Below are 131,246 nucleotides of genomic sequence, written 5' to 3'. Positions count from 1 at the left end.
AATTCCAACATCCGAAAACAATTTAAATAATAATATAGAACAGATAATAGTAATAAAGGTAACTTTGTTATCTTCGATGTGTTCACAAGATCACACCTACAAGAGTGATCTGATATCCACTCACCTTGTCTATACTCCGTTTGTTCCAAAGACTGTCGGTCCACAAATGTGCTCGAACACACGTCGCAAGGCGGACAATCAAAGCCTAAGTAATTAAATTAGAAAATTACATCAATACATACTAAATTGCCCTACGAAACTAGGGATGACCTTGGTCAATCATCCAGACTAAAGCAGGACTCAAAACTGCCATGGCAGCAGTAGTAGTCGATTGGCACTGGTCGGTCCAATGGACCAGTAGGCTATTGTGGTCCAAAACCAAAAGGGGTTTATGGTTTTAGACCCAAAAGGGTGCCTAAGTACTAGTCTAAGTAAATACAAAGGCTAGGGTCAAGTTCTTCATCAATGGTTAATACTGGTTGATTGAACTGGTCTATCCAATGGACTAGTGGCAATCAACCCATTGCTCCAAGTGTAGGCACAGGGTTGAGTTAATGCGGTTTAGGCTAGGGTTTACACCAAAGGCCTAGGAAAGGGTGTTTCAGACCTTGGGGTAGGTCAGGGTCAGCACAGGCTATGATTTCCTGCAGTGGTTGATTGGTACTGGTCCATCCAATGGACCAGTAGCAATGGGCCAGTAGGGGTTACAGTCACAGATTTGGAGAGGGTTCCCACCAATGGCTTTAGATGGCACAACAGTACTTCCATCAGTGATTGGGGTCATGGTTCCATGTCAAATACAAGTTTGGTTGTCCGAAACCCATCATGGGGTGTCAGATTGGCTCTAAGTAGGGTTGCAGGGCATTATTTTTAGCTGGGTTTCATGTAGGACCCTATACAGGGTATCACAGACCCATAGACAGACTAGGGGTAACACAGGTTTCAATTTCGTGCACTGGTTGATTCACAGTGGTTGATCCAATCGACCAGTACATGAGCAACCCGAAAATTGAAAAGATAAATCTGTTTTGGCTTAGATCTACAGATTGGAAGCATGCATGGATGGTCAGGAGGTACCAGTAGGTTGCAGTAAGGGTATTTAACATGATTTCAAAGAAAATTTGTATATGCATAAGGATTTGGGCTGTTGGGCTGATATGGACAGCATGCATGCCTTGTATGCAAGAACAACTGCAGAAATCCTAAATGAGCAGATTGTAACTATGCTAAAATGGTTCTGTTTCAGAGAATAGTGCCTAGCATCTAGCATGCATTTAAAATAAGCATGCCCTACACTTAATTTCATGATCTAGGCATGTCATATGGCATGACAAATGATCAACTAAATCTGAGATTTGCAGGTACAACATATATTCATCAAGAAAAAGGGTAGATACTAAGCCCAACATGGCAGATCTACACATACATGTAAGGTTCCTAGCCCCTAAGCTTGCAATACATAGTTTTTGTGGTAGGAAACATGAGAACACATGGTTAATTAGTATGAACCAGAGATTGATCATGGATACAGTCATGGTAATGGCTAGAAATCAGCATAGAACTACTGAGTTCAAGGTTACCTTGTTGAATCCAAGCACAAGGGAGATTTCCAAGCCTTCTCCTTCCTCTTCCTCTTTTTCTTTCTCTTTCTCCTTTCCTTCTCTCTTCCTTCTCTCCAACGAAAGAAATAGGAGGGTTTTTGGGCTGAAGGCTGCTTTATATAAGCCCAGCCACTAAGGCCTGTTTGGCTGAATCTGATTTTTAGTGAGAATGCATTCTAAGAATTCATTCTTAAATGCAAATGGCTCCCAAGTGGGCCCCACAGGGTCGCATTGTTAGCGTAATATTTCCACAAGTCATTCTGAGTACGGAGAGGTGACCCGGGGTGCGAGATAGTGGACCCCACGCATCTGAGGTGAATTTTGTGCGGTACAGCAACACTGGTCCATTGGACTGGTTGATCCAGATCAACTAGTATGGATGGACCAGTAGGTAAAACCCTACTGTTTTTGCATTTGGGTCCCACTGAGGCCTATGCCATGCCTAGGGCATTGTCCTTGTATAATTTGTGGTCATTAAACCCTATTTAAACATTTAAATATGAGTTTATTCCTGTTTCGGTTAAGCAAGGCTGTACCAAGGTTACTTATCAACTGGTGTATGGAATAGCAACACAGGTCTGGTAGTTGCCTCTGGATCGATAGGTATGATATTACCGGAGATTTCCCTAAAAAAAAATGAGCACCAGGTCGGTGCACCACAGGTTACTAGTGGTTAAGACCCAAGATCCATCGGATTCCGGACCTACATTCGGAGTTCGGGTTAGGGTCCAGGCACGGGCGTAATAGATAGTGTCAGTATAAACGCTTTCGATATTGTAACAAGACATTTTTGCCCCTTGTTTGAGGGAGGAGAGAGATAGAGACAGGGAGTGCTGGCATAGGCCACACTCCTGGATAGAGAACCACTTCCCTAAAATAACTAGTAGCTATCAGTGTCACAAGTGTATGTGATGCTTTAGGAAGTCACAAAGCAGGTCTGAGTTGTCCATTTACATGGTTTTTACTACCTAAACCTTCTGTTCTTGCTCAAAGTTAAGAGAGTGCACAGCAATTGCTAGAGCAGTGGTACACATGCATGGACATATAAAGGATGCAAGGCAATATGAGGGGATATTTTATTGAATTGGATTATGAAATCTGGCAAATAGCTAATCTAGGCCATGTCGTCTCTATCCAACGGTTAGAATGGACAAATTATGTCCATCTGGCAGAATATATGGCTTGTGAAGTTTAAAAAAAAATAACAGACCCATGTGACAATAATATGTTTGAAATTAAATAATAATAACCAAAAAAAAAGAACCCAATAACTTTCACCATAGTTAGTGTCTTAGTGAACATTGTTGTGCCACAATTATTTTATGCCCATAAGTTAGATGTGTAGGCAAAGCACTAGGGCAAAAAGAATACCCTAAAAATTGGGATAAGTTACTCAGTAAGTTGTTTCTACTAAGCATAACAGAGGCAAGTTTCTACCACGTGCAGATGGGATGGAGTTCAAATTTTTTAGATACACAGGTTTGCATGCATAGACGATTAAAAGATAGAAGGATGTATGCCTGTATTTGATTGAAAGGAAGGGTTTTGATATCAAGCTGTGGGAACGTGCATATGAGCATCCAAGGAGAAGGGTAGGGTGGCCCTATCACTGCCCCCATGTGAGAGGGCGTAGAGTTCTTTTTCCCTTGATTGAATTAGGTCCTCGAATTCGACATATGGTTAATCCAATCCTAGACCTATCTATCCAATGGTTATAATGGCCACATCATTTTACCATGTGACTGAAATTGGTGAGCTACGTCGATAAGCTTGTCAGATCTAAAGCAATTTTTACCTTAGTTTTTTTCAATGAAAAGAACAAATATATATATATATATATATATATATGGTAAAAATTAAAAGAATAATTAGAGAACTTGAAGTGGAAGTTTCTACTTATCCAAGTAATAATAAGGGGGAAAAAAAGGCTACTTGGTTGCATGGTCAGCGTGGCTCTTGTGCCTACACATAGAACTGCCCTACCCCCATGTAAAGGTGAAAATCCTGTTCAAATCAATCTTTGTGCATGCACTCCCATTGGCCAGCAAACATATGCAAGCTCTAGAGGCCTTGGCAGCGTTCCCTTGCCCTAATAATAATTAAGGCAAAAGGTATTGTGCACAACTATGCATGATGATGTTGGATGGGGTCAAAGGGCCCATTGAAACGACAAATGTACATCCCCCATTTGACGAATAGTTGATGTGTAGAATCTCACAAATTTTCTAAGTCCAACTTGCTTCCTTCGCCACTGAGTATGCCAAACATACTCCATGGGCTGTGTTGCGTCGAGAAATCTCCACCAAAAGTCTTCCTAGGCTCAGACCTATACAAGATAACAAGAGGGACAACAGAGAGCCGATTTTCACCAACGAAGGACTCTCCAATGCATAAGTCATATCTCTTTGAGCAACAATTCAGAATAGTGAAGATGGTTTGTAATGGGTTATGCCTGGGTATATATAGTGTTTAGTCAGGGAATAGGCGATTCTTGCGAGAGTCCTAATATGGTAGCTTCCATTCATTGTGAAAATATTTTTGAGAGAGATCTCTTTAGGAGCGAGATCCTTTCTTACCTTTCTAGTAGCTTCTTTTTTAGTAGTTTCCATATGGGGATGGACGATTGCGTGGCTCTTTAAGCCGTACTTGGTTTTCCATTTATGGATCTGTATCTTGGGTATGAGATCAACATCCCCTAAAGACGTGGCACGATCCTATTGGATGGTTATATTTTGAGTATAACAGGCCAGAACTTGATCTCCCTCATCAAGAGTTTTTTTTAAAAAAAAGGAATTTGGCAAAACTGGGTTCTGTTGGTTATAGTTAATGCCGATTAATTTGGTTATTATCATTGTCTTAAAACAAGTGGATACTAAGCTTCTTTGGGGAAAGAATTTGGTATAGCTATCAGCTGATCAAAATCCTATTTGATTATGGAAAAATCCATAAGGCCTTCATCCAATTCAATCAAATTTAGTAATGCCCTGATCTGATCCTATTGTTGACCCGATCTTGTTGACATCGCATATACATATTAAATATTTATATTAAAATAAGTGAAAAAAGAACACTAACAAGTCGTGTGGTTCCTGTGCCTAGACATAGGATCATATGAAATTACAGCTAAGCCCCTAGTGAACTAAAAATCCCATTTAATTAAATGTTCCTGCACGCACTCTTATTACCCTCCACGCTGATGTAGACGCTACACGATCGGTTTGCGTTCTCTTAAGCAATTAATTATCTAGTAAATCCTGAAATTTATTAATTTTATGATTCTTGAGGATTTATTTTATTTTTTAAGTGGATTATAGGCAACTTGTATCCATTTCCCTTTTTGTTTTTGCCAAATTGGGATTATTTTATACCATTTTTTTAGATATATTAAGTCAATAATAATAAGGTATTACGACAATTACATTATATTGGATTCAAAATCAAATATTTGATTTCTTGTTAAATATGAACTCAGATAACTATAATTGTGATTTGTTATATTGTTGGATTGGCTCATTTCCTAACCAAATTCTGATCACCTGAATGTGGATGACCATTGCATTTGGAAGGTAAGATCTGATAAAGATACATCAACCTACCTCCCTTGAACATTGGAATATTTCCTATTCATCACTGTTTTGGCGCTTGCTCTGATAGACTAAGGCTTGTATAAATAATACATTGACATTAAAATCAATCTCAACTCAACTAACAAAATTACCTAAGGTTAGCTCTTAAAAATTAAACGGAATTTCTTATTACGTTCGTTAACTTAATTTTTTTTACCCTTCTACTGTTACACACATTTTTCTTCAATGAGGACAAATATTGTCATTTCACATGTATCATAAAAAAAAATGTATTAGACAACAAACAACTATTGGTAATGACATAATGATAAGTTCATTCAAACTATTTTGAAAACCTATTGATATATGACCATGATGTATGAGGCAAAATGTTGGGCAGTTAAGAAGTGTCATATTGATAAGCTTTGTGTAGCAGAGATGAGGATGTTACGTTAGATGTGTGGAAAAACAATGAAAGATAAAGTACAGAATAAACATATAAGAGCGGATTTGGGGGTCACCCCGATCAATGGCAAGCTCCAAGAGAGTCATTTAAGGTGGTATGGTCACATTCAACGAAGACCTTAGGATGCATCGGTAAGCAGGAGTGATATGATTCCGATTGAATAAGCTAAAAGAGCTAGAGGCAGGCCTAAAATAACTATAGGAGAAGTGGTGAGGAAGGACATGCATAGTCTAGGTCTGGTCCCAAGTATGACCTCGGACAGAGCCTATTGAAGGGCGAGGATCCATGTCGCAAACCCCATTTAGCTGAGATTATCCTAACGTGTTGGGCTGTACCTTTTGCCTCTTATTATTTTCATCTTTTAATTTATTTATAATCTTCCATTTGTTATTTTCCTTTGTCTTTTCTCATCTTTTCCCATCTCTTTTCTCCTCTTTTTTTTTTTTTTTTTAAAAAGTATATCTGTGTTTTCTCTATTCTGCTTGTTTGGATCCATGTAGTCGATCCCATTAAGTTGGGATAAGGCTGTATTTGTTATTGTTGTTATATTCATAATTAAAGAACTTTTGAAAATAAGAGAAGAGGCAATTAAATGAAGGTGTCAATGTCTAAATACACCTATAGAGGTGTCATTTAGACATTTCCAAAGTTAAAACAATATAGTGAAAACCTGTTTTAATTACAAAGGAAATGCAACTTCTTAGAAAAAAATATGTTAGAGATAATAGGTATACGAGAGTGGTCGTTTCATATAAAGACTTGGAATATCACAACTAGGTAAAATGGCCTCGATGTTATTTTGTGATCATTCATTGTTTGTCCAGTTCATTGTGGAAGTGATGGTTGAGACTTGAGAACTTCAAATTATCATGCCTTTCATATCCCTTTGCTAGATGATTGGCTGTTCGGCATGCAAGTATACTGTTAGATTTTTTTTTCCCCTTAGTTATCCATGTGACAATGGAATATGATATTTCAAAAAATCACAAAACAAATTTGAGTTATCTGTTTTCACGTTTTTATTATATTTTTATTTAAACTATATGTTCCCACTAAGAATTGCGAGAGTACACAATAATGTCTAGACTCTAGAGTATTGATACATTAAAAAATCAATACGAATATCCCTTCCAAGATTCAAAATCCTAGGTCCCATATTTGAAAATAATTTTATAGCTCCTATGGATCTAGAGGTATTCCCTCAAAACAAAAACTTTTTTTCTTTTTGAGGTAAAATCCTCAAAACAAAAACTACTTTCCTATAAAGTATATCCACTGGATTTAATTAAAAATAAAAAAGAATCCACCATGTTTAGTGCTTAGGACCCAAATACAAAGCACAAAACTTTTCCTATACTCATATTTTTTCAAGGGTTGGTAGTAGCATAACCATAATTTTTTCTAGGCTTGCTAAACCAGCCTATCTTTTATTTAAGTTCATTTAACAACCAAATTTTACAAAATTTATGGAAAAAAAAACATTATTTGGTCGTGTAGCTCCTACGCCCAAATAGAGGAGCATACGAAAAATACCTCCCTATCCCCTATGAAATAAAAAATCTATGTTGATACTCCTTGCATGCACCCTCGTTGGCCCCAGTGTTAGTGTATGTGCTACATAACCAAACAACGATCTCTTGCCAAAAATTTATACTCAATCCCGATTATACATGAAAGAAGATTTATGTTAAAAAAAAAATGATTTGAAAGTCAAAGTAAGAGTTAAAAAAAAATAAAAAAATTCTATGAAAATATAAAAGAACAGGAGTGCACAAAAATACCGTCCTACCCCCCTCCACTAATAAAATAAAAAATCACATTTATATTGACGCCCCCTGTGCAACCAAATAACGAATAGGTGCTACACGATGAGACATTGATCTCTTGTCCTTAAATTTTACATGTTCCTTCAATATTTTGATCAGGTATGAAATTATACTATGACCTCTTTCCCTACCCAGTCTTCGAGTTCTCGTGTCCAATAAAAAACTCAATCCTAAAATATTCCATAGTGAACCCTATCGATCCATATGTTAGTGAATCATATACCACATGGCACAAATAGAGTGGGACCATTTTGCTAGCAAATGTGCAAAACAGCCATTCTCCCTTTGTTTTTTTTCCGCCTATTTTTCATATCAAATGGGTGATTCAACTAGGGTCGGTTCATTCAGACCAAGCTTTTTCAAAAATGGAATGGTTAACGGATGTTTCGCAAGATTCCAAGTCAAACGTTCACTACTGTATTTTGGATTTTTTATCCTTATAAAGGCCAAAATTTTGTAGGATCTTCCTTTATTTAAAACTTTTCATACAATAACATACTTTTTCCCTGAAGTTATAATTGTGAGTTTGGATTTTTATCCATAAAGGCAAAAAGGGGTTGAAAGCAGGGTTTTAATAATCGGTATCGGTATCAGTATCGGAATAGGTCTTGACCGATATCGATCAGGATCTGATAGATATACCCTGTTTCATTTAAAAAATGATTTTTTATTTGTACCGATCCACCGATATAGGATCAGTCAGAACGGTATAGGTGGAGACCGATACCAATATGAATCAACCGATCCAATACCCATTCCTCAAACCATGGTTGTAAGGGTGGGATAAAGCGGTAAGAATCTAAGGCCTAAAAAATGGTTTCGAATGATTGAGACCATGGTTAAAGGGATCAGTATTAGCCTCAATGGTTCGGATCAACCTGTTTCAATCCAAATTGAATGGATTTGCCCTTGTTTTTACTTGAAAATTAGATTTTTTTCACCTTTTTACCCTTGGTTCAAACTGATTCACTGACATGAGATCGGCTAAGAATCAATAACCAATACCTATACAGATCGGCCGATCCTATACCGATTACTTAATCCATGATCAAGAGTTCAATACTGATTTCGATTTGGACTAGCGAATACATATTGTATTTTTAGTAATGGAACCATGGTTCTAAGAATCAATATCAAATCATATGCTGGTAGAGGAGGATATCGATTTATGGCCCATCTTGTATCGGGGATCAGTATAGGCTGTTGGATTGGATATCCATCTCAATTGACAGATCCGATCTGGATCACACCATAAAAAACCTTGCACGTCGATGTGGGTCGATACAGATTGATACTGACCCGATGTAGACCTATATTGGCTAATACTAGGCCAATTCAGGTCGATCTGGATTGATATCAAATCCGTATTGGTAGAAACTGATATCATCTCCAATTAGGGATGTAAATGAATAGTCAAAATCTGTTTTCGTATCCGTTTAGCACTATCCGAATTCGTCAAAAAACTAAACGGATATGGATAGGCTATAGCTATCTGAAAAGCTATATTTACATGTAAACGAATAAAATATCTGATCCGTATTCGTTTGAAAGCTAATCGGATGTGGATGCAGAGATATAACACTATCCGAGCCAAATCCGATCCGTTTACATCCCTATCTCCAATGTCAATTATTAAAACCTTGATTTTTGATCAATTGTACTCATGGTTTCAGTAATTGGTATCCGATCGGCCGGATTGGCTGATTCGTATCGATAGGGTTCTTGGCCAATCCCATACTGGTGGATCAACACGGACTAAAGGTCAAATGGTAATTTTATTTGAAAAAAAGAACTCAGGGGCAAATCCGTCCGATATGAACCGATCTGGATTTGAATCCAATTAGAATCGGCTGGGACCATTCCTTCATCAAAACCCCGGGCCCACATGGCTCCCAAAACCATCTTAGCCGGTCAAGCCCACCTTCCGTCGATTGCTGTGAAGGCAACATTCGTCAAGTTGCCAGTTTTCGCGCTTTCCTGCTTGTAATCTTTACGTCTTCTCTTTCTCGATTTGATCCTTACAATCTCTCTCTCCGACACAAAGCCATTTTGTACATACATTCTCTCTCTCTCTCTCTTTGTACCTTAGCCTTAGAGCGTGAGCATTATTCATTCCGCGTGGGTTGGAAGCTTAGAATCTCTCTTTTCCAAACAGTTTTGCGTTACTGATTTGTAATCTCTGGTGAGGTCTGGAGGGTTTGAATCATGAAAGCAAAGCAACAACATAGAACTTCTACAACGAACGTGGATTGGTTGCTGTTTGCTTTGATTATTTAATGCAAGCTTCAGTTTGTCAATTCCATCCTATCGATTCCTGACTTGTACTGTTCAAGAAATTTCTTTTGGGGGGTTTCAAATGGATTCTGACTTCTTTAGTGGCTGATCTCTCATTTCTTGACAGTTTTGTCATTTCAGATCTCGTATCTCGTGGGCTTGTTTAGGGTTTTAAAGTTTCTTATGAACTGTGCTGTTGGGTTAAAATTTCGTAGCTGAATCAATGGCGGAAGAAGGTTCAGAGAGGGGGGATAGTACGGGATTGGTTGCCATGGATTCGTCCGAATCGAGATGGGTTTTTCAGGATGAAGACGACACGGATGTAGAAGACGACGAGGATATACCTCCACAGATGGGCTTCGATTCTGAAGAGGAAGAGAATGGGGAGCACAGACTGATTAGGACGGGTCCTCGTATTGACTCCTTTGATGTTGAGGCTCTTGAGGTTCCCGGCGCTCAGAGAAATGACGAAGATGTACGTCAGGAATTCTTACTTCCGCATTCATTCTTATTTTATGGCTTCGATCTGAAACGTCTTTGCTCCATGATCTCCAAATTTGAGTTCAATGCATTTTGACTGGGATTTCTACGACGGAATATAGTTTTACAGATGTGAATGTGCTTACTGTGTGTTAGTTTATTCGGTTGAAACTCATGATCTCTATCGATTGTTTTCCCTTGGGGGAGAAAGTATTTAGCTTCTCGTACACTTTCATGTCCAACATAGGACATGGCATAATTCATGGAACGGAATGCAGTAAGATATATTTCTTTCTATGCTCCCTCAAATTTACAAACATTAGATTCCATTTATGGACTGTAGTTTATCTCAATTTGTGTTGGTTCGAAATCTGTTTCTTTCATGAGGTCTACCTGACACAGTTTGCATTAATGAATATATTGGAGTTTGACTCGTAATTCAAGGGTAAGTGTTCAATGAGAGAGTGATCTAGTGCTGGAGAGAATGATCTAGTTATCGGGCTTTGGTTCCCCTTTTGTTTATGAATTCTCCTTTGTTTCGATCAACTCCATGGCAGTCGAAAAAGTTTAATACTGATTGCAAATCATGTTGCTGAAAAGTTATGACTGGTGCTGAATATAGGATTGCTTGGCTGCTTGGGATAGAGTACATTATTTTATGTTTCTGAACACATGGATTGGGTACTTTTGATTCTAAAAGTTTGACCTGGCTCCATCCTACTAGTATCTACACACTGAATATAGCTACAATATTAACAGTTTGGTTGGTGTCCATTAACTTCTAATGTTAGGGAAACTACAAACATTATTCAAACTCCATGTATAGATTATTAGTTGTCCTTTTCTACCTTGGTCAATTTGTATTCCAAATCTCAGTGTTTATGAGTTGTGTGAAAATTGAAAAATTGTGGTGTATGTGACAGTGAATCTAGGAGGCTTTTCATTTAATATTTCTAATTGGTGAACTACCATACCATATACCTGGGGATTTGCTCTTTCCATCTGCAGTCTGCTCCCTCCTCCCCGCCTCTCAAACTTCCGGTCATCCTTTTCTCCATATTTGACATATGGCAATTTACATTGTTTATTGTATGCTATGATTGGATTGAGTCATTCAGAAATGTGCTTATAAGAGAAGTGTATTTTGCTTATTCGGAGATTGTAATGGGTCAGTGGTTATTACATTCTTTGGACCAGTGGATGATGCTGAGCTTCTATCTGGTTCTTTTGGTCAAGCTTAGCTCATTCTTGACGTATTAGCCAATGGAAGGGAGTAAGCGACTCCAACAGTGTCACTGGATTGGTGCATCAGGGTAGGGGATCTGTGGAGGCTATCATGACACACACTGTTCGGCAGAACCATGCTTTGGATTATTCCTTAAACTTCTCATCGGCTCATTATATTCTGGACTTACGGGGAAGGGAGTGATTAGGTTGGTCAACCATGCCATATTTGCTTAGTTGAACAGATTTTTTTTCTAAAAGAAATGGCATGGTTAATTCCACGAAAGAAGTCTTTTTCACGAGGTACAACTAGCAATTCCTATTTATCTCTCACGGAATCGACCATAGATCAATTCCCTTTTATTTGGGAGTTTTTTTTTTTTTTTTGTGGGCTGTTTAGTCCTCTCTAGTTTTCTGACCCTTTCTCCCATTCCTCTTGGTTGTTTTTTGTTCCTTGTACCATTTTCTCTCTTTCACCCTCTCTCGTTCATTAAAAAAAGAGAGGTAATGTTGTATCTTTTTTTATATTCTATTTAAGTTTGGTGCCATTTGAAGCCCTATTTGACTGTTCTGGGTTGATGGCCCATTAAGCTGTCACTGGTGGCATCTGTATTGAATTTTTATGATTGCTAATTGGAAATTTAATAATTGTTCTTAGGGCTATGACGATATACCAAACCTGTAAACCAGCACCTATAAGAGAAAGAGAAGGAAGAAGAAGAAGAAAGAAGAAGAGAGAAGTGATGAGAATACGATGGAGAAGGGAGAGAGTGAGCTAGAACCACGATAGGGTTTAAAATCCTTTCTATCGTGGTCTAGACTAGACCCGTCACTTATATTGTATCAAGTAATCTACTCTTTAGTAGGAAACCTACCAAGAGTCTTAAGTCTAATTACAATAAAGTAAATAACAAACTAAAAGCAATTAAAAACAAACTACAACTCAACATCACCCCACGACTCAGCAATAGGGACACTCCCTCTCAAGCTGGAGTATATATATATATAGAAGAAAGAACAGAATCTAAGGGCAATAAAGTCAATTCACTGAGGCATGCACCAAGGCATAGAGATGCAAGTGAATTACTAAGTGGTGTGCCTAGGACTAAGGCGAGGCAAGGAATAACACTTGTAAAGCTAGTGGCAGAAGAACCAATTAAGTATGAGAAAGGCCATAAACTGGTGGAAGTCCTGTTTTTGCATATCCTAGGGGGTGAACTAGAGTCGATCCAAGACTTAAGTTTTTCCAGCGATATGATTTCAACACCTGGTGCAACTGAATAATTTTACCAAATTTTGCGGATTCTGACCCAATTTCTCCAATTTGAACCCTTGGTCAGACCAGAAATTTTCACCTAATTTTGCCAATTACGATTGATATTCTGACAGACTCTCCTAAGCAGTATGAAATTTGATATTGCCACATTGTTTTGTAGGAAATGCAAGGTTGCGAAACTCTGTTGTAGATGAGCTGATAAGGAAATATTGAAATATATTATCTTTTCTCTTTTTGGGTTAAGAGCCATCTGAATTTTTTCAGAATGCAGGACTTTACTGTAGGGAAGAAAATTGTGCTGGCTTTTCAGACACTCGGAGTTGTATATGGTGATGTTGGAACAAGTCCTTTATATACCTTCAGTGTGATGTTCAACAAGTCTCCAATTCGTGGGGAGGAAGATGTTCTTGGAGCATTGTCACTGGTTTTATATACTTTAATTTTGATATCACTGATCAAGTATGTTCTTGTTGTTCTTTGGGCCAACGATGATGGTGAAGGTACGCTGGAGGTTGTAAACCATGCCATTTTATTTCAGCTGTCTTGTATATTAATTTGCTCTTAATTGGTGGCTTCCAGTGAAACTAATTTTTGTTGTGTGTAACTTGTACAGGTGGTACATTTGCTTTATATTCATTGATTTGTAGGCATGCCAAGGTCAGTCTTCTTCCAAATCAGCTACCATCTGATGCTCACGTATCAAGTTTCAGGCTAAAAGTGCCTTCTCCAGAACTTGAGAGGTCACTGAAAATAAAGGAGAGGCTTGAGTCTTCGTTGACATTGAAGAAACTTCTTCTGGTGTTAGTGCTTCTGGGTACTTCTATGGTGATAGCCAATGGAGTTGTTACTCCAGCAATGTCAGGTCAGGTTCTAATAGCTGTTCTCCTTCATGCTCGAGTTGTTTTAGGGAGCCATGAGATTTATTGATTTTATAACTGTAAATGTTAGGTGTGCTTAGATTTCTTCTTTTGAAGAATAAATTTGCATTAGCTCCCAAATCAGACTTTTTCTTTGATCTTTCATTTATTAATTTACTTTTGAATGCAGTGCTGTCAGCTGTGGGGGGTCTAAAGGTTGGATTAGCTGTAATTAGTCAAGGTGACACCATATTCTATTGATTACATAGATGAGTTTGCAGTAACTCTGCATTGCTTTTCCTTTGCCTTTATTGCTTTCCCTCCTTGGTTCTTGGTTATAGAAAAAAATGAATGCTCAAAAACATATTCTGGAATTGTGTCCTGCTTGCAGCATGAGTCATCTTTTGAACCTATGTTGTTTGCTCTAGTATTTCATAGATTCCTGAACGATTTATGTTAATATGCCTTGGGTCTTTTTTTCTTCTTCTTTTGTGGTTCTTGAACTTTTGGGTATTTTGCAGCAGGTTACATCGAGGTTTCCCTTGAGGCAGTGATTGGAGTTTCTTTCTCTTATTGCTGTATAGTACCGGTTTGTTTACCCTTCTATCAAGTTGACCAAACTATTCAAAACTGCCCAATTCAATGTGGAGCTTGCTTAATAAAATAGGAGAGACCATAAAAATTATAAAGCTAGATGGAAAAGCTAATTTGTTTCTCCAAACGACAACTAACTGGGGTTAAGATTTTTCATAAATAGTATCAGATGAACTTGACAGATGTCAATGTGGCCTTTTTTTCCCACATACATTACTATACCAGCACCAAAATACTGCTAAGTCTGCTCCTTATTTCTCCCACAGAAACAATATACATGTTTCTGTGGGAGATCTTTGACTCCTGACCTTAGGCCAAGATATTCAGTAGCTGTTATTGCTTCTTCTGCTGCTGTTTTGAAGTTCTTCGGTCTTACTACTGCTGTTTTGCTTACCGTTTGTTATTCTCTGCTACTTTTTGGTGTTTGTTTGTGTCTTGCACTACTAGAGGTTTAGTTGTTTGTGATTTGAGTGCTGCTTTGTGATTTTAGACTGAGGAATCTCTGATGCTCTTATCCCTTTAAAGCTTTATTAATATCTTCATTCACATTTTTTTCCTTGATCAATGCCAATTTTATTATAGAAAAGAGAAGCTAAAAGATTTAATGGATGACAACAACACAAACCTGAAAACCAGGACAAGTAAATACCGAACACTACTAGCTAAGTTGGGGAAAATACCAAGTGCAAGCAAGGAGATCATGTCTACCCCTGCTTTATCTAGAATGCCAGATCATCTGTCACTCTGATCTTAGCCTCCATTTAAAATAAATATTTCCATTCAATGGAAGCGAGCTGCTCTCTCTATGATGCATATACCACTTATAGATGGCAACAGGGTAGGGTCCTAACCTTGTCCCATTCAAAACATTGCTAAACATGGCCCTGCCCCATCTTATGAAACATATGTGGGACTTACTAATTTTACAAGGCATCTGTCGTGGGGTCCTGCAGGTTGAAGTGGGGGAGGGGGGTGTTGTTCCCTTATGCTTTATAAAGTGCTAAAGTTGTTCTATATGATGCATATACCACTTAGGGATTTGAAGATTATTGCTGTTTCTAATTCTGAGATTAGTTCCTATTTAATTTGAACCCTAGATTGGGAATAATCTTAGGTGTTTAACCTGCTGGTTGTGAGCCCTACGATTCTGTTGTGGGTAGGATTCTGAAATCCACCTTCGGGATAGGTTGGATCCATCAGTTTTCTTCTCCACTTTTTCTAATTAGTTGCTCCCTTATGCTTTATAAAGCGCTAAAGTTGTTCTTTATGATGCATATACCACTTGAGGATTTGAAGATTATTGCTGTTTCTAATTCTGAGATTAGTTTCTATTTAATTTGAACCCTAGATTGGGAATAATCTGAGGTGTTTAACCTGCTGGTTGTGAACCCTACGATTCTGTTGTAGGTAGGATTCTGAAATCCACCTTTGGGATAGGTTGGATCCATCAGTTTTCTTCTCCACTTTTTCTAATTAGTTGCTCCCTGCTCAACCGATTCAATGTTCATAGCTGATACAGCACACACTTCTGTTTTCCCTACTTTAAAGGGGATGTTTCTCACTTTGGTGAAGTTCTCTCAGCCAGGGAAACCATTCCGTTTCTATGATGGTGACTACAGTATGATGTCCTCATGGCAACAATAGTAGACCCATAAGGAAGGATGAGTCATGACCTGAGAATTACATTTCAACCATGCAATTAAACTGACCCAAAAATCTAATTTAAAACAAATGGCTAAAAACATTCCTTAGTCCAGTTATAAACATTAACTTCTAGCACTTTAGGAAACCCAAGATAGGCCTAGAAATAGCTAAATTGGATCTTTAAAAGAGCCTCTGTTTTGTGGAGTCACATGCTTGTCTTAAAAGGCAAGGCTACTGGTTCCTGACATTCACGACTTCAATTATAGGTCTTGTATCTAAATATATGGATTAATTTTAATTTGTCAAGTTGTCTAACCAGTTTATCTGTTGGGATGAATTCGGTGTTCGTGATGCATACTGTTAAGTTTTCTAATGGGTTGGATTGCTAATCTTCTGCCCATCCCCACATCATATATTTGAGTCACTTATATTCCTTATTGATTGCAATTCTAAATTGTCTACAAGGAGGCTATATTAATAAGACGTTTCCTCCAATTTTTTGCAGATCATGTGGTGATGATTTCAGTTGCATTTCTTATAATTTTGTTCAGCGTACAGAAGTTTGGGACAAGCAAAGTGGGACTTGCTGTGGGCCCTGCTTTATTCATATGGTTTTGTTCCCTTGGGGGAATTGGGGTCTACAATCTAATAAAATATGACAGAAGTGTGTTCCAGGCATTTAATCCTGTACACATCTATTACTTCTTCAAAAGGAACTCAACCCATGCTTGGTTGTCCCTTGGGGGTTGTCTTCTGTGTGCAACAGGTAACAATGCCAAGATATGATTTGGGGATGCATATGTTTTATCTGTTTGGTAAATGTTTCTAGAACTCATTTCAAAGATCTGATACTCTTTTTGGCCTGCATGCCTTATTCATAACTGGTTTCGCAGTCAAGCTGTTTTTTGTTGAGTTTCATAGTCACAACTCAGCCATGTGGACCCACCATCTGGTTGCATTTTCTACCATTGTATTTTTGCCTGTCAAAGCAGTGATGATGTGGCACTTGCAACAGTTGGATAGATGGGTTATCATCTACCATGTGGATTGTGCATATGTCAAGTTTCAAAGCGAAAGTCTTATGGCCTACCATGTATTAAACCTTTTCTCAGCCATCCGAATCTTGGTTAATTAGACCTGTTGATTGTGCCATGTGCCTAGGTGGTGTAGTACTTTCCGGATGAAACTCAACTTGTGACTCTAGAATGATGTGAACTTCTCCATAAAATTTGAGCATCAAGTAAACAGCCAAATTGAGGATAAAAGCATCTGGAGGGTTGACCTCTCTGGACATGCTCTTCTAGAGAAACCATGTCCTTTCAAATATATATATTTATTTGGGCTTGGAAACTGTTTTAGTAGTAGGGTAGTTTATAATCAAAATCATGAACTTTCTGAAAGTTTGATATTATTGTACCTTCTGGTACTGTATCAGAGTTGTGATAAGAATGTGATGCTAATCATCTATGCCAAAGTTATGCTCTAATACATGTAGAAAGCATTGATTATATGATAAGGTCAGGACAGAGGGTGGGTGCTGTAACGATGTAGAAACCAGTCCCTATGAGAGCAAGGAGAATGAAGAGGAGAGTGAAGAAGAAGAGGAAAGAAAGAGAGAGGAGAAAGAGCACAATGGGAGAAAAGTGAGGAGCCCTAGAGCTCACTGTAGGATTCAGAATAGCCTACTATGAGCCTAGGTCCACATACTTGTATCTTAATAAATGGAAAATTACCAGTAAGGACAGTCTAATAAAATTACAACTAAACCCTTCAATGTTACACTGTTTAACAGGCCCAGACATGCATTTCCCTGAAAAGTGTTTTTTCTAATGAAAAATCTTTGTTATTTAAAAAAAAAAAAATAGAAGGTTCAATGCCAGGTCATTAAAACTTAGATTCATACTGTAAAATAATATCGGCAGTGTATGTTGGACTTTTTCTATTCACGTTGCATCAATGTGTTTTTAAATCAATCAGATGCAGTGAAATTCATTATTAAGTTTGTTATGTACTAGGAAGTACTATTCTCCTCTTCCTCCCACCCCAACCTCTCTTTTTACGATAACTGACAGTCAATTAATTATGTTTCAGGTTCAGAGGCAATGTTTGCAGATCTTTGCTACTTCTCAGTGAGATCAGTTCAGGTAAAGCAGTGCAAAATATATTATGCATTTGTTACAACTAAAGGGTAAACATTGTTGCTTGATCATCTATTGTTTGTATATAGCAATTGATAGTTATGAAGGTGGTGCCCTCTCTTGTTGTTCCCTAGAGCATATTTCTCTGATTGAAACCCCAAACAAATGTAATTTAAAGTGGATCCCAGGGAGGGGGTGGGGAAGAAAATGAAATATATTAACGTAGAACTGTAATTGAATAATCAAAACAGAATCGAATAAAAAAGAATGAATCCAGATTTAGGAGAAACCACGTAGAACAGTAGAACACAATCAAGACCTCAGATGGTCTCCAAACTCAAATCGAGTTCAGTAAACAATGGGCAAAATACTTGCTGAAATTCTTAAGTTGATTCAAGGTTGGATCTGAAGTTATGGGTCAATCCTAGTTGTACTAGGAGAGGGATAGATCAGTAAATTCACCACTCAAAACAGAATTCAGAAGATAGGAATATGTGGATCAATCGAGCCTGAACATATACCATAAATCTCTGCAATAATTGATTAGTAAAACCCGTACATCAACTCAGTATTCAGAGGACAGAATTTCAACTTAAGAGATAAGGGCAGAATAGGGAGACCATAATTAGCTCCAGATCAGCAGGTTGGATCTGAGAGAAATTCTGGTTGAATTCCCCTAGAGCATTGAAGAACAACCCCTCAAAGTTTGGAGATATTCTAATGGCTAGATTCTCTCAACTCCAATTCATGTAAAAAACCCTTGTGCATGAATTCCAGATTCAGAATACTAGTTGCAGAAAACTAGAAGATAACTTACTTGAACAATGGAGAAGATGGAAGAATGAAGAATAACAATAAGAAGAAACACCCGGACTTCACACTGCAAGGTGGTTGGATAAATCAAACACCAACCAGCCTTGATCAAACACAAGGTTTACTTGATCGAACACAAGGATCTTCACCAATGGAGAAGAGCAGCAAAGACAAAGCTTTTCATTAATCAAAATTCGTGTGCAATGCTGGACCCCCTTAAGAAAACTCAAAAACAAACTTAAGCACTAAAAAGGAAAGGCCTAACCCAATCCTTAATTGACTAGGTTGTTGAGTTATAGTTGTCATTGTTGTCAACATTGTTAGTTGGTGCTTTGTACAGTATACAGTGGTAAGTTTGGCTGAGAATAGCAGCGGCAGTGATGTGTCAGCATCTGGCCATGTTTGGCGGTGTATTAAAGAGTTACTCAATATTTGTCAGCTTGTGGAAGTTTCAGGTGAAGTGCTTGAGAAATTTGAAAATTGAATTCATAAGTTCACGCAGAGGGGTCAACTTTGGAGCACATTTGAGTGGGCCAAATGGCAGAGTTGGAAGGAGAAGTCTTCATGGAAGTTGTAATGTGTCGGTTATCTTTCCAACGCAAGTGGAATCGTGTCAATCCGATTCTGTATGAGTGAGATACGGAGTTCTCCGTATGGTTGCGCGGAAATGGAGGAAACCTGAGCAGCGTAGGCCAAAGGGCTGTAGGCACAAATCGGCGGCACCATAGGCATGCATAGGCGGCACCAAGGTAACCATGTGCAACCACGCCCGCACAGTGGTATGGCCATGTGCGGCCACGCCCGCATGCAGCAGTGGCTTGTTTTTTGGTTTGGTTTGGAGAGTGTTGGCACGCCCCTCATCTGTTCGACCTAATGAAGTAAAAGAAGCCCACGAAAGTGAGCCCTCAGGTGTCAAACCTTGATATTGCATATGGTGTGTGCGTGACACACCAAAACGCCACTAGCCATCGGTTTTGCAAAAAAGATTCCGATCTGAAGTCTTTCGTTTGCACTTCTCATCCAGATTCAAATCCGACAATCGAGTGCGAAGCGCGCTAAGTTGCGGGCTATCTGGCGTGAATGATTCCGCTGCGACTCTTGTGAGTGCTTGTGCGCAGAGGTACTCCATGAAGCACTGAAGTCCGCTGGTGTTTGTGTGTAGCATGCACATATGGTAAGCCGCATGAAGATTCCATTTAGTGCGCTGGCGTTCAATCCGCATTCAGTAAGCGATAAAGATTCCAATCCAGGGCTCCTCGTCATCCCCGTGTTTTTGAAGCTCGATCGGACAGCCCATGTTCCAGCCGTCGACTCGTGACAAAACGCTGCGTCACTAGATGCCTTCTAGGGCCATTGTGGTTCTCGGTTCTCCCCTATTGGCCGATCCGAGCGCTGAATTTCAATTGAGCATTGTGAGCTCATTTTAAGTCCAAATCAAGTGCAGTTTTTTGCTATGAACTCCTAATGAGCCCTAGAATGTGAATACAAGAAAAAGGGAGTAAAAGAGGAGAAAAAGACCAAGAAAAAGAGGAAAAACTTGAAGAAGGAAGATGGGGTCTTTGATGTTGCATTAACTCTATCCAACCACCATTCTTGAGTATTATTAAGCACCATTGAAAGTCATTGAAGGGTTGGTTTGCGTTGATGAAGCTATAAAGAGGGTTTTACAAGAAAGGTAAGAAGGAGAAGAAGAAAGGGGTCCTCACATGCACTTGTACACTTGAAGATTCAAGTTCCTCAATCTGTGAGTTAGTTGAAGATTCTAGTGGGCATTGAAGTTGAGGTTGGTGACCGAGAACTCCTCTTGGTATCAAGAATCGAAACTGAGCATTGTTGTAAGGATTTCTATCTATTTGCTAGTTTTATTATATTCTTGTACCTAATGTCTGCTAGACTTATGTCGTAATTGTTGAAATACCTAGACTATTCTGTGCTACATTGTAGGGCAAAATTATAAGCCCATTGATTTTGTATATCTGGGGTGTTCAGTGGGTGCTGGACACAGGAGTTGTAGCTCCCTGGTAGGCTGGTATTTGTGGCTACCTTTCCATTTGGCGTTGTTGCATCCTCCTGGTTGTATACTGGGTAAACTGGGGGTTGTTGCTCCTTTTCAGTGGTAGCTAACTAAAGTAGTAGTGTATCGAGCAATATATGAGGTCCAACTAGGTTATTGCTCCATGGATGTAGGCAACTTGCCGAACCACATATTGTGTGTTGTGGGGCTGTGATTGTATCAGTGGATACTTGGAGTGGTGTGAGTGCATTGCAAGATGGGTGTACACAACCTGGTATACCTGGCCACATAGTGGTTACGAGGTGGGTGTGCACACGATTATGTGTTCAATTGGTAAAATTGGGATTGCCCCAGCCAATCTGTGGTAGCGATTATTGTCAGTGCTGGGAATAAGTTGCAGTCTTCAGTAGTTAGTTAAAAAGGGAAAAAGTTTCAGATACTGATTCAACACCCCCCTCGGTGTCAGCCATTGTCCAACATAGGTAACATAAACTGACTAGAAAACTGAAACAATAAAGGAAACGGACTCAAAACAGGACTGGACTTATATAAACCTGATCCATCCTAACTAAAACACTTAATAACGATTAAAATAATGAAATAAAGCCACTTAACTAACTAATCCCGTATGCCTAGCCTCTGTCCATATTATAGACCCATTAAAGTGGCCCATTACAATGAAAACATATGGGATCAAAGGCCCAACACTTACATAACCCAGTCCAAGAATAAGCCTATTTAGATGATTTAACTGCATCATATGTTCTTTCTTGTTTCTTTTCCCTCTTTGGGATGAGTCAAGGATAATTGTATTAAAAGGAAACCCGTGTTGTTTGCTTTGCCTATGTTTTTTGCAGCTCACATTTGTGTTTCTAGTTCTGCCTTGCCTTCTGTTGGGATACCTAGGTCAAGCTGCGTACCTCATGGAAAACCTAAGCGTATCTGATCAAGTTTTCTTCTCTTCCATTCCAAGTAAGCTTGAAATGCCTTGTATTTTTACTATTTATATAAAACGGTGTACCTGAAACTACTACTTCTCATAAAATAAAGGTGCTTGGCCTTTTTAGAATATGTAGTCTGCGCTTAATAATGTATGTTTTTGGACTTTCAATAGCATTTCTATGAAAAAAAGGGTAAGTACTCATATGTTCATATTGTGTGTTTGATTCCACAGGTGGTGCATTCTGGCCTGTCTTTTTCATAGCTAATATTGCTGCATTGATTGCTAGTCGAGCAATGACGACAGCCACATTTTCATGCATAAAACAATCAACAGCACTCGGTTGTTTTCCTCGCCTGAAAATCATTCACACTTCTCGAAAGTTTATGGGTCAGATTTACATTCCAGTCATTAATTGGTTTCTACTGGTATCCTGCGTGGTGCTTGTCTGTAGCTTTGCAAGCATAAATGAGATCGGAAATGCATATGGTAACCTAAAATTACTCTAGTTCTCAGTTATCTATATTCTCCCTTCCCTTTTCTTTTGCATATATAGGTATATATTTCTTTTATAAGTTATATACATTGCTATATGTGTGTGTGTGTGGCATTTGTTAGGTGGCAGAGAGAGTAATGTCTAAAACAAGCTAAGTTCATTTTAAAACAATGTATTGAATGCTCATTGCAGTTTATACTTTTCTACAGAAAAGGAAATAGATTACATGCATCGATTGTTAGAGTTCCAAATAACAAAATAAGAACCAACAGAAGGGGGTGGGGATAGTAATCTTCACCATATCTTTTAAGAAACTGTCCAGAGTTGAAACCAATACAGAAAGATATATGCACATTGGGTCAAATCAAACCCAGTTAGGCTGGGTGGCCTCCTGAACAATAATTCAGAAACTAACAAATCTGAAGTTGCTTCCAATGAATCACATAAATTACTTCCACTTGAATAGAAACAACCCCTTCATAGTTGTTCCAGCTTTCCCTATGTTTATATATTCTTTACACATCATAGAAACTAAGGCAGAGTAACAGCATTAGATCACATGTTCTCAGCATGTTTCCCAAGTGGTGACACTTCTGTCTAATCCTTACATTACTTCGGTGTTTCTTAGCATGTCTGGCTATCAAATATGAGAGTTATAATGCATTGAAACCGCAAGACATAATGTAATTAAATTTTACAAGAAAAAAGGTACAGCGCATCTGGGATTTTGCCATAACCTTACCAAGACCAGCATTTCCCAAAATCATACATCTTGCTTATAAGAATCTTTCTTGACCTAAGCAAAGATTATAAAACCCAAATATCTCGAGATACACCAGAGAAATCTACAATATCTACACAAATTAAACGAGTCCATCCAATCAAGGTTTCGGCAGGAAGCCAATTGGTAGAATAATTATTAAAAACTGAAGAAGGGAATTTTTTTTTCTTCCTTGAAACAAGAACAGTATAACAAAAATTTCAAAGAAGCATAAGAACAAGCAGTTGTTGGGAACATAGGTAAAAGCATTTCTCATCAACCACAAAATGGGAACATATCCAAGCACCTTTTTCAGAGTATGTTGGGATATTGTTGGCAGTGATGTGTGTAGGGGGGTGCAAAATTTTTTCAGGGAAGGGGTGGTCACGAAGGGGGTGAACTATAATTTTTTAAGCCTTTTGCCCAAGGTGGAATCTGCGGTCAGAGTGGGACAGTATCGCCAGATCTGCATGGGTAATTTTTTCTTCAAATTGATCCCGAAAATTATGGCGACTCGGCTTTCATCCATCTTACATTTATTAATCTCACCAGAGCAAGGTGCATTTCAGCAGGGAAAGATCATCTTTGATAACATTGGTGTAGCTTCTGAGCTAACCAACTTAATGTACAGAAAGTGTAGGGGAGGAGGTTTGGGTTTGAAGCTGGACATCCAGAAGGCTTTTGACACTCTGGAATGGGGTTTCTTATTTGATGTTCTAAAAAAATTTGGGTTCTCTGATTTGTGGATTTCCTAGATACATCAGATCATGTTGTCAACTAGGATTTCGGTGGTGATCAATGGAGGTCCAATGGGTTTCTTCGGCATGGAAAGAGGTCTGAAGCAAGGAGATCCTCTATCTCCCTTACTTTTCATTATCGCTGAAGAGGTGTTATGTCGGGGTCTTTCAGCTCTTCGAATGGCGGGTAGCTTGAAAACTCTGCCTGGGCCTAGACAGGTAAACACTTGATGCAGAAGCCGAAACCATGATTAATTTGGCTGTTCTTTGATTTTTTCGTTGGAGCCTTTTTATTTGTTTGTTCTTTTAGCCTAGGGTTAAAACAGTCTTTTTCATGGTTTATCTTCTTAGTTCCCCTCCACGATTTTAGAGGGATTAGTATTTTATTTTATTTGTTTTAGTTGTTTACACTTATACTCCTATTTAGAGTATAAGTCTATTCTATGTTTTATAATTAGGATTCAGATTAGGAATCCCAACTCCTAATCTGATTAGGATTGCTTTAGATTGATTATTTGTAAGGCCTTTAGGCCCCCCTTTATTATTATAAATAGTAGAATCGTGGGAGGCTCCCCCACCTATTATGTTTGAAATTTTGTTTCTTCTTGCTGCTGCCGCCATGACTGCTGCTGCTTCTCTGTCTTGTGTGTCATATCAAGGCCCCTTGTGAGTAATATCAAGGGCTAGGGCTGGAGTAATCCGGCGACTCCTTGCATCTTGCAGATCGGGAGGTTCGTCTTCTTCTTCCTTCAAGTTCTTCAAGGTTGCTGCTGCTGAAATTCTGCAATTCCAGTAAGAGTTACAATTTCCTGCAACTTTATCATCTCTTCTTCTTACTTCCATCTAACCTAATCGACTTCCCCAAACCCTAGCTTCATCTACATTCATCACAGCCCTATTCCCTCATCAGATTACACTCAAAACCTAACCACAGGTCCATCACAGTAACCCTCCCACTCGATCTCAGTTGCAGCCTCACCTATCCACTACAAACCCTAATTCCCTCCCTCAACATAAAAACCCAGAAACCCTAAGATCTGCCTAGGCCTAACCAGCCATCAAAACCCCACCAAAGTCCAGCCGAACCACCCCCTCTCTGCTAGGAAAACTCGACCTAAAGCCCAGCCCCTAAATCTGCTCCTAACCCTAGTTTCAGCTTAGATCCTAAATCTGGAAACCCAAAACCCTAACCCTAATATTTCTGAATTTCTATTTCTTATTCAAACCTCATTAAAACCTATTCTAATGGACTCCTAAAATTCTGCAGACCATTACCCAATAAAACCCTAACTCAATCTCCCATTCCTAACCCTAATTTTGCCCTAGTTACCCTAAACTGCCCATTTGGCCAACCCTAAAACAGAACCTGGTCCTAAGTGAGATTTATTTCACCTAGGCTACATTAACACTCCTCATCTTCTTTATGCTGATGATCTCTTCATTTTCATGAAGGCAGAGTTGCGTGGTGTTAGGAGGGTGAAAAATTCCTAGAATATTATGGAGAGTATTCTGGTAAAGAAGTTAAGCTTACAAAGAGCAAGGCCTTCTTGGAGAGAATCACTGCAACACGTTGACAACGGCTGGTTTCTGCTCTTCAAATTCCAGTTTGTACCTTTCCCACAAGATATCTGGGGATAAATCTCTTAAAAGGAAGGGTTAAAAAGGATTCGGTTTACCATTAATCGACCACTTCAAGAAAAGACTTGCGGCCTAGAAAGGCCGTCTCCTTTTCATGGCAGGGAGGGTTGAGCTAGTGCGATCAGTCATGAGTAGTATCCCTATCCATAATTTTTCTATTTATTTATGGCCTGCCTCAGCCATAGAAATTATGGAACGTTGGATCCACAACCTTATTTGGTCGGGAGAATCTGATAAATCCAAAGCCATCACAGTGAGATGGGATAGTCTTTGCAAGCCCAAACGAGAAGGAGGTTTAGGTATCCGCCGCATGAGAGATGTTAATTTGGCTTTGATTGCAAAATTCGCTTGGTCTATTAAATCAGCAAAATCACCACTCGCTGAATTTCTGAAAGGAAGATTTGTAAGTAAAGATGGCACGCTAAAAAAAACTGTGGGCCCTTCCTCGGTTTTGCCTGGAGTTAGAAAAGTGTGGGATTTTATTCTTGCATCGGAGAGATGGGTGGTGGGAGATGGAACCATGGTTCGGTTTTGGTATGATAAATGGATTGGGAATCAATCCATTGAGGATCTCTTGCTGCCTAATCAGATTCCAAGAAATCTATTAGCCACGGTCTCGGATTTCCTAGATGGGAATGGGTGGAGCTTCCCCATTGTGATCTCTCATGAGTTTCAGGTGGTCATAAATCAGATTTTGAGTTCGGGTATCACAGCCACAAACAGAAACGATTCCCGGATGTGGGCTCACTCCAAGAATGGAGAGTTCACGGTTACATCGGCATGGGAAGAGGTTAGGAAAAAAACCCCTCCACCCGTGTGGGCCTGGGCAGTATGGCAGCAAGGTTTACACCCACGTAGCTCTTTATTTGGATGGCGGATGGCGCACAATGCTCTACCCACAGATGACAAAGTGAGAGGCCGCACGATCCCCCTGGTCTCGCGATGTGAATTATGTCATGCTGAAATGGAATCAGGGACGCATATTTTCCTAAATTGCAATTTTTCAGTTATGGTTTGGAAGGATATCCTCTTACTATTTGAGGAGAATTGGAGTGGGTTCCCTTCAATGGAGCTGTTTTTCTCATGGTGGAGGAGAAAGTCCAATGGAGTTTTGCTCCCAAACATCTGGAGGGCTCTTCTTGTAATCACCTGTCAGTAGATTTGGTGGGAGCGTAATAGTCGGAGATACGAAAATAAAATAAGTGATCCTAGGCAGGTAGTAATGAGAAGCCTTAGAGAAATCACATACTGCTCACATCTATTGAAGGTTCATGTACATTAGGTCAAGGAACTGGTATTGGCGAGGTCACTTAGAATAACCATCTCCGGGTTCCCGAGTAAAAAGGTTGTGGAGGTCACGTGGCGACAGCCGCCGTCGGGGTGGTGGAAGCTCAATATAGATGGGTCTTCAATTGGAAACCCAGGGTCTTCAGGAGCTGGAGGACTTTTTCGCAACCATTTTGGTGTTGTGGCTAGGTGTTTTGCTTCCTTTCAAGGAGTTGGAACAAACTATAAAGCTGAAATGGCAGCTTTTTTTATTGGCATCAAGGAAGCCCAGAACTTAAGGGTGAGCAAGCTATGGGTGGAATGTGATTCGGCTTCAGTGGTTAAGTCAATACTTTCAGCTAATTTTCCATGGTACCAACTACAGGAATGGTGGGCGGCCTCTATTTTCCTTGCCTCCATACAATGGCGCATCACTCATTGTTTCAGAGAAGGAAACACACCGGCGGACGCTCTAGCCAATCATGCTGCGAGATCACAATCCTCCCAAACATGGAATTACTCTCCAAGCTTTATTGTTCACATGGTTAATTGGGAAGCATTGGGTAGACCACATTACAGGTTCTCTTAGGGCCTCACGGTCAGGATAGTTTGCTTTCTTTTGAGCTGCAGCTTAAGGCTAGGCTAGGGTCTTCAGATAATAGTATGTAATACTGTACTATTATTTTATCTCTTCCATCAATACATACGTTGCTGATCATTAGCAAAAAGGAGGGATTGAGGGCAATTTTCTTGTGCTTGGTGGGCCATTACAAGTGAGTTGTCCTTATTGATATCATGAGGTACCACAGAGCGACTTTCTTGCCCTTAAGCTTTTAAGGAGAATCTTGTGAGGTGTTCTTTGGTGGTGATGGGTTTCAGAAATCCAATGAAACCAGAATCTCAGAAACAGGTTTATAAACCAGATTTGTAGAGAAATTCAATAAGTAAGAATCAGAAACTCAGATGGGCTTAAAATTCTGGTCGAAGGTCAAAGGTATGGCCAAGAATTACTCCTTAAAATATATGTCTGATCCAATGATCTGATCTGGAGTTATAAGGGTATCCTACTAGGAATAGGATTCTTTAAAACACAATTTCTGAAGTGACTGCGGAGTGCAGATATTATGCGGTTCAAATCAGAAATTAATGAGTATTAAAATGCCATCAGATTTCATGTAAAGGAAGACTTGTTTTTAGATGCTTCGGTAGACTTAGATATAGATTTTTTTAAAAAAAATTCTTGGGATTAAGGGATTTCCGCTGAAGGCATGCCGAAGGTGGATCTCTTTTTCCTTTTTTATTTGTAACAAGCAGAGTATGCCCTCCTTTCCTGCTTTGTAATATTTTTTCTTCTTTCTTTAATACAAGCTGACCTTTTGCACCCCCCCCCACCCCCCCAAAAAAAAAAAAAAAAAAAAGATTTCAGAAATAATATAAGAATACTAATTTGAAGCAGAAAATTAAATATGATCTTAAAATAGAGTAGAACTAGAAATCCAACTTGAAGTAGGACTCTAAGAAATCAGCACAAAAATCAAAATTTTAATACCGTGGGGGTGTTTAGAATACCATCCAATTACCAAATGCGAAATCAGATTTGGAATCACAGATGGAAACAATGGAGAAATTGAAATTCCAGCAAGTAGGGTATGCACAAGAAGAGAATGGACTGAAGGCCAAACATCTCACCTGGAAGTTGGAACTAGACTGAAATCCATCAGCCCTTAGTATCTTACCAAGGTTTATATTGCATCTCACAGAAGCTGTTCTGAATCACATAACATAGGAGCAAAGCCAAGCTTTATTCAGATATTAAAAATCACTGAGAGACTTTATGCCTTACATTGTTTATATGGAAACTAAATGTGTACTTGCGATAGGAAGGAAAGTATGCTTGAAATAGGAAACCCTGTCCATACTCCATAATAGGAATAGAGGTCCCTTATAACTAAATTTCTACCATAACTAGTTAGAATAGGTGTTCCATATAATTTAAAGTCGATTCAATGTAGGAATATGTTTTATTCATACAAGACTCTATGTTATCCTTAACAACCAAAGAAATAACGATGAATTAATGAAATAAAACAATCAAACTAAAGCAATAAAGTAAATCCCATATTCCTACATCGTACTCATAATTTAGGCCCATTAAAGTGGCATATTACAAAGAAAATTTATTGGACCAAAGGCCCAACACATATATAACCCAACCCAAGGCTTATTTTCACTAAAATAAGCCCAATTCTGTGTTTTATCTGCATCACCGCACCCCCGCTTGAAAAAAACTCATCCACGAGTTTTGTAGTGATGATGGGGTAACAACATGTGAGTAGCAGCTTCAACCCTGGGAGCTTTTTCTTCGAAGTAGTGAGTTGGAATCATGAACTCAATAAATTTTCTGAGGGTAAGAATAGCATCTAGGGTGGTGACAGCTTCATGCGGAGTGTATTCAAAGTCTTGCTCAATCATGACCTCATCTGGTACAACTGCTTTAACTGTGTCTTCCTGAACCTCTGCAATGCAATCCATTACATTAGCAGCAGCCTCTGATTGTTGGTCGTCAGTCTTGAAGTCTTCAAGTATTGCCTCTTCGTTGTCGTTGTAGGTCACTGTGACTTCTTCAATTTTATCTTCAAATTCAGGCTCCGCTACGTTGATTGGTGTTGTTTCTTCTTCCTTTAGCAGTGTAAATTCGAGCTCAACTTGTACTTTAGAAGGAAAATCAGTTTTCTCATTAAACGTCATATGGGAGTTATTTTCTGATAGGCCCCCTCTTCGTTGAACTAGAATCAGGTCTATCAACCAGTTGCATAGACATCTCAGCTTGTACTGATGCTTTCCGGACCAACTCAGCCAATATTTTTTTAATACTAGTTCCTTGAATCACTGCTGGTCATAGCTCTGATGCCACTTGATGTATTCCTGAAAGCCTATGGTTACTACTTACTAGGATCAGAAATCCAATGAAACCAGAATTGCTGTGACAGGTTTAGAAACCAGATTTCAAGAGAAATTCAATAACTAAGAATCAGAAACTCAGATGGGCTTAAAATTCTGGTCAAAGGTCAATAGTATGGTCTAGAATAACTCCTCAAAAGATGAGTCCGATCCATTGGTCTGATCTAGAGTCATAAGGGTATCCTACTAGGAATAGGATTCTTTAAAACAAAATGTCAGAAGTGACCATCAATGATCTTATGGGGTTCAAACGAGCAATTAAGGAGTATTAAAACACCAACAGATTTCAACAGTAGTATAAGAATATTATATTGAAACAGAAAATCAAATCTGTTCTTAAAATAGAGTAGAATTAGAAATCCGACTTGAAGTAGGACTCTAAGAAAGCAACACAAAAAGCAATTGTGGAGGTGTTTAGGATACTATCCAATTACCAAATATGAATTTAGATTTGGAATCACAGATGGTAACAATGGAAAAATTGAAATTCCAGCAAGTAAGGTATGCACAAGAAAATACTGACCTAATTTGACGGTGAACAGAATGAATATGATGGAAGAAGTAGAAGGATATAGACAAGCGTCTCTCCTGGAACTAGACTGAAATCCTATCAGCCCTACCTTAGCAAAGTCACCAAGGGTTGCTACTGCATTTCACAGAAGCTATTCTGAATCACACAGAACATAGGAGCAAATCCAAGATTTATTTAATATTAAAAACCATGGGGAGGCTTTAGAATTTTTATCCTGTCTGATTCCCTGCCCGGTACAGTTGTCCAGTTCCTCTCATAGGGAGGCAGAAATGACGACTTAACCTCACTCAGGCAGCGTGTTCGGGCAGGGGGTTAGATTGTCATTTCCGGCTCCCTATGAGAGGAACCGGACAACTGTTCCGGGCAGGGAACCGGAGAGGATAATGATCTGGAGGCTTTAAGCCTTACATTGTTTACATAGAAACTACAAAGTGTACTTATAATAAGAAAGGAAAGTGTACTTAAAATAGGAAACCCTACCCATAATAGGCATAAATGTCCCTTAACTAACTAAAACTCTTGTCTCTACCTTACCAGTAGGAATAGGTGTTCCATATAATTAAAACTCTATCCAATGTAGGAATAGGAGCGCTATTCATACAAGAGTCTATCCTGTCCCTAACAACTAATGAAATAACAATTAATTTATGAAATAAAACACTCAAATTAAACTAATAAAGTAAATTCCGTATACACTCTTACCAATAAGTTAGGCGGCTTATTACAAAGATGACCAATTGTACCAAAGGCCCAACGCACATATATATAACCCAACCCTGAACTTATTTCCACTAAAGTAAGTCTAACTCTATGTTTTATCTGCATCAGGCGGGTTCAGAACCAGACCGAATATCCTCGCCTCCGCCTCTATAACTCCTCTTATGGCCACAGCTGCCAACATACTCTTCAAGCTGTCACTGCTACTGCTCATTATGCCTACTTAGTTCAGATTTTACCCCTCTCTCTCTCTCTCTACTTAAAGTATCTGCTACAACTCACCACAGAAAATTTCAAGGCAGGACATAAGAATATTATGGTGTTTGTCATTTGAAACTCGGGGAATCGACTCACTCACTGCCATGCAACAACCCTTTTCACCAACAACACCATAGTTTTCCCTTCTTTTCTCTCTTTTCAGAGTGAAAGTTGGTATATAAGTATATAAGCAGACATTTGAAGAAATAACTATAGATGGAGAAACGAGGGATTAGAGAGAGACGTCATAAAAATAGTGGGATTAGGGAGCGACATGTTCGACTGTACTAACAGAGAGTCCATCCTCACTTGTTTTGACAACTCTCAAGTCTGAAGTCAGTTGTCAAAGCTCCAGCGTAGCTGTTAATTAGACATTAGAATATTGCATACAGGTTTGGGGTACAACACCCCCAAATATGAATAGCCAACACACCTATAGCCGAGAGGTATGTTGACGTCTAGGACAATTGGGGAGAGACATGTGAGGGGAGAGAGTAAGAGATGGTAAAGATTCAATTTTAAAGGGGGTACTTTTAAAACACCCCCAAATATGTATGCCAAGGGTCAATCTAAATACCCAAAACAGCTACTCTGGTGCTGCACCGCTGGACCCCCATACAACTGAACCCAGAAACTCTTTCAGCAAGATGGTCTTCCTCATCATTTGCTTTCCTAGGTTTTTTTGCAACTCTACGAGGAATGAATGCAGAACTGAGCCATTGAATAACCACAGGAGAACATCTTATATAATTCTGAAAGATCCTGGAAATGGGAAATCATAGAACCCTGAAATAGTGGGACCAGTTCAACATATAGAGTTACCTCTCCCCAATCTGGAAAAGCGAAAGAAAGATGGCTAGTAAAATCTCCAGGGGCTTTGGTTTCCAGTTAAACCCCACCCACATTGTTTTCTTTTGGATTTTCTTGGGATGTCTTTTTTTTTTTGGGGGGGGGGGGGGGAGGGAATTGAAGCCTGGTATGACTATCAGACTAGTATATCCATTCCAATCTCTAACAACAATATCTGTGGTGACCTTCTTGAAGAGGTCCATTGTTGCAACCTAATATGGAAAATCTCCTTTACATGGCCCTAATATCTGCCACATGGCAGCTTAGTTGGTGCTTAAATTTTTAGACATGTCCATGTCACTGTCTATCTATCAAGTAAGTTGAGCCATTGGAAAATGTGGGGGTAAAATTCTCAGCACAGAGGGTGATAAACTTTAGATGGGACCCCCAAATTTGACACACGGCTAGTCCATTGGGTGTACTACCATCCGAAAGTCAGTTTGCCAAGATCAGCCCTTTCATGGCTGGGTCATGCAAATAAGCTTATCTTAACAGCTGTTAAGGAATTCATCGTCCATATGTAAAGTTCTTGTTATTTTTATTCTTTTTATTGTCAATTAAAAAAAATTCTGATGTTGAATCACTTTTACAGGCATTACAGAGCTTGGGGTAATGATGACAACAACAATGTTGGTAACCATTATTATGCTTCTTATATGGCAGATAAACATCATCATTGCGCTGAGTTTTCTGGTTTTCTTCTTGGGGTTGGAACTGACTTTCTACTCTTCAGTTTTATGGAGTGTGGGAGATGGAAGTTGGGTCATATTGGTTTTTGGGGCAATTCTGTTTTTGATAATGTACATCTGGAATTACGGGAGCAAGCTTAAGTATGAAACTGAAGTGGAACAGAAGATGTCAATGGATTTGTTGCGAGAACTGGGTAGCAACCTTGGGACAATCAGAGCTCCTGGTATTGGCTTACTTTATAATGAGCTAGTTAAGGGTGTACCAGCAATTTTTGGCCACTTCTTGACCACTCTTCCTGCAATCCACTCTATGATAATTTTTGTGTGCATAAAATATGTTCCAGTTCCTGTAGTGCCTCAGAATGAAAGGTTCCTCTTCCGGCGTGTCTGCCCAAAGAGCTATCACATGTTCCGCTGCATTGCTAGGTACAGTTCTGGACACTACCCAGTCTAGAAACAGTCTTTGGTGGATTTTGATCCTTGAATTGATTCATCTTAGAATCTGAATTCAAGTTTTCAGTCACTAATTTTTTAGTCATGGTTGATTTGGGCTCTATTTTCCTAAATCACCCACCATCCATTGAAAACATGTTTTCATTTTATATTATTTTAGTGGGTGAGCCTTGGTGCAACGCTAAAGTTGTGCTGTTGCTACAATCAGGTTGTGGGTTTGAAACATGGAAATATCTCCACGAAGCGGGGGTAAGGCTGTATACATTTGCCCCTCCCAGACCCTGCAATAGTAGGAGCCTCGTACATTGGGATGGTTTTTTTTTTTTTTTTTTTTAAATATATATATATTGGACTACCTTGTTACAACCATTTATCCCAAATGCTCAAGCTGTTAAGTAAGGGGCTAGAACAATATATATCAACACACATCCCCCTGCACATGCAAGCCCAAACATACACGGGCCTACACGTGTCACCATCACGTAGCTTTGAGGGGCACAACAACATACAATACAAACCCCTCGCACATACTAGGTATCGAACACCCGGCCTCCTGGCTCTGATACCAGGTTACAACCATTTATCCCAAAAGCTCAAGCTATTAAGTAAGGGCTACAACAATGTATATCATCAACAAACAACAACATACCTCTTGGAAGGAATATTGCCTGAATTTAACCAAACAAGCAATCAGGACTCTCTGTGGGTTGCTGAAGGGTTTGGTTGCTTAAGAGGTGGTGCATATAAAAGAATGGAGAATGGGTTGTACACCAGTTGAGCCCTATCACAGATTAGCATTTTTTCTTTTTCTTAAAACCGGAACGGAGGTTGAATTGCAAAAGGCCCTGTTCACCTTTTTCCAGTTTGGTGCTGGTTTGATCCAGTGGTATGGACATGACGTCAAACTGTTGTGGTGCCAAACTTACATTAATACTAAGCCTTGGTGAGGCAGGCTTCTTCAATGTTGTCTTTCTTCTAGTGAGCATTCATTAATACATTTTCTTGGTGAATCTAATGCCTTTTGAACTTTTGTCGCATATTTACCATTATGAACAGGTATGGTTACAAGGATGTGCGCAAAGAGAATCATCAGACTTTTGAGCAGCTGCTAATTGAGAGCCTTGAGAAGTTCATCCGTCGAGAAGCTCAGGAGAGGTCGTTAGAGAGTGATGGGGACGGCGATACAGAGTCTGAAGATGATGTCCCTTGTTCAAGGGTTCTAGTTGCTCCCAATGGCAGTTTTTACTCTGTTGGTGTTCCACTTTTGGCTGATTACAGCTGCTCTGACAGGATCATCTCAGAAGCAAGCACTTCGGCAGAGGTGAGGCCAGTCCATGTCCCAGAGCCATCAGTATCTGATACAGAACAGAGTCTCGAACGGGAGCTCTCCTTCATACGGAAGGCCAAAGAATCTGGGGTTGTTTATCTTCTCGGTCATGGAGATATTAGAGCAAGGAAAGACTCATGGTTTATTAAGAAACTGATTATAAATTACTTCTATGCATTTTTGAGGAAGAACTGCAGGAGAGGGATTGCAAATTTGAGTGTGCCCCACTCAAATCTGATGCAGGTTAGCATGACCTACATGGTCTGAAGTTTAAAGTTGAATTTTGTTGGCAATGGCAAGTTTTTATTTATTTTGAGCGAAAGGTTGGTAGCGGCGCTCAGTTGAAAGAGGCTGTGGATCACAAGGAATTTGTGTGGGGGTCAAAGCTGAAGGCACTCTTTTCATAAAAAAAGCTGAAAGCACTCAGTGTTCAACAGAGAATGCAGATTTCACCCAAGGGCCATAGAACAATCTGTTGCTGCTATCATTTTGCACTTCAATGCAACATGGTACATGCCAAGAACTGAATCTTCCTCATTCTATTGATTGGAATTGTAGTTTTTCAAGCAGCCTTTTTGTATTGCTTTTCTAGTGCAAGAAAAGAAATACAGGTAGGATTTTTGTAATTACTGATTTGAAGTCGAAGTGAATTAGCCATTTTTTCCCCAATACAATTTCGTTTTGTAGAAGTATACATTCCTTCATCTCCAAGTGTATGTTGTTACAAATGAGCTGACCATCCTGAACTGTTGACACTTGGCTTCTTTGATTATATTGCGATCTTCTTATGTTCAAAGAGAATCATCGTAGTATTCATAAACAAATAAATAAATAAATTTGTCTGTGTGTCATCCTGCTTACCTAAACTGAGTTGAATGGGATTAAAATAATGTTGGGCAAGAATGGTGAGAACCAATGGTTTTTTTAATTCCCAGTTTATTGTTTAAGACCAATAAGACGGGTTTTCATCAAGGATTAATACTACACCTCCCATCCTGCTAGCATTCCTCTTCAAAATTTCTGGGTGGGTAGATTTCCAATTTTTGGGCACTAGACTTCCATTATTGTTTTGCTTCTGTAAATTTGACATGGAGGCTGTCTGGCGAAATCATATTTATACAATTGTTAGAATAACCATTTTGAAGGAAATTTCAGTGCCACTTGCAACTAGGAAGGGTTTTTTTTTTCGGTTTTGGGAGAAATAGATGTAATCATAGCATGGATATACATTTATATAAGGACTGAATAGAATCCCCTCACCATAGGCATCTACACCCTATGATTTATACCTAAGAAGGATATTTGTGACTATGAACAATAGGGTGTGGGAATTAATAATGAACCCAAAATCCAATCATAGGATCAAATCACCAATGGAAAAGGAATTCTACCTTTTCTATTGGTTTTCACCAACTTTTGTCTTTCGAAAACAAAAATAGAAGTTATATTTAAGATTGTAAACAAATCACAATTGTTTTGGTTGCAAGGAAAGCAAAGGAAGACAAGTGAAAAATTTCAAAGCTTGAAAATAATTTTTTTTGATTATCAAAGATCATTGTGTAACTTAAAATTTTTACCATATTTAGTAATAGACTTTTCAATGTGACATTTGTGCAAAATATAGTAAAATTTAAGGGTAAGAGTTCTCTTTGGAGAGCGTGGCCCTTGTGTGCGCAAAGGGCCAATGGGAGAGTGGCATCAACAGGGTGGTGATTTTGCCTCCCATGTATCTGAGGGCAAGGGATATACTCCCCCACAGAACATTTCTCAAAAATTTAATATCCAAATGTTTTGGAGTTGGATGTAGGATGATATGATCTTAGGTAACGATTACAAAAAAGGGGAAATAATTTTCTGCCCGGGAGGGCTGCCTATGCCAACACTCCCATGTGTCTATCTCTCTCCTCAAAACAAGAGGGGATAGGTGTCTTTTCATATGAGAAGGAGAGAATAGACTCATGGAGTGTTGGCATAGGCATGCCGATACCATGCACTAAAACCATGTTCACGCCCAACACTCTCCCTCCTTTCATAAACAAAGTTAAAAAGAGTGTGGTAGTCTGAATGTCTGATAGACTTGTGAATTAATTAGCTTGAAACACAATTATGTAAGTACCTTCACGTCACTTCCTTCGTCTTTATCCATGTGTGGTTCCCTTGTGTGAGGAAACCCAGTACACGTCACTTAGAATCATGGGAAAAAGGTCTCTACTTGGGAGTGTTTTCTATGCCCTCTCACGGGGCACAATGAAATGATGGTTCTTTCCCTGCTAAATACCTAGGCGTGCTCACCCATTGGCCCAGACGCTTGTGTAGAGACCATGTGACCGATTAGAGATCTCTAGCTCTTAGATCAAATAGAGTTGGCAAACTGTTAAAATAAAGCATTGGAAAAACAAGGACGAAAAGAGACCAATAATACATGTAAGGTGTGCAGTTAATTTGATGAGCGGCCAATCCAGGCCATTGCCTAGATTTCCAATGGGCCCGGCTTGCCACTTCAACTTTCCAAATAGCAAACAAGGCCTGTAGCCCATACATTAAATAGTAGACTGCATGGTCTAGGAATTTTTTGACCTTTTGGCTTTGTTTGTTTCCATGTAAAATGTGCGTATTAGAAAGTTCAAGTAAAATCAATAAAAAAAAACCGTCACAGGTTGCAACTAGATGACTGTGACAGTGAAGCTGACTTGATCATTCAAACAGTGAGGCATTCAATTTTTTGTAGTTTTGGGGAGGTGTGGGTGGTGGGGTGGGGGGTGGTTAGGGAGAAAAAAACCTAAATTAACTATCGGTTCCTAATGGATTCTTTAAACTTTTTTGCAACAAAATTTTTATCCTATCATCTAAAAGAATATGTAACAAATTGGGACGTTTTCCTACTAGCTATGGGGAAAGTTAATCCATCTTCACAGAGGTTGCCTCAGCCTTATGGATTTTTGAAGTCTGGCATCATGGCTGAAGCTGAAACTTTAAAAGGTTCTCCACTTGTTGCGAAGTGATGGTAGATGCTGTACACCAGAGAAGTTTTAAACTGGGTTAGTACAGTGCACTGATCATCATACAGCATTACTAGAGCTGATATGAATCACTTGGATGCAGTTACTGGTCTATCTTTTGATAAGAGCGTTAACATGAGTGAGAGTTATGGAACTTTCACTTTGGGAAACATAAATCAAAATTTTCTGAGGACTTGCTTTGCCCTGCAGTTCAACTAATGCATAAAAAAAAATGTTTTCCATTACGGCCTACATTTTAATTAGTACAGCTTTTCCTGAACAATCAAACATTCCTCCATCTAGCAGCAGCATGAGAGTGATCCAACTTGCTATTCTTGCTGGTAAGAATGTCAGGCTGGGAACTGGTTTTGGCCTCCAGAGGCAGTTTGCAGATCGGTTTCTGTTTTGAGGCAAACTTGAGCCTGAGAAGCAATGAATTTGTCATGACCCCTATGGAACTCAAGCCCATTAGAGCTCCAGCTATTGATGGAGTCAGCATGGTCCCAGTCACTGGCAGCAACAGTCCAGCAGCAATTGGAATTCCAATCTGTAACAGTTTCAGCAGTTGTAAGACAAATTCTGTGAAACGGAAACAAAGTAACATTTCTAACCAACTCAAACTTGGATATGGAAACAGAGAAGGGAGGAAAAAATTGGGAGGGGGGTAGGAGGGGTGAGGATGGTGCTTCCAGACTATTCCCCATGGTTACTTTTCATTCTTGAGATATTCCAGACTGATTAGACTTCCTTTCAGCCAGGGTAATCTTGGAATGAAATGCAACCATATTGGTGAGACAAAGGACCAATCAAACACACCAAGATTTATAAACAAAAATTTTTGATTCCTCTTTCTGAATGAGGAAAAATTTAGACTCCTGTGAAGTTGGAGGCCTTAAAATACATCATCTATTCTCAACATGAGACATGTACACACAACTATTTGGGGTCCATTGTCTAATAGATTCCTGCAATCAGGTGCAATGATTATCAGAATTCAGATCGATGCACGTCTTTTGGTGAGTCATGGGACATCACCCAATCACACTTACTGAGCACTTGGAGACTGAGTTACGAAATCTGGCCTAGAGGGAGACTTGACTCAAACTGCCACTATAAATTAGAATCCCTATCAGTTAAGAAATTTTAAACCGATTTTGACTTCAATAAAGGTAGTTCAGTTCATCCAAAATCACAGCTCTCCCCCTCCAGGCCTCCACACCCCAACCCTTCTTTCCTGATTTGATAGCATAGCTCAAATTTGTTCAGTGGCAAAGAAGTCTTACAATATTATATGCAAATGCCCACCAAAGATTCTGCTTGACAGTGTTCATGGTTAATCTACTTAGCTCCAAAGCTTCAAGTAACTGCATGACAGTTATCCAAATGTCAATTTCCAATTGGATGGTAGAAGCCCCTTCATATAGAGCAATAAAAAATTACTAAGAGTATAATAGCAGAAGAGACAAAGAACCTTCAAACATCAATACCTGCAAACAAGCAACATGAAATATGGAGTTGCGTAACATGGAGATGAAAACTATTGAAGGAACATTCCAGAAGTAGCAAAAGCTACAATATTTTGCCCACATACAGAGTTTATTTTTCAGAACGTGTTGCCTATGGAATTAGAACAGGGTGGATTATGTAGAGGGTGCTTCTAGGTTGTAGGGCAACCGTAGATTGCAAGAGCTTTGAATGCTCCACTCACAGAAAGTAAATTGTTAGATGATTGAAGAGGAATTTTATTATAGAATTAAATTAGGGTGGATGAAGTAGAGAGTGTTTCTAGAATATTGGGTGACCAACAGACAGCAGTCAAATTGTAGTGCAATTTTACTTTAGAGAACATGTTCTCTGAGCCACTAGGGTAGGGTACGCTAGCACCACTGTTTCTATCTCTCTCCTCTCCACATGAAATGACCTTGGTGCCATCCTATGGTTTATACTTTTTTGTCGCAACCCATTGGTGTGCTCTCCTATAGCGCTTGCTTAGAGAACCCTCTCCCTTTATTTTATTATTTCGACTAAAGAAAAACTATATTAAAGCTCACTCCATAAGCGTTCAGTACATCAATGATAATGATAATAGAAAACTCAACCAACCATGTCAGAATTACCTTTGAAGATGACAATGCTAGAGTAAAAACACACTGGTCACTGCATCAGCATGGTATTTAGCTGGTGGAAAGTGAGTAGCTCTGTCTAAAAGAGCCAAAGGCAAACCTAAAATGACCCTAGGAGAAGTGGTGAGGAAAGACATGCATAGCTTAGGCCTTGTATCAAGTATGATCTCGAATAGAGCTGATCGGAGAGCAAGGATCCATGTAGTCAACCCCATTTAGTTGGGATAAGGCTGAGTTGTGTTTTCCTCAAGAATCAGAGTTGCATGATCCACATCCCTTTCCAGGATTTGATGATCTTTGTCTCTACGATTGGCTACTCACTTTACAACAACAATCCACATGCCTTTTCAGGCTTTGATGATCTTTGTCCTTTCGATTGGCTACTCATGATCCACATCCCTTTCCAGGATTTGATGATCTTTGTCCCTACGATTGGCTACTCACTTCACAACAACAATCCACATACCTTTTCAGGATTTGATGATCTTTGTCCCTTCGATTGGCTACTCACTTTACAACAACAAATGGGGTTGGCTACAAGGATCTTCTTTCGTCAATCAACTCTATTCAACGCCATTCTTGTTACCAATCCTAAACTATGCATGTCTTTTCTCACTTCTCCTAAAGTCATTTTAGGCCTGGCCATGGCTCTTTAGCTCCTCCAATCTGAATCATACACTCCTTACTGGTGCATTCAAAGGTCTCCATTGCAAATGTCCATGCCACCCAAGGTTTAAAGTATGGACATCAGGTATCGTATCGGAAAGGTGATTTTAAGAGATGTATCGTACCATATCGGAGAGACACAAGATATGTATGGAAATGCTTAGGATACATGAGAAATACAGTTTTGAAGTATAAAACATTATAAGTAACATGTAAATATATCATGTATAAAGAGGAGAACAAAGTACAACGAGACAAATGCATTCAAGTGATTATGTATAAAGGATGAGGTTTCTTAAATGTACTAATACAAAAAAAAAAGAAGTCATTTTCAGTTGGGGAAGATTTAGGGTTTAGATGCACACATTATTGCCAAATTTTTTTTTTGATGCAATCATTCAGGTTGTTTTTCACTAATCTAGTGATCCATTGCAAAAAACGACACTAAAAATCAACAGTTGAGCAAAAACTTCAAAGTTTTGATAGAAAACTGTTCTTGCGCAAATCTGGTTTTGATCCTTGATTGCAGGTTGTTAATCACCAAATGATGATGAAATAAAAAATACTAGTCTTTTTTGCCAGTAGAAGCAAGGAATCAAGTTGATTTTGCCAAAATAATATTGATTAGAATGCCTTACAGGAGCTCTTGCTAAGTGTTTTGCAGTCATTGATCTTGTTATATAATTTATAAGAGATGTATCGAGCATATCGATAAGTATCAACCATAATGAGTTAAATATCGACCTAATATAGTCAGATACCTTTTTTAGGTATCATATCGGAACCGTAAAGATATGTTACGTATCAGCAGGTACGTTAGGATACTTAAAATCTTGATGCCACCTAAATGATTTTCTCTCAGCCACTTTGTTTGTATGTTGTTTCTTCACCATCCAACATTTAGCTCCATACATATTTATTGGTTTTATAACTGTAATTTTCCTTCGAGTTTGAATGGAATACATCAATCACACAACAATCCACTTCTTCATTCCTTTCACCTTACTCTGATTCTTTATTTAAAAAAAAAAGGGCATACCCAGTGCATGAGGCTCCAGCCACCGCGGGGTCTGGGGAGGGTCATAATGTACGCAGTCTTACCCCTGTTTTCACAAAGAGGCTGCTTCCAGCAACATCATTCTTTATTTCTCCTTCTTTATTTATAATTGAACCAAGTACCTAAAATCATAGTTCTCAGGGCGATGCCTTAGGCATCCAGGTGCCTTGGTTGCCTATGCAAGTGCCTTGGTTGTCTTGGTTGTCTTGTTGGTGTCGCCTTGCATCCAGGACCTCTCCAATGCCTTGGGTTGCCTAGATGCAGTGACAACTATGCCTAAAATTATCACTTTTGAGGTATACCATATCAATTTTGCACCATCTCAATTTTAGTACTATTTTTTTACAAAGTTATGCTTTGTTTTTGTTCCACTAATCTTAAAAGCCTTCCGAGTCCAAGGTGGATCTCCATAATTCCAACTTGGCATTTATCCCTGCTTTTGTTTTATCCACCAAAACTATATCATTAGCAAAAAGCATAGACCTGATCCTGAATGTCTCTAGTCAGCTCACGAAAAAGATTAGCCCAAACAATGTAGATTTAAGGGGATCCTTGATGTTATCCAACTGTAATTGGGAATTCATTACCCTGCCCCCCTCTACAGTTCTTAAACTATCACTACACCATTATACAAATCTTTAATTATGCACACACCATTATACAAATCTTTAGTTATGCACATACAATTACTCGAAACACTTCTTTTTTAACCACCACCTGATTATCTCTCTAGAAACTCCATCATAAGCATTTTCAGCTCAACAAAGACCATATTTACTCAGATTCTTGAATGAAAGTTGAAATTGCAAGCATGAAGTCCTGAAATATAACTCAATCAAGTCTGCTCTATGGTCCATTGACCAAGAAAACGGAAGGCCATCAGAAACACAAATGATCCCAGGCAGAGTATTGCTAAGGCAGCAAATTTTTTTCTGAAACTGGTAAGTGAAATTTTGTACAGGGACATCTCTAAAACTGCCTTGCATTATGAAGCAGACTGTTGGCACAACAGGGAAAAGCCGCAGAAGTAAGGATGTTAAGATGGATATGTGGCACCAATGACTGCTGAATGAAGAGTGACAAGGTTGTAGTTGATGGCGCTAATGAAGGTATGATGAAACACAGAAAAGACTTGGTTATAATTAGAAGAGACAGGGATATATTAATTAACAGAACCTAGATACAGTAGAATTAAGGCGCATAATGGAGCAGGTCAGATTACCCATTTAACTGCACTGGATCTTAAAATTAGGTAATTTCAAAATTCAAGGTTGGGCCTAGGCTGGGTCCAGGTCTGAGAAGGATGTTGCCTGGTCACACATATATAAAAGTGCTTAAATTAAAGTTAGATGATCTGACCAGAACTTGATCCATATGGATTCTCCATCAGATTGGATCCACATGCATGGATCTGAGTTGGATTCAGATCTGGTTCTGCTCAATGAAAATTAGGACCTGAAGTTGGATCCCACCCCTTTTATTCTCTATAAGTGAATATAAGTGAATTGAAGTTAGATGATCTTGTGCAGTCGACTCCAAGTAGCTGCGGGAAATGCCTTGTTGAATAGAGTACTTCCAGTAAGAACATTGTGCAAAGATTACAAGACTCGCATGGAGGGGTTCAGATCACCATTTGATGGTTTTCTCCTACAAATTTCCAGTGACGGCATTTAGCAATATAGGAGGATCAGTAACTTATGCATTTTTTTGCTTGCTTAAAAGATGGCCAAATATTCTAGTTGTAACAAAAACCTACTGGGTCTTTTTTTCTTTCCCAAGATAGCATTGTAGAACCATTGATGGTGTGTTCATATGCCACTAATAGACAGTACCATAAGATCTAAATGGTAACACATTCTTTCAATTCATGACCTTAATCAGTACATGCAAGAAAATTGTATATTGTTGAATTTGTGAGTTTCAAGTTTTTATTGGTCATGTTTTCATTCAAATTTCAAATTTCAAACAGGAAACAAAAGCTGAATGAACAAGGATCTTCAGTGGTCTTCTATTTATTTTTCCTCCTTCCCTCCCCCCTTTTCCAGACAGAAGGGGGAAATTCAAGTGAAAATCATCAAATAATAGAGGCAATACACGTGCCACCCAAAATTATATCTAAACAGACTCTAGACCATGATAATCTGAACATCCAAAGGAGCATAAAATTTCTCCCCCGACCCCCACTCCAAAAAAAAAAAAAAAAAAAAAAAAAAAGAAAAAAGAAAAAAAAAAAAGAAAAGAAGAAGAGGAAAACATCTAAACTGTAAAGATATAGTAAAAAGTAAGTACCTGTGAAAGTCTGTTACCCATAAGCACAATTGGTGACACCTCACTGGCAGCTCCAACACCTCCTCCCATGGCAACTCCAACATCTGATGAAGCCAAGGCAGCAGCATCATTAATTCCATCACCAACCATAGCTACAACTTTCTGATCCTTCTGCAGTTCATTAATGAATTGCTTCTTCTCTTCTGGTTTGACTCCTGATAACACCTGTCATCCACATTGCTTCTTCACATATAATGGCATAGATCATATTGGTGCAATTTAGAGGCAGATATGACCCAGATAGTGTTCTGGCCAAAATATGTTTGTATTTAAAATATGCTTAGAAATTGTCAACTGATGCTATATTTTCACAACATAAGACCAATTTGTTCCCCAACTCTGGAAAGACTTCATTTAGGCTTTCCAAACCAAAAACAACCAATCTGTCTGCTACCTTTCGCATCGAATTCAAGTTGTGAATTAAGGATTGAAGATAAAGAACTCCCAATTTTACTATGATAAAATAAACAAATCTGTCCATATCTTGGAATATTAAGTTTCTCAAGATAATTGAAGGTAATATGCCTCACATTAAGATATCGTACTGCATCTGCATAACGTTTAATAAATATAGGGAAGGCATGTTGATGAAATTTTCAAAAAAATTGGGAAAATCCACCTTTTCCAAAACTTCATGGTAGATAGATATGCCTATTTTACCCCTTTTGCCACATGATTGGACAAGTCTCAAGGAAGTGTGAATTATCAATAGATAGGAAATTCCAAATAAATTTCTAACAAACTCTACAGCAATTACATGAGAATCTTCTGAATTTCATCCAATTGCTAAGAATTACTAATTGATCAATTTAAAAGGATCTGTAATTAGCTCAGCATGATAATGTTCTATAGCTTAGGAATAAATATTTAGATCTGAAACAAAAAATCTGTACTGATACCCAAAACATGGAATTGTAAAATTGTTACCTTCTCTTTGGCGATACCAACAACAGATGCCACATATTCAGCAGTGTGCTTTTTATCCCCAGTCAGCATGTATATGCCTATTCCTTGCTTGGATAGAGATTCAACAACATACCTAGCATCTTCTCTAATCCTGTCCTCAAAATAAATGAGGCCTGCTAAAACACCATCAACTCCTACGTATACAACAGATTGATTCTTCAACTCTTCTACTTCTTGAAAAGGGTTCTTATCAACACCATGCCTGCAAAAGTGAAAGGAAAAAAAAATGATTCACACAAACTCAAGAGAATGCATGGCTAACAAGCATACAAAAAATTTTGAACAAGGACAGATTAACCAATCAGGCTTCACAGATAATACATTTCTCGGGATGATTCCAATTTCACTGGAGATCATATCTGTTATTGGTCTTAGTCAATATGACGGCATAATGGTAAATGCGACCTTAATCAAAGAATCCAAATTGATGTAATCCTCTTGGATTGGAACTCAGCTTTACACCAACTTCTCATTGGACTGAAATAAGCTGCGCTCCAACCGCGCCTCTCCCCCAAAAAAAAAAAAAAAATCCATTCAGATGAATCAAATTATTCCATTGTTTCTTAAATTTAGACATCTTAACTCTAACAATAGAAAGTTATTAATTGAACGACCGTTTCGTTTTATGAGTGGGGGTGCCTGTTTAGAATAAATAATCTAGTTAAGACGTATTCCATTGATAGGTTCTGGACTTAAGTACTGATACAGACTATTTAGATAAGGGTAAAAAAAACAGCTAAATCTTCTCATCTTATACAATTTCCATTCCTTCTATTGGTTAGTAGTTTAATTATTTCATTGAATTCATTCCATTAATCAAATAAATGTTCATTTCAAGATCCTGCTACGGATCACAACACCATTCCTGCAGTTATAGTATGAAAAGAATTATGTAACTACAGTCACAAAAACTCACCTAAAAATGAAGAGATAAGTGACCTACCTTTGAACCCAGTCTAATGTCCCAACAGAAACCTCTTTTTGCTCAATAGTTGCTACTGCACCAGATCCAGGTTCCTCCCTAAATGTTCCATCTGTTACCTGGTACAATAATATGAGTTTAAAAAAAAAACCAAAAATAATTTATCTCTAACACCTCAAGGAAGATTTAGCACAAGAACCAGAAAGAAAACCCACAGAATCATTTGCAGGGAGACCATTATGCTCATATTTATGCACGCATACCATAAAAAAAATATACATATGCAATTAAAAATTCTACACAACCTAACACTATACATAAATCAAAGGTTTAGTGATGCGGAACCCGTGTCACAATACCCTAACTGGGTTTGCTATGGGCCCACCCAACCAATAGAAGACTCAAATCAAGAGCTTAGTGCAAAAAAAGTTAGTATTTTGTAGTTGATAAGAGTAATGGCAGAATTGTAAATAAAAGGAATATTAAAGGATTAATAAGGAATAAATATGAAATTCTATATGGACGGCTTCTTCCAATTCTGATGCTTCCTGGGTATGGTGTAAAATTCTGAAGCTTAAGCCTATTGCTCTTGGGGCCATTACCTGCCATATTGATGATGGGGCCTCCAATTTCCTCTGGCTCGATCATTGGCACCCTATGGGGGTTTTCCTCCACACAGTGGGTGCTAGAGCCATTTACAGTTTGGGCTTTCCAAGCAGTCTATTGTTGCTGATATACAACAACAACAACGATTCAGTCTTGTCCCAACTAAATGGGGTCGGCTATATGGATCCTTGCCCTCCAATCAGCTCTATTCGAGGTCATACTTGATACAAGGCCTAAACTATGCATGTCTTTCCTCACCACTTCTCCAAGGGTCATTTTAGGTCTGCCCCTAGCTCTTTTAGTTCCTTCAATCTGAATTAAATCACTTCTCTGTACTGGAGTCTGGAGCATCCAAAGGCCTCCGTTGAACATGGCCCTGCCACCTCAAACGACTTTCTCGTAGTTTATCATGTATCAGAGCTACTCCCAAATCAGCTCTAATATGATCATTCCTTACTTCATCCTTCCTAGTTTTGCCACACATCCATCTCAACATCCTCATCTCCGCTACACTGAGTTTATCTACATGATGCTTTTAACATGAATGTCATTGCTTTTTATACCATGGATTAAACTCTCATCATAAAATCTAGTTTCAGGTTGGCATGCATTGCTTTCACTCCAGGGAATTACAAAACTTAGACTTAGCTTGCCTCCCAAAAGGTAAGCCTATGCATTTGGCATATAAATTGCAAGTAGAGAACCTAAGAGTTAGAGAAGGAAAGAGAGAGACTGGAAGATTGTTCTTTCCATAAACTTTAAAAAAAATGGTTCTAATAATTTCTACTGCGTTAAAGATTGGACTCTTTACCATGGGGGTACACTCTTTCATGTATATCACAATAGGGGGAATGTCCCTATCATGGGTTAGCTTTATCTTTTCTTCCTAGAATGAGACTAGATATCTATTTCCTATTTAGAGTAGGCATTCTAATTTTCTATCCTATTGCTGTACAAAGCACTACTTACCATATTAGATTTTAACTCATTGATTGTTATATAATAATGGTAGTGGGGACTGCTAGAGCCACGATTCTGCAGCTCTCATCTCCTCCTTGCTCATTCTCTTCCTTCTTCTCTTTGGTTACTGGTTTCTAGTCTTTGTTACTGTCACATACTGAACTTCAGTAAAGCATCCTACTTGAATCTTTTAGAAACTAGGAAGTCTGGTGACAAGAAATGATTAGATGCTGCCAATAGATGAGAAACAATCTCATTAAGTCATATTAGCCAGAGATTTGACGCATCATGAATTGTAACGACTGAATGCATTAATCACAAGGATGAACTGAAAAGTAGTTAAACAACAGGACAAAGGAAAACATGAGAGTAGGAGGCACCAATCCACAGCAGTTGGGTATTACCTTCACATTCTGACAACCAGCACCCTGAGCAGCTTCCACAATAGCTTTTCCAATTGGATGAATTGTATTTGAATCAACTCCAGCAGCTAACCTCAGAACCTCTACTTCTGACCATTTCTGGTTTGACTTCTGCCTGGACCAGAAGAATATGATTCATTCTTATGCTAACAGCAAATAATAAACATAAATTAATATTATAAATTAACATTATGATCCACAACATAATTCAAAGGAGTTGAGAAATATTGCCAACATCTGTAATTTTTTGACACACATGATATCGAGATGTCGATACAGGATCCTTTAATTACACCAGAAAAAGACAAAACTACACAACACTAACTCAAAGGAGTCCAGAAATAATTTTGACATCTACAATTTGTTAAAAAAGAATAGATATTGGGACACTGATATAGAATCCTATTGTTCTACCACAAAACTATCTTTCAGATGAGAAAATAAATAAACCACAAGCTTCATACATACTGCATAACAATGGTGGCAAAACTATTCTTTTTCTTGAGCTTATCAAATGGAAAAAGCTAGCAATATGACCGATATTTCTACTTGGAATGAATACCAGTCAAAGTTCTGCTGAAAAGTACCACATTTGGGGGGGCATAGAAAAAAAAAGAAAGCCATTTTATTTCATTATTGAGAATTCCATACATTTCTTTGTTATCATATATTATTCTTACTTCAACGACAATAAAGATGTATAGTAATTGTAATACGTCGATTCTTATACAAGCAGCTTAAACTTTTTAAGCAAGATTTTAACATAATAAACTTGCTTGGAACATTACTTCCATGAATACAACTACACTATATACCAAGAAGTAACAATTCCATTATCATGTGTCTATAAAACTAGACGATTTATTTATAGCGTTCTAATTTTCCTACATACCAGTTGATAGGCAGCCTTAAAACTTAAAAGCATCTGATTTTTCACCTAGGAACAAAAATCTAAGTTATCTCGGCAAAGTCTTCCACAACTGCTTCAGAAAATTAAGGGAAATTAGTAAAGCTTCGAAATTTTCAGGTGTTCTCTTCTCCTTATTTTTTCTGTAAAGCACATTTCACAATATGGAGATCGAGTCAGCAAAAGATGAGAATTAAATAGTTTAAAAGTTGGTTAGACAAGAAACAACAAAAAAGGAGGGCATGGGGGACCAACCATCAAGATATTCATGACAATCTTTTTTAAATATCACAATTCTCATTAGAGGTGTTAAGCTTCTCTCTTGTATGCACCCGAAGAAACAAAGCGTAGATTTTATTTAGTTGACAATAAATCCTACTTCACAAATGGAATATAAGTGTTGATAGGTATAGAGCAGTGCAGCATCCTGAAAATGCAATTAAAACATTGAACATTTCTATCTCCAACCAACCTTGAATTTTTGTCTCCATCACATTCAAGAGTCATCACTTTAGTCACAACAGGTCTTCCTATCGTCAAGGTCCCTGTCTTGTCAAACACAATTGAGTTCACCAACGCAAACTTTTCCAAGACATTCCCACCACGTAAAAGCAATCCTCTTGTTGCCCCTAGTGAAGTTCCAACCTAGAATTTAGAAAAGCATCAACTCAAATGAATTAAAAAGTGATACTAAATACAAGTATGAAGACTAGAAAACTTCATTGCCATCTCAAATAACAAAGGAACTATTCTTGTGAAATGGTTACCAACACAGCAGTCGGTGTTGCAAGGCCTAGTGCACACGGACAAGCGACAACCTGAACTTGAGAAATAAAAACCAGTCTTAAAAGAATGTAATATACAATAAAACCGATAAAAATTATCAAACTTACGAACAAGTCTAAAGAATAAAAATAACAAATTTTGGACATTCAAAGGCCTGCCAGTCCCTAACTCACTACAAGTTTTGACATACCTAAAGCAATATCACTGATTTACTGATGTATATGTCATTATATTATCTGACCATGTGTGCTCACACACATTGAATCAAGTATCGGTACGATATGGGCTGGTTACAGTTGATACGTATCAAGATTGGCCATGTTGATATGATACAGAACCGATACATGAAACATTTATGTACAGAGCTGATACACCAACATGGAGTGTTGTGATCCCTTCGAGAAACCTTCCAGATGGAACTGTCCACAAGTGGGTGCCTCCTCCTGTTGATAAGGATAAATTGAATTTTGATGGCTCTTCTTTGGGGAGTAGGTGATGTGATCAGAGATAGTCCACGGATAGTCTCTTGTCTATTATGGTCATATACGTGACAAGTGAGAACAATTCTGTTAGGACAGACTCCTACCCCTTTGTATGGGTGTGCAACTCTCCATGAGTAAAAATCTCATCACCACAATAGAGGGTGAATCGGCTGTTGTGATAGGTTGGTTTAGGAACAATGGGGAGTGCCTACAGAAATTCTCACAGCTTCTCAAATATATTCATCAGTTGGCTACTTCAGTGAGTATCTAATTCCAATGGAGAGCAACATCAGTGGATACTTCAACCAATGAGCTCGCCAGGCAAGGTGTTTTGAGGCCTAGAATTGTGGTTGGGGATTCCTTCGGTCTTCAGCTCTGGGGAACTACACTAGTCTTATTCTTTTATAATTAAATATGCAGATTTCCTGCATTCCTTGGGCGGGTTGTTAGAGAACATTGCTGCTACCAGTTAGGCATATTACAAAACCCAAACAACATCAAGAGCATAAAATATGATAAATTTAAGAATCTATATGTCATAGGACAAAACATGAAGAAAAAGATGCCAAAACACTGTTCACGTGAACAGTGTCACAGCTCCCTTAATTTGGCTTGGTGAAAAGAGTACTAGAAGATCGTGGGGCGGAATAGTCATTATTTCATTATCATCTTTCAAGTACAACTGCTAGCCGATATTTACTTATGGAGTGGGGTCCACATGACTTCAGTCACTTGACAAATAATCTTGGTGGGGTCCACAAGGGAACAAGAGCAGGCTGGAGGACTTGAAGACTATCTTATTTAGTTTCCATTCTTATGCAATATTTAGTTTCTAAATATTAGTTTCTATTTCTTTTGTTACTTGAGGTGCAAGTGTGGCCCTCTATATATTGTAAACGCTTTTAGAAGCCTCCCACGATTTACATATTTGAATGAGAATTTGCTTTTGCTGCAATTATAAATGTTTCTCAAGTTATGTGTGACTTGAAGGGATGAAGGAGCTTGGCTGGGAGAGCCAAATCCATCTATCCCAACCCCTCTACTGTCACCTTCTCCTTTCTTTTCTTCTCCATCGAGCCTGTGAGCTGCTGTGGTCATTCCACTGTCAAGGATACCACTTGGTTGCTGCTGCTGCTGCTCCTGGAGATCATCTATCGAAGGTTGAAGGCATTTCTCCAACACTGTTATTGCTGTTGCTGGTTGTTCCATCGATTGGAACCATTGCCGCACCTCTGCAACCCCTTTGACTGCAAGTTTCTAATTTCATAACTCCCCATTCCACACCATCCCCCACTCATTCCCTCCACTCGATCCTCACTTCCACCCCATTCCACAGGCTGAAACCTTCTGTTTTCATTCCACCCCCATAACTTCACTTCTACCCATCAGAACTTCACCAAACTTGCAGCAGAGCCCTCTCTCCATAGATCCTACAACCGATCCAAGTTAGAGTCCAAACTGGTTGCTGGTTTGGCCTGCAGAGAACTAGTTTCTATTTTGGGTGTTGCTGCCATATCTCCCAATTCAACCATTAGAATCAAGTGAGATTTTCTGTAATATTTCTCTGCCAGACAAGCAGCATTCGATCCAAGTTTGGTTACTTTCTCATGGCTGGTTTGATCTCTACTCACTAAGTTACTAAATCTGAGTTTAGCTTCTATTTTAGTGACCTGCTGGTATCTCCCTCTTCAGCCATCAATCGAAGCTCAGATTTCTAGGACTTCATCACCCTTATTAGACCTTTACTTGTTAGGAGTATCAGTTCCATATGAGTTGGGGAATTACTGGTTCTGGAGTTGGCAATTTTCTGATGCAAAGCCTCTGTTTCAGACCTGTGGTCGCAGTGTTTTGGCTGCTATTTGGTTATTTTATGTTGTGAGTAATTGGGACTAGGTTAACCCTAATCTAGTCTTACATTACTATACATGCATGCATGCATGCACACATGCACAATCGGGTAAAAACAATTGCAAGTCAAATCTAATACCCAAAACTGTGATTGCGTTAATATGATGATAAAACAGCTCTTAGCCTCTTACCCAACATGCAGATTTCAAAACTGTTGGAATATGTACACCAGAATACCCCCATCCATGGGGGTATTCTGGTCTTTTGGGTGTTTTATTTATTTTTTATTTATGTATTTATGAGCAAGGGTAGAAATGTAATTAGGGTTGTGACACTATTCATGTGAACAGTATATGGACAGTGTCATGAATAGTGTTTTCTCTTGTAATCTCTTTTATTATTATAAATAGAGAGCTTGACTGATCTCATTGATCATTCAAGCAGATCAGGCAAGCCATTCTCCCATTCTCAGTTCTGCTAACATGGCATCAGAGCCAATTCTCTGATCTAGGTTATAAAAAAACCTTCTTTTCTTCCATCACCTTCTCCCACCTTTCTCTCTCTCTCTCTCTCTCTCTCGGCTTCTCCTTCTTCTGTTTGTTCTTCTTCTCATCCTTGTAAGGGGGCAGCACTAATGAGGAAAAACCTAATCCAATGATTTAGTTGCTGCCCTCCTCCCAATCTGTTTTTTTTTTTTTTTCATAACCTAAATTCTAATTGATACTATTGGAACCATACCTGCGATATTGGAGCTTTCCAGAATTTTGAAAATCAGATTCCTCACATGAAGGCTGATCCTCCATTGTTGGAGCTCCCTCTACTTTCTTTTCTAGCACCTATCTACCTCTTCTATCTACTACACTCTCTTTTCTTTTCCAGCTTGGTTCACCCAATCGATCTCATCTTTTTAGGGTTTTTCAAAACCCTGACTCCAATCGATTTTAGGATTCCTTCTTCCAGTTGATGCTGATTTTTTGTGGGTTGTTTTCCTCCAATACAAGGACCACTTGACCTCAATATTGCACCTTTTCAAGTTTTTTTGAAGACCCCTACCCCAACCAATCTCTACTTTTCAGGGTTTTCCAAAACCCTGACACAAATCGATTTTTTGGGATAGGGATGAGCTGCTATAGTGCTTTGGAGGTGGTTCTAACATTAAAAGAGACACTCTACTTCATCAATTCATGGCTTGAAGAAGGTCTATTTATTGCGATAGCTGCTGCCCTACTTTTCTACAAATTTTTTGGTGTCTCTCCCTCTTGAAGACCAAGTCTCATTCTAACTGGAGATTGGTTGTTTGCATTGGAGGTCCCATTCAAGCAGTACTAATCAGCATCTATTGCAAGTCTACATCAGCAATTGAAGCCCCCTTTCCCTATATCAATCTCACTTTCAGGGTTATCCAAAACCCTCCTTAGGGTTAGGGCTGTCTTATCAAGCTGATTTTTTGAGGGGAGTCTTATACATACCGGAGGAGTGTTCGACCCAAATTTCAGCATTATCCTTGGAGTATTTTTTGAACAAATTCAGGTTTCTTTCTTATGATCGATTCCTCCAACTATCAATCTATATTTATTTGGTTCCTCTGTGACTGGCTGCATCAATTCCTATTGGATCTGCTGAGTTATTGTCTTCTACTTGCTGGTTCTATTGAGCTTTACTACATCCCTTACTGGTTCTGTTGATTGGCTTCTGTAAGCATGACTGGTTAACTTGTTACTACTGCCTTTATGAGGACTAATGCTGCCCTGGTTTTGAGACTGAGTATCCTACTATTGGAGATCGAAGTTCTTTTACATTGTTGAAGAGTTGAATCTACTACCTTGGAGATCAGTTTATTTGGGATAACAACAGTGTGTTCATGGTTATTGGTTGCGACTACGAATCTATTCAGTTGTGTGAAGCTTTTCTATTGGTTCATATCCAGCTTACTTTGAGAACTTGATCCGAGCATTGTTCTCTAATTCAGATCTGGTCCAAGTTTTTCTAGAAGCTTATTACATCAATTCTGCCCAGATATCTTCATTAGTTCTATTCAGCATATGGGAGTTTATAGATTGGAGTTTTGCACATTGGTTCTTCCTTGTTTGAAGATTGCTCAAGCCTTGAAGATTGGAGCCTTTCCTTGCTTCATATAAGATCTGTTTTCTTATTAGATTTGCAAATTGGAGTTTGGTGTTTCTCCCATGCAGGAGTTTCCATCCAAGAAGTTTGTTTGATCGATTGAAGAAGGTCGTAAATTGCTATGTTGCATTGTTTTTTCTCCATGATTCTTTATCCCATTGCCTTTTTCACTTACCCATCTCCTATATCATACCTTTGGCATTTACCCATAACCACTTTGAAAGTTTATGGTATACTCTAATTTGCCATTCCTTTTTTTTTTAATTACCTGTAGCACCTTTGGAAAAATTCTGGAAGATCATACTTTTGCCCTAATTCTTACATCATCTTCGTTATTTGTTCACGTGTAATACTACACGTAAAGGGGGGGGGGTTATGTAAAATACACCTGTAGACATTGCAGAATGCAGAACTTGCAGGAACATTGGTGCAAAACATAGAAGATCAGTGTTTCTCCACCATTGCCATTAGGTATTCTTTGTTATTGGGTTGAGTTTGCCGTAAGGGGGAGATTGAAGTATTGAAAGTATTGAAGATATTTGGTTGTTGCCTGCCTATTTGAGGATTACAGTGCCTATTTGAGGATTTATAGTTGGGTTGATTCAGTTGTTTCCGCTGCTTGCTGCCCTAGTTTTTCACTTCAAGATTTTACATCACTATGACACTCTGAGATTCATCACTGGACAGCTATTGAAGATTGGTGAAAACTTTGTTGATCAAGTTTGCCCAGGTTTTGAAGATCAATTATTTCAAGTTCTTGAAGGTTTATTTGGGAGCTTCATTCATCCGTCTGTGTGTCAAGCTGGAATGGAATTTGCTACAACTCCGTTACTCCCTATTTTGTTCAAGTTGGGCATTAGTGCCGTATATGCGCCAACTTAAGGGGGCGTGTTAGAATGTTGGAGTGTTAGCATTATTTTTTCTTATTAGTTCAAGCTGGAGCTTCTTTACTTATTTGTATACTCCAGCTTGAGGGGGAGTGTTGGAATATGTACACCAGAATACCATGGGGGTATTCTGGTCTTTTGGGTGTTTTATTTATTTTTTATTTATGTATTTATGAGCAAGGGTAGAAATGTAATTAGGGTCGTGACACTGTTCATGTGAACAGTGTCGTGAATAGTGTTTCCCCTTGTAATCTCTGTTATTATTATAAATAGTGAGCTTGACTGATCTCATTGATCATTCAAGCCATTCTCCCATTCTCAGTTCTGCTAACAAAAACGAATATACTCATCCTGGAAACAAGGAAGCATTTGATGCACTGCTTTACTGAAAGGAAGATGAAAATTGATACTGAGAAGTACAAAAGTACCCTGCGCACATGGAAAAGAAGATGTTGCATAGGTGTATGCATAGTATCCATTATCAATATTCCCCTGGTCAGATTTTGAGAGAATACATTAGATTTGGAGGATAAACAATTTCCATGATAAAATCAGTCATATGATAGTCAAGTGTTTGAATTTGATGAGGTGGAATAAAGAGAAAAAAAGGGGATTGATGGTTGTTATGAGAGATAAAATAGGGAAGAAAGAATCCTAAATTTTAGGACATGGAAATTAGCTTTCGATGGAAGGAAGATGGAGGGGGAGAAGACAAGCTGTGCTAATTATAGGAGGGAGAAGATGAAAGAGAAAGTAGGGACTGAAATTAGAAATTGATTAAGAAAGAAGGGAGAAAGAGAAGACAGATTGCAGGAGAGAAAATAGGGAGAACTAAGTTGCGATAGGATCATAGGAGAGAGAGAGAGAAAAATAGGCGCATGGTACAAGATCTCGCTTTTTATCTCAGTTTCGTGGCCTACTGAAACGAGATGCATGACAATATATAATATATATCTCAACCGAAATCTCGCTATCTCGGTGAGATTTCGGTGCTTGTTTCGATTTTGGTTCATCTCGGTCGAACCAGGCCCAGTACTATTGTTATAAATACACAATTTCGACCCAGAACTCGACAAAATTCACCTAACTCAACATATCTCGCCTCTCTGGTTTGAAAAATTCCTCCAAACTTGTGCTTTTCACTATTTTTGTTAGGAAATGTCACAAACTGCTGGAGATTGAAGATTGAAGATTAAAGATTGTTGATTGAAGCTTCAAGTACAAAGGAGGAGTTACATTTCTTCTCAAAAACAGTGTTAGGTAAAAAACTCTTCTCAAAAACTACTTTTTGCTTAGATCCACCATGAATACTTGTTTGTAGTCCATGGTTTTTATATGCGAGAGGTATCACTACCCGGAGCCTGAGCCTGAGCCTATGCCTGAGCTAATGCGCTTCACAGGAGAGATTCAATACACTCATGCCACACAGGATGAGGACAATGGTGGACTTCGATTTTCACCATCAGTTGGGGAGCAGCAAGATAGCATGGATGACATGATCAAGAGCTTGGCTGATACTATTGGAGGCATAAGTATGGAGAGTGGAATTCATGGGGAGCAGTGGCGTGCACCATCATCCATATATGGCACAGAGAGCATCGGTTCCGAGTATGGGCACTATACTGGGTATGGTCAGTTTGGGCAGGCCAGCTCTTCATCATCATTACCCTCTACCTATGAGTATGAGGGTCAGTCACACACTGGGTCAGGTTTTGTGGAAAACATCTTTGGGTTCCTGGCCCCTCAGCTAGACATGTCGGTGCTAGTTCCTGTTCCACGGGCACCATCTAGTAGAGGTATCTCTCAATTGAGTTCCGTACGTTTAAGAGATATATACCCTAGGTTAGGGTACCTCCAGTATGCTGATGATTCCATTTATAGGGCTGTTGTGGATGACTACGAGCGTTACTTCCAGCATAATATGTCATGACCAGCGTTTGTGATTCAATCAGAGTAGAGCTTGATTCGACAACAACAACAACAATATGGTCGTTTTGATGATCCAGCCCGAAACTCGTTTCAGTACTAGCTACTAGGATCCTAGGGCTTGTTATACTTGTATTTGTTTAATCTATGTCTCTTTCTAAGTTTCTAACAATTTTTAACAAACCATGTATGATTATGAATATGATGCCTAATGCATTAAATGGTTTATGGTTTCCGGTTTTTAATTGCTAATGCTTAATTAAGTTGTTTTACACTTCTACTTTAATTATGTGTTCCAAATATTGTGTGGAATACCCTATGGTAGAGCTCACCTACGCCATAGACTACCGACCTAGGGTCCAAAGTCAAAGTACCATTTTGGGTTTGAATTTGTAAAAGCTAATGTTTCCATTGTGTTTAAAGGCCTAAAATAGGGTGGATTTCAAGTTTCAGGACCTACCTTGGCCATATGGCCACCGAAACCCACCACCGAGTCTTAACTGGAAAAAATACACCAAGTCGCCAAGATCTCGGCAGAACTCGGTTTCGTGGCTGGTCAAAACCATGGGCGAAATCAAGTCCTAAAACCTTGAATAGGAGGAGAGAATTTTCCCTCACCAAATTGAGAGAAGGTAGAGAAAATCCAGCTAGCCTATTGGCAAAGCAAATAAATCGATCCATTAGCCATAATCGATGGAGGTGGTTACAATGCTTATTTATTGAAAATAAATAATAATAAAAAAAACCTCCTAGCTCAACTTAACTACTAATCAAACATTTGGACTTCTCTAACTAGGACTCTTGAACAACTAAGGACTTTAGGGTTTTAGATTTCCTAAAATAATTCATTGACTAAAAACTATTCTCCTAACCACCTAGCAACACCAACATGGGACCGACCAAAATAAAATATTAATCTTGTGTACCCTTTAAAACCCTCACTTTTGGGCTTTATATTTCAGCTCTGTTAAGTGTATAGCGTGAGGGGGAATTCCCCTCCTTAATATATCGTTACTAGTCTTATTAGCTAGTAGTGTTTGGTTAGAGCCATGTTCATGTTATGTCTTTCTTTGTCTTTGGTTCTTTATTAATTAACTCCTTATTGGACTCTACCATTAATGACAATATAAATCTTTAGCCTAGGCCATGATAGGATTCATTCATTGGCTCTAAGGGTTCTCTTCTCTCCATCAATATTGTATTCTCTTGCTCTCTCTCAGTTCTCTTCTTCACAGATTCTGGATGTTGAGATCGGGTTTTGACACAGGCTCATTATAATAATAAAAACCAAAAATTAAGGCCCAACGCAAACCAGTATTAATGCCGGCCCAATTTTAAATGGGGCTTACATTACCCTAAAAAATGAAAATTTGAAGATAAATTGAGTACAAGAGTTAGATCCAGAGCAGCATACCAGAACACTACAGGAGAGCTGCAATGCCAGTGAAAGTGGATTTCCATGATGAATGTTGGCAGGTAGGATGTGCATTCCAAACACATTCCAAAACACAAAAGTTGCAGCTGATAGTGCCATGACTCCATATGTGAACTTCCCAGCAACCTGGTATAATAAAAAACACATCCCATAGCATCAAAAGTAACTTACCGGCATGGTAGAAAGATATAAAGCTGGATATAATGACAGCCACTTGACATGGTTGAAACTTGAAATACTACTACAGAGATGTATAACATGTTAAGTGAAGGTACAGTATTCAATTAGTGTATCAATATATTACTTTCAGTATTGCAAGCCATTTGGAGAAAAGCAGTTAGCAAGAATGAAAAAAAAAATCTTTGCTATCACAAAATTTCTCTTTTCTAGGTCTTAAGTCATTTGGAGAAAAAAATTCATAGAATGGATATAAAATTCGTTTCCAAAACTTACAAGTTCCATAAAAGACATTTGAGAAACTTTGCTCATACGAAGGGCATGCCAAATACTTGAAGGCAGAAGAAAGTGCTTATTAGTACAATAGAGGTGTCTAGACAAGCATGAATGTACTCCAAAGCTTAGTCGTAAATTTCATTTTGGTCTGGTGACAGAAATGAATTTTCCAGATATTGCAGTCATTTCATTTAAATATACAGTTCTAACCTTTTGGTGACTATATTTACAAATAGCAATACATATGAACATATATATATATATATATATATATATATATATATATATATATATATATATATATATATATATATATAATGATCTCCAACAAAGGTGTAAGATAAAGATTTGTAAAATAAAAGTGACAAAAACCTATTCTCACATTCAACATTTTTTCAGTCATCCCAATATCTTACATATTGTTCCTCAAGTGATGGATTACACAGTTAATTTAGTTCAGAAACAAACTCACAAATACTGAACACGTCACAAATTTAAATCATAAGTTCCACACCTATATAATCTCTCGGTCTTGTGGCCAAAAAAAGAAAACCTAAACCATGTGAAATTATTAACTATGCTCTGAAGTCCTAATTCCAACCACTCAATATACTCTATTGCTTAAATGATCAGTCATATTCAAACACCAATGCACAGAAGTGCCAGTTTGAAAATCAAAATTATGCATGCAACAACCATGAAACCTGTACATGTATATATAGAAATTGCAATGCTCAAAAAAAAAAAAAAAAAAAAAAAGAACAACTCTCTCTCCCTCTCTATCTGATTTGAGAAATATAAGGGTCGTTATTTAACACAGCTAAGAGAACAGAATGCTAAGGTAAAATGTGGAAGATTTTGAGGTAGAGAAAAATTTGAAAACAAATACATGTACAATAGTTGTGGATAAGATGGTGAAAGTAGATATCCATTAGAAGGGCATACCCAGTGCATGAGGCTCCCGCCACTGCAGGGTCCGGGAAGGTCAAAATGTACGCAACCCTACCCCTGCTTTCGTAGAGAGGCTGTTTCCAGACTCGAACCCGAGCAACCTATACCGTTGCACCAAGGCCCGCCCTCGAAAGTAGATATCCATTACATGTACAAAATCATATAGGACTAGATCGCACAAAAGCGGGCATAGGCACAAGCATGAAGCACCCCTGAACACACACGCCAGCTCACAGAGAGAGAGAGAGAGAGAGAGAGAGAAGCAGTTATTCACTTACTCCTAAATAATAATGATTGAGAAAATAATAAATAACAAGGGTGAGATCAACAAGAACATGGATCAAGGGAGTACAAAAGATTGCAACACACAGGATTTAACAGAACATAGCATGGCCAGATTCTCGCATTAACTTTCAGGCCTTGAGAGGATATATTCCTGGCACTGCTTTGTGAAAGTTAATACAGTGCTTGTTTTTAGCATTCTCTCTGAGAGAGTCAACAACCTCTCTCCCCTCCTGAAATTGAGTTCTATTTTGCCACAATGACCTTTTTACTCTCAGACCTGATGGTTAAGTAGCCCACATTCTGGTTTAAGTTTCCAATGGGATCTTGTTACAAACCCAATTCTCTAGGTTTGGAACTGCAGATCAAGTAAAAACCACTTGGTTGGTGGGAAACTGGAAGATTCTGAGTGTTTGACCATAAAAAAGATTGATAAAAAATACAAGAACATTTAAGGATTTATATAGGACTGGAAATTCTGCAGGAGTAAGTTGACCATGTGTAAATCAAAATCAAAACATTCTAAATATCAAAACCTGGAATTTCCTGAACCTAATTCATCAACCTTCCAGTAAAACCACTACCCAAAATAAGTTCCTATTCTGCCTTTTCATTGAAATGAGATGGAGAAAGGAGGACCTTGTCAGCCAATTGCTGTACAGGAGCTTCCCTATTCTGTGCTTCTTCTACCAAACGAACAATGTCTCCCATCACAGTCTCACCACCCGGCTTTCTCACTTGAACAGTAAGCATACCGTTCAAGTTCATGCTTCCTGCCGCAACTTCAGACTAGGACATAAATAAAATTCACATTAGCTTTGATAATATGTTGAGATAACATATTATATAAATAATTGCTAAAATCACAACTGTGAAGACAAGCCCTCTAAAATATTCCTTCTGAACTGGATACCGGTGTCTCAAAAATATTTACATATAAATTGATATGGAGGTAATACCCCAGCGAGTTTTGTTACTGGAAGTGGCTCCCCTGTGAAACTTGATTCATCAACTGTGCTTCTACCAGCTCTAACAATTCCATCTGCTGGAATTCGGTCCTGAACATTGAAAGAATTCACATCCAAGGATTTACATAAGATAAATCAGCAAAAACTACAATAAAACTTTTTCACTAACAGGAAACAAATGGTGCACCATGGCCTGCAATTCTCAATGTTCAACTGATAAAGCAAAAAACGATCAACTTCTGTGCAAAAATTGTAAATGGATAACGCACCAGAACATAAAAGTGAAACATGCAAATGTACAGAGGTTCAATAAAACTAGCATAGCTAGGAGAATGAACAGGAGTATTCAACCTAAGAACGCAAAACATTTCCTGCGTGCCCGCACTAGGAAAATATTCTTGCATGTCTACCACTTTTCAGCCACGTGGAAAGATAATTTGCAGGTTGACCTTTGATTAGATTTGGATTGCCCACTTGTCAAACTTGGTGGTCTTTTTTTTTTTCCCGTTCTGTGGTCTATCTCAATGATATGTCCCACCATGTATGGCCTTTCCCCCTTGACTTTCAAGTTTCAACTGTTCTTGTTGATTTCATGTTGAGTTCAATTTCTAGACTTTTCAAACTGTTATTAAACCTCTGTAATGACACATGGGAATGTACTCTCTGAAATTTTAACCATGGTCAGATGATTATGTGGGCAACACATACACAAAATTTGGCCCCAATTAAACTGCACATGGAAGTTATTAAGGACGTGCATTCGGGTTCCTGTTAAGGGCATGTGGAAATCCATCCCCTTCGATTGTTTCATTCAAGAAGAATGAGAAAGTACAAATGGTAACCAAAGGAAACAGAAGGACCAGTTTACTCACTCCAGGCAGTACAACAATCCGGTCACCAACACAGAGGCTGTTGCAAGGTACTTCAACTAGCGAATGCAACTTTTCTTCATCATCATCAACTATAAGACGGGCTTTTGATGGTAGGATACTCAGAAGTCCAGTCATATCACTGGTCGCTTTCAGTTTTGCCCTCTGTTCAAGATTCCTTCCTAACAAGACAAATGCTATTAACATAATTGGTTCCTCAAAGAATGCCTTCCAGCCCTGCATGAGAAAACAAATCCATTGAACACTACAGCATTCTGTGTCATTCTCAATCCAATTTCTAAGTTTCAGGACTGCCCACCAACTTGAGATGAAAGTTAAGACTTAAGAAAATGACTTTAACAAAGCATAAGAAAGATTCATAGAAGTACACTATAGAAAACAACATCAACTTTAACATGATCAATATAGGAAAAAAAACATGTATTTATCATATTCAGTTATTCACTACCACTAAAATGCTAAAATCACAAATTTGTCATGACACACTGAATTATTTGAAAAAATAACTTCAAATAATTTATATTTCCCTGTCCCTTATTTAATGTGATTCACGATGCCCAAGGAAGCATTTGTTTTGGAGCTGTAAGCTGCGTTGGTCAAGTTTTTCGTGAGTCATGACCTGAGCAAAACCTTAAATTTAAGCTAGAATTTTGCAGCTAGTTCTCATAACCAACAAAAGGCTGGGATTTTTCCTAAAATGAGAAACAACACAGTAATGACTCAGATCCAAGGTGTTTGCTTGCGCCCCTGCCCCCCCAGGAGAACTTACCTCTTAGGTTTTCACAGATCTTCTCAGTTCTTCCTCCAGAGAGCCAGTTGAACAGTGACTTTAGGCATTAATCCTTTTCATCCTGATAATAACCCCCCCCCCCCAAAGGTGGGTCTCCAGGTATATTTCAGACACATTCCATAGGAAGACCAGTTGTTAGGTCAACCTGTGACATTGATATACTTATCTGGGTTCTCAACCCACTGGTGAAAAGGTTAGAAAATATATAGAAGTGAGCAACTGTGATGTGGCTTCAGGTTCTGAGCTGGCTGGAACAAGTAATCCACGTCCTATTCTTCTTTTGATCAGCTGGGAAAGATTTTATTCAAAAAGGAGAGAAAAAAAAAAATGAACAGAGGGCATAACCCCATCAACCCCCAAACAAGTCCATGTCATAAAAATAACCAACCCACTTGCACTTCTACACTCCCGCTCCACTAACACAATGCCAAAGAGACTGATTCCACTTCAACATCACATGCATCAAGGAGCAAGAGAGGCAATAGAAGCAAAGGTAACCAAAATGACAAGACTATTAAGATAACACCACCAGTCTTAACCAGCAACCATCTACACCCAATGAGGCCAGCTTTAGACTTTCTTGAAGCTCCCAGGATCATATCTCAAACTAGATGTCTAGATCTATGATTATAATTGCCATTTCTACATTTGCTAGTACCGTTGTGGCTCATTTCTCTACTGAAAGGCCCATTCAACGATTTGAAAATTGGGTACAGGTATTTCTATCGGCAATAGCCACAATACTGACCTGGAATGGTTTGGATAGGGCGAACTATGCAACAAAAGCGGATATTGCCAGTGGATCAACTGATTCACTGCATTTTACAGACCAATAAAGATTGAAAATCCTTCAAATCATGGGCCTATCTGCCATTGCCACTCTCTGCTCACACAGGTACACATGCATTAGCTTCTAGTGCCTTTACAGTTTCTCTTCTACTTAAATCATTTATTTGTCTGGAGAAGGAAGACAAAGCGAATACATTATCTGTGTCACTGTGTCTCACAATTATGACAGTTCCCCAGGGCCTCTTTCCTCCTTCCTTTTCAGTTCACTCGTAGGGGTCCGGACCCCCACAAAGAGGGAGGGAGTCGACTGGACATCTCAGCCATTGGGGACGGAACAAGCAGTAACTATTAACCTGGGACTGGTGCAATTTCTATCCAGTTAATGTGCCAGCTCCAGCAATTCGCTTTCCATCTTGTCAGATACATGACAATTGTACAGCTAAACTTTATGTTTTTGGATATACACATTTTTGGGAATGCTTATCCTTTTTTTCAGCTTCACAATTTCATACTGAATGAATAAAAAGTTTATATATATATATATATATATAGGGTAAATGATTCTTACATGGCCCATTAATAAAGGCTTCTATTAATGGCCATAATATTATATGGCACATCTCAGCTCTGTTGGCATTCAAAGTTTGTGGACATGTCCACATCATCACCTTTCAGTTCGGAAAGTTTTGGTCCAATCTGATTCTCCCACAAGGAGATATGGAGGTCTGAACATCTGTTGACAATTCCACTCTGATAGCTTTAGAGCAACTTCGGTTTGACCATTGGAAATACAATGGTAAAAGTCCTGGCATGGAAGGTCATATGGTAGAGATAGGACCTGAAACTCAACACATGGCTAATCCAAGGGAGGTCCTGCTGATCCAACAGTCAGTGTGACCAAACAAGGCCTCGCACATGGCTCAAAAAGTCAGACCAGACCATGCCCATTAATATATATATATATATATTTCTTTGGGTGAATTTTCACTAGTATGATTACAATTTACAACATACAATACTGAATGATAAAAGGTGAGATAAAAGGTTTTCGCTGCCAAACACCAAACCAAAAATGAGATTATGACATTTCATATCCACAACCTTAACGTTGGGTTACATCAGGGATGTGTATGAGGACATGGTGACTAGTGTGAGATCTGTGGGAGGTCAGGGCAAGGAATTCTCAATTACGATTGGGTTACGTCAGGGATCAGCCTTAAACCCTTATCTATTTACGCTTATCATGGACGACCTAACCAAGAGCATCCAAGAGGAGGTCCCACGGTGTATGCTCTTTGCCGATGATATTGTTTTGGTGGATGATACAAAAGTAGGGATTAACTCCAAGTTAGAGCTTTGGAGATCAACCTTAGAAACAAGAGGCTTCAAGATTAGTAGAACGAAGAGAGAGTATATGATGTGTAATTTTAGTCATACTATAATGGATTCTGACATGGTGCAAACTAAGGATAGAGAGATACCGCAAAGTGACTATTTTAGATACCTAGGGTCAATCATAAATAAAGAAGGTGACATAGACGATGATGTTTCATAGAGAATTAAAGTGGGATGGATGAAGTGGAGAGTTGCATCCGGTGTGTTGTGTGACAGACGTATTCCTTTAAGCTTAAAGGAAAGTTCTATAGGACTGTTGTACGATCGACTATGATGTGTGAGGTAGAATGTTGGGCAATTAAGAAGTGTCATATTAAGAAGCTATGTGTAGCTGAGATGATGATATTAAGATGGATGAGCAAAAAAATTAGGAAGGATAAAGTAAGGAATGAACGTATTAGAGCTGACTTGGGAGTTGCCCTGATCAATGACAAGCTCTGAGAGAGTCGTTTGAGGTGGTATGGTCCTGTTCAACAGAGGCCTAGGGATGCCCCAGCAAGGAGGAGTGATATGATCCTGATTCAAGGAGCTAAAAGCGATAGGGGCAGGCCTAAAATGACCATAGGAGAAGTTGAGAGGAAGGACATGCATAGCCTATGTCTTGTCCCAAGTATGATCTCGGATAAAGCCTATTGGAGGGCAAGGATCCATGTACCAGACCCCATTTAGCTGAGATTCTCCCGTCTTACTTTCATCTTCATCTTTCATTTGTCATTTGTCTCTTTTCATTTTCCATCTCATTTCCCATCCCTCTTTTACCCATTTTCTCAACCCCCCCCTCTTTTTTTTTGTTTAGACCTCAGTTTTCCCCACTTTGTTTTGTTTTGGATCCATGTAGCCGACCTCATTAAGTTGGGATAAGGCTGAGTTTGTTGTTGTTGTTGTTGTTGTATATCCACAACCTTAACGATGTCTTCCAAAGGATCATTCCATAGAGAGATGACCTTGTTCTCCTACAGGAAATGCAAATGATTAGTTTTAAGCACACTGATCTTCTCACAGCAGCTCAGTGTTAGGATGGGCTGACAAAATCCATTGGAATTTGGAGGGTACTGCATACTTGAATGTAATGGAGATCATATCACAAACAAACTAAAGACAAGGAATAGAATCTAGCAAGCTGAAAGACAATAAAACTTAGACCCATAGTTGGTATCATGAAATGGAAATTTTTGCGAAACTTAATTCAAGCTGCCAATCCACAAAAGCATTGGAGGTGGGGGACAACAGCCACAACAAATGAAAGCATAGATCAGCAAATTTGAGAACCAAAATTGATAAACATTGACCATACTCATAGACCAATCTTCAACTTCCATCTGATCTGAATTTTCTTTTGAAAACATGCAACAAAAAAATTTATTAAAGGACCATGAAAAGTACACCAGTTAAAATCCAGAATATCCGGATCAAAACATATAATTCATGAAGTCTTAAACCAATATTCATCCAGTGTTAACTGTGAGCTAAGCCCACAACAACATTGAAGGATTGTAAAATACCAGTTTGGGTACTAACGCAGCAATGGAACTGACAGCAAAAGATGATAAAGCCCCGAGACCAACTAAAGTGTTCATGTTAGGAGACCCCCTAATCAGGCTTTTCAGACCATCTAGGATAAGTTGGCGGCCAGGGCCAAGTAAAGTAAATAAAGACAATGGCAGATGAAATCCTGTGGAGTGAAATGCATGGATCCATGAAGCATTAGCTCCAAAGATATGAGACAGATGACCAAAGAGGCATACAGCGCACAATGCCCATGAGACAGCGAGGCTCCGACCTGTTAAAATTAGTAAAGTTAATTAACCTGCACCAAATCTGACAGTAGCAGAAAGCTTTATTTCATATATGATGTTTGAAAAGCTCCATAAAAAGGTAATGGAGAATCCCAGAAAAGTCATTATTTCTAGATAGTATCATCATATAAAAATTAGCAAGAAGCATACCACTTTCTTTTAAACGATTACGTTTTTCATCCATCTTTCTTTCGAATACTCTGTAGAAATTGTCTCTTGTAGAATCTGCACCAACGGAAGCACTTAGGACATCTATATATATAATTCAGTAAGAGTGAGAAAATTTGATTTTAACCACATTACAATGGAGGATGCAACAATTAGCATCCTCTAACTTCCCTGACAATGTATAGAGTAAAAGCGGCTCATAACAAATTGTTAACCAGAAATCCAGATTCTATCTGAATTCCTATCCGTTTGCTTGTATATTTTTCCAGATAAATGGATATCAAATACGAACTCAGACAATTTTTCTATCTCAACAATGATCAAATAAGAGTTCAGATATTGTGTTATCCGATCCACTATTTTGGCTCCATTTATAAACCCTCAATATTTAAAACAAATAAATAGATGTAACAGATTATAGAACCTAATGTCATTCAAAGATAAGGATTTTATTAACTTTAAAATTGCGTATGACATACTAACTTTAAAACATGAAGGTACATCTGCAATTTACAGGGCACATATAATTAACTCTTACCCTCTCCCCGTCTTCTCGGTTTCCTTATGCTTCATCTTTCTCGGCTTTTCCTTGTGTTGCCACCGGGAGGTTGAAGTTTGGAAACCTGTAAGCTCGCTTGCTCTCTCTCTCTCTCTCAAATCCTTGTTCCAGAGTTGCAATATGTTCAAGTGAACCCAAGGGATTTTTTCTTTCTCTTATTTCATTTATTTTCTCTCTCTCTCTCTCTCTCTCTCCCCCCCCCTACAGGAGGATTGGATTTCTTCATTTCAAATCAATTTCTGGGCAAGGGATAGAAACTTCGAGGTTGAGACATACTGGTTGAGGCTTTTCAGTTTTATCATCAAAGCCAAAGGTTTCTATATTTCTATCAGAAGTGATAGAAGTTGACCTTGGTCATATCATCCCAGAGCCACAAGCCCAGCTGTCCTAGGCTGGACGTCCAGAGGGATCTCCGATGCCTTTTATGGTTGAGTTGCTTCATGAATATTAGCCTCATATGGCAAAATTCACAAAATAGGAATGGCTTCATGGAAAGGACATATAATTTCTCCATTTTTTTTTTACCTTTTTTTGTTTTAAAGTAATGATTCATAGATGTTTTGGAATTGGAGAATTCGGAAAAAATGATTGTTTTATTTTGATGTAAGAGAAAAACAAAATTTATGAGGTGCTATGATGGTTCATCGATTCTGGGTGCAAAAATTGTGCTTTATGACCTTATCTGATTTCACTTATTTTTCTTATGCAGTATATATTAATGATATTTATGTTCATTAGCGAGATCTTTGCTAAGCCATTGGAATAAAGAGAACTAGGGAAGAACCTATGCAGTATAACAAAAAATCAGAAACATGAACAGATTTGCTGGAATCACATATCAAATCTGATACATTCAACTGTTCAAGGAATGTTAGTCTTCAGGTGAATAAATGATATCCAGAAAAGCTGTAATCTTGAGATCGGTTAACAGCATCGATCCAGAAGAATGTACTCAAAAGTAAGAAATGTCCCTCTCAAAACCAAATCCTCCAACTGCAGCTGATGAGCCCCACCTATTGAAGGATAAATTATTTAGTAGACTTGACTTTAGAACCTATGTTTCTATATCTAGAGTACTGAAAGGAGATGAACAAGAAGCTTCCAACATACAGTGAGTCACGATGAAATGGAAAAACCCAACAGAACAATGACATACCATCCAGCAGAGATGCTGCTTAAAACAAATCCTTAGCATCCTTAGGAAGGAATTTCTCCTACAATAGCTCCTTGACCTGTCAATTACCCACCAATCTTCACATAAATCACATGAAAGCTTGATATGGTATTTTTGACTCTCCCATCAAGATATGTGAGGGAAACTTGATCCATCACTTGATTGAGATGCATAAAATTTTGAACTTATTTCTTTAAGTTCAAAATGTTGATAAAACAGGATTGAGCACACCTTGGTCCAATCAACTAAAATTTCAACTTCTTCAATAAGAAATCATGCTTACGTTAAACTCAAACGCCTTATACAACTTATAAGTCTGCTTGCTAAATATGAAAGAGTCACCAGACCAAGAAAAAAATGAGCTCTACTGCAGACAAGCAGACGTTTGCACAACTGGTACTACATGAGAATTCATACTCATACACCCCCCCCCCGAAAAGGAACATTTACCAGCACAAAAAATAAAAGGAGAATTCCAACCACAATTTGCTTACCTCTTGGAATCTTTAGTGATACAATTCAGTATAAATCATGAAAACAGATGAAAAGATCCAGCATTAATAGAGAAGAACAAGTCCCCATAGACTATAACTGCAGACCTCAAATTTGAAGAGGAAACGAGGGGTGGGCAATACTACAGTCCAGATTCTATGTATTCATCAAACATGACAACGTCAAGCTGTCTTAGTGCAAATGCCGTTCACAAAGAAGACCCAAGAAAACATCTGGTTTTGATTTGAAACCACAAAACACTTGTCGACCTCCTTTCAAATATTAAAAATAGATAAAATAGCAAGGGGAAACCAACCTGAAGCATGTCTAACCCATCAGTGATTATCTCGACTGAAATCCATGGATAATGATCGTCAAGAGAAAATCCTTCCTCCCCCCCCCCTCCCCCCACACCAAAAAAAAAGAAAAAGGATCAAAGTTTTAAGAGAGAATTGAAGGCAAGAAACCAACCCCAAAAAGGGGGCAGGGGAACCTCTGTTCTTCCACCTCTTGGGGGTCGAGTAGGCCTTTTTTCTGAGATAAGGAGTCTAACCACCCAACATAGACTGGTGGTCTTGGATATGTGCCTTAGTACACAAAAGCGTAGGAGAAGGGAATTTATGTACCCTAAGATAAGATGGTGGAGACTAAAAGGGGAGTCCCTAGGCACATTTACTGAAAATGTGGTCAAACAAGGAAAGTGGGACTTTGAGGGAGACACCAATGTGATGTGGAATGAGATGATTACTTGTATTAAGAGGGTTGCCAAAGAAGTTCTAGGGGAAGCAAAAGGTAAGTGTCAAGCCCCTACGGAAACTTGGTGGTGGGATGAGGAGGTCCAAGTGGCCATCAAGACCAAGAAAGAGAGGTTTAAGACATGACAGTGGACTAAAGAAATAGAAGGTAAAAAGAGGTATATTGAGGCCAGAAATGAGGCTTAAAAGATGGTAGGGTATGACTAGGGCGAAGAAATATGAAGAGCTCTATATTAATCTAAGCACTAAGGAAGGGGAAAAATCAATTTATAAAATAGCTAAAATGAGAGAAAGGAACAATAGAGATTTTGACTAGGTGAGATGTATAAAAGGGGCGGATGGAAGAGTGTTGGTAAGGGATGAGGACATTGTGTGGAGATGGGATGAGTATATTTGTGAATTAATAAATGGAAATAGTTCAAGTATGACTGAACTGGTTAATTGCAATATTCATCAACAAACCATACATTATAGATATGCACGAAATGTGGGTGGGGCGGAAGTTAAAGAGGCCTTAAGAAAGATAAAAGCAGGCAAGACACTAGACACAGATGAGATCCCAATAGAAGTGTGGAAGGCCCTAGGAGTACGTGGGGTATATTGGTTAACCAAGTTATTTAACAAGATTATGATCACAAGGAAAATGCCAGATGAATGGAGGAGAAGTATTGTAGTTTTGATCTACAAAAATAAGAGTGATGTCCAGAGCTGTAATAACTATAGAAGCATAAAACAAATGAGTCATACTATGAAACTTTGGGAGAAGGTTATTGAAGCTCGTCTGAGAAGAAGAGACTCATATCTCGAAGAATCAATTTGGTTTTATGTCAGGTAGATCCATGACAGAAGCTATCTACCTACTGAGGAGGCTCATGGAAAGATGTAGAGTTAGCAAAAAGGATTTCCATATGGTCTTTATTGACATGGAGAAAGCCTATGATAGAGTCCCTAGATTTGATCTGCCATGTTTTTGATGTTGAAGTACTGTTCATGTGACACTGTTCACGTGAACAGTGATTTGGTTGATATGTGTATCTTCTATTTTCCTAGTCCTAGTTTCTAATTATGTCAAGTCCTAATTCTACTGTGAGTTGTTAGTCTTAGTTTCAGTTTGAGTTGTTAGTTCTAGTTCTTTTCCTATTGTAACTTGGAATCCTATCATGATTAGGAATTCCTAATCTGATTAGGAGTTCCCCTTTCTATTGTAATTTGAGATTATAAATACAAGCATTATGAGGGAGACTGATAAGTTTAACAGTTCTCTCCTCTTCCTCATCTTCTTCTCTTTCTCTCTTCTTCCTCCATTCTCGGTTCTGGTTTTCTTCATCTATATTCTCTAACATGGTATCAAAGCAGGCAGGGGTCACGGTATCGAGTCCCCCTGAGAGCGGGCAGGTGTTTAAAAATTATTTATCCACCCGTGTTCCCCTTTGGATAGTCCGCCGTGTTATAACTCCTGTATGATATACATATTATTTCCTTCCTTTCCTATAAGGTCGGCCTTTTAGAGGAAGCGGTTTCAATATGGTATCAGAGCTAGGTTACCAGTGACTGATTCTCTCCAAGACTGCTGTTTTGAGAGTCGATTTTAAATTCTGGTTTAAAAAAGGAAACCCTAGTTCATAGAGGAAGACGAGGAACTAGGGTTTCACATACTGGTTTTGATGACAGCTGAAATAGTGTCTGAAGATCATACCTGAAGTTGGGTGAGCATCGATTACTGAATCTGGCTGCTATTAATTTCTGCTGAAGAACTAATGTTGTGCTCCATCGATATGTATTTGCTGCTCTATTCCGCTGCTATTCTGCTATTGCAAGTTACGATTTATTTCCTTCTATGGATTGCTGCTATTTGCTGATCTGCTGTCATTACTCGATTTGCTGCTGAATCAGCAATTTTACTGTGCTCTGTTTGTGGCAGTAATAGTCGATCAACATAATCGAGTTGATCCTGTTAGTTGCATCTTCTTTCTTCCCGCGGCTTGGGGTACCATTACCTCTCTTGGAGGCGACCCAGTATACTGAGTTTTAGGTCGAAACTCAAAGGGAGTTATGAGATATGTCCTTGAAATCAGACCTGAAACCATAACTACCGCTTTATCTGGTTTCAGGAATTTTTTGTTCAACCTTACCTTTGTTATTCAACTTTTTGTTGCTTGCATTCAAGATGGCATTGTGTTGCGATTCTCCACCCAAAATTTCAAGGTGATTAGCGGTCGAATGGAGAAGTTCTCTCGATATACGCTGGTTCCAGTTCTCTGCCTTCTCCTTTCTATCAAGAGGTAGGAGATGACTCCCCCTTACATGTCTTTATCTAATTTCTGTGATTCCATGTATGCCCCTCCTTATACCCTTAATTCAAACATATTCTTTAGTTATTGCCCTTCCTAGTTTGTCCCCTTACAATAATTTTAATTCCCATCATGTCCCATTGCCTCTTTAACTACCAAATTGACCCCTTGCAAATTCTGGTTTATTACCAGATTGCCACTCCTCCCTTAAATTTGGCCTTGCTTATGCATATATATATATGTATGAATTTCATTTAAATTACAATTCTGCCATTCCCCTATTTGACTACCCAATTGACCCTTGAAAATTCTGGTTTATTACCAGTTTGCCCTTTGGCTTGGATTGTATTTAAAAGTGGATTTCCACCAACTTACAGCCATGCCATCCTTTTTTTCAACACCGTTCTCTTTCAATAATTCTAATTCCCTTCATATCCCATACCTTTGGTATTTACCCATTACACCTTTGGAAACTTCTAGTAAATTACAATTTTGCCATTCCTTCCTTTTTTTATACCCATAGCACCTTTGGAGAATTCTGGAAGTTTATACTTTTGCACTATCTCTGACATAATCTCCGTTATTTGTCCATGTGTACTACTACACGTGAGGGGGGGATTATGTACAATACACCTGCAGACATTGCAGAACGCAAAACTTGCAGGAACATTGGTGCAAAACATAGAAGATCAGTTTTCTCCACCATTGCCATTGGGTATCCTTCGTTATTGGGTTGAGTTTGCCGTAAGGGGGAGATTGAAGTATTGAAGAGTATTGAAGATATTTGGTTGTTGCCTATTTGAGGACTTTCAGTTGGGTTGATATAGTGTTTTTCCGCTGCCTAATTCAGCTCGTTTCCGCTACTTGCTGCTCTAGTTATTTAACTTCAAAATTTTATGTCATTATGACAATCTGAGATTCATCACTGGTTAGCTATTGAAGATCGTTAAAAGCTGCTGGAAGAAATTCTAGTCCCGGTTTGCTGATCATGTCTGTCCAGGTTTTGAAGATCAATTATTTCAAGTTCTTGAAGGTTTATTTGGGAGCTACATTCATCTGTCAAGCTGGATTCTACTGCAACTTAGTTTCTTCTCATTTTGTTCAAGTTGGGCATTGATACCTTGTATGCGCCAACTTGAGGGGGAGTGTTTGCATTATTATGGAGTTCTTTTTTTTCCTTTTAGTTCAAGCTGGATCTTCTTTCTTTACTTATTTGTATAATCCAGCTTGAGGGGGAGTGTTGAAGTACTGTTCATGTGACACTGTTCACGTGAACAGTGATTTGGTTGATATGTGTATCTTCTATTTTCCTAGTCCTAGTTGGAGTCCTAGTTTCTAATTATGTCAAGTCCTAATTCTACTGTGAGTTGTTAGTCTTAGTTTCAGTTTGAGTTGTTAGTTCTAGTTCTTTTCCTATTGTAACTTGGAATCCTATCATGATTAGGAATTCCTAATCTGATTAGGAGTTCCCTTTTCTATTGTAATTTGAGATTATAAATACAAGCATTATGAGGGAGACTGATAAGTTTAACAGTTCTCTCCTCTTCCTCATCTTCTTCCTCTATTCTCGGTTCTGGTTTTCTTCATCTATATTCTCTAACACGAAGAGAGGGGTATCGAGTAAATATATAGATGTAAATAAAGATATGTATGAGGGTGTGGTGAGTAGTGTGAGATCTGTGGGAGGCCAGAGCAAGGAATTCCCAATTATGATTAGGTTACATCAAGGATCAACCCTAAGCCCTTATTTATTTGTGCTTGTCATAGATGATTTAACCAAGAAAATCCAAGATGAGATACCGTGGTATATGCTCTTCGCCGATGATATCGTTTTGGTGGATGAGACAAAAACAAGGATTAACACTAAGTTAGAGATGTGGAGATCAACCTTGGAAACAAGAGGCTTTAAGATTAGTAGATCAAAGACGGAGGATATGATGTGTAACTTTGCTATGATGGATAATGACATGGTGAAAATTGAGGAGAGAGAGATACCGCCAAGTGACTTTTTTAGAAATCTGGGGTCTATTATAAACAAAGAAGGTGGCATAGATGAAGATGTTTCACAAAGAATTAAAGTGGGATAGTTGAAGTGCAGAGGTGTGACTGGAGTACTATGTGACCGACACATTCCTTTAAAACTTAAGGAAAGTTCTATAGGATTGTTGTCAAACCAACTATGATGTAAGGGGTGGAATGTTGGGTAGTCAAGAAGTGCTATATAGCAAAGCTACGTGATGCAAAGATAAGGATGCTAAGATGGATGTGCGGCAAAACTAGGAAGGATAAAGTGAGGAACGAACGTATTAGAGCTGATGTGAGAGTTGCTCCGATCAGCAACAAGCTCCGAGAATGTCGCTTGAGGTGGTTTAGCCATGTGCAACAGAGGCCTAGGGACGCCCCAGTAAGGAGTGATCTGATCCGGATTGAAGGAGCTAAAAGAGCTAGAGGCAGGCCTAAAATGACCATAGTGTTAGGTTTTAGAAAGGAAAGAGAAGAAGGAGAAGAAGAAGAAGAAGAAGCTCTAGGAGAGCAAACACGGTTTTGGTATTGTGTGTTATGTCTAAAAAATAGAGACTAACAGGTTTATATTCAAAAGAATGGATAATTACAGAGAGGCCCCTAGCTTTATACAAATAACATACAGAACATAAAAACATGTGGATATGTACAAATAGACCCCCTGAAACTACTATTCTTAACACTCCCCCTCAAGCTGGGTGGTATATGTCATACATGCCCAGCTTGTTCAACAGACAATCAAAATGATGAGAACTAAGGCCTTTGGTGAAGATGTCGGCCACTTGTTCATTTGTCTTCATAAAAGGAGTGCAGATTGTATTGGATTCAATCTTCTCCTTGATAAAATGTCTATCAACCTCAACATGCTTTGTCCTGTCATGTTGCACTGGGTTGTGGGCAATACTTATGGCTGCCTTGTTATCACAATATAAGCTCATAGGTTTAACAGTCTCAAATCCCAACTTTTGAACAAGTTTCTTCAACCACAAGATTTCACACACTCCATGAGTCATGGCTCTATATTCTGCCTCAGCACTCGATCTAGCCACCACAGGTTGCTTCTTACTTCTCCAAGTAACCAAATTTCCACCAACAAACGTACAATATCCGGAAGTAGATCTTCTATCAGAAATAGATCTAGCCCAGTCAGCATCAATGTATGCTTCTATCCTCAAGTGACCATTCCTAGAGAAGAGAAGACCTTTTCCAGGGCATGACTTGAGATATCTGAGAATTCTGTAAATTGCATCAAGATGTCCCATTTTGGGTGCATGCATAAATTGACTTACCACTCCAACAGCATAGGCTATGTTAGGTCGGGTAAGGGAAAGATAGATCAGCTTGCCTACTAATCTCTGATATTTCTCAGCATCGACAAGAGCTTCACCACACTCTTCCCCTAGTTTGTGATATTGTTCAATAGGAGAGGAGACTGGTTTACATCCTAAGTATCATGTCTCTGTAAGCAGATCAAGGAGAAACTTCCTTTGACAAACATTAATCCCTTGCTTGGATCTTGAAACTTCAATACCCAGAAAATACTTCAAAGGACTAAGATCTTTGATCTCAAACTGCCGAGCTAAGTAAAGTTTAAGCTTTGAGATTTCAGCCTCACTGTTTCCCGTAACCACAATGTTATCAACATATACAATGAGGGCTGTAATAGTGCTGCCCTTCTTTTGTATAAACAAGGTGTGATCGGCTTGACTTTGGGTGTATCCATTTTGTAGGATAGCTTGTCGAAACCGCTCAAACCAAGCCTTAGGAGATTGTTTGAGGCTATACAGAGCCTTCCTAAGACGACAAACCTTTCCATTTCCACTAGGATGCTTGAACCCAGGAGGAGAGTGCATGTAGACCTCTTCTTCTAAGTCACCATGTAAGAATGCATTCTTTACATCAAGCTGGTATAATGGCCAATCAAGATTTGCAGCCACTGATAGAAGTACCCGAATGGAGTCATGCTTGGCCACCGGAGCAAAGGTTTCCTGATAATCAATTCCATACACCTGTGTATATCCCTTGGCAACCAACCTTGCTTTATACCTCTCCACAGTGCCATCAGACTTGAACTTGACTGTGAATACCCATCTGCAACCAACAGGAATTCTCCCTGTGGGAGTTCAACAAGATCCCAAGTGTGATTCTTCTCAAGAGCCACCATCTATGTATTCATTGCTTCTCTTCATTTTGGATCAGCCATGGCCTTTGCTACATTCTTAGGAATAGGTATGGAGGAGATAGCCATAGTGAAGACAACACCTATAGGGGAGATAGAATCATAGGAGACAAACTTGGCAATGGGATTAGTACAAGCCCGAGTTCCTTTGCGGTGAGCAATAGGAAGATCTAAGTCTAAGGATATAGGAGTGGAGGAAGGTATACCTGTCTCAATGGATGGAGGTTCAGGATGAGGAGACGAAGGAGGATTTTGGCAGGTCTTCTTTATAGGAAGCCATGGAGGAGGATCCCTCTTTTCCTTTGTATACACCAATAGCTCCCCCTGTTCTCTGTCCACCTGTGCACTCGGAGACTCCCCCTCAACAACAGTATCGTCAGAACTTTTCTTTCCCTTGTCAATCTGAAATGGGGAAATAGGGACAAGAGAGGATAAAGGAAAGGATACAAACTCAGGAGCCTCTTCAACCTCACGACCACGAAATGAACTCTCCCCCGGAAGAGGTGACTGAAAATAGGGGATGGTTTCAAAGAAAGAAATATCTTTGGAGACAAGCCACCGACGGGTAGGAGGGTGGTAACATGTGTAGCCTTTTGAGGTAGAGGAATACCCAAGAAAGAGGCACTTCAAGGACTTAGGATCCAATTTAGTGCGGGCAAATTGGCTAATATGGACATAGCAGATACAACCAAAGACCTGTGGGGGAAGAGAGAAAGAAGAAGAAAGTGAGGGTAAGACCTCCAGAGGTACTCGAAAGTTCAAGACACTGGAGGGCATATGATTAATAAGAAAGACAGCAGTGAGTAAAGCATCAGACCAAAAGGTTTTTGGAACATACATGGTAAACCAAAGAGACCGAGCCACTTCCAACAGGTGGCAATTTTTTCGCTCAGCAACCCCATTTTGTTGGGGAGTATCAACACAAGCCACCTGATGGATAATGCCATGGTCAGAGAAAAAAGTTTCCAAACCACCATACATATACTCGCCACCTTTATCGGAACGGACAATCTGAATACGAGTGTGAAACTGAGTAAACACCAACTCATAAAAATTTTTAAACACGGTATAGACATCACTCTTTTGTTTCAAGAGGTAAACCCAAGTAACCCGAGAGAAATCATCTATGAAAGAGAAAGTAGCGGAAGCCACGTAAAGAAGTAACCGGGGAAGGACCCTAAACATTAGTGTGAACAATGTGAAAAGGTGAAGAAGATCTATTGCTAGTAGATGGATAAATTGTCTTACAACTTTTTGCAAAAAGACAAGGTTCACAATGAAAAATATGATTAACAGGAAAAGAGGTAAACAAATGTGGCAACAGTTTCCTCACAACAGCAAAAGAGGGGTGTCCCAAACGACGATGTGATGCAAAATGATCACCAAATAGCGCTTATTTCTTTAGAAATAGGCCTAGGGTTGGGTTATATCCATGTTGGGCCTTTGTTCCCAAGGGGTTTTTATGTAATAGGCCACTTTAATGAGCCTAAACTAGGGGTACTTAGGTTACATACGGGATTAGCCCAATACTTAGTTATTTTACGTTTTTAGATTGAACCGGTTTAGATTTGGTTGCATCCAAGTGGTTCAATGGGTCTAATTTAAGTGAAGTGTTCCTATTGGTTAATAGGTTCTTTTATCCTATTGGCTAATATGGAATCTTCTTTTAATTAGTTGTTTTTAAGTTAGATTCTTTTATTTTAAGTTAGTAGGGGTAGTTAGGACATTTTAGTATTTTAAATCAGTAATTTGACTTTGATTAGATCCCTTCCACGATTTAAGTGAGGAGGAGATTTGATTGTATGAGGATTTGGCTTAGGCCTTTAATTATAAATAAAGGAATCGTGGGAGGTTCCCCCACACCAGATTTGAATTTAAAAAAAGAGATTTTCGTGGCTGCTTGCTGCTCCTTGCTCTCCAAGAGTGTGTGCATCCTTGTGGGCTTATCAAGGTGGAAGGGTGGGTGGAATCCTGCGACTCCTTACGCCGTGACGGCTGGGAGGGTCTCTCTTCGAAGGTGATTTCATCCTTCATCCCTCAATTTACTGCCAGTGGAATCCTATGGTGAGTTGAGATTTAATTTTCTGTTTTAGCCTTCCTTCTCCTTCCCCAATCAATTCCTCTTTTATTTTCTGTTTTGATTCATAAAACCCTAGTTCTATAAAACCCTATTGAAACCCCAAACCCTAAAATCCCTCTTCTCCTTTAAACCCTAAAAAACCCTAATTTTCTGCTAGGACATATTCAGCCATCAGAAAACCTCCCTGCTGCAGCCGCCCCTAGTCCCTCTAACACTCGACCTTAACCCCTGCCCCTGAATCCTACTGTAAACCCTAGTTTTGGCTATTTTCCTAATTTTAAAAACCCGAAACCCTAATCCTAATTTCTGCAGGAATTTAAAACTTATTCAAATTCAGATATTTTTATACCATTATGACCCTCTAAACCTGCAGATTAAAACCCTATAAACCCCATTCCCAAATTCCCATCCTAAACCCTAATTTTGCCCTAAAACAGCCCCTACTCAGTCCTAAACAGCAGCCTTGACCCAAGCTTGATTCCAATTGGCTCCTAGTAGGATTATCTCCTATTCTAGGACTACATTACGATGCCAAAGCAAAATGTCCTCCTGTGTACGTCCGCCATCTTGCCAACACACGTAAGATTGAGCCTTCGCAACAGGGGGGACACAAGTGTCCAAAACATATAAGCCATCTGCTTCACGTCCACTGCCAATCACCCTCTTCGTCACCAAATCCTGAAAGAGACAATGAGTAGGAAAAAAAATGACAAAACAGTTTAAAGATTTAGTTAATTGGCTAACTGAAAGAAGATTCGTAGCAAAGTTGGGAACATGAAAAACAGGCTTCAAAGGGATAAGTGGAGTAACTTGGACATCTCCCTTACCCGAAATGGAAGAAAGGGAACCATTAGCAATTTTTACCTTGTCTTTTCCAGAGCAAACAGAGTAGGAATTATAAAGTTGAGACCTACCAGTCATATGATCAGTGGCTCCGGAGTCAATAACCCAGGGAGTGGTACTGGGCGAGGTAGAGACCTGTAAAGCAGTGGAAGTAGTGGAAGTAGTAGAGGAGGAACCATGCAAGTGGGCTACAATGCGGCGAAATGCAGTGATGTCTTCCCTGGAAAGAGAGGATGGATCAGGCTCAGGCTCATGAACTCCAACGTGGGCTTTAGGCCCATTCTTCTTCGGTCCTTTCTGTCCCCCTGATGAAGCAGAGGATGGTTTCCCATAAAGATCCCAACAAAACTCCTTCTTATGTCCAGACTTGCCACAATAGTCACAGGAGAATCAACCCCTTCCAAACCCCTTGGTAAGGGAAGTACGATCTTGAGGAGTGGAAGAAACAAGGGCAGAGCACTCAACAGTGGGAGTGGTCTCCATAGCACCCCTACGGGTCTCCTCACTCTGTAGATAACCACACACCTCCTCCAGGGAGGGGAGACTTGGTCGGCCAAGGATCTGGACCCGTAAAGGTTCAAATTCAGGGTTAAGACCTCCAAGGAGGAACAAGACCCTCTCCTTCTCAAACAGCTGATGCACTTTAAGCTCATCAACAGGGCACAGCTGGAGGTCTCTATAATGATCATACTCCTCCCACATTCCTACAACCAGACTATAGTATTCAGAGACACTTGTCCCCATGGCGCAAGCTGACAATTTGTTGGAGAAGTTGATAAACCTTGGTAGAGTCTCCCACTCTATCATAAATACGAGCAACACCATCCCAAATGTCTTTGGCAGTCTCCTTGCTCATAAACCTTCTTCCAATCTCTGGCTTCATTGAAAAAATAAGCCAAGTCATCACAAGGGAGTTCTCTGTTTCCCATTTGGAGTAACCTGGATCCAAGGAGGGAGGAGCCTTAAAGCTCCCAGATATGTATCCCAAGTTTCCTCTACTCCGAAGAATAAGTTTCATAAACCGGGAACAATCCAAATAATTATGATTGTCAAGCTTGACAATGGGAAGCTGAACATTGGGATTCTCATATGAGGGTGAAGGGGTTAGAGGCAAGGCTGCTACAACAGTGGGAAACTCAGATGTCTCAGAAATTTCTGATGGAGGTATGACTGTATCTCCATGTTTTTCACCCATTGTGACTTCAAGGCAAGCAATTAGGAACCAAACAACAGAAGCAAAAAACAGAGACAGCAGCAAAAACAGAGGTAAACCAGTACAGAAATCCTTAAAAAGCTTGTAGAGCTTCAACCAATCATCAAACAGCAACGGAGCAAAGAAGAAGAACCTTCCTTACCAAAAAACGACAGGGTGTAGCCCAAAAAAAACCCCCAAACCAAACTTTAGTGAAGAGCTATTTCGGATCAGTCCCTCTAGCTGGCGGAAAAAACTGCAGAAATGGCCTGGCCGAGATTGGTTTCTGATCCTTAGGAGCTTCCAAGATGCTTGAGAGGATTCAAGAGGAAGAAAGAGCACTTCCAAACGAAACTAGAGCACCTGGTCATTCATCATTCAGGTTGCAGACAAGAGAGAAATTGATCTGAGAAGGAAGGCTAGGTTTTCCTTCAAAGAAACTGTTGTTCTCCTTCCAAACAGCCTTCTACCACCTTTAAACTCCAGGAGCAAGTTGCTTTGATACCATGTTAGGTTTTAGAAAGGAAAGAGAAGAAGGAGAAGAAGGAGAAGAAGAAGTAGAAGGAGAAGAAGCTCTAGGAGAGCAAACACGGTTTTGGTATTGTGTGTTATGTCTCAAAAATAGAGACTAACAGGTTTATATTCAAAAGAATGGATAATTACAGAGAGGCCCCTGGCCTTATACAAATAACATACAAAACATAAAAACATGTGGATATGTACAAATATAGCCCTGAAACTACTATTCTTAACACATAGGTGAGGTTGTGAAGAATGATATGCATAGCTTGGGTCTTGTGCCAAGAATGACCTCAGATAGAGCCTATTAGAGGGCAAGGATCCATATTGTCTTTCCTCTTAAATTCATTTTCCATTTCTCACTTTTCTTATCTCATTGCTTCATTTTTATTCTTTATTCCCCTTACTTTCGTGTTGCTTTGTGAGGACCTCAATTTTCCCTACTTTGTTTTGAAAAGGATCCAGGTAGCCAACCCCATTTAGTTGGGATAAGGCTGAGTTTGTTGTTGTTGTAAGATTTTCACCCAAATTCTCTGAAATTAGAATACCAAGGAACCTTTTATGTTTATGTATAAGTAGGAATCAAAGTGGTGAAGTTCTTGAAATCTATTCCTGTTTTGTTTGATTTGTTAATCAAATCAAATTAAATTGGAAGATTTTATAAATGGAAAAAGCTTTGCGAACAATAGAAAGAAGAAGAAGACAAGATATGGGAAAATAGAAACCCTGCATGTGAATATAAAGATTACACTAACTAGCAATGGCTGTCCCATAAATGTTCCTCATAAAAGACCAACTATCTCATTGATCAACCTTGAAATCCCAAATCCCCAAATCCCCAGGAATTAAACTCCAAAGCCCAAGACTCTCTCAAGTAATGAGAATGATATATAGGTCTCCTTCTACACCAAATTCCCAAATCCCCAGGAACAGAAAATCTTAGACCCCGTGAAAGAAATCAAACCTCGACACTGACAACATCACCAACACTCAGGTGAGGCAAATCTTATTCGACCTTGACTTTCAGCAACCACCGCAGAAAGTTTTTCCCTATTCGAGCATTCTCTAGCATGGTGCGGTGGCATCAAGAATACCATCAGTTCTGGCTCCATAGATTAAATGAGTCTGATCCCGGATTATATGCAACAAGCAAGCAGTGAAGTTTAAAGCATAGGTTTTAAGGTTTTAGGACAGCCTTTGTGCTGAAGTAGTGAATGAGTTGTTGGGTGATTGGATACTTATAGGAGAGTATGAGCAGTTTAAACAGGTGAATATGTTATTAGAGATTGGATAATATGGAAGGATACCAGGCTATCAGCTCTTAGGCTGTTCCGGCTTTGTCACTGCCAAAGGTATTCTCCAAAAGGGACCCAAGAGACACATTTGGTCAGCTAACAAACCATAGGTCAGGGTTGTACATGCCAAATAAAAATATTCATGCAAAATTAAGTAGGCCTGGTAGTGTCATTTCAAGTTTATGTAATATATTAATTTTTGAATGAATAAATTTATTAAAAAAAGAACTAAAGGGTTGATTGTTGGGTTTCTCCCTTGGTCGACATTAACATATCTGTTTCTGTAAATTGACAATTGACATAACTACTTTATAAAAAAAATAAAAGACAATTGACATAACTACCTGACATGCCAAAGAAATGTTTAAGTTGCAAGATTAAAATGTTATATGTCAAAATTTCTAGCAAAACATTGGAATTACTATACTCCAGTGGAAGTCGATGAACGATCTAACATTTAGAGTACTTGCACCACATATGCCACAAAGAAGATATCTCCACTTTGAAATATTAATGTTTGGTGACAGAGAAAATCAATTTTGCATTTTAACAATTGAATAATTAGCATATAAATTTCAACTAAAGAGAGAGATGAGAGAAAGAGAGTAATATGATATCCGTGGAACTGTTTAAGTGATAAATTAATGGGTGCAAAGATGGTTTCCAACAGAAGTACCAAGATACAGTAAATTCATACCTCGGAGATTGGACTTAAACCCGCAATCAGTCAGATGCTTTGCAAGAGTCTCTCCTAACTGTTGTTGCCAGTTCTGGGAAACCTTGGCTTCTACTACTGGCCATATAATTGCTGTCTCAGTTGCAAGATTGACATTGGCAGAAGACACCTGGGGCTGGTCATATCAAATACATACAACATCATTGCTGTTGGTATATGGGATTGTGCAGCAAAAGATTGATAAATGTTACCAACAGCAAACCAAGAATAGCCAAAAAGAACCAAATAAAATATAGAACCATCAAAATTATTCATAACTGGATATGCCAAAGGTTCTCTTATGGCCTCAGGGGGCTATCCTTCTTAGTTTTCAACAAAGGTACATTTCAAACCAATCTTACAAGTACATAGTTTCATGATTGATGATAGTACACTTCTAATGGAACACAATGTATTAGGCATCCAGTTAGGTCATGGAAGCCCAACATCAGGAGTTGGACTTTGATAAGGGTAAGTGTTATTGCTATACCCTTGATGGTTGTTAAGTGTTATAAAGTGTTACCACTATTCTAAGGGTATCTTTGGTAGTGTGTAGTGAATTAAGGATAATACTGTAATTAGCTGGTTTAAGTTGTCCTTGTAATTACACTTCACAATTACTATTTATAACGCAATATCGGTATCGGCAAAACATTCTACTTGGGTGAGAAGGCCGTTCGGAATGCCTTATCGTTCATTCCTATAAGGCCGCATGGTAGGGGTGATAATGTTTTCTGATCTGCCTCTTCTTCGGGCTTGTTTAGCTCCAAAGCAGCTTGAGACTTTATCAGATCTCATGGACCCATATCTCCTTGGCGCAAGTTAGTATGGTTCAAAGGCCACATTCCTTGTCACAAATTCACTATTTGGTGGGCCATCTCTAACTGCCTCCCAAAGCAGTCTTTTCTCATTCACCATCAGTTTATGATGTGGATCATCTCTTTTTTGCTTGCCCTTTTTCCATTTCCATTTGGAAGGGGCTTCTGGCAAAATGTTGGTCTCTGACCCATAGGATTCTTTCGTTAGCAAGGGAATGGATCTGGGTGGATATCCTTCGCCGACAAATCTCCTTGTGATGTTGTTGGCAAGTTAGCATTTGGTGCCACTATCAACCATATCTGGATGGAACGCAGTCTCAAAAGATGGTCCTCCAACTCCAGATCTTGCAGCAAATTTGGGACTCTATCTCCTCGATATCAAAACCATACTTGCTATTGTTTCCTCTAGTTGTAATGATTCCCCAAGGAACAGGCATATTTTTGTGTCCCAGGGTCTGTCTCTCTCCCTTCTTCAGCCCTCTCCATCCTCCCCCTAAGGGGTGGGCTTAGTCTGGTTGTATTTTATTTCTTCTTCTTTCCCTCCTTATTCTTTTTGCCCCCCCCTTGTATCTCTTCTACCCCTTTTGGTAATGAATTTTTTATTCATACAAAAAAAAGGCGAGTTAATCATAAAGGAACACATCATTGTTTTCACGCTTGGAAACTAATCATTTCTTTCTTTCTTTTCCCCTGATCTGCTACAGAAAGGATTAGTATTAATAGCAATATGGTAGTACTGTACAGGTTTTGAAACTTACAATAGGGTCCACAGATTGTGTGGAAAAAAAAACAGTTGTTCTCTCCTTGTTCCTTTATACAAAAGGAAAAAGAAAAGAGGAAGAATAAGGAAATTAAGCCTCTGCAAAACACAATTTTCCATTCCAGACATTGTGACCATATTCACATTCCATTAAACTCAACCACGATCAGCCTATACCGAGCAATGTAGAACATAACTTCAGTAAATCAAGTTTTTATCTTCAAAGGTTCTTCAATTCTTTTCCCTGGATAACCTATATTATAGGATGTGGTAGTTACCCCTTATGAAACAGGCATTTCCCCAAGATTAATTGTTGTCCGATGCTGCAACTGCCTTTAAACATTTACAGGCACAGCGAATTTATTCCGAGCAGGCCTAGATAGTAGCTCCATATAGCTGTAGTGATTTTACAAGGCAAAAATAGATGATTAGAATTGTCGACATCCATAAAACAAATGACAGATTTACGTGCAAGCGGAAACCCTCTTTTCTGTAATTTGGTTCTGTAAGCACTGTGTTTAAGGCTACCACTCAAATCAAAGCATCTACCTTTCTAGACAAGCTGTACACCAAATGTTTGGAATGCAAGCACCACCTTTAATCTAATCCCTTTCACCAGAAATTCGTAATAGGACGCACTGTAAATAACCCCAGCTTTCTGTAATTGTTGTGTGGTCAGCATACCGAAACACTGGACTTTTGTGAGCATTGTGTCTTCGGCAAGCAACGCAAAGTTAAAAGTTCACTCCAGTGGTTCATCGGACCAAGGGTACAATGGATTACCTTTGGGGTCCTGCTCCCGTTCCATCATAGGGTGGCTATCGATATCTCTTGACCTCTATCAATGATTTTTCGAGAAAAGTATGGGTGTATTTCTTGAAACACAAAAATGATGTCTTTGATAACTTCAAATAATGGAAGACATTGATCGAGAAGCAGATCGGAAAAAAAAAAAAAGCACCTAAGAACGGACAGCAGCATGGAATTTTGTGAAAATTAGTTCAACAAGTTTTGCAAGAGTGAAAGCATAGTGAGACACCGCATTATTATAAAAGCACCACAACAAAATGGAGTTGCAAAATGGATGAACAAAACTCTCTTGGAGAGAGCATGTTGCATGTCTCCAACATTTGTCTCTCCAAGGACTTTTGGGCTGAAGCACAATTAACAATACTAGTTATTTGGTGAAGAGGTCTCCATCAACTGCTATCAAGTGCAAGACTCCTAAAGAAATATGGTCTAGTCCTCGTGCTGATTACTCTGTTTTGAGAGTGTTTGATTGTCTTGCATAAGCTCATTTGAATGATGGTGAACTTGAGCCAAGGGAAAAAGGTGTTATTCTTAAGCTATGCATCTGGTGTGAAAGAATATAAAATGTAGTGCTCTGATCCTAAGTTAACTGGGTTTCTTATCAACAACGATGTAAAATTTGACGAGTCTCCAATGCTACAATAGCAAAAGGAGTCGAATAATACAGGAAAAGACCACAGTGTCAATAAAATGGTGGAGTTGGAAGTTGAAACCAAGGATATAAGTATCGGTATCGGGTATCGTATTGGTCGGGAGATTTTAAGAGACGTATCGTATCGTATCGGAGATACGTATCGACCGGTGCAGAAACGCATGAAAATGATCAAAATACACATGGAAATACCCTTTTGGACAATAAAAACAATATAAACATGCAATTTGTGTCATATATCATGCATATATACTAAGAATTGTGAATAATCAATAACTAGACAAGTGCGGCACATTGAAATTGTTATAAAAGATTAAAAGATGAAATTTCTTACATGTAGAGTCACTCTATTGCCATGAAGAATGTCGGGGTGGATCAAAGTCATGTCTGTAAGGGTCTTCAACAATAGGAGCGACTAGGATGATGTTGTGTACTGACCGAACATATACATTAGCATTTGTTTTAAATTTTAGAAGAAAATTAAAAAAAAATCTTTTTAAAGAAGCAATTTTCGGTTTTGGGTAAAAAATGCAAAGAAACATGGATTTTGAACTCAAATCTTTGTAAATGTATACAAAGAATGCAATACTAAGTTAGTTTAACATATTCCTTTTGAATCATAGCAAAAAAAATACCAAAAATCAAAGATTTAAACAAAAGAATCAAGTTTTTTTCAAAAAACCTACCTTTCCCTTGAAGAACACCTTTTGATTTCGAATGTGGGCTGTTAGATGCAGCAAATGATGAGATTTCACCTCCTTTAGGATCGTTTTTGGCAAAGGAATCAAAGCCCTCAACAAATCTTTGGCAAAAACCAAGTTTAAAGATGTTTTTTGATGGGTTTCTCAAAGCTAGAACTGGTTTTTTTCCGCCAGCCTGCTCCTGCTCGAGTTCTTTGTTCTGAGAAGACTTGGGCCCATGTGGTTTTTAAGTTGCCGATACGTCTCGATACGTATCATTATTTCAAAAATAATAAAATAATGGTTTAAATCATGTCTCGTCTGTATCAATACGTATCAACCGTATCGTATCGTATCGATATGTATCGGTCGATACATACCGATACATTCGAGACATTTACATTTAAAAAAAAAAAAGATACGTCTCGACCTGTCTCGTCTTGGCCACGACCGATACCAAGACGTATCGGCCGAGACGATACGATACGCTCCGATACTGAAATCCTTGGTTGAAACCCCAAACGATCCACAACCCATCCAAAAGGTGCAGGAAGATGAAGAACAACAATAGAGCGTCACTACTGGAAGAGAGAAAAAATAAGTCAGACCACCTCAGAGGTATGCAGATTTGATTGCCATTGCGTTGACCGTAGCTCAGAATGTTGATGGTCAAGAACCTTAGATGTATCTGAGTCTGCTCGATGGACTATTGCTATGGTTGAAGAGATTGTATCTCTTCACAAGAATCATACTAGGGAAATGGTGAAATCACATAAAGGCTAAAAGATTGTTGGTTACAAATGGGTTTTCAAAAAGAAGAAGGGACTTTAGGGGTTGAAGATTCAAGGTTTAAGGCTCACTTAGTGGCGAAAGGCTATACCCAAAAGGAAGGCATGGACTTCAATAAAGTATTCTCACCTGTTGTGAAGCGTAGTTCCATTCGTGTGTAACTTGCCATAGTTGCTCTATTTGACTTAGAGTTTGAGCAGCTTGAAGTTAAGACAACTTTTTTATATGGAGACTTGGAGGAGTATATTTATATGTAATAGACAAAGGGGTTCACTATTTAGGGAAAAGAATACCATGTTTGCAATTGAAGAAATCTATGTACGGCCTGAAGCAGTCTCCTCGACAGTGGTTTAAGTGGTTTGACACCTTCACGGTCAAACATGGTTATTTTAGGATTATGAAAATTGTGTGAGGAATCTAACAAATAGCTATTTTGTATACTTCTTGTTGTATGTTAATGACATATTGATTGCTACCAAAGACATGTTAGAAATTAACAAGTTAATGACTCAGTTGAGCAGTGATTTTGAGATGAAAGACTTAGGAAGAGCCAAGAAAATTTTGGGTATGGAGATTTGCAAAGGCCGACGAGCAAGTAGATTGAACTTATCTCAGAAAAAGTACACTGAGAAGGTGCTTGAGCATTTCGGTATCAAATGTCGAAGCCCATAAGTACCCGGCTTACTACTTATTTTAATCCTTCAGTTATTATGCCGCCTCAAACTGAAGAGGAGCACATGTCTTGTGTTCCTTATGCTACTACAGTTGGCAGTATAATGTATGCTATGATGTGCACCTGTCCGAACATTTCACATGTTGTTTGTCAATGTGGTCAGTAGAATACATAGGACAACCTGGCAAGGTTCGTTGACAAGTAGTGAAATGGATATTCCGCTACTTGAAGGGCACTACAGATATTGGTTTCGTGTATGATAGGAGCATTGATCCTAGTGAAAGTGTTGTCAGTTTTGTTAACTATGATTATGCTGATGATCTGGACAAAAGATCTCTGATAGGATATGATTTTTTCTCTTTGGTTGCACCATTAGCTAGAAGGCGACTTTACAGTCTATAGATGCCTCGTCTACTACAGAAGCTAAGTACATGGTGGAAACGAAGGCAGTGTAGGAAACTTTATGGTTGAGAGGTTTGTTTGGAGATCTGGGCTTACAACAAGATCAAACTGTTGTGTATTGCGATAACCAAAGTGCCATACAATATACCAAAATCAGATGTACCCTAAAGAAACAAGCACATTGATGTTAGAGTTCACTTCATTCAAGATATAATTCTCAAGGAAGTATCACGATGAAGAAGCTCTCAACGGCAGAGAATCTGATAGACATGATGATCAAGCATATTCCAATAAATTTTAAGGACTACTTGACTTGATTGGCACAAGTAGCACTTGAGATCTTCATTGGGGGCTGAGATGGAGATAGCTAGAGAAGATTGTTTTGGAAGAATTCAAGCCAAGGTGGAGAATTTTAATAAATGTGGTGGCTTTGAATTGTGCAACTACATAAACTAAAGAGAAATTAAGGAGGATGCGTGTCAGCAACCACAATCTTTGAAAAAGGAGGGGAGACTCTCTCTCTCTCGGATGTTGCATGCCCAATTAATGCAGGCATCACATCTCTTTTGACTCATAAGAGGACAAAGGTGGTTGCAACTAAGGTGCTGACAGAAGATTACATCCACAACACCAAAACGTGCACGAAGGAGCGTTGCTTCGTGGAATGCATAAATAAAAAACACATGGGGCCCATGGTACTGTTCATAATAGTATTCACAACACTATTCGTGAGTCATTATCCACTCAGGCTCTTTTATATAAAAGGGAAGGGATAGGACAGTTCTAAGACAGAAGAAAACCTTCTCTAATCTCTTATAATATTCCTCTGAAAGAGTTAGAAAGAGCTCATTGGGTGTCTATGAGTTTTGGCTTAGTGGGAGAGTGTTCTGGTATTCTCCATTGTTGATAGTATAATCTTCTTGTTGTCTTCATCAGTGGATGTAGGCTAAAAGCCGAACCACGTAAATCTTCCTATGTCTTGTGTGTTTGTTTAACGTCATATTTCTCAAGCCACTAAGACCCATACTTAGAAGGCTTCCACTACAACCTGGTGTTTTCACTACACAATCCTCCAACAGCATTCAGATATTGTGGATGCTGTAACGTAAGTGGACAAAGGTACAGAAAAGGCCGTGAAGGGTTTGGCTTGGTGGGGAGAATGCTATTCCATGGCTCTCTTTCCACCCTAATAAAATCTCTCTTGGGGGATAAATAATAACTTGAAGCGTAATACGTATGAATAATTGAATAGCAAAAGAAATATAACAGTTGGCAACTTCTGTGGCAAAATTTGATGGGGAAAATTATAGATAAAACTTACTTGACTTTCTAATATTCGTTTCACACTCGCTGCACATCCTCCACATGTCATTCCCTGTATTTCCAAAGCTAAGACACCAGTACGAATATGTAACAAACTATAAGGTGCAAAATTAACAGGAAACAAATTAACTTACCCCAACATCAAGAATTATTACATCGGGTGACAAAGCCGAAACTTTATCAGACTCTCCTGCAATAGATTTTGAATTTGTTTCTGAGCTATTTGATCCATCACCTTCACCGCCGCCACCACCGCTGCCTCTGTTTCCCCCATCATATCCATCACTCCCACCGTCCGAGGCAAAGGAAGCAGCAGAAGACCTCGATATACAAGCCAAACGAGACGATAGCGGACAAGCCACATTCAAACTTCTAAACGAAATTCCAGAGGAGATGACTGAAAATAGATCACTTGATCTCTGAAAATCGCCATTGGAGATACATTTGATTCTAACAGACGACAATCGCTTTCGAAGGCTTTGATTTAGAGTTCTAGAGAAATGGCGATGAAGACCCAAGACTAGCGGCTTAGGGAATGAATTTAGCGCTTTGGATAAGGAGAAGAGAGTTGTAGCTGAAACAGTGGACTCCATAAGAGCTACTTCGCAGGATAAGGAGAAGAGAGTTACGCACAGAAGCAGGAATTGTTAAGGTCTCTCTGAGTGGTTCGGGTTTGACCGTTGGGTTTATAAAGCGTCCGTTCGATATCGTGGAATTTCCTATCTGCCACGTGGCAGCTTAGCTGGAGCGGGTTTTCTCTTGAAAATAATAGAATTACAGTTCAAATAGAAGAGTGATGCCGATAATGGATCCTGAGATCAGATGCCGTCCAAATCTGCCCTATTCACCCGATTCCTTCCACGCACAGAAGCAGGAGTTGTTACGGTCTCTCTTAGTTGTTCGGGTTTGGCCGTTGGGTTTATAAAGCGTATATTCGATATCGTGGAATTTCCTCTCTGCCATGTGGCAGCTTAGCTGGAGCGGGTTTTCTCACGACTCATAATAGAATTACAGTTCAAACAGGAGAGTGATGTCGATAATGGATCCAGAGATCGGATCCGGTCTGAATCTGCCCCATTCACCCGATTCCTCTGCAACTTATTCCCCACTGTTCTTAGGTTCTTCCGTCTTCCACTGTTCCTCCTCTGCTCGTCTCGTTCTTACTTTCTGAAACCTTAGGTCCCCAACCCCCGGTGCAAACAGGAGCACTCCCTGGCCATTCGGCGAAGACAGCACTCTCCAGTGACTGGGGTAATCGCTGCTCTCTCTCTCTCTCTCTCATCTCCAAGTGTTCCTCCGACCTCCCCTGTTCAGAACTTCAGAATCACTAAGCCGTGGTGACTGAAGGAGAGGATTCAGGCTTCACTATTTCAGGAAAACTGAGAAGTTTCTTCGAGGAAGAGAAGGATCTCTACTCATCGAAATTAAAACCATAAACAAAGATACTAAGAGAAGAGTGCAACTCAAGTCGAAGAGGGTTCTTCTTCATCTTTTGTGCTGCTTTCCCTTCCTGCTCGTCTTTGCGGGAATATTGCTTCAGTGGATCAATGGTGGAACCAACAAAGTCTCCCGGGACAACAATTTCTGGATTTGGTGGAGATAACCCAATAATATGTGAAGACACATCCAAGGTCTCAAATAACCGATGTGAAACTATACCTTTGTAATTCCCAACATCTCTAGCATGGATTATAGATGTGTGATCTCATATCCGTTATCTGAGACCTTGTGGGTGAATTTTTCAACCTTCCTGATACATTTTACTTTGAGAATCGGCTGAGATTCCCTGCGTCTACATGTTTCTAGAAAGAATTAATTCCACGGCCGATCAGAAGTCCATCATTATCAACATACCACAACCATTGGCATGGATTTGCATTGCTGCCTTACAGGTATTGAGTTAAGACATGAAACTGTTAAAGGGAGTGAGCATATTTTGGGATGTGTTTGATGTTGTGCTTAAGAGAGCGTTCTCTATGTCCGTGGTTTTGCCTGTCTGTTTCTTCTTTATGTATGTAATTTGTATTTGCATTTGTATGTGTAAGTTGTATAATCTATTCTACTCTTATTTTCTAGGTTAAGCTTATGTGAAGAAGACGGAGCAAGGAACATAGGCTGGCATTCTAGCTCCCCTGGGATGACAACCCCCCCCCCCCCCCCCATCCCAAAAAAAGGCATTATCTTCAACATAGCCCTAGAGATGAAGACTGATTCATCATTACATTTCGAAAGTTGAAAAATGATTATTTTCAATTATTATGATGATGCAAATTATTCTGTAGCTCTTTGTATATTACGATTAGTTTGGTCAATATATCTTGTGCAGAAACTAATCAAAGCAATATTATCAAATCCAAGAATTCAACTTGTAAAATCTATAAATTTTCCATTAAATTTCTCAATTGTATGTCAGTGTGTGTGTGGGCATGCTTTGCATTGGGGGGGGGGGGTTTGCTTATGTATGATTGCTGGAAAGAAAATACAGAAGTTATTTGGTTTTCTTGACAGTTTTCGTTTGCATTCATGGTTGGGTGCTTCATTGCTATATAAATTGGTACCATGCCAGTAAACCTTGACCATTGAACACCCTCCACCTATCAAGTCTCTTTTGAATTCCTAACTCCCCCCCCCTCCCTGTAAATGTTTGATTGGTTTTTTTTTACCAGTCATGTTCTTAAAGTTTGACTACAAAAGAGGGGGGGGGGGATTCAACTTACTATTTCCACTGAAAAGAAAACCAGTTTAATGTAACAGTACTTCCTTTGGTTGGATTTTGTTTGATTCAGTTATTTTTTTCTTCATACCAATTGAAAGGTTCAGCATTAAATAGGTTTACTACTACTAGCCTTTAATGTAGTTTTGATTCAAGTGTCTAAGTGTATTCCTTCCAAAAGCTAAGTTTAACTGTGGCTTTTGCAAGAACATATTTTCTCTGATCAAAGGTTGCTTAAAATTTGATAACTCTTTTAAACATTTGTCCACACATAACGTCTGAAATCTGAATATTACCATTCTCTGTACATAACTTATTCTGGATTCAATCCCTGAAAGGTATCCTACTATTCTTGTCGCATATTCTTGGTTGTGATATAGACATCATTTTAATCCGTATATTGATTACTGCAAGGCATGAAAATGAAGGTTTTTTACTTTTTGATATGTGGATCTGTGACCTAACTATTAACTGGCCTTATGTAGATCCAATCTGCAGACTGATTTTTGTTCATGCACACTGAATGCTATGATGGTGACATGTCATCTCCTCCTAGTGTAAACTGGAGATTACTACTAAGATAAGTCACCCTGTCACTTGACAAATTTCCATCTTACAAAGAAAAAAGAATAAATCATAAATAAAAAATAAAATAACAAAACATGGTTATTATATTATACAGCTCAAAGGAAAAGCTTTAAAGAAGCAATTTTAAAACATCTGTCAACTTGTGACAGTGAAGCACGGCTCTGCTCTGGCTCCCCTGCTCCAGCCTATGGCTTCACACTCCTTCTATTCTGGTTGCCACTCATTTTCAAGCAACAGATAAAACACTTGACCTTTGGGAGAACAATCTTTCCCAGGGAACCAAAGTCACTGTTCTTCAGTTCTTTCTAAAACAAGAATCTCAGTTTTTGCTTCCAGCTTGAATTGTCATAATGAAGGAGAGACACAAAAGAAAGGCGAAACAAAACAAAAAACAGTTAATTACATTGTTAAGAACTTCAAATCCCAAACGACAACACGAAACAGAGATGAGAGAGCCCACCTTGTTATCATGTGTTGTATAAGTTCTGGTTTCTTCCATGTCACTGTTGTTGACATAGTCATTATTACCATCGCTAGCTTTGACTGTAGCAGCGAATGCTTCATCTTTTTTTATATCTGCAAGGGGGGACAAGGTAAAAGAAGGGACGAAGAACATGAATAAGAGCCCTAAGAACCCATCCTTTTTGTCCATGCCTCTGGAGGATATGAAGCTTCCACCTCAGTATCGACCGTTTTCTCGTTTCTGAAAATTCCCAGTAACCCCCAACACTAGCTCCTACATTGCTGAACCCAGATTGTTCAATCCTCAAAGAGTACAACAGCAACACCAACGAATCAAGGCAATATGAGGGGCAATCGGAATAGAAGTGATGCAGAGCCTTAGATTGCCAAGACAAGGGATGTGGGAGCCGTCCTTCGCCGTTGCAAGTTGACAGTAGGAGGGAGATGAATTATTTAGTTTTTTATTAAGTAAAAGACCCTTCTATGTCTTAGAAAAATTAAAATTTATAAAATATTTCTATAATGGCGATGTGTCATTTCCTCCTAATCTTAATTGGAGATGACTGCTAAAGCAAGTATTGGAGAGGAGCCGGACCCCAGATATGATAGGGCTCGGGGACTTGGACTATGCAGTGTTTTAGTTTGGAAATCACCCGAGAAGATTGTTTTTGTAATTTCCAAGTTGAATACTCCCTCCTTTCTTTTTCAAGATAAATGTCACTGTTTCTCGGGGCTGTTTGGGCAACATTCCAATTCTTTTCCTTGAAAGAAAATTATTAAGTTTGCCAATCAATAAGCTGAATCCATTTTGCCAAAGATATTACAGTTGTTTGCAGTGCCCTAAATGTATGACAAGAATATTTGGCATTGTTGCTGGAAGTTCCCAGTCAGACTCTTTTCACCTTGTAGAAAATTATGACTTTTTCTATTGAAGAAAGTTGATGAACTCTTGTTTCTTCTTTGTATGTCTACTTAAGGAAGTGGAAGGAAATAAGAGTTCCACAGTATATGAGCAAGATCATTTAAGGGAAAAAGGGACATACTGAATGAACATGCAAGCTTCATTAAAACTATCATGAGAGACTACCAACAATAGCCTGATATTTAAGTAAACTAACAAAAACCCAATATTTAGGCAAACTGATTGTATACATAGGCTGATGGATTTGCTATAAGGTCTTGGAGGAAACTAACTACAACTGGGAAGAGGATACACTGCTGTTGTATATGACTCTCCGCTGGGTTTGTTTTTGCATAGGATAGATGGTGTTGGAGACTTTTAGGAGATAGATTGCCTTCTTCGACGGCTTACTTTGGAACCAGTTGGGGTGTGACTCTCCAGTTACATTGTAGTCCATTTTTCCATGGAAGAAAGTGGAGTTCTTGAGCTTCTTCCATCCATTACTCCAACTAGATACACTCTTTTGCTTGATGTTGAGCTTTTCCCATTCCTGTTGCAGCTCATAGTAATCTTTTTGCATCTCTTGCAGCATTGTCTTGACCATTTCTAGTTCTGCTTTGGTGGTCTCAATCTTCTTTTCTGCGGATGTCCAGCGACTCTCCTGTTCAGTGATCTCATTTGGAACTGGCTCCTTTTTTTGGATTGCTTCCCTCACCTTTAATTGCTCCGAGAACAACACCTGCAAATCTCTTTCTCTCTCAGCTAAGAAATGGTAACGTGAACCAACTGATGCATTATCTCTAGGTCTGTTCCAGGCCATTGTGGTCATATGAAAATGTATTTTGAAAAATCCAGGTTCTGCTTGTTATATATATAAATGTGCTCTTTTGAAGGGGACATGCTTGTGAGGCATTTCTTTTATAAGGGGAAGCAAACTGTTTCCAAGAGTTCAGTACTTGGGAAAGAAGATAGACAGCTTTCCCCCCAAAAAGTGGTGTTACCAATCTAAGATGTTGATTGTATCAAATAGAAAATAACACACATCAGATGTTATTTTATTGCTGATGGACATGGGTGTACTAGTATTCTCATTGTTGTGGAATGGTTCACTTGTAGGGAGTTCCCACCGTTAAATGGATCCTAGTGCCCTTCTCATCTATGGCAAGGACTCATGCAGTTCATTAACAAGTTTGATTTTTCACTGTTCTTTGGGACAGACAAAAAATCACAATGTTTTACTTTTACAAAATACTGCAAATTACCATCAATCAAGTTTGTTTTAGGTGTAGTTGATCTCCTAGGTGGGACTGATCATAATGCTGACTTGGAAATATATCTGAAAATTACCTGGATGATAGTTCTGAGGGGCAACCGATCATTTTGTGCTGCATGCATGCATGCATCGAGTGATAGCTTCGCACAGTCCATTAATTTGCACAACCTCCACCGATCGTGTTCAGTTATTGAAGGATGAGTCTGAGAAGATCGGACAAATAAGAATGTGCAAGTTAGCTGCAAGACATCTATAACATCCAGTGAAACAAGGTTGACTACCGGAAAGAATTAAAGGTTCAGGGTGGGGGTTGGGGAATGAAAGACAGGTTACCTTGAGATAGGTGTCGATTGCTCTGTAAAGACCATCATCACATGATCGTGCACTTGGAGGCAAGGCTTCGGCAAGAACTTGGAATTTGGAAATAGTAAGATTTGGGTCTCTGGCAACCTCTGCCAAATAATTGTCCAACAACTTGCCAACTGGTGAATTTTCAGTGTTTTGTTGGTGCCGTTGCTGTTCATGCATCAGGAAATACTCTACAATTCTTTGAACTGAGTCAATGTCGTGCATAGTGCATTCTCCAGATGGAGGACTTCTCCATGGTAAGTTTACATCAAATCCTTTTGGTTAGAGTTGTTATTCAATGGTTTGGTCTGAAAGAATATAAGAAACCTATAGTGGTGGCAATGAGAAAAAGGAAAAAGGATCAACTTTGAATACTTACTGTGAGTGCTTCTCTTCATCTCCACCTCTGTACTTTGGAATTAAAAGATCATTTGCATTGGCATCCTCCAACACCATCCCTATCTTCTTCTCGAGCTCTGACACTAGTGCTGGAGTGGCTGAATATACTGTTGCCATCTTTAGCATTTGTAACAGGAACTTACATGAGACAGCTTCCTTCTCTTGTGGAAGAATGCTTATTAAGCTCTCTATTAACACCCTCTGCTCCTTGTTGTAGCCTGGGCTTCTTTCCTGTCTCTTTCCACTCAGAATACACAATTGCAGCTCATGCTTTCCAGATCCCTGACTATGGTCTTCTAATCCTAAACCCATGCCACACAACCATTTCTCTGCATAATGCATAATGCATGCACCGATAACTTCTGGTTTTGCTCCTTTTGCTCTTGTTGTAGTTATAATCCTAACAAAATGATCAATGCGAAGGGTCGATACCTCACCAAACCACCATCTTTCGTCATCAGTAAATTCCCCATTTGCTAAATTGTCCCTACAGGCTTGCCAGGCAATGGTGTCACAGCACCTTCTGATAATTTGGAGGTTCTCAGCCCATGGAGAGAGAGACTCACAAGATTTGAGGACAGTAATGGAGTTCTTCAAAGAAGAGAGGACTATAAATGTGAGGAAAGCCTCAGCCTTGGAGATGAGGTTGCCATCTTCAAACTCTTCAGTCATCTCCAGGAATTCTGATGCACATCTTAGTGGAGCTACATTTGTTGGAGTCAGATCTACGGGGAGACCATAGCAAAATTTTAGAACGTTCTCAAATGTCTCTGATCCACCAGGGAAGTTGTTAAGCTTGACATCATTACCGAATTTTAAAGGCTTCTCCAGATCAATTCGATTGAAATATCCACTTCTTGAAGTCAATGGATGCTGCTGAGAAATAAGGTAAAAGCCCCATTAAACAAAACTAGGAGTTACAAGGAAATGTGGTTGAAGGGTGCAAACATGGGCAAGGGAAGCCCCAGTTTCAACTGGATGACTTGTATACCCTGTGGATCTGCCAGTATTTCAAATTTGGGGTTCCATTGCAACCACATTTTACCCATGCATTGAACTTTTTCCCTTATATTTTCACGGGTTCCCATGCTGCTGACATGGGAGATTCTCCACATCACACCAATCGAATTGGTTTTGTCAATAAGGGGGCCACAAGGTCCCACAATGTCAAGGAGGAGAGAGAGAACTAAAATACCTATTAGTTTTATCAATAGGGGGCCCACAAGGTCATGGAACTGATTTTGTCCATAGGGGTATTGGGCCCTGTTTGTAAAATCATATGATGTATAGCCTTGTTATGGTAGGGCAATAAGCATCGTTCTGCTCACGTTTCAAGTTAAGGCTTTGGGATTGGACCATTGGGTTAATCCTCGGCAGGCTGGTTTAGGATTGGAAAACCTCTAGGGGCTTACTTTTGTGGTGGCCTAGGGTCAACTGGTTCAACTGATCTGAGCCGGCTGGGGGATAATGGTTACACAATCTTTGATCCGTTATACGATTTTTATCATCCTAGAATGTAAAATTGACCTAGAATGCATTCTAAGAATGAATACCAACCGCAGCAATTAGTCAATTCTCTTCTTGTGTTTTGTTTACCTTGTGGGCATAAAAGGTGATGTCTCCTACTTGAATTGTCAGATCTGTTGGAACTTTAGAAGTCACAAACCTACATATAGAAACGATATGCATCAAGAAAATGAGAAGCAACTAACTCTATAACAAGAAAAGAATGAAAAAAAAACTGTTTATGATGTGTTTGAACAAAACAAAGATTCTAGTTTTTATAGTGTAGTTACCATGCTTGTTCTTTCTTTTCGAAGCACACGGTAGCGGTAATGAGTTTAACTGGAATTGCAGTACTTGAGTCACTGTGATGGCTTTCTAGTAGACTGAACTGAGAAGAGTTCTTTATGGCACCCATCCTTCTTTCTCTACCACAAATATGTTAAAGAGAAAACCTTTAAATAGAGATGAAATAGATTCAGAGGGAGACAGTAGGGTCTTGTTTGAATAAGCATGAGAGAGAAGTCTGTGGTTGTGAAGCAAAATGTGTTAAATTAGGTTGTTGGGAGGTCCTCTTAACATTCCTCCTCTGAATACTATCACAGAATTGATTTTGGATTTGTGGTACAGAGACAGAAGGGAAGGATTGTCTATAAGTGTATATGAGAAGAGAATTTTGGTATGTGTGGTCTATTTCTGTCCACCTGATATGAAATGGACCATTGGATGGAATCTGTGACATTTCTCTGCAACTATATCTTGATGAGAGAAAAACTCTTGCCTTTGGGGTAAGGTTCCATTATACTTTGGGTCACAAGTCATTGGTTAGGGATCAAATTAATTACTTAAAAGATTTTAGAAGAATTATTGGTTCAGAAACCAAAATTAGATCTCCATTTAATGGCCAAATATATGTGGCAGATATTAATAAAAAAGGAACCTGTAAGGCAAATAATTTGATCCATCTAATAAGTCAAGTTCTTTAAATCAATGTTGTCATATAATTTGTGAATAGATTCTCTGATTAGGCCTCTAGATACTCATGCTTTGTCCATGCCTTAAGAGGGTACCATATTAAAGGGGTAGGCTCCACATATTTAGAGGGTTGTCCATGAACAAAGCATGACCACAAAGAGGCATAAATAGAGGGGATCCTCTCCATGTAAAATGAGTTCCATTGGTCAACAAAATTAGATTTATAAAAGCCATACGAATTAATGTTTGAGAGAGAGAGAGAGATTATATGACACCAGGAGTTTTCTTCTCCCCTTTTTTGGGGTAGAAGGAATAATATGGGGTAGCAAAAACGAAAAAGAAAGTTCTAGATAGTGAGTAGCAATCGACTCGGTTTTTGAGTAAAGTTTCGGTTCAGTTCGAGATACAACATGTAGAAATCAAAACCGAATAAGAGTGTATTTCAAAACCAAAATCGTAGTGAAAACGAAAGTTCTAGACGGTAATAGTGATTAAGATGAGATCCAAATTTTCAAATTTTTTTTATGAAATAGAAAATATCAATGAACTAAGAGAAAAACAAAATGCAAATTGTCAACTAGTTTGCCCCTAAACTTATCTGTTCTGGTTTTCACTGCCAAATGATGAGCCACAGAAACTAATAATAACCTACAATTCAGATCCTCTACGTTGCGCTGCCCGTAGCGGATAAAGGAAAGAAAATAACTCCCAAGACCACCCTGACTGACCTCCTCCTTAGTCATCTAGTCAATCATATCCTTACAGTTGGTCTAAACTTTTAATTCCTTCCATCTCTGCTCGAATGCACCTTACAGTCTTTGCTGCAATCCCATGACTAGCACATCTTAAAAATATTCACATATATCATAATAAAATGTCAGTTAATAGAAAGAATCAAAGCCCAACAAAAATTTCAAATGTTACTAATCTAAATAAAGAGATCTCTACGAGACTTAAAAAGGTAGAATGTGAAGGCTAGGTTTCTTTGCCTCGATGGCATAAATTTTCTTGAAGATTTATTTAGTTAAATGGGAGATGGTTTCTTGTATTGAACGTCAATAGAGTTTTCTTGATGGCATGCTTAGTTTTGTCAAGTGGCATGTCCAACAACGCTAAAATAAATTTTATAGACAAAGATAAAATTCAAGGTCTTTTACTCAGATATCAAAAGTTTTAGATTTGGAAGAACAACGAAACGAGAAGTCCAAGACTACCAAGAGAATGCATGAGACAGCGATGCATGAATTTAAGTCTGAAATTTGATAAATGATTAATCTAGACCTTTCTTAAGATATCCAATAGTACAATTTGTCATTATCTTTCCACATAATACAATTAAATGTGAATCAAAGATTCTCTCTTGACCATTAGGATTTCCTTTCATGTATAAACTCTACAATTGCTTTCAACATGAAGTCTATTTTTCACTTGACATTCACAAGTACTTGATCTAACCCTTCATCTACTACTGTCTTTGGCATCGCTCAAGTAAGTAGAATCGACCTCTAGGACCCCCCGATTCTGATTCATCTGGAATCAATCTGAACTCTATAAATCAAGTATGAATGAGTCATTTTGAATCAACTTGACCCAAAAATGAAATCGGCTGATTCTGATTCAATTCAACCAAAATCAGTGATCCAATTCCAATTCCGCAAACCATTATCTTTTACCAGAAAATTTTTCACTTCAAAAAATTTGACATGTAAAATTTTACATATTGAAAAGTGTTCTAATGTTTGTTTATTGACCCAAAAAAAGCATTGAAAAATTTTTCAACATATAAAATTTTACATTTACGAAACAAAATTTTACGCTGAAACAAACAGAGCCTAAGTAATTATCCCTAGTAGGAAAATGTAGGCATCTAGTCTCCTTGAACTTCAGAGTTCAGATATTGCCTATTTGGAACCTGAGGCTCTCATTGAAAGATTCTAATTTCTTACAAAACAAGGAAATTCTGGCAAGAGGGTCTCTCTCTCTCTCTCACTTTAAATTGTTTCTTTGATGTTTCTCTTTTAAACGTCCAAGCTGTACATGAACATGCAAACATGTGATGTGGGCATGTGGTTGAGTGAAGCACTGAAAAGGATCTTCTATTTATATCTTCCTTTCTAGCCAAGAAAAAACAGTTAATTCAAAGAAGAAGAAGAAGAAAGCATGTGAAGTGGCTTGATGAGAATTTGTTTCCCAATAAAATTTAATGAATTTCGTGATTTCCAGGCAATATCCACAAGAGAGTGTTGAGAATTGAATGTAAAGGCACTCAGTCACATGTGGTCAAGGTTATTAAACTTGGAATTCGGATTGAATCAGTCAGGAATTATTTGGAATCGGTTCAGATTTCACCTGAACTGTAAAAGAAGTGGAATGTGAAAATCGTTCATTCCAGAACAAGAGGAATATTCATTCAAGTCCTAATCGACCGATTCCATTTTTGGAAGCCGTGCATGTGCTTCATACTTCAACGGGAACATTTATAAATTTGGGAAAAAGACCTCTGTCCAGGAGTGTGGCCTACGCCAGCACTCTCATGAGTCTATCTCTCTCCTCTCCATGTGAAAAGACACCTCTGCCACCTCGTTTTAAGGAAGAGAGAGATAGACTCATGGGAGTGCTGGCGTTGGCCATCTACTCCCATACAGAAAACTGCTTTCCTATAAATTTTGTGGCAATTTTGGGATTTTTAGAGTGAAAAAAGGAAAAAAATTCTCTGAGTCACTGGAGTAGGCTATACAAACACTTCTCTGTCTATCTATCTCCGAATCCAGCTCCTCTCCATGAATTTAGCTCGTCTCTAGGGAGGTGTGCACCCAGGGTGTTGCCAGGGGGCATCCAACGGTTGAGCTGTGCCACACACATCTCGGTGCATGCCTAGGGATATGTGCAGCACAGTCCAACTGCTGGTAGATCCCTGGGCATTCCCTGCTCCCTGGAGACGATCCTAATCCCCTCTCCACTGAGTGGAGAGCCCAATGAGGCATTTGACGCCTGGACTGTGCTACACACATCTCAACGCACGCCTAGTCAACTGTTTGAATGTGTGCGCCACAGCCCAGCCGTCGGATACCTCATTGAGCTCTCCATTCAGTGGAGAGGAGCCGAATCCCCATCTATCTCCTCCTCACATAAGATGACCTCCCTACCATCTATCTCCATAGTTTTGACTTTTGTTTATTATATATGGGAAGAGTAATAATGACCTAAATGCTTCCGTGCACCTTCTTCATCGGATATGGAAAACTTTCCCCTTCTCTTATTGGATGCCCTATGTCCTTTTTATCCATACTCCATATTGGAGCTGAACCTGCCTTAATCTTCAAGATTTCACCCTCATCGCTCAAGAGAATACAATGAAACTATTTCATACATCGGAGGGCAGCAAAGTCATTTTATATAAAGGTTCTCCCCCAACCCTGGTAGCTTAGAGAATCTTTTTTGTAATAAATAAAACCAACTATATGCAATGCCAAAACCATGTTTTGCTTATGGGACAAAGTTCTCTATCCAGGATTGTACTCTACACTCTTGGACCCTTGTGTTTATCTTTCGTCTCCTTTGTAATGACCTCTCAGCCCCCTTTAATTATACTAGGGGGGGTTGTAAATGGGTGTTTACTGCGGCAAAACATTTGCTATTGGACAGAAAATACTCCAGAATTGATAGAAGATGTTAAATCAAATTCTTTAATTTATCATTGACTCTTTTTTTTATGCAAAAACCTATCCTATATTAGACTAACACAATCTAATGCACATACACTAGACTGAACCCCATTAAGCATATAACATAAACATTACACTTCACTCATCATAATGAACTAGAGAACCCTACAATAGCGATCAAAGGAATATTGAAGGGCATAAATGTAAATATAAAGTAATGAAGGGTTAATGATGTTTGCCGATGTAATACTTTTACCCGCCCCTGTAACCATGGCCGGTTTGTAATCTCGGATCAGATCGGGCGAATAGGATCGGTATCGGTTGAGGCTGATCCCGAGATTAGACCAATCCAACAAGGTTTAACTGAATTGTTTTTTGGATTGTCCAACTTGGTTGGATTGGCTGATCCGATCCGATACATGCCACTTTTTTGCGTTTTAAAACCCATATTTATTCTTGATGTCGAGTCTTTTAAACTGTGATTCATAGATTTAGGGTTTCACATTCGTGAAAAACAGGGAGATCCTACCATTTTTTACTAGGGAATTGATTAAGGAAATATTTTGTTGCATTTAAACATTGATTTGCTTAAGGTGTCTAAGGAGTTAGCCTCAAATCCCAGAGTGAAAAGAGAGGATCTTATAGTATTGGATTAGGAATCTATTATTGGAAGATTTCATTCCCTAAAATGGCGTTTAAATTTGCTTAAGGGGTTAAGGATATTGCCTCAAATTCTATAACATTGATTCCATCCCACAAAACCAGGAGTTTTTTAGATAATAGCGCAGTAGGTGAGTTTGAGGAGGGAAAAAGATAAACTCAACCTACAAAATAGGATTAGAGAAGTGATTACCGTTTTTTCCGCCTCTTTCCTTATTTTTTCAATTTTTTAATTTTTTTAATATTTATTTTACCGATACAGTAATCGATCCCATAAAACCTTGATTTTGATGATTTTTTATCGATCCGTATCGGTATCAGTCTTGACCGATCCCGAGTCGGATACCTGGATTACGAACCTTGGCTGTAACTGATCCCCCTTCGCGGGAAGGAAAACATAACAGAAACGGCCAATGTCCAAAAGGAATTTTATAATCTATTCACTTTACACGTGGAAGTAACGCGTATACAATTTCGTAAAAAATGAAGAAAATCAGGGGTAAAGTAGTCATGCAAACGAAACAAGTTCGAAGTTTTTTACTTCCCTTCGCCGTCGTGGCTCGTTCGCGGTTAGTTGTTTCTCGTGTTCTCTTCTCTTATAAAGCCAAAAACGCCTCTTTCTCTATCCGGCTTTCGCTTCTCACCTTTCGGTTTCTCAGATTCAAATCTGTTCCTCTCATCTCATCGGGGGAATAAACGTTCTGAGGATTAGATTGGAAGGACAGAAACGGAGAAGCCATGGCGATTGTCTCTCCTCTTGCCAAATACAAGCTCGTATTCTTAGGCGACCAATCCGTTGGGAAAACCAGCATCATTACCCGCTTCATGTATGATAAATTCGATAATACGTACCAGGTACTCACGATCTTTTGTTCTTTTTTCCCCGTTCAATCTAATGAGGATTCGTTTTAGGTTTTAATCTGTTCATTGTTTCGATTAGTTGATTTGGTTTCCCTTCACATTTGATGTTTAGTTGTCATTTGATAGCTGGAGACTGAAGCTTTTGGTAATCCGGCAGGAATTGTCTTAATGTGGCTTTGTTGCTTGGATTGGCATTTTTCTCGGTTTTATTTCGGATTTGTTGATCATTGCTTTTTGCTGCATGCAGGTTTTATTCATGAATTGGAATTCAAAAGATTTGTTCCATATATCAATTTCAACTCGAATTATTTTGATTTTTTTAGTTTGACATGTTCCTTAATTTAGATTCATTTCACCTTAAATTTGATATCCCAATGCATCCCATATATGCTAATTGATCTTTTGAATTGTATTTTTTGAACGTGTTACGCTAATGCAAGAGCATTGTGCGTTAAATAATTTTATTTGCCAAAAAATGAAAAAGGTAATTTTGTATAGGTGGTGGTGGCCTTACAGATCTAATAATGTAGAATCATTCGATGTTCGTATTTGCCTTCTTATGTCTGCATCAGATATTATTAGTCTTTTCTCTCACTCAGTACAACTGTATCCCATAAGTAAGCTTGACAATGCATGACAGAAATCTCTAGGATTTTGGAATAACCGGAAAGATTTTGAATTATGACCCTACAAGGTACCATACCTAAATTTCAAATTTTTATTTTTATTTTTATTTTTTATATTATAGTCACTGTATAACTGTAGTGCTATTAGTGCTCAGTAATTATGTAATGTAGTCTAGCATGCAATGACCTGAGGACATAAATAAGTTAAGAACAATTAATTAAAGAAGTAATTGCCATCCCCAACATTCAGAATGGAAACTTTCTCTCCTTACTTCCAACCTTGGTTTCACTGTTGTTATCTTATACTTGCGCATTTTATCTCGCTGTTATTATCCTATAATTGTGCATTTAAGTTCTGTTTAATTAATATCATTTTCTGTCTACTTTGGTTTCTATTACAGGCTACAATCGGCATTGATTTTCTGTCAAAGACAATGTACCTTGAAGATCGTACAGTTCGCTTGCAGCTATGGTAGGACATCTTTCTTTCCTTATAACGATGTTAAAAACCTGATTCTCTTTTCATGATTCCTTATTTAGATGCTAATAATTGGAGTTGATTTTCTAAGTTGGAAGCATGGAAATTCATTTGTTCTTGTTTCCCATAAATGGAAACATGAGCATTCAATGCAGGTGAAACAGGGGAGGTACATAAGCTGATCTAGCAACAGATAGGGACGCAGTTATTGTGTTGGTGAACAATAAGATGAAAATCATCATTTTCAGTTGTCCATTGCCAAATCAAGTTTGAAAATTCTTGATCCATATCAATGTTCTCTCGTTCCTGCATGTATATTTGGTAATATGACTTCCAATGGTAACAATACTGCAGCACCTCGAGGCAGATCTTTGTATCCTAGTATGAAGCTCCTTTTTGGTGGGTAAGATTGGATTGTGGCCAGACCTCAACCAGTAACTGTATCAGAAAAAAAAAATACAAGCCAGTGTATGTAAATTGACTTGCATTTTATCTGCAAGATTCAAAACTTACCAGACAAAGAAGGATATATGATGACTCATAAACCTAAAATCAAATAGAAGCTAAACCATATTCTGAAGAATTAGTGCCCTTTCGATAGAACTAAGAATTGTCTGTGCCTCCCATGACACAGTTACACCTTTTGCTAACTGTTCATGCAATGCCTATAGGAGTTGGTACTAGTAACTTATCTCTTAATATATGGACATCAGGTGCTAGATTGAGGCTGGGAAGATGGCTACCAACTTCATCAAGAGAATGGATCTCACTAATATAGTTTGTCATCAACAGCAACTACAGGGTAACTTTGTGATTATGAAGAATTCTCAGTGGCATAATGGTTTTAGGGTTCCCTAATCATCTAGGTTTGTGGTTTTAGGGTTCCCTAATTATCTAGGTTTGGAGTTTTACCTTGTTGTCTTGGCTCTATTTTAAAGTTTACTCAATAGACAAGGTTTTTTATTTATTAATTATTTTTTTTATCAATTATCTCAAAAACAAATGAAAAAAAAAAATGGTGTAGAAAATAAAAAACATGGGAGGATGTTGGGAAGTCAAGTATTTTCTTCAATGTCGCTACTTCACATTGTTGCTAAAATTTTCAGGTTGCTTGTTGCTGTTTCCCATCCTGGAAGCTTTGCTTTTCTGTATATATAACCTTTTGTTACCTATTACATTGGTGTATTACCATTATAGAAACCTCATATTCGAAATCTACAGGGATACTGCTGGACAAGAGAGATTTAGGAGTCTCATTCCAAGCTACATCAGAGATTCTTCTGTTGCAGTAATTGTCTATGATGTATCCAGTGAGTATTAGTTTTCTTGGCCTACTTTTAATTGTTTTCTGTATTCTTTTCCTCCCTTCTCTTTTATCAGTTCTGAATACATTAAGCATGGTTGACAAGTGAATATTTTCCCTATAGTCACTGAGAGCAGTAGTACTTCTGGATGCTAGATGGTGTAATTAATTTTTCTTTTTAATCTTTGCGTCCTTGTTAATTAGTCTTGAATAATGTGCATGGGTAAATTATCCTTGCATTTCTGCATCTAATCTCATAGCTTATAAGTGACCTCCCTTCTAACAAAGCTTAATAGTTACCAGAGCAGATTTTGTATTTTAAAATTTATAAAATAGCATGCTTAATTCCATAGTTGGAGTTTGGTATTAGTCCAATATGTTGATCATATTTCAAATGAACAACCTATCCTGGCTGTAAACCATCATCAACTTGTTATGCAACAAAATTTTGCAAAAACCACCTAATTTAGATTTATATTATCCATCTGAACCAACATGTGCAGATACCAATGTTGTTTGTGTTTCACTAGCTGATTTTCATCAACCTGTTATGCAACAAAATTTTGCAAAAACCACCTAATCTAGATTTATATTATCCATGTGAACCAACATGTGCAGAAATCAATGTTGTTTGTGTCTCACTATCTGATTTGATGCAGATCGGCAATCATTTTTGAGCACCTCTAAGTGGATAGAGGAAGTACGCACTGAACGAGGCAGTGATGTGATTATTGTCCTTGTTGGGAACAAAACCGATCTTGTTGACAAGAGGTAGGTAATAAGCTGACATTTTGACAAGTCTTGTTTGTTTTAAGGTCTAGATTAGCTCATCTGTGATGAATATTTTCTTGATATATGCCCTTCCCTACGTTTTATTTCATTTTTTTCTTTCATGTCATATATCTGTACTGCACCACTGAGGTGTCTGCAAACTACACCTTGGGCAGCTGCTTGATTGACTGATTCTTGAGCGTGTGATTTAGTTTTCTTATAGTTTTATCCTCTCAATTTGTGCGGTTTTGGGACCTATCTGCTATCAAATCTTGTAGAGGACCTCTCTGTTTTTATGTAAATTGTGCATCCATTTGGGTGTATTCCTTATAGTAACTCTAGTTTAGCGTCTATTTAGTATTCCTCTAGGTCGGGGGAGATGCAGTTACTACTAATCAGATAGAGTAGAATGTCGGTGAGGATTATATGGTACTTCTAGAAAATTTAAAGTGGGTTTATCAGGTTTTCATACATCATCAAAGTAGTTTTGCTAATCTCTATTATGATCCTAAGAATTTTTTTTTTCTGGGTGATCAAACAGGCAGGTTTCAATAGAGGATGGAGATGCCAAATCCCGTGACTTTGGTGTCATGTTCATAGAGACCAGTGCTAAAGCTGGATTCAATATCAAGGTGGATAATATATTCTTTTCTTTGTTAATATTCTTCTTTTAATGAACATGTGCAGCACTTTGCAAAGATTCTCCTTACCTTTGCATGTAGTAAGCATGTATGTTTTCACCTACCAAAAATTGAAATGCTCTTCTTCCTAATCATTGTACTTGTCACATTCCTCAGACTCTGATAGAAGCATGAAGTAGTCCTTTGAATCTTTACATTACAGATAGTCACTCGATTGAGTCAGTGTTTTGACATAGTTCCCCTTGGCATGGACAGCTTGAACGGCACCATATTAAGTGCTATCATTTTGTAAAAATGTGCTTTTTTACACCACAGACCATGGAAGCAAGTTCTTCATTTACTTCTGATTTTCATTTCCTTTCCTTCTTGTGAATTAAATATTGATAAATTTCTTCTCTCTGTATCTTTTATTTAATAATGCAGCCATTATTCCGAAAGATTGCTGCTGCCTTGCCAGGGATGGAGACCCTCTCCTCGACTAAACAAGAAGATATGGTCGATGTGAACCTGAAGCCTACTGTAAATTCATCCCAGCAAGAGCAGCAAGGAGGTGGCTGTGCTTGCTAGAAGATTACATACATATTATGGAGGTCAAAGAGTGATAGAATTTGGTTCAGCGAATTTCCATGTGAACATTTGGAAAAGGATAATCTCAAGGCTCGCTAAAGCTAAATGAGATCGCAGCTTACACAGATCAAATGCCTTTGGGGAAATTGTTGGTTCACTAAATGGTAAAGTCATTACAAGTCTTGGGCCAAAGTAATCATTGGTGCTGTTCATAATATATTCATGTTTTTTTGCAGTTGCAGTTGTGGTTGTTTAGTCTTTTCAAGGTTGTATAATGAAAGCCAATCTTCTTCTTTTTTAATATTGTAAAATTTTTTGGCTTCACTAGCTACTTCAATAGTTACTGCTTGTTGAAGATTATTCAATGAGTGCCTCTTTCCTCTTTTGTATAAAGGTTTTACAGAAAGCCTCTTTATTCTGTTGTAATTCTGTTAGTCATGGTTTGCTTTGGTTTTCACAGTAATGGGAACAAAAAAGGATAAAGAGGTGCTCAATTCAATGGAAGTGTTATGGGAGAACAGTCACCAGTTTTCAGAATCTTGGTTTGTGTATTTTAATAGATAGATTTTTTTTATTATATATAAATACCCTATTTATTTATCCAATAAAAAAATAATAAAATTGATTAAAATTCCCCTTGGGCTCCTATCCTTTTTCCTCCCTTTAAATGTGGCATGTAGCCATTCCGGAACTGTTGACCTTTATAAACCCATCGAACGAATTACACAGTTGCTAGTAGGGGTTGCAAGTTTGGCCCAGGAAACTTGAGCCCACCTGAAAATTTCAGGCCCTAGTTTGAGGCCTTCGGTTGAGCCCAGCTTGGCCCTGTCCTATCCTATACATATGTACAAATATGCATTATAATGTAAGGGAAAGAGAAGGCCACCTAGTCACGCAGCGCACACGCCTCTGCACCTAGACACGTGAGCGTGCATAATGACCGTCGCACTCCTAGTCATTTCCATCTTTCCACGGGATGCGACAGTCATTATGGGCACCCCTGTGTTTGGGGATAGGGGCAGCATGTGCTGCACAACCTGGTGGCGTTCTTTCTCCCATAATGATATATACTATTACTTTAATATATTAAACAAATATATTTGGGTTAAAAATTATTTTTGTATAAAAATATGATAATAAAAATAAAGCCAAGTTTGGCCCGCTCCGAGTCATAGAGATCTTGTGCAAGGCATGGTTTTCAAAAATCCAGCCCAACCCAGCCCGATTGCAACCTGCAGTCGCTAGAACCTTTTCTTACTAATTCATTGCGACCCAAATTTACTACTCTACTCTAGATTTCTAGATTTGTAAAATACATATCCTTGGTGTAGGGGAGTTGGCAATGGCAATCTCCTTAGGCGAGTCCACACTCAACACTAGTTTGGATTCATTCTCTTTTTTTTTTTAAGATTTGTTTTTTTTTTTTTATCGATCCAGGTCGATACGGGGACTGATCCTTAAAAGAATCGTTATCCCCTCCAATTGGCTGCCCCCTCCAATTCCTCACATGGGGGCGGAAATGACCACCCTACCCCCTGCCCGAAAACACTGCCCAAGGTGGGGTCTACTCCCCCTATTAGAGGAATTGGAGGTGCCTGCGAATTGGAGGTCATAATTATCCTCCCTAAAATTGGTATTTTTCCTTTTTTTTGGCCAATCCAGGCCCAATACTAGCCAATCCAGATCAGAATTGGGTCGGTATCGACATAGATACCGATAGCTGATACCTCAATCCCTGGTTCCAACCAAAAAAGAGTATCACATGTGAGCGCTAGGACAATCTAGACAGGGTTTTGTTTTTTGCAATAGTTGCATGCTACTTGACCACTCTGCCTCCCCCCTTGGGGTCACCCACTTGAGAGAAACTCCCTGGTGACCATGGGGGCCCTAGTATCTCCTGGTTCATGTGTGTTGTGGGGTCGTGCACGAGCCCTGGGGGATTAGTCGGCCAAAGGCTGAATAACTCCTGTTCCAAAACAAAAAAATTAAACCATCATAATCGAGTCAAATAACAAAGATATAATCACTTCCCTTTAGACTCACCAACTACCAATCTTGGAAGTGTTTTCTATTTTCCATGATATTGTGCACTTATCATCCTATTTCCAAGATTGTTCCTTTTCTTTTATTCCAAGGGAGTAGAAGAGTGCAACTCAGGTTCTCGTACCAGCCTCGGAGTAGAATAGTGTTGTTGATTCTCTTGTGAGGAAGACTATCAGAAGAAAGAAAATAAAAAAAAAAAACTTTACAACTAAATAGACATGTCCTAAGAGAAAATTCAAAGAATATGAAGTATTAATTTATAACAAAGTAAACTCATTTTATTAATAGAAAATATACAATAATAAATATCTCAAAATACTCTTTCTTATATTTGAAAATGACTACCAAAACTAATATGTATAATGTCACATATGTAATTTACAAATATGTATATATTAAAAGATAAATGGGTCGGGCAATTAGGATCAACAAGCGTAGAGAAAATTTTCACTTGAAGGAAAATTTAAAGAATACGAAGTAATTCTTATAAAAAAAATTAAGTGAATTATGTTAAAATAAAATCTAAAATATTAATTACCTCAAAACATTCTTACTTATCTTTGAAATGACTCCTAGATATTTTTATGAGTATAATGCTATATATGTAACTTATAAATATGCTTTTTCATATATATTAAAAAATAACCAATTAGGGTAATAATCGGGTTTAATTTTCTTTTTTTTGAGCTAAACCTATTATGATTGTGTATGTGCTCTAATCATGTTGGTTGTCAGTACTATATTGGAATTTGACTTAAACTTATACAAACACAAACTTCTATTAATTAATAACAACCACCTTTTTTTTAACTAATAAGGAAAAGATTGACAACTAAAATATACTTTATAACCATCAACTTCAATTAAGTTAGGGGTATCTGTTTATCACCAAAAAAAAATTAGTGGTATTTCATTACTTGTTTAGGAATAATCTCAAATTGACTAAATTTTGAGATCATAGATGATTTCATATACTAGTTGGTGAGTTGGATAACTCAATAATAAGTATGAATAGCCAAACCTAAAGCTTCCATTCTTTCTCCATATTTTCTCACTCTTGTTAGTGAATCTTAAGATGAACATACACAAATCATATATAAAAGGGTAAATTACACATCACCTCTTGATTTTTAAACGAAACTCAAATCATCTTCTGGTTTTTGAAAAAACTCAAATCACCCCTTCTACAGTAATGATGTTAGTCTATTGTTAGTTATTGGTATGAAAAGACTATTTTACCCTTGTACTAAAACATTAGAATTAAATTTATAATACTACCTGTCTACCCTTCTTTCATCTTCAACATTGGTCAAGGGTAGTTTAGGGATTCAAATTTATTTAACTAGCTGATATCATCACTTAACAACATAAAACTAGAGGTAGGGACTAATTTGTCATATTGGGGTCTAAACTAAGGGATGATTTGAGTTTTTTCAAAAACCAGGGGGTGATATGAGTTTCGTTTGAAAACCAAGGGGTGACATGTAATTTACCCTATATAAATATATCTCTCTCTTCAACCCGGCTATATGGGTTTAAGGGGATTCAAATTTAACATAGAGGAGCTCCATTCATCCTCAGGGCATCAATGAGTGGTCCCTCATTGAAGCTAAACTATACATTACTAAGGGAGTGGTTGCTGAAAGAATAAGGGATTAATTGGTTCTTGGGTAGTTGATTAGTGAGACTAGTTTTGGATATATACCTTCCATTTTCAATTTCAAGTCAAGTGTCTTCATACCCCTAAAAAAAAAATATCTCTAGTCAAGTATCAAATAGGCAACTAGTCTTTCTTTCTAAATTGTTTTTATTGGATTCTTTTGCTACCGTCAATTGTCAGGTTGGTAGCTAATCTTTTTCATCTACAATGTTTATTATTTTGATTTTTTAGTTAGGTACTTATTTCCCTCTTTTCTATGGTTAAAGTTTAGCAATTTGACTCCTCTATTTCCGCCTGCCCCTATTGCCGTGTGCGCCCCACACACAAGCAAGGCGGAATGTACCGCCTTACCCTTGCCCAAGCACCTTGCCCGAGTGGGGGTAAGGCGGTACTTTCCATTGCGCTTCTATATGGGGATGCACGACAGTACTGGGTAGGCGGAAGTAGAAGAGTCGGATCCAAAGTTTAGACATTCATTTTTTTAAGGGTTATTATTACTTCCACCTGTTAGTGTACAAAGTCGATAATATCTTCCATTGGCCACCTTTATTATTCCTTGAACAGGTGCTATATGGCTTTTCCAACTATTGGATAGAAATTGGATACGGTCTCAACAAGTCATGTGTTAAACTTCAAACTCACATGTACATACAATCAAATACCCTCATGTATGTCTATGCATGCTTATAGTACTCCAACTGTGCACTCTCCTATGATCCTGGATCACTTGAGGGGTGACCAGTCCTTGGCAGTTGACTACTTGGGAGGGGCGACCTGGTGCCAGAGTGCGAGCCACTAGAAAAGCGCTACCAATCGTCGGGGCAAAATCCTGGAACAAGGCGGAGCCGCTTAGAAAAGGCTACTTGATCCAGAGTGGGCCGATGAGGACGTCAGCCGTTAAAGACTGGTGTAATGTTATGTACAATAGTCCGACTTGACTATGGGCATATATAATATTGGGTTCGCCGATTTATGAGGGTGAGTTCTTCCAACCTTAACAACCAGCAAGTATAATAAGGATCCGACTCCTCTACTTCCGTCTACCCGGTACTTCCGTGCGCCCACACACACAAGGCGGGTGGAAAGTACCGCCTTATCCCCGCTCGGACAAGGTGCTTGGGCAGGGGTAAGGTGGTACATTCCGCCCGCCTTGTGTGTGGGGCGCACGGAAGTACTGCCCGAGGCAGAAATAGAAGAGTCTGATTCGTATTATAATCCAAAAAGTCAAACCATTTGGTATTAGAGTCCCAAGTGGTACACAATTTACTTAATTAATTCCATGACCAAACATTAAAAAAATATATATATCGAAAAATAAGCTTGGAGAGCTAGAAGTAAAATAGAGATATTCAGATGTGAGAGGGATCACCCACTCTTATGAAAAATTATTTCAGTGAAATACGTGGGCCAAGGGCCGTTAGATTATCCCTTCGATCACCAGCTTGCATGAAGATGGAAAATAGGAGTTCGGATCAGCTACTTACATGAGGAGCGGTGGGGATAGATTCCAGTGTGGGACCCACACCCCATGGAGGGTTGGAATCTGTCTCCATTGCTCCCCAAGTGGATAAATAGAATGTGTTCGTAGTACGATGGATTTTGGAAGTGTAACTCGCCCAGACACATCATAAGCACAAGCTGATCACCCCGTCCCCTTAAAAGGTAGAAATCCTACTCTTATTGATGTTTTCCTATGCGTTTTCATTGGTTCATGTGTTGGCACATAAGTCGTGCTATCTGACAGAAAACTCTCCCTGCCCCCAAAAAGAAAAAAAAAAGTTAAAACAAAGAATAGGCACAACCCAGTGTGCAAAAATTTAACAATAGACATTAGTTTATCAGCGGTGTGGCCGGCCTTTTCCCCTCCCTCCCCCGTTTTCTTACAATTTTTTTTTTTTTTTTGGAATTGGGAGCTTTTTATATATATATATAAAGGTACCAGCCAAGAGATTGGAACTCGAGACCTGGAGAGCATGGGCATGAAACGCACCACGGCTCACCAAACACACTTTTGTGATATATAACCACGTTCCCGTTCATTCATTTTGTCCACCTCTCTCTCTCTCTCTCTCTCTTCCCCCACCCCCAAGCAAATCTCACTTGCCTGACTCTCTTCGTATAGAGAGAGAGAGAGAGAGAACAACTCACTTAACCCGACTCTGTATAGTGAGAGAAGGAGAATTATGGCAGGAGGAGTGTTTGCCGTTGACGGAAATGACAATGGCTTTGGGGGGAGGATAACGGCGTCAGTGGTGATCACCTGCATCGTTGCTGCTTCTGGTGGCTTACTTTTTGGCTACGACATCGGGATCTCAGGTCACTCTCTCTCTCTCTACATATTTCCTCTGCTTCTCTTCTAAGTAACATTTAATGGAACCAATCTGCAACTCCTCTGTTTCTCTGTGTGTGGTAAATGGAAATCTATAGAGAAAATAGAAACATTTCATCAAAATTGTCTTAAACGGAGAATCTCTGGCCCTGTTTCTCGTTGCTATGACCTACCTTGATCACTGTTAGAGACTTCAACGAAATCAGGAAAAATAAAAAATAAAAAAGATCTCTAGATCAGTACTTTCGCTGTGTTTGGTATGCATTCTAGATCGATTTCACATTTTCAAATAATAAAAACAACTATAATGCGAAATTGATCTAGAATGTATACCAAACACAGCCTTAGTGGCAAGTAACAAGTTTCATATTCCATTAATAGCCATGTAGCAAAATAAATTTATACTAAAATTTTCATATAAATAGGTGCTAGTGTGGATAACATGTTCATCAAATTTATACTAAAGATTTATATTGCATTCATTTAACATACACTATGAATTGCGTTGATTGTAGGAGGAGTGACAACGATGAAACCTTTCCTCCAAAAATTCTTTCCATCAATACAAAGGAAGATGTTAGCAGCTGAGAAAAACGTTTACTGTATCTTCGACAGTCAAGTTCTCACATCATTCACATCTTCACTATACATAGCTGGGATGGCTTCATCCCTTGTAGCTAGTCGCCTCACAAGAGCTTTGGGTCGCAGAGCCACCATGATTCTCGGTGGTTTCAGCTTCTTCACTGGAGCGGCCATCAATGGTGCTGCAGTTAATATTGCAATGCTCATACTGGGCCGCATTTTTCTTGGATTTGGTGTTGGTTTCGCTAACCAGGTGGGTGAGCTTCAGCCTATGTATATAGGGCCCATTTAAATGTTTTTGTTTTTCGGGACTGGGCCTTGGCTCCTATCTCCAAGATCAAAGCTCCTTATTGAAAGGAACGGAGAAAAAGACCAAACTGGACCAAAACCAACATCAGCTTTATTGGTTCAATACCACCAATATCAGGTTGAACCGACCAATTGACACCTTACAATAGGTTTATTAGAGTAAGGGAAGAGATCTAGACGTTGTTCGCATGTATTGACATGCATTTTCCATGCTAAATGAATGGGCGGGCCCACATGAGGAATTGCTTCAGGATTCGTATATAAGAGACCCACATCGTCAAGGAAGAGAGAGAATGCCGAGGAGAGAAATTGTGAGATCGTGTACCATCATACTACTACATTCATCATTTTATTTTTCTTAAGAGTAATTGCATGTATTTAAATCCTCACGGATTGGCATAAATATGCCAGGTACCTTTTTCAGCTGTTTGATTTGATGAAGAGATTTTGATTAGCATCATTTATGAAACGAGAGCTCGTTTCTTTGCTATGAGGATTTGGCTTCCGGATTTGAGCATCAACAAGGAATTCTTTAGCCGATGGAAAATTGATGCTGTGTTTTCTCACCCAGTTGCATCTATTCTTGTTTGGCCATGCCCTCCTCCAGCCTGGGTTGCAAATAATTGTGATGGGTCGAGTAGGGAGAACATTGGGGGTTATGGTACAATAGGGCGTGACTGCAAGGGCCTGCCGGTCTTTGCAATAGCGGACGCTACAGAGGATAACAATGTGCTGCGGATGGAGCTTTTAGCAATTAGACAAGGTCTAGTGAAGGCCAAGTTGTTGCGGCTGCCTTTGGTTCAGATTCGATCCGACTCCCTATTGGTGACCCAAATGATAACGGGGCATTTTCATGTTGCTTAGCACGCTCTTAGTTTGATTGGGGAAATACATGATCTTTGTCAAGGCTTTGAGCAGTGTGTGTTCTTGCACCATGTCCGAGAGATTAATTCTTGTGCTGATTTCCTAGCAAGTTTTCTACATTCTTGTGCGAAAATTCATTTCTATATAGAAAACCTAGGGTGATTCTAATGGAAGGAAATTTTATAGGATGTAAATTCTTATAGCCTTTTTATATTAATTAAATTCTCCTTATTCCAAAAAAAAGAAAATTTTTTTTTTTTTCAATGTCATCAACTCTGATTAATTTTCCATAACTGTAGGCAACTCCCGTGTACCTATCAGAGATGGCGCCATCAAAATGGCGCGGCGCGTTCAACGCGGGCTTCCAAATGTTCCTTGGCATAGGTGTTGTTGTATCTAATGCTTTGAACTACGGCTCAGCTCGGCTCGAGTGGGGTTGGCGCCTCTCACTTGGCTTTGCAGCCTTACCTGCACTGGTCATGACAATTGGTGCCCTACTCATTTCCGATACTCCGAGCAGTCTTGTGGAGCGTGGCAAGCTAGAAGAGGCCAAGCGTTCACTACACCGAGCTCGAGGAATTGACTCGGATATACAAGCCGAGCTAAACATTATCATCAAGGCAACTGAAGCCATGAAAGCCGCAGATCAAGAGCAGTTCAAGACCATATTTGAGAGGCAATATAGGCCCCACCTTGTGATGGCCGTGGCGATACCTTTATTTACACAGCTTACAGGTATTAATGTGGCAGCGTTTTACGCGCCGGTCCTCTTCCAATCCGTTGGCTTCGGTAGCAGTGCGGCTCTCATGGCGTCTCTAATATTGGGGATGGTCAACCTCTGCGCTCTTCTCGTGTCAACCGGTATAGTGGACCGGTATGGTCGGAGAGTTCTGTTCTTGCAGGGTGGGACCCAGATGATCCTTTGCCAGGTCAGCATTCTCACACTTTTTTTTTTTTGGCAAAGCATTTTCTTCGATTTATTGTAATAATATATAATTTTTTTGGTAAACATTTACTGTAATAATATGGGATGCTGTTCTCTGTGTCGCAGCGTAGCCTGCGCCCAGGCACATGGGGGTGGTGGCAATGGCCCCTTTGCACAGACTGCCCATGTGCCTAGGCGTAAGCTTCGCTGCGGCACAGAGAACATTCTCCCTAATATTTAAGGGTTGTGCTAGCCTTTTTTTTTTCTTTGTTTTTTGGTAATAAGGTTGTGCTAGCTTTACCGTATGAACTTTTGGGCCCAAGTCAACTACAACAATAAAAATAAGCCTAGAATAAGAACTCAAAAAATGGGCCCTATTAACCCAAGCCCAAACCATAGGCACTATGTCGCTAATATGGGCTGTATATTGGACTACGTATGCTACCAAGGTTTCAAAATTCAAACCCGGGATAAGATACGGGATCAACCTTCATCGTTTTCGGTTCGAAGTGAATCTAAATCGGCTGGAATCGATCATAATCAGCTTAGAACCCTAGAAATTGATATCGGGAAGAAGTAAACAGTTCCTCATTTTGATGATACTTTGGAGTTTTTTTTTTTTTTGAAATTCAAAGGACTTGAAGATTTTGCTACTAAGATGAATGGGTAAGTTTTCATGATTTTTTTTTGGGAAAATTAAATGTCACCCCTTGGTTCTCAAACGAAACTCAGATCACCCCCTGGTTTTTGAAAAAACTCAAATCACTTATTCTACAGTAATGGTGTTAGTCTGGTGTTAGTTATTGTTGTGAAAGGACTATTTTACCCTTGTACTAAAACATTAGAATTAAATTTACAATACTACCCTTCCTTCATCTTCAACATTGGTCAAGGATAGTTTAGAGATTTAAATTTATTTAACTGACTGACGTCATCACTTAACAACATAAAACTAACGGTAGGGACTAATTTGTCATATTGGGGTCTAAACCAGAGAGTGATTTGAGTTTTTCCAAAAACCAGGGGGTGACATGTAATTTAACCTTTTTTATTATTTTAGTGACCAAAAGAAGGAAAAAATTATGAAAAAATGAAGATCGCCACGCTACCTTTCAGGGAACCCTCTCCCAAATAAAAGATATCTATATTCACTTATGTTGTTTACTTTTTCTGTGAAGGTGGCTGTGGCTATTGTTCTAGCCGCTAAATTAGGATCCTCTGGGAATGAAATTATGTCTAAGAACTATGCCATTTTGGTACTGGTGTTGATGTGCGTATACCAAGCTGGATTTGGTTGGTCATGGGGTCCCCTGAGCTGGCTCATACCAAGTGAGATATTTCCATTAAAAATTCGGCCAATTGGTCAGAGTATAAGTGTTGCCACAAACTTTGCTGCCATGTTTGTGCTTTCACAGACCTTCTTGACCATTCTATGCCACTTCAAGTTTGGCATTTTCTTGTTCTATGCCGGATGGATTGTAATAATGACCCTCTTTATTGCTCTTTTCTTGCCTGAGACTAAAGGAGTTCCTCTTGAATTGATGCACACTGTATGGGAGAAGCACTGGTATTGGAGAAGGTTTGTTAATTGTGAATCATCGACGACGACATTGCCGAAACAAATGGATTGATTTTTGTAAATCACATTCATGCATGCAACAATGGCAGATCATCACAGTCTTTATTCTGATCAAAATAAAATTAGTTCAAGTGAGGAAAAAATGTATCATTTTGTACTTAGTAATGTTTTAGGATTTGAAATTTTATTCAATTTTATAAATTGGCTATTCTAATGTCTAAAGATCTTGTTAAGATTCTATGCAAAAAGCAGTAATTTGACATCGAATGTAAATAATCCGATGTAAAAACTTAAAAGGATTTAAGTACCTATTCTATAATAGTTAGTTTTTAAAGGGTGAGTTCTACCCGAATCCCAACAGGTGGTATTAAAAGAGAAGGATTGGAAGGGAGTTATAGATCAAGGGTCGCTGACTAGTTGAGGATCCAAAAGTATGGTGAGAATAGATTATTTCAAAACTACGTGTAGTATTTCATGAATTATGGTAGTGATATTCTGAGGTTAAAAAAATTTCCTTTCTAGCATTATACTTAAGAATTCATTGTCTATTACAATAAAGCATTGTTTAAATAAACCTATTCAAAAAATTTTCAAGTTTTATAATGCTCTGTCTTTTTTATTAAGCCTTCGTTTGTTTCATCCATTGACAGATACAGTGGATCCAACGTAGTGATATATAGACAGTCCTGTAGGTATCAACCTTATGCATGTACACTAAAATATACCATGTCGATCTATGACGATAAAGATCTCTCAAGTTTTGAACCACGCAACTATCACGAGTATCAATTTGCATTAAACTTCTGATAATAGACCTTGCTGGGTTCTCGAATGATTGGCCCAAGAAATTCGAGCCCATCAGAAAATTTCAGGGTCTGGTCTGAGACCTTCGGTTGAGCCCAGCTTGGCCTTGCCCTGTCCTATTTACGTACATATGTTAAAATATGCATTATAATGTATATATGTATAGATATATGCAAGATAAACGGTCATGAATTAAGATCATAATAATATATACTATTAATTTAATATATTAAACAAGTAAATTTAGGTTAAGAATTATTTTTGTATAATAATATGAAAATAATAAAAACAAAGCCAAGTTTGGCCCACCCCGAGTCGTAGAGACCATGTGCAAGGCATGGTTTCAAAAAATCCAGCCCAACCCAGCCTGGTTGCACCCGGCAGTCGCTAGAACCTTTTCTTACTAATTCAGTGCGACCCAAATTTACTACCCTAGATTTGTCCAATTTATAAAATTATCACCTCAATTTGCCTGTTCGTCAACTTCTTCAATTCCATCCAATAGGAGAGGTGGATCCCACTTGGGCAGTGTGTTTGGGCAGAGGTAAGGTGGTCATTTTTGCCCCCTATTAGATGGAATTGAGGAAATTGACGGACAGATAAATTGAGGGAATAAAGATCCTCTCCTTAGGCGAGTCCACAGTCAACACTAGTTTGAATCCAATTTTTTAATTTTCTTTTAAAATTTTAAGATTTGTTTTTAATTTTTTATTGATCGAGGTCCATACGGGACTGATCCCTAAAATTGGTATTTTTCCATTTTTTGGCGTATCCAGACCCCATACAAGTCAATCCGGTTTGGAACCGAATCGATATTGATATAGATACAGATACCCGGCCGATACCTCAATCCCTGGTTCCAACCAAAAAATAGTCTATCACAGGTGAGCGCTAGGACAATCTGGATAGGGTTTTGTTTTTCGTAATAGCTGAAAGTTACTTGACCATCACAATCCAGATAACAAATATATAATCACTTCCTTCAGACTCGCCGGCTACCAGTCTTGGAAGTGTTTTCTATGTTCCATGATATTGTGCACTTTCCATCCTATTTTCAAGATGTTTCCTTTTCTTTTATTCCAAGGGAGTAGAAGAAGACAGCTCAGGTTCTCGTACCAGCCTGGAGAGTAGAATAGTGTTTGTTGATTCCCTTATAGGGAAGACTATCATTGATGTGCAAGACAATTTAGCAGTTTCCACTTCTAGACTTTTAGAGTTATGTAATTTTAAAATCTCGACCACACCATGTCCTATTGCCCTTGTCAATAAAGCTTCATTTTACCGGGGAAAAAAAAAACAAAAAATCTATAAAATGGCAAAATAAAGCATTGAAAAGTTCAAGAATGTCATCGAAAATTTTCTGAGTGTGGACACAAATTGCATGGATATATATGGAATATATATATATATTTTTAGGGTAGAATCTGAATCCATTCTTCCTCCACATTTTCTCACTCTTGTTAGTGAATCTTAAGATCGATGAACATATACAAATCACATATAAAATTTTGGGAAAATGACCTGATTAGCTACTTTTGGGTTTTTATTTACAAAACTGTCCACCCTATGTTTGAGTTAACAAAAATAGACAAAAACAAATTTAATTTTACAAAACAGTGACTCTCCTTCCTTCCTCGACAGTTCCCTTCTGAAAAAATTTCTTTTTTTTTCCCTCTGTTACTTGGGGTAGCAGAGAATGGTGGTGACTGGGACAAGGGTAGGGTTGCAGGAAACGGAAGATATCTGGGCGAGAAGTCAATGATAGGGGTAAAAATATCTAAAAAAGTAAGTGTGGGAGGGAGAGATACTATTTTGTCCAATTTTGTAAACCTTAACTTATTTTTATCTATTTTTGTTAACTCAAACATAGGGTGGACAGTTTTGTAAATAAAAACCCAAAAGTAGCCAATCATGTTATTTTCCGTAAAAACTTTTTAGCTCTCTCTGTCTCTCCAACCCGGCTATATAGGTTTAAGGGGATTCAATTTAGCTCTCTCTCTCTCCAACCCGGCTATATGGGTTTAAGGGGATTCAAACTTAATATAGAAGAGCCTCCATTCATCCTCAGGACATCAGTGAGTGGGTCCCTCGTTGAAGCTAAACTATACATTACTAAGGTAATTAGGGTTGCTGAAAGATTAAGGGATTAATTGGTTCTTGGGTAGTTGATTAGTGAGACTGGTTTCGGATATTACCTTCCATTCTCAAATTCAAGTGCCAAGTAGGCAACTAGTCTTTCTTTCTAAGTTGTTCTTATTGGACTCTTTTGCTACCGTCAAACTGTCAGGTTGGTAGCTAATCTTTTTCATCCATAATGTTTATTACTTTGACTTTTAGATATATATTTTCCGGCCTCTTTTCTATGGCTAAAGTTTTTTTTTTGGTAAATTCTATGGCTAAAGTTTAAACATCCATTTTTTTAGGGTTGTTATTACTTACACCTGTTATTATATAAAGTCAATAATATCTTCCATTGGTCTCCTTAGTTAAGGGATTCTCCTTTGATCGTGGGTCAAGGAAAACTTGGTTCCTTTTTATTTTGTATATGTTTTGCTTTGTCATTGATTGAACTGTTTTATTTTGTTTTGTTTGTCTCATTAACAGATAGTATGAACATGTTAGATACCAGTAACTCGATTAGTGAAATAGTATCTCTCTCCATAAAAAAACAACTAACCATTACTTATTGTATAATTAGTATCTAAAATACAATGTAATAGACAATTTTGTTCATCCACAATGAAGAGAAAGAATCTCTTAAATGGTATTTTGGATTCCATGAATAAGAGGCAAGAGTTAATGATGATATTTACTATTCAATAGTCTAATCATAACATCAAATCACATTGGATGAAGAAATTCTCTTTTTGCCCTGGGGTGGTGAAAACTTTCTCCAAATGCAAATGTCATTTTGCATTCTTTTAGGAAATGTTATAGGAAGACGTGCTCGTACAACTTCACGTTGACAGGCTTCTCAAAAGTATTTATGACACTTCTTGCATCAATTACATTAAAATTTTATGGAATTTTTGTTTTCATCATCGTATTTTTATTCAAATATTAAAGGGTAATTTCGTTGATTCTCTTGAAATCGAAAAATCTACTCTCAAATGAGCCACCTTTATTATGCCTCGAACACATGCTATGGCTTTTCCAATTATTGGATAGAAATTGGATATGAACTTAATAAGCCATGTGTTAAATTTCATATTTACATTCAATCAAATACCCTCTTGTATGTCTATGCATGTCTATAGGACTCCGATCCGACTGTACACTCTCCCACGATCTTGGACTATTCAAAGTTTTGTTCGGACATGTGATCTAATATTTTGTGATATACATGTTCATCATTCTAAGCATCATCTGATATGTTATGTGCCAAATATTTGAACTTTGAGATTTGTGGTTAAGGAATTCGATCACATTGGTTGGAATGACTAAAAAATGTCTTCCACAAGGCTCCAAAAGGACAAATCCTCTCTCAAACACAACATGGCCAGCAAGTATTGTAATTCAAAAGTCAACCATTTGGTATTATTTAGTACCAAGTGGTACACAATTTACTTAATTAAATCCATTGCAAAACATAACGGGAGAAGGGGACAAAACAATCTTAATTCTTATAAGAAATATCTGAAACTAAGCTCTGAGAGTTTTATAAGCAAAATAGAAATATTCAGATGTGAGAGAGATCACCCACTCTTATGAAATATTATTGTATTTGGGTACGTGGGTCAAGGGCTATTAGATAATCCCTCCACCACCTTTCATGAAGATGGAAAAAAGAGTGTGTTTTAGGTCAAACTCTTGGTAAAGGAATCTACAGTTCTACACTTTTAAAAAATGATATATTTAATGAAAGGAGAGTAGTGATCCAAATATTTTAAGGAGGAGACATACCGTAAGAAGAGAGCACACTCAAACGTGTACTTTCTTTTTTTCCAATCAGGTCTTCGATAATCATATTAAGGACTTTTTTAAAAAAAATTCTCTACAAAAAAAAAAAAGAGGGTAAAAAAGACTTTGGAAGTGTAGCTCGACACATCATGAAATGAAATGATCACCCCATTCTCATAAAAGACAGAAATCCCGTTCTCATTGAGGTTTTGTCATGCATTCTCATTGGTCTTTGCATTGATGCATGATATGTGTTCCCAGATAGAAAAGTCTTCCCCCCCCCCCCCAAAAAATAATTGGAGGGTGGGGGGGAGGAGGGATAGCACACTGCCTATGTGTAGAAAGTTAGCAAGCGACACCAACAAGGACATGGAATGGGGTATCATACAAGAAAATCAAAGTGGTTATTTCAAAAAGGGGAAAAGAGATAGAGACAATGGATATTAGCTTACCCTGTACACCGGCAATGTGCTCAGCTTTTTCTCAAAAATAAAAAAAGAGGGGATGTTTTCTACTGAAAGCCCACTGAGATGCAGACTACACCCAGACACATGATGTAGAACAAGACAACCATTTCAATCATGCAGGATGGTTGGACCAGTCATTTCGCTCACCTATGTGTTTGGACGCATCTCTGCCCTTTAGTGCAAGGAACATTTTCCCAAAAAGCAAAATCTTTTTAGTGGCGCTTCGTAATATATAACCACGTTCCCGTTCATTCATTTTGTCCACCTCTCTCTCTCTCTCTCTCTTCCCCCCCACCCCCAGGCAAATCTCACTTACCTGACTCTCTCTTCGTCTAGAGAGAGAGAGAGAGAGAGAGAGACAACATCACTTAACCTGACTCTGTGTAGTGAGAGAAGGAGAATTATGGCAGGAGGAGTGTTTGCCGTTGACGGAAATGAGAATGGTTTTGGGGGGAGGATAACGGCGTTAGTGGTGATCACCTGCATCGTTGCTGCATCTGGTGGCTTAATCTTTGGCTACGACATCGGGATCTCAGGTCACTCTCTCTCTACTTATTTCCTCTGCTTCTCTTCTAAGTAACATTTAATGGAACCAATGTGCAACTCCTCTGTCTCTCTCTGTGTGGTAAATGGAAATCTAGAGAAAATAGAAACATTTCATCAAAATTATCTAAATCGGGGAATCTCTGGTCTTGTTTATCGTCTACCTTGACTGTTAGAGACTTCAACGAAATATAAAAAAAAAAACATTACAAAAATGAATTTGGTACCATCCATAGCACCAAAGACCGTGGTAGACGTGAATGCATGATGCCTAATGGGAAAAAGATCTCTGTCCGGGAGTGTGGCCTATGCCATCACTCCCATGAGTCTATCTCTCTCCTCCCTATATGAAAAGACACCTCTGCCACCTTGTTTTAAGGAGGAGAGAGATAGACTCATGGGAGTACTGGCGTAGGCCACACTCCCGTACAGAAAACTGCTTCCCCAAAAAAATATGGAAAACGAGGAAGTGGGACCCACCATGGAGATATGATGGATTCCATAAAGTGGGGTCTACAAAATGGATTCCATCATGTGGGCTTAGGGGGTATGAGAACCAAGTGACCGAGGAATATTCACATACGTGAGGGTACCTGAATGACTCACAACTGTTTAGATGGAATCCAATCTCTGAGAATATTTCATCTGAATGGCTATGAGTCATTCACGTACACTCACGTATGTGAACATTCATGGGACTCGAGAACCATCTCACCCCTGAGCTACATTACCCACTATGAGCCACCTCTCCAATGTCTTTATATTTAGGCAACATGTTCTACAGTAATCAAGAAAAAAAAAAAAATTTGAAAGGTTGGAGAGGGGGAGGGGGAGGGGGTGTTGGGGGATTAAAGGATTCCTGGTTTGGTTGGCATAGAAAAGATCTCTAGAGAGGTACTTAATTTTTTAGCACTTAGATCTTCCATGTGATGGTTTCGATTGTGGTTATAATATATGGAATGATGGGAAGTTATTTGATTGAATTAAGTTACAAGATTTCAAATCATATGCTATCTATCTAATGATTAGAATGACCATATCATGTTTTGCCGTGATGTAATATTTGACGTATAAAAATTAGAAAAAAGGGAATTTTGCTTGTGTGTATGTGTCTTTGTATAAAAACGTGAACCTAAAATGATGCATAAAAGAATGGAATTCAAAAATAACAATCACACAATCACACACAAAGATTTACGTAGGGTTACAACCACTCATCCTTACACCTCTCTCAAATTTATTATAAAGAAAGAATCACTTACTACAAATATAGCGAAACCCAATATAAAAAAATTATAGAAAAACCCATATGGTCCTAAAAAAAATTCTCAGGAATATCGTCCCCGAACCCCCGCAAGTGCCTAGTAAGATAAAAACAACACAATCCTCTGACAAATCTTTTATAAAATAAAAAATTATCTATTTTAAAATCATTTAAAATTCTAACATAATATTAAAAAATGTTTAACACCTAAGTAATAGTGTGGATAACATGTTCATCAAATTTAAACGCTATCTAAATTATCAAAAAAAAATAATAATAAAACAAAGAATATTGATTAAGGTTTGTGTGGCATTCCTCTACCTAACCATGAATTGTCTTGATTGCAGGAGGAGTGACAACGATGGAACCTTGCCTTCGAAAATTCTTCCCATCAGTACTAAGGAAGATGTTAGCAGCTGAGAAAAACGTTTATTGTATCTTCAACAGTCAAGTTCTTCACTATACATAGCTGGGATGGCTGCATCCCTTGTAGCTAGTCGTCTCACAAGAGCTTTGGGTCGCAGAGCCACCATGGTTCTCGGTGGTTTCACCTTCTTTACTGGAGCAGCCATCAATGGTGCTGCAGTTAATATTGCAATGCTCATACTGGGCCGCATTTTGCTTGGATTTGGTGTTGGGTTCACTAACCAGGTGGGTGGGCTTCAGCCTATGTATATTGGGTCCATTTAAATGGTTTTTTTTTTGGGACTGGGCCTGGCTCCTATCTCCAAAATCAAAGCTCCTTATGGAAGGGAATGGAGAAAATGAATGGGTGTTTAGAAAAAGTTTATAGGGATGGGGTATCAAATTTCAGACCGAACTGGTCGGACCGACTGAAAGCAAGCATTCAGTTCGGACCAGACCAAATCCTTATCATGCTTTTATAAAGAAACCGGTAGAAACCAAAACTAGCCAGACCTGCCAAAATAGATAGAAAATCGAACCAAACCTGATAAAAAAAAAAAAAAAAAAAACCAAAAATCGTGAAAAATTGGAAAAAATACTGACAGTTTCTTTTATAAGTATTTCTTTATATATAAATATGAAAAACAAAAACCGAACTGGTAGTAGCCTGTTAAGCCCACCTGATAAAAAGACCAAACTGGACCAAAACCAACAAGCTTTATGGTTTGGTCCATAATCAGCTCAAAATCGGTCCAATACAGGACCAATTAATTAACACCATAACAATAGGTGTACTAGAGTAAGGCGAGAGATCTACACGTTGCTCGCATGTATTGCCATCCATCTCCCATGCTAAGTCAATGGGCACACATGAGGAATTGTTTCACGATTCGTATTTAAGGGACCCACATCGTCAAGGAAGAGAGAGAATGTCAAGAAGGAGAAACATCATTAGGAGTAATTGCAATCATTTTAACCCTCATGTATTGCTGGCATAAATATGCTAGGATACCTTTTTCCGCTATGTGATTTGATGAAGTGGACTTTTTTTCAAAGTGATTTTCATGTCATTAATTTTCCATAACTTTAGGCAACTCCCGTGTATCTATCGGAGATGGTGCCATCAAATTGGCGCGGTGCGTTCAACACAGGCTTCCAGTTATTCCTTTGCATAGGTGTGGTTGTATCTAATGCGTTGAACTACGGCTCTGCTCGGCTCAAGTGGGGCTGGCATCTCTCACTCGGCCTTGCAGCCTTACCTGCACTGGTCATGACAATTGGTGTTCTACTCCTCTCCGATACTCCGAGCAGTCTTGTGGAGCGTGGCAAGCTAGAAGAGGCAAAGCGTTCGCTACGCCGAGCTTGAGGAATCGACTTGGATATAGAAGCCGAGCTAAACGTTGTCATTAAGTCTACTGAAGCCATGAAAGCCGCAGATCAAGAGCCGTTCAAGACCATATTTGAGAGGCAATATAGGCCCCACCTCGTGATGTCCGTGGCGATACCTTTATTTACACAGCTCACAGGGATTAATGTGACAGCGTTTTACGCGCCGGTCCTCTTTCAATCAGTCTGCTTCAGCAGCAGCGCGACTCTCATGGCGTCTCTAATATTGGGGGTGGTCAACCTAGGCTCCCTTCTCGTGTCAACCGGTATAGTGGACCGGTATGGTCGGAGAGTTCTGTTCTTGCAGGGTGGGACCCAGATGATCCTTTGCCAGGTCAGCATTCTCATTCTTCTTTCTTTTTGTGCAAAGCATTTTCTTCGATTTACTGTAATAATTACCCAAGCCCAAACCCAAACCATATGCTACCAAGGCTTAAGAACCCGGGATCAGATACAGGATCGGCCTTCATCGTTTCCGATTTGAATTGGATCTAAATCGGCCTGGAATCAATCATAATCAGCTAGAATCGTAGAAATTGAAATCAGGAAGAAGTAAAATGTTCCTCAAACTAATGATACTTTGGAGAATTTTTTTGTAATTCGAAGGACTTGTAGATTTTGATACAAGAGGTAAGTTTCATGATTTTTTTATTATTTACTGACCATAAGAAGGAAAAAAAAATTACAAAAAATGAAGATCGAAGAGCATTTTTGCTGATTTCGACTGTTTTTGGTATGCATTCTTAGTTGATTTTGGATTCTTAAGTATGATGCACTAGGCAATGAACCGCATTTGAGAGGATGAAATTCCTCAATCTATCTATATTTTCTCATTAAAAATAATATACTAATAAAAAGGAAAATGAACCTTGAAAGGCAACATGGCCCTTGCGTCAAGACAAAGAGGGGCATGAAATGATGCATCGGGCTCCTCTCCCTGGAGGCATCTGCCCAATGAGTGCTTAATGATGCAACCGACGGCTGGATTATCTGGCACACATCCCGGCATGTGCTCAGGGATGTGTGCCAGTCAGACCAGCCATTGGATGCTCATTGGGCTGGTGCGCTCATTGGAGAGGAACCGAATCCTAAAATGATTACCCTACCCCATGAAAGGTGGAAATCCTGCCCTTGTTAATGCTTATGTGCACTCTCCTATTGGCCGCCATACTGCCTTTCAAGGAACCCTCTCCCAAATAAAAGATATCTATATTCATTTATGTTTACTTTTTCTGTGAAGGTGGCTGTGGCTGCTGTTCTAGCAGCTAAAATAGGATCCTCTGGGAACGAAACTATGTCTAAGAGCTATGCCATTTTGGTATTGGTGTTGATGTGCATATACACAGTTGGATTTGGGTGGTCATGGGGTCCCTTGAGCTGGCTCATACCAAGTGAGATATTTTCATTAAAAATCCGGCCAATCGGCCAAAGTATAAGTGTTGCCGTAAGCTTTGCCGCAGCGTTTGTGCTTGCACAGACCTTCTTGACCATTCTATGCCACTTCAAGTTTGGCATTTTCTTGTTCTATGCCGGATGGATTGCAATAATGACCCTTTTTATTGCTCTTTTCTTGCCTGAGACTAAAGGAGTTCCTCTTGAATTGATGCACACTGCATGGGAGAAGCACTGGTATTGGAGAAGGTTTGTTAATTGCGAATCGTCGACGACGATATTGCCGAAACAAATGGATTGATTTTTGTAAATCACATTCATGCAGCAATAGCAAAGTCTTTATTCTGATCAAAATAAAATTAGTTCAAGTTAGGAAAACATGTATCATTTTGTAATTTGCAATGTTTTTGGATTTGATAAATTATATTCAATTTGATAAATGGTTATTGTAATGTCTAAAGATCTTGTTAAGATTGTATGCAAAAAGCAACAATCCCATTGGGAAGGCTTACAAGGATTTAGGCACCCCCTCTATAATAGCTACCTTTTAAAGTGTGAGTTCTACCCGAATCCCAAAAATTGGTATCCGAAGAGAAGAATTGAAAAAGAGTCATAAATCATGGGTAGCTGACTAGCTCGGGATCCAAAAGTTTGGTGAGAATAGATAATTTCAAAACTACGTGTATTATTTCACGAATAGTGTAATGATATTCTTTGGTTAAAAAAAATTACGTTCTAGTATTATACTCAATAATTCATTGTATATTACAATAAATCATTTATTAAATAATATTATTCTAAGATTTTTATTAGGTGTTATAAATTTTAATTTAATTTTATAAACAACCTTGTATTCTTTCACGGTTAATACAAAATTGGTTGATTCAACTTTAGTAAAACATCTAGTAGTTACTACTATTGTATATTACGGATTTAAAATGTTAATTCAAGCAAAAGCAAGTTCTTTATGAGAAAATATGTAACTGTGGTACTAGCCTGATGCAACTCTCACTAAAAAAAAACAAAAAGTGGAAGCGATGATCCAATATTATGGGATACCAAGCATGTCCCCTTTTTAATTTTTTCATTTTCTAGAAATCTTAAAGGAGAAATTTTTAGATCTCCACCCATAAAGTTCACCCACCATCTAGGGTTCACAAAACCCTACGGGGTTTTAGTATGTTCCCAAAATACCCTCCTGGTGCCTTTTCCTATTTTCTCCTGTCCTGCAGTGAATGGGATCCCATTTAGTGTGGCTGGAGAAAAACTCAGTCCGATTTTAAATTGCTATATTTTTGGGGGTACAATACAACCTCTCTCTCTCACACTTTTTCTCAGTTTGATTTTAAATCGTTATTTTTTTTGGGGGGTACAATACAAGGCCTCTCTCTCTCTCTCTCTCTCACACACGCACACACACAAAATGAAAACATTTCCTTTTTACGTTGATCTTCTACATACAAATAGTGAAGAGATACGTGCAAAAGACTATTGTATTCATAATTACTTTCACCATTAATGGTTTGTAGATTGGTGAAGTCAACTCACTACAGTGCAGTCTCGGTCTCACTTCATTGCGACAGTTGCCTAAAAATACTTTCTTATATATATGTCGAATGTTCTCTATGTCGGGGCACAAGCTACGGTCAGACACATGGAGGAAATGACCATCCTGCCCCTTGAATGGTCAAAATACCACCCCCATGTGTCTGGATGCAACCTGTGCTGCAGCACAAAGAACATCAACCTATATATACATATATGGAGAAAAGTTCTCTATGGAATACATAGGAGCCACACATAGACACAATAGAACGAAATGACCATCCCACCCCCAAGATACCAACGTGCATATTCTCATTGACTGCCATGCGCACATGACCATTGCGCTCTCCCTATATATATATAATAACAGATTACTTGGTACTTGGGTAGTCGATCACGAGCGAGACTGCTTTTGGATATATATACACCTTCCAGTCTTATGTCAAGTGAAAGGTAGGCAGCTGGTCTTCTTTTTTAAAGTTTTCTTATTAGAATCTTTTGTTACTTTCAAGTGGTAGGTTGGTGGTAGCTAATCTTCTTCTAATTGATCTTAATTAACGTTTTAGGCACTTATTTTTCTCTTTCTAATTGTTTTGTTTACGTTTTGCCATGAGGTTAGGTTTTGTTTTGGTTGTTGGTACGGCTGTGCAGCTTGAAATCTACATAGTTTCCTAACCGATCAATGGATTAATATTTTGTCACATGAAGCCCTTATATTATAGAAATAGAAGGAAAACATAGATGCAACTTTCAATTTATGATAGAAATCAAACCCGGTTGGTCCAATAACTGAACCATTTGTTTATTTTTCTATACTTAATCATCCCACTCTCTCTTTTCTAAAAATTCAGAGTTTAAATAGTGGGTATAATATTATTTACATGAGGACCCGCACTAACCATTACTTTATGAGTTTTCAAGATACAATGTAAAGGATTGAAAGTTTCCTTCACCCATGGTGAAGAGAGAATCTCTTAATCCATGAGATTTGACCCAACAAGTGAATTGAAAAAAAGATACTTTTGAATGAGTTAATGATGGCATTCACCATTCCAAGAGATCAATCATAACATCAAATCACTTTGGATGAAGAGATTCTCTCTTCACCCTGGGTGGCAATACCTCTCTTATATGGTATATTCATTTCGTTATCGTTTAAGAAATATTATG

General features: G+C 38.6%; 5 protein-coding genes, 3 long non-coding RNA genes and 1 pseudogene across 9 annotated transcripts; 7 read left to right on the top strand and 2 right to left on the bottom strand.

The window, feature by feature from the left end:
* Nucleotides 1-9,708: 9,708 nt before the first annotated feature.
* On the top strand, nucleotides 9,709-34,710 carry LOC122667174 (potassium transporter 7-like). Its single transcript, XM_043863398.1, has 11 exons — nucleotides 9,709-9,911; nucleotides 9,942-10,208; nucleotides 12,985-13,213; nucleotides 13,327-13,575; nucleotides 13,761-13,811; nucleotides 16,314-16,574; nucleotides 17,900-17,952; nucleotides 21,631-21,745; nucleotides 21,948-22,202; nucleotides 32,520-33,042; nucleotides 34,126-34,710. The coding sequence occupies exons 2-11, from the start codon at nucleotides 9,957-9,959 to the stop codon at nucleotides 34,661-34,663; spliced, it is 2,526 nt and encodes an 841-aa protein (XP_043719333.1). The 5' UTR covers nucleotides 9,709-9,911; nucleotides 9,942-9,956; the 3' UTR covers nucleotides 34,664-34,710.
* On the top strand, nucleotides 16,815-17,651 carry LOC122667181. The gene is made up of 2 exons (XR_006333768.1): nucleotides 16,815-17,342; nucleotides 17,601-17,651. It is a non-coding gene; the product is annotated as an uncharacterized LOC122667181 (long non-coding RNA).
* Nucleotides 27,735-28,139, top strand: LOC122667182. The gene is made up of 2 exons (XR_006333769.1): nucleotides 27,735-27,785; nucleotides 28,037-28,139. It is a non-coding gene; the product is annotated as an uncharacterized LOC122667182 (long non-coding RNA).
* Nucleotides 34,711-37,615: 2,905 nt separating the features above from the next.
* Nucleotides 37,616-89,992, bottom strand: LOC122667468 (copper-transporting ATPase PAA1, chloroplastic). Its single transcript, XM_043863742.1, has 17 exons — nucleotides 89,480-89,992; nucleotides 89,344-89,397; nucleotides 82,421-82,574; nucleotides 66,305-66,379; nucleotides 65,861-66,138; nucleotides 61,367-61,600; nucleotides 60,486-60,584; nucleotides 60,166-60,315; nucleotides 57,820-57,966; nucleotides 49,120-49,170; nucleotides 48,825-48,997; nucleotides 47,428-47,560; nucleotides 45,479-45,576; nucleotides 44,497-44,737; nucleotides 43,531-43,734; nucleotides 38,679-38,759; nucleotides 37,616-37,942 (listed from the first exon to the last, which is right to left on the bottom strand). The coding sequence occupies exons 1-17, from the start codon at nucleotides 89,936-89,938 to the stop codon at nucleotides 37,679-37,681; spliced, it is 2,895 nt and encodes a 964-aa protein (XP_043719677.1). The 5' UTR covers nucleotides 89,939-89,992; the 3' UTR covers nucleotides 37,616-37,678.
* LOC122667469 lies at nucleotides 66,790-88,548 on the top strand. The gene is made up of 3 exons (XR_006333800.1): nucleotides 66,790-66,915; nucleotides 69,340-69,345; nucleotides 88,535-88,548. It is a non-coding gene; the product is annotated as an uncharacterized LOC122667469 (long non-coding RNA).
* A 4,022-nt stretch (nucleotides 89,993-94,014) lies between the features above and the next one.
* LOC122668965 (BTB/POZ domain-containing protein DOT3-like) lies at nucleotides 94,015-97,973 on the bottom strand. Of its 2 annotated transcripts, none has more exons than XM_043865564.1 (6): nucleotides 97,826-97,973; nucleotides 97,626-97,695; nucleotides 96,010-96,902; nucleotides 95,616-95,880; nucleotides 95,357-95,485; nucleotides 94,015-94,748 (listed from the first exon to the last, which is right to left on the bottom strand). In XM_043865564.1, the coding sequence occupies exons 1-6, from the start codon at nucleotides 97,948-97,950 to the stop codon at nucleotides 94,302-94,304; spliced, it is 1,929 nt and encodes a 642-aa protein (XP_043721499.1). In that variant the 5' UTR covers nucleotides 97,951-97,973; the 3' UTR covers nucleotides 94,015-94,301. The 2 variants fall into 2 exon arrangements, with proteins under 2 accessions (XP_043721499.1, XP_043721500.1); XM_043865565.1 differs by having other exon boundaries at nucleotides 95,616-95,877.
* A 5,455-nt stretch (nucleotides 97,974-103,428) lies between these two features.
* Nucleotides 103,429-108,180, top strand: LOC122669605 (ras-related protein RABH1e-like). Its single transcript, XM_043866399.1, has 6 exons — nucleotides 103,429-103,687; nucleotides 104,721-104,791; nucleotides 106,019-106,107; nucleotides 106,760-106,871; nucleotides 107,413-107,503; nucleotides 107,936-108,180. Exons 1-6 carry the CDS (start codon nucleotides 103,571-103,573, stop codon nucleotides 108,077-108,079), a joined length of 624 nt encoding a protein of 207 aa, XP_043722334.1. The 5' UTR covers nucleotides 103,429-103,570; the 3' UTR covers nucleotides 108,080-108,180.
* Nucleotides 108,181-113,956: 5,776 nt separating this feature from the next.
* Nucleotides 113,957-118,442, top strand: LOC122669601 (sugar transport protein 5-like). The gene is made up of 4 exons (XM_043866397.1): nucleotides 113,957-114,098; nucleotides 114,627-114,946; nucleotides 116,166-116,795; nucleotides 117,970-118,442. The coding sequence occupies exons 1-4, from the start codon at nucleotides 113,966-113,968 to the stop codon at nucleotides 118,420-118,422; spliced, it is 1,536 nt and encodes a 511-aa protein (XP_043722332.1). The 5' UTR covers nucleotides 113,957-113,965; the 3' UTR covers nucleotides 118,423-118,442.
* A 5,492-nt stretch (nucleotides 118,443-123,934) lies between these two features.
* Nucleotides 123,935-128,945, top strand: LOC122669604 (annotated as a pseudogene).
* The last annotated feature ends 2,301 nt before the right edge of the window (nucleotides 128,946-131,246 follow it).

This window comes from Telopea speciosissima, chromosome 7 (genome assembly GCF_018873765.1).
Source record: "Telopea speciosissima isolate NSW1024214 ecotype Mountain lineage chromosome 7, Tspe_v1, whole genome shotgun sequence".
Classification (NCBI taxonomy): domain Eukaryota; kingdom Viridiplantae; phylum Streptophyta; class Magnoliopsida; order Proteales; family Proteaceae; genus Telopea; species Telopea speciosissima.
The sequence above is the reverse complement of the archived record's forward strand: the minus strand, read 5'-3'. Positions and strand labels throughout refer to the sequence as shown.

What these genes read in the sequence shown, in the direction of transcription:
- LOC122669601 (XM_043866397.1), top strand. Translation starts at nt 113,966, where the DNA reads ATGGCAGGAGGAGTGTTTGCCGTTGACGGAAATGACAATGGCTTTGGG. An exon ending in CTACGACATCGGGATCTCAG is followed by an intron (nt 114,099 to 114,626) that starts GTCACTCTCTCT and finishes CGTTGATTGTAG; the next exon opens with GAGGAGTGACAACGATGAAA. An exon ending in CCCAGATGATCCTTTGCCAG is followed by an intron (nt 116,796 to 117,969) that starts GTCAGCATTCTC and finishes TTTTCTGTGAAG; the next exon opens with GTGGCTGTGGCTATTGTTCT.
- LOC122667174 (XM_043863398.1), top strand. Translation starts at nt 9,957, where the DNA reads ATGGCGGAAGAAGGTTCAGAGAGGGGGGATAGTACGGGATTGGTTGCC. An exon ending in TGTTACTCCAGCAATGTCAG is followed by an intron (nt 13,576 to 13,760) that starts GTCAGGTTCTAA and finishes TTTTGAATGCAG; the next exon opens with TGCTGTCAGCTGTGGGGGGT. An exon ending in TGAGATCGGAAATGCATATG is followed by an intron (nt 22,203 to 32,519) that starts GTAACCTAAAAT and finishes TCACTTTTACAG; the next exon opens with GCATTACAGAGCTTGGGGTA.
- LOC122668965 (XM_043865564.1), bottom strand. Translation starts at nt 97,950, where the DNA reads ATGGGTGCCATAAAGAACTCTTCTCAGTTCAGTCTACTAGAAAGCCAT. An exon ending in GATGAAGAGAAGCACTCACA is followed by an intron (nt 95,881 to 96,009) that starts GTAAGTATTCAA and finishes CTTACCATGGAG; the next exon opens with AAGTCCTCCATCTGGAGAAT. An exon ending in CCCTCAGAACTATCATCCAG is followed by an intron (nt 94,749 to 95,356) that starts GTAATTTTCAGA and finishes AGAGATTTGCAG; the next exon opens with GTGTTGTTCTCGGAGCAATT.
- LOC122667468 (XM_043863742.1), bottom strand. Translation starts at nt 89,938, where the DNA reads ATGGAGTCCACTGTTTCAGCTACAACTCTCTTCTCCTTATCCAAAGCG. An exon ending in TAATAATTCTTGATGTTGGG is followed by an intron (nt 89,398 to 89,479) that starts GTAAGTTAATTT and finishes TTGGAAATACAG; the next exon opens with GGAATGACATGTGGAGGATG. An exon ending in TACAGCAATTGGCTGACAAG is followed by an intron (nt 57,967 to 60,165) that starts GTCCTCCTTTCT and finishes TTATTATACCAG; the next exon opens with GTTGCTGGGAAGTTCACATA.
- LOC122669605 (XM_043866399.1), top strand. Translation starts at nt 103,571, where the DNA reads ATGGCGATTGTCTCTCCTCTTGCCAAATACAAGCTCGTATTCTTAGGC. An exon ending in ACAGTTCGCTTGCAGCTATG is followed by an intron (nt 104,792 to 106,018) that starts GTAGGACATCTT and finishes CGAAATCTACAG; the next exon opens with GGATACTGCTGGACAAGAGA. An exon ending in AATTGTCTATGATGTATCCA is followed by an intron (nt 106,108 to 106,759) that starts GTGAGTATTAGT and finishes GATTTGATGCAG; the next exon opens with ATCGGCAATCATTTTTGAGC.